General features: G+C 36.5%; 4 protein-coding genes across 4 annotated transcripts; 3 read left to right on the top strand and 1 right to left on the bottom strand.

Moving 5' to 3' along the window:
• Nucleotides 1-5,130: 5,130 nt before the first annotated feature.
• Nucleotides 5,131-39,457, bottom strand: LOC140143104 (uncharacterized). The gene is made up of 2 exons (XM_072165154.1): nucleotides 38,788-39,457; nucleotides 5,131-7,547 (listed from the first exon to the last, which is right to left on the bottom strand). Exons 1-2 carry the CDS (start codon nucleotides 39,290-39,292, stop codon nucleotides 6,325-6,327), a joined length of 1,728 nt encoding a protein of 575 aa, XP_072021255.1. The 5' UTR covers nucleotides 39,293-39,457; the 3' UTR covers nucleotides 5,131-6,324.
• A 10,714-nt stretch (nucleotides 39,458-50,171) lies between these two features.
• Nucleotides 50,172-60,187, top strand: LOC140143102 (uncharacterized). Its single transcript, XM_072165153.1, has 2 exons — nucleotides 50,172-50,341; nucleotides 56,430-60,187. The coding sequence occupies exon 2, from the start codon at nucleotides 56,446-56,448 to the stop codon at nucleotides 59,071-59,073; it is 2,628 nt and encodes an 875-aa protein (XP_072021254.1). The 5' UTR covers nucleotides 50,172-50,341; nucleotides 56,430-56,445; the 3' UTR covers nucleotides 59,074-60,187.
• A 19,638-nt stretch (nucleotides 60,188-79,825) lies between these two features.
• LOC140142333 (uncharacterized) lies at nucleotides 79,826-88,421 on the top strand. Its single transcript, XM_072164302.1, has 2 exons — nucleotides 79,826-84,340; nucleotides 84,779-88,421. The coding sequence occupies exons 1-2, from the start codon at nucleotides 79,826-79,828 to the stop codon at nucleotides 86,444-86,446; spliced, it is 6,183 nt and encodes a 2,060-aa protein (XP_072020403.1). The 3' UTR covers nucleotides 86,447-88,421.
• Nucleotides 88,422-105,180: 16,759 nt separating this feature from the next.
• LOC140143100 (sodium-coupled monocarboxylate transporter 1-like) lies at nucleotides 105,181-133,805 on the top strand. Its single transcript, XM_072165151.1, has 13 exons — nucleotides 105,181-105,595; nucleotides 107,911-107,976; nucleotides 111,868-111,919; nucleotides 117,985-118,052; nucleotides 118,539-118,693; nucleotides 119,173-119,313; nucleotides 120,204-120,333; nucleotides 122,637-122,725; nucleotides 127,205-127,317; nucleotides 127,932-128,086; nucleotides 128,945-129,153; nucleotides 129,502-129,721; nucleotides 131,992-133,805. The coding sequence occupies exons 1-13, from the start codon at nucleotides 105,239-105,241 to the stop codon at nucleotides 132,076-132,078; spliced, it is 1,842 nt and encodes a 613-aa protein (XP_072021252.1). The 5' UTR covers nucleotides 105,181-105,238; the 3' UTR covers nucleotides 132,079-133,805.
• The last annotated feature ends 10,374 nt before the right edge of the window (nucleotides 133,806-144,179 follow it).

Genomic DNA, 144,179 nt, shown 5'->3' with positions numbered 1-144,179 from the left:
TTTTATGTTATTGTTAATTATCTCATCATGGTTGATGCGCACAAAACATCATGATAAACAGTATCTTCATTTTATGTTTGTATATAATTATGTGGGGGGTGCGTGTGTGGGTGTGTGTGTGTGGGGGGGGAGTGTATAAGGTGTGAGTTTTACGTGAGGGGTGAAGTAGTGTGGGATGTGTATGTTTGTGCGGTAGTGGAGATATGAGGACGATAATGTTGTGTGGGGAGTAGTGCAGTGGTGGATATTTGAGGGTGATAGGAGAATATGAGTTCAATATGAGTTTGATTTTGATTCGGATTTGTGCAATATATTTGATTATAATTTTGTGCCATGTTGAGTTACCAATATTATAGTAGTACTTTGTAATGATTTGTTCTTAACATTGTATTAGTTTAAGTACTTGTAAATTGGTATTCTCTATTTAAATTGTGATTTATATGTTTATGCTTTATTATAATACTCATGTATCTGTATGTTTTTTAATGTTATGCAGGGCCCCGTGTAAGAACAGCATTTTAGCTGATCGGGCCACCCTGGGTAAATATGATGCAATAAATAAATAAATAAATAAAGTCGGCCCCTGGTCAATTTTGTTTTCTTGCGTATTTAGAAAATATTATATCATAAGCTTTACAATGATATATCATTTGACTTCAGACAATATCCAGAAGCGGGGTTATGGCTTGTTAAACTTTGCTACTTCAGTAAAAAGGTACATTATTTTGGTGCTACAATTACAATATATCTCTTTTTCTACATTGCTGGTATTAAATATCAAATGGTCATAATTGGCGGTCACTTCAAATCATCCCCAAGTCAACGAGGTTCAGGAATGTCCTCTCATTGTTAATAGTTGGTTAACTCACCACTTGAACAGGATTTAGCCAAAGCAAATAAAGACTAAAGCTATTTACTATAAGTATAAGCTTATTATCCTCTTCAACAATAGGATTAAAGATTGGTATTTGACTGGACTGAAATGAGACACTTGTAGGAAGTTGTAGGACAATTATTAGGTACATTATGAATACAAGCTTTATGCACATTTTGGACTCTAACTCGAAATACAATTTGCCAACTTTACGAGCGGTTTGAGATGGATGGTCACATATATATATTTGAGTTTGCTGGGTTAAAACACAGAGTTAAAACTCAAAGGTTTAACATTAAACCTATTACAAGTTGAACGTCTGTGATCACGTATCCAAACGCAGAGTTTTCTTGAAACGTTTCAAACGTGAATTCGGTTTTGGTCGAAACGTTTAATAACATATAAATTAAATGTCGGGTTATATAAGTGTCATAAAAACGTTTTAAAACAGTTTTGTATGAAAAACACTATAAAAACGTTTCAAATGTTATTGTTAATTATTTTTGGCAAACGTTGTCCAGGATATTGTCAACACGTATAACAGTATGTTACTATCCCGGGGTTACTATATAATTATGTTTTGCAGCAAAATGTTTTTAAAATATTATTAAATGGTTTATACCTTTAACCTGACATTTTGTGGCAAGCTTTTCTTAGCCCGAGTACCTCGGCCCCGATCTCGAAACAATTCAAAATGGCGGAACAAAATGGCCGTTTCTAGCAGTTGAAGGATTGGTGGATCAAGTCTACCCTTTTCTATCATTTTAATACGAAAATATCTGTGTTTGCTGAGAACCAACCAAATAAAAGATTCATCATTTTAAAGATAATATGAATATTCGCCATAAATGTGACAACAAAATATTTTTCCCGCCTAAATTAGAATGGTAGTTGTAAAAGTTGGAAGTTATATAGGATTATTACAAGTATATTAATATTATTCATTATTTTGGGAAATGAAGGTGTTCCTCTGCAGACCAATAAAGGGGTAAGTTGTAATGAATCAATGTACGAAAAAATATTACTGGTTGGTTTCTTCAAATTGATTTGGATTAAACTCTTAATGTCAAACTGGATATTTCCCATGCAGAACAATTTTATAAATTCAGAATTGTTTCGCACAATAGCAAAATGTTATTCGTATAGGGAGTCTATTACCTGTGTCTAAATACCTTTATAATAATCATTGTTCCATTATTTGTATAAAAACTGCTGCATAAAAATATGCAGTGTCCCAGCAATCACAAAAATGTTCTTAAAACGTTACAAACGTGTTATTTAAGCATATTAAAAACGTTTTAATAACATTTTAAATGTCGGGTCATTTAAAGGTCATGAAAACCTTTTTAAAACGTTTTATATGAAAACAAAACCGCTACAACAACATTTTAAAAATGTTGTGTAAACTATATAATTTTGGCAAACATTTTTCGAAAATATTTTGTAAACTCTAATATAACATTATGTTAGAATGTTTTGCATTAAATTTCCAAAAATGTTTTTGGAACGTTATTACAACGTTTTATACCTGTTATATAACCCGATAATAAAACGTTTTCTGTAAAACGTTTTTGTGTTTGCTGTGGAATTATACCGTCACTGGGCAGGAAAAACCTCCTATGTGCTTGTGGCCCCTGAGCATGTTTAAAACAAAACTGCCAACAGGTTACATAGGAGGTTTTACTCTAACCATTTTCAGGGGCCAATGACACATAGGAGGTTTTTCCTGCCCAACGACGATACATTTTAGAAAAAAACAAAAAATGCAGTGTATATTAAACATAAACAAAAAAAATCACAAAACATTGTTTACCATTAGATCTCTTTTATTGCACAATAAACTTATTAACATATTGCACATCGGTCGACGGTATCACGGTCATGACTATTACACAACGGACCTTATATTAATATATTCGTCATTTTTGCATAGCGGTCCCGGGATAGCGGTGAATAAATTGTCACCTGTTTGTATGAAAATATTTTATTCATGAACTCCATCATGAACTCGAACAGGAATTAGATTGCATTGTCAATTTATCAATTATTTATTTTCTCTGCACTCATCATGTCGCCATCAATTATACACAGAGAAAACAGTTGTAAAAGTTTAAACAACTGTTGAAACGGACTGATATGTATAAAATATAATTTAAAACCTGTTTATAACCTATTTCAACCTTTCTCTCATCCACTATTGATCAAATTTTACTGCAACATGGTAAATTAATCAATAAGCCTCCATTCATGTGTTCCTACTTAAAGATCAATCATTAATATACCTCAGTTACCAAAAGCGAAAGAAGTTTTTATATCGGATTCGTCTCTATGCAGAAATGACGATTGTTATATTGTATTACTAATCAAATAAATATTACTTGAAAGAATAATTTGTCATTTTCGTAAGTCATTATAGTCACCAGAAACATTAATAATTCAAATTAGCATTCTCAATTTAAAAAACATCAACATTATCATGATTATCAAAATACAAAATGACTTCAATTCTGTGTCGTCTTTTTTTACAAAACATCCAATAATTTGTATTTATACATTGCACAGATAATCATTTGCTACAAAGTATTAAAAACTTAATAAGCGCGCGTTAATATTATCAATAATAGGCTACTTATTTGACTTTCCATCAATGTTTATTTTATTCATAAACAATTTAGTGCCTAATCTGTATCTACGAGGCATTGGACAGTTTACTGGCTTTCAACAAATACATTCAATCCCGTTACCGTCGGGGGCAGGTGGGTAGTTTTTTAATGTGTAAAGCCACTCTACAGCAAAGTTACCCACCACTGGCGTGTGGGCGAGTATAGCACTGTTTAATAACGTCCTGTTTAACAAACGAAACAAAGGAAAAGGGAATAGGAAATGGAAACGATAGAAGAAAAAAAGAAATAAATAAATGGGCTTTATGGGCATATCTAAACAAACTGATAACATCTTCATAGTTTAGCCTTTAGAAGGTGAATATTATGTTTACATCAACTTCCTATCTTGTGTCTTGATGTATCTGGTTGTCATGGTTTTGTGAATTTTGATCATCCTGCTTGCATTTATCATGATGTTTTAAGTACTTCCCATTATGCACTGTGAAAGTGTTTCAACTGTCACTTTACTTTTCAAATCCCATTGAATTCTGTGTAAAGATGTTGTTTTCCAATTGTGTGTGTGTCATTATTACTTGGTCGATTTCAGAACAAAAGTGTTGAGTGTATAACGGATAATTCACAGCTTCTGGACATAAAATGTGAAATCGACCAGCATAATGACAGGGTTTTTTTTTTATAGTAAACGTAATTGCCCAAATTCAAATTTAACCACACACTTCTATGCAGTGGCAAAGCAGTGGTGTCATGTTTACTCACACTGACTAGGCTATAGCTACATAGTTAACCCAGTGAGGTGTTGGGTAGTACTTAATTCATCCTCTGATTTCGAAATGCGGCCATTAAAAAACAAGCATGAATTAGCAATTACGAAGTTAAGTCATTGAATAGAAATACGGTAGTACCAAAATTACACGCACATAAAATACCGTGTAATATGAAAAGCAAGATGTCAGCAAAAGTAAAAAAAACCAAAATATTCATAAGGGACGGCTTCAAAACTCAACCGTCGGTTCTGTCCGGTTGGAGCCGGTTTCTATTGTACTAAACAATGGAGCGCGGTTCAATCGTCTGTCAACCGGAGGTCGAGTTTTGAAGCCGCCCCTAAACAACTAGTTGGCCTTTATAATAACATTCTAGAGAAACAACCAATCCAAGTTTTTCTCTTGCATTTTACTGTGTGTTCGTATACACTAAGCCAGAAAAGAAACTTTTTTCACAAGGTCGTATCTTAAAATCTTGTCTATCAAAATGAACCAAAATTACACACAGGATTGCTTCAATACTCTACTCTAAACACATGTCAGTAACCAAGCAGCTGTCCGTCTGACACAACAGCAAAATGCAATGACATGGAACTGCTTCATGGACCACATTCACAGACCAATAATTGGCACCCATCGCAAGAAATCTGTGAGAATATGAACAAGATCCTTGCACAGATGATAATTCCCAAAGTGGAATACTGTGGAACAACACCTGTTTCGTAAAGAAAGTGCGTGAAAAGCAGAAAGCAGCACCGTTTTGTAAATTATCATCTGTTCAACGATTCCAACACAGATTTTTGTGTTTTTAATGCCAATTATTGGGCTGTGAATGTGGTCCAGGGAGCTGTTCCATATCACTGCATTTTGCTGTTGTGTCAATTGGACAACTGTTTGGTTACTGACATGTGTTTAAAGTAAAGTATTAACATGATTAAGGCAATCCTGTGTGTAATTTGTTAAAATTTTGAAGGACGGGATTTTAAGATATGACCTTCTATAAGTATATTATAAGTTTCTTTTTTTGGCTTAGTGTATTATACATGTTATTATACCATATTCCTGTAGATATTCTGGTTTTCTTTCAGATATTGATTTGAATATGTTTCAGGTTCAATGTACTACATATTCTGTATTGAGGTACTTTAGTCATTTAGAGATCAATTAATTGGGCTTTTCCATTTAAAACCCACACTCCCCCTGTGGAAGATTTAGCTAAAGCCTCACACAGAGGGAATGTGAGTTTTGAATATAATAGACAATTGGGTAACTTCCATCTGAAATACTCACTCCAGTTGTGAAAGATATCTAGGTAAAGCGACAATGGTCTATTCCATAAAACAGATGCACACCCCCAGTTCAAAATCAGAAATGCTCAATTTGAGAACTCATTTAGGTCATTTCCGTGATTTTTCATTCATATAATTGCATTTCCAAGCTTTTTCAAGTAACATTGACAACTGGAATTCCAGCCATGTCAGAAATCAAACTTGGAATCCAGATGAATCCAAATTTCTTTTATTGAAAAGTCACTCCTCTATATAATAGGGGTATGTACTTATTTTTCGGAATAGCCCAATACAGGTGGAGTATGGGTTCAAAATGATTAACCCTGACCAATTACATTTCAAAAACATACTCCCTTGATGGAAGATATTTCCAAAATCTTCCACAGAGGTAGTGTGGATTTCATAATACCCTATTGGCTTTTGATGATTAAATACAATAATACTTTGGTGGTATGATCCATCGTCTTGCATTCATTGGGCTATTCCATTTAAAATCCACACTACCCCTGTGGAAGATTTGTCTAAAGTCTTCCACGGAGGGAGTGTGAGATTCGAATAGAATAGACAATTGGGTAGCTTACATTTGAAATACTCAATCCAGTTGTGCGAGATATAGGTAAAGCCATAATACAGAGGAATTATGGGTTTCAAAATGATTAACCCTGACCAATTACATTTGAAAAACATACTCCCCTATGGAACATATTTCCAAAATCTTCCATAGGGGTAGTGTGGATATTAACTGGAATAGCCCATTTGTTTTTGACTCTGCCATCTTATGCAAGTACATCTGCAATCTTATTTCGTCCAGTAGTCGATCTATGCCCAAAGCGACATTTTCTAGTCCAACCACAGAATATGCGATAAAAAGCGCGCCTTGAATTTCTATTCATAAGTCCATATATGACGGGATTCAAAGCTGCGCTTAAAAACATCATGAATACTGCGATGATGTTAAGCAGACGGGACACTTGCATATCTAATACAGTTTCAATAAAGTTAATTATTGTAATGGGAGCCCAGCATAACATAAATGAAGCTAAAACTACAAATACCATAACAGTTAGTCTGAGATCATCTCGTGGTACAGTCACATTGGACATCGTAGATCTGAGAAATGCTGGTGTTGTAATTCGTACATTACTGCTACTTCCCGCCTTTTCTTGTCCGCCATTTTGACTATTCTTACTTCGGTTTTTCTTCACACGTAAACTGCTCTTCGATTGCAACTTTGCATGTTCAGTCGTTTGCCCCGTAGGGTCTACCGCCGACATATTAGAGCTTCCGGATTCAAATTCTTGGAATACAGTACATTTAGCGTTTGCTTCAGAATTAATAGCACATGTTTTATTCAAATTTTTCTCATCATCTTTTCGATCAATCTTAAAGTTTATCGGCGTTGCTTCCGTTGTTTTAGGCACATTTCCCAGGTCGCAAACTAAGTCATCATCGGCATAGTAAGATTGCCAGCTAATTTCGCTTTGTCGATGATGTGATTCTACGGCTTCGTGTTGAAGTGCATATTTTGGAGTAGCTATAAAAACAGATGCCGAACCCGCACAATATTCTTTGTCTATAGGCAAAATACAGATATCAATTGCTTGTTTGGTGCGATATGGCGATGAGTTGACCTCATCTCCGGTTTTTGCAGGAGTAGCATACCCAGGAACTTCTTGTTTTGCACCTATATTTCCATCTTCGACTCGTTGTCTATCTTTAAATCGTAATTTACCTTTTTGTTGATTGTGATGCCGGAAGCTAGACTGTCTTGTATGTGCTCTCATACGTTTAAAATTTTTCCTTACAAGAATGAAAATTCGGTAATAAGCGATGAAAATGATTGCAAATGGCATGAAAATTCCTAATGCAAACATAAAAGTGGTGTATGTGAGATCGGTAGACCACCTCAGGGTACAGATGGCACGAACTTCGATGAAAGAATATCTGGACCAACCAATCGTCGGTGGGAGGGAGAGCATAGCAGAGAATATCCATACACCTGTGACAAGATAAAAATAAGAATAACTATGCATTAGTAAAAAACGAAGGAATGAAAATGCATTTAAAGGCTCTTTTGTGATATTGCTAAATCATAAAATCTAAACATAAAAATCAGATTGCAGCTTATCAATATTACACTGCAGCCTGATAGTGATTGGAAAGAGAAGTTTTGAACCCCTAATTCTTTGTTTGCCATGACACAGGTTTTTTGATACAGTGAGATTGTTTTAACATTGTAAATTTTCATAGTTGCTTAATTGTCACTTAAAGTGGCCAATATTTAGTTGCCATGGTTGCAGAGGAATTGTACAATATTATTGACGATGTCTAAGATATGTTTATTATTTTGCTGATTCACCATAAAACTCATCATTTTGACGTCCCAGGTACTTTGTCCCGGAATACGTGATCCATGCACAGCATAAATATATAGACATGAATAAAATATGAATACGTATCCTATATATTAACGTAGGACAAATATACTTAAGGGGACAGAATCAAACGCAACAGCAAACAATCGTTGTATTATGAAATTCAAATTCCTCGTAGAAATAGTGATGTAACAGGGTTAATTACCATAGCGATTGGTCCAAACAATGTTTGAATGTATTGCCCCAAGCTATAAAGCATGCTGCAATCATACCTGTTATGCCTGTGGGTGTAATCATAAATTGAATACAATACCCGGGACAATACCGCTCTTTTCGAAGACACTGATTTTACACAGGTGCGAGTGAAACGTACATTGATTGACTGAGCATAATGTGAAATTTCTACAAAATTACGATCCAGGTCTTTATTCCTATTGGTGCGATGCAGATATACAGCGTACGTCTAGTGCAGGGCAATACAATCAAACACTTGGATTCATCGCTATATGGTAATTAATCCTGTTTCATCTCTACTTCTACGGCGAATTTACACTGGTTACCCATCCTCCGCATTTATGGTTAAAACACCCATCGGACTGGTCAAAATGATATAACATTCTAGCATGGTTTAATCCACAATGATGTGGAGTAATCTATTTTTGTTCGGAAGGTATGATGCAGTGTAGGTAATTAAATCTACACTATGCGACAGTTATATTATTGTGTATAGGAAGATCATGGATACTACATCGATTGCTCAGTGCCAGAAGTGGGTAAGTGTAATACCTGCCTTATTTTATATAGCTGCCATGTGTAGATTAGTACAATATACTGTGTGTAAATTGTCAAATGTTCACAGGACAGCTATTACACTTACCCACTTCTTGCACTAAGCAGTCAATATGCAAATTCTATCCCCTTTTCAGGGAACGATTAATCCACTCATTTGAATCTCATGTAAACATGGTAAACGGTGTTATTAAGAATCATTTAAGGTAAATGTCAGGTTAAGTATATGGAATTTGTGGTAAGCTGTCAGGTTTAGAAAGTACAAATCCCAGGAATACAAAATTATGGCAAATCTTATGTATTGTTAGATTCACAATGCAACAATTAAATACAAGGGCAACACTTCTTCAAGCAGTTTCTAATCCATTTAGTATATTAACCCAGTATATTTAAATTTATTCGGAATAACCTCTGCATCTAGCTTCTTTTAGAGTTAGATTATAGTGTTAAAGAATTAAAGTAAGCATTATTAGCTAGGATTTTGTGATCAAAACCTTTAAGTTAAAAAATATCGGAATAGTGAAGATTAAGAAGGTAAATAAACATACTTGGTGTTAAGTTCAGTCCTTTATGGTTATCATGTTCAGATATTATACGAAATATACAAGTTTATACAAGTTTAATACTGAAAAAAGTTAAGTACTGGAAAAAGCATACCATCTTAAAAGACTACTAGACTGCTATTCTAAGTTCTTTTAGGATGCATGTTGTGGTTGTTGTTTGACACTTCTTAAACATTTTAAAACGCGCCTAAGTGTTTACTTGTAGTTGTAGTGTACAAAATACTATTCACATGATTAGGACTAGCAGAAGTAACTTGAACAGGGACCATGACCGCCATAAACTTCCCAGAGCTTACAACTCCTTACTACGTCAGAGGCAGACACGTGACTCACGTCACAGTCCGACGGTCTCTCAGTAACAAGCATCATTCACCAGTCCATCAATCAAGTGAACAAGGAATAGTGATACATTCCGAAAGCTATCAGGTGAGCAACTTGTACGCTTAACAGTTTAATCTTCTTCACTTTAAAAAGCGTGTTCCAAAGTGTTACTTAAACACAGATCCCATCCATCATGCAACCTATTCAACCTAGTTTTGTAGGAGGGAAACCTGTAAGTAGGAAATCCTGCTAATAGTAGATCATTTTCATCGCTTAAAAGATCTTACACCGTAATATACAGTCATCAAAAGGCGGTGCCAATTTTGTTTAGCCCTCATTACGTTCTGCGAAGAAATACGCAGAATACTTTTAAAGAAGACTAAAACTTGCCAAGATATCGCTCGAAAGAAAGGTTTTCTCGCTACTAGAAGCAATGATATCGAGCATTTGTCAAAAGCAAGATCAACATTTAATCATGGCAATATGAAGGTAGTCATATGCTCTGCTGAAAATCTAATCGACATGAGATTGACTTGATTTGGCGGTCATGCTAATGCCAGAGAAAGTAGGGTAAATGCAGGGAAGGTCTCAGTGTAGACATCAAGCATGAAGGAAGGAAATTAATGCTAGAGTTGCTATGCAAGAGCCACTATTATCAGGCGACGGATTCTGAATTCGATGACCTTTCAACTATTAGATACAATTTATTACTCTGGTGTTTTACGTAACCAATTATGGTAACCAAAGAGGGTAATTTGGCTTGATGACGTTTGGATTACATTTGACCCCAATGACCCCTGTTGGCCTCCAGATCGCCTTTGACCTCAATCACTGCAAACATACTACCTTTAAACCACTGGCTCTTCTTAACAATAATCATTGAAGCTAATTTGGCCCAGATAGCCTGTAGATGACCTTTGATCCTCCTCAATGTAAACAATGCATTACACTCGCGCAATAATTCTTGCCCCTACTGATCCTTGTGTGACCTTTGACCCCCAGCTGGGTACCACTTACATTAAGCTTAGGTTCTTTGGTGATCATAGCATGTAATTTATAAGATTTTCACAAAATGACCCCTAATACCCACTTCATAACATTGGCCCTATAAATTTTATGAAGCTTGGGCCAACGGTTCTTCTGACCAAGTTGGCTGGTCATAGTTGACCCTTTAATAACACCTACAAGGCCGTTGACCCCTACACACAGAAAAATCGGACCTTCATTATGTAAAAAATACCTATTTGTTTGGGAGTTCATATGCTACCTAATGTTATGTATATTTTTTACATAACCTGTGTAAAAAATTTTCTGTGTGTACCTGTGAATAACTTGTGTTAAACTTGGGACAGTGTGAAATCGGCAAAAGCGTCTGGCTCTAGTAGCATTTTTATAAAAGAGTTGATCCGAAGATTCAACAGCTTCACAGTAGAGCAAAATCGCCTGATATAAATATCCTGAATATGTATGCTCTTAAACGGATATATATATCCTGGTCAATGAGATATACAGACATCGATGTGTCTCCAAGAGTATTATGGCCGGGAAACTGAAAATAGTAACACGGTAAACTCAATAATTCAGCAGACGTTTTTTTATTTTTGGGCGATTAGTGTAGGTCATACTGATTATCTACATCTACATCGATACGCAAACGGATCTATTTTCCGACATACTAAGTATTCATAAAGCCGTTGTCCGGGGCCAGCCATTGTACGATCTTTTAAATGAATTTGGTTAGTTTTGTGGCATTATTTGTAATGTCTACACATGTTCCAACTCACACTTGAATAACAACATTAAAATTGACCAAAATTGTAAATATGGCTTTAATGATAGTATGGCTTTTTGCTTTACAAACAAGAAATGATTCTTCTCTCCCAACAGTGAATTTTGAGCCACATACAATGGGTTGGTTTGTATCTCTTGTAATGCATAACAATGGCTATCTGAAAAGATAGTAAATAAATGCCTATTGTCCACTCGCCAGGATTGATTGACAGCTATTGTTGACTTACTAGGTTTGAATAACAAGGCTATTGATAATTAACGAAACCAAAAACGGCTATGCGTTTTGGTTTCGTATCATATCTTTTGCTTGAGTTACAAAAAGTGACACAGATCAGATACAGACCCAGAGAGCTACAATGGATGTTGACAAAGAGAGGAGCCAGTGCATACAATTATCAATTCAATGGAGTTTTCAGTTACATGCTCTTTTAAGGGCTGGGGTATGAACGTTTGGACAGTATTTATTTTGGGACATCAGAGCACATCAGAGCACATAGACATATCGAATTGCATTCTGAATACGAAGAATGTCATTCTGATATCAAATAATTTTGATTTTTGAAATTCGCAATTTAATACACATTTTATGGCAAATCATTAAAATTGATATTTTTGATATTTAACAGTACTTGAAGTAAACTTTATAAATCTGATGATTTATACTTAAGTGTATGTAGGTGGGATGAAAAGCCGACGATCAATTGAAAATTTTGACCTTTCGTATTGAAGATATGGATTTTTTCCCAAAACACCAAAAAAAGTAGGTCTTTTTGGGGCAAAAATCCATATCTTCAATATGAAAGGTCAAAATTTTCATTTGACCGTCGGCTTTTCCTCCTGCTACATACATACACTTTAAGAATATATCATTAGATTTATATAATTTACTTCGAGGACTGTTATATATCAAAAATTTGAAAAATATCAAATTTTTATAATTTGTCATAAAATTTGTATTATATTGTGATTTTCAAAAATGAAAATTATTTGATATCAGAAAGACATGCTTCGTATTCAGAATGCAATTCGATAGGTCCGAGGTGCTCTCATGTCCCACAAAAATACTGTCGAAACGCAATAAACGCTCATTTTAGATCCCTTAAGGTTAGCAACTATTTTAAACTGTTGCGATTTGGTAGTTCACAGCATCTTGTGAATGGTAGTCACTGGTAGTGAGCTTTGACAAACATTGCAGTGATCATTTCATAGGTCAAATATCACAGATATACTTTTGTAGGTCCTGTGGTTCTTGAGTTATGTTGTAAAGAGGGCTGAAACAACAACACTTTTGTAAAACGTACATAACTCATTAACAACAATGAATCAAGCAAGTTTTCAAAGTATATGATTTGTAGAATAAACTTTTGCAAAAATTCAAAGTGTTATTTTTCAATAATATATTGATGAAGATCGATATTTTGGCTGCTTCGACCAACAATACCGCGTCTTTTAACCCTGACCAATTCCAAAAAACATACTCCTTCTATGGAAGACTTTTCTTAAATCTTCCACATGGTGTAATGATCCAGTGGCGGCATTAGGGGGGGCATGAGGGGAAATTCCCCCAGTCATAACTCTTTCCCCCCTGTTTCCCCCCACCAACCCCACCCCACCCAGTAAAAACCCAAAATTACGAAAATTTCACATTTTGCGGTAATTTTGGGCAAAATTGGTTGATTTTGCCCCCCCCCCCCTGAAATTCACTTTGACCCCTCAATGTCCTCCCGGAAAAAAATTCCTTGCGCCACCACTATCAATCCCTGTATATATTCCCTCCATGAAGGAGTGAACCCTAATGAACATGACTGTGATGACCTACTTCTAATGTCAAGGTGAAATAAATGATTACTAATCAGAGAGATCACTCTTATTACAAATTTCCTGAAAGGAATCCTAAATTTATTCAATATGTAGGATGAATCAAATATTATGTTTTACCATCTGCTAACAAATTAATATCCTAAATTTCCTGAAAATAGTAACAAGGTTATGCTCAAATATTTCCATGCACTACACTCATACTTAATTATATTATCTCCTCTCTTTAGAGCTGTTTAGCGTCTTGAAGCTAAACGATTGTACAAATAAGATTTTTTCTATGGAATAAGTTTAAATATTACCTCGTATCTTATCATATACCTCATGGCGCCAGTGAAAGGTATTGTTGCGAATACATTTACTTGAAACACTACTTATATTGTATGATGGAGTTCATAAGATGGAAAAGTGTTTTGTGCATTTGATATCTTGCCTAATTCAATGAAACTTAATTTGAGTAAGCGGAGGCGGCGTATTTAGCGTTAGCTTTGGATATTTAATTTATTATTTTCTTTATTTTTCACCTGGGTAAGCCGGATGGAAAATGAAGAAAATAATTAGATATCCAAAAGCTAACGCTAAATACGGCGCCTTCGCGTAATGTATGGTCACTTGCATTATTAAATACAAGATTGTATAAATGACAGTTTCGTCTAATCATCACTGCTGCGTGTCAGATTGGGAGGCTTAATTGTTTGGGAGGAAAAGTCATGATATTATATCGATATAGATGCCAAAACGTGAGATAGCAAAAAAATGAGCAGTCCAAAATTTTCAGAATAAACTTAAAAGAGATCAATATTGCCAAGTGTTATTACAGCTACAAGTTAATGTCGCTTCTTCATAAGGATACTGTTTGTTTTATATCATAAGTATGTCCACCATGATAAGTGTGTGTTTTCAGCTCTACCTCAAAGCTCGTTTTGTATTTGATAAACACTACACAGCTTTTCAAGTGCATCGGTTATTATACTTGTTTAAAATTGAAATCGTATCAAGCTAAAGAAATGAACGTGTGGATTTATTCATTAGTACACGTTTAAGGGTACACGATGTAATGTTGGCCGAAGCAGCCAACATTTGATTATTGAAAATAATTAACACTTTAATGTTTTGCAAAAGTTCATTCTACAAATCATATACTTTGAAAACTTGCTTGATTTATTGTTGTTTAATGAGTTATATACGTTTTACAAAAGTGTTGTTGTTCCAGCCCTCTTTACGACATAACTCAAAAACCACAGGCCCTACAAAAGTATATATTTGAATTCTTCTACATATTTGCTATGCAATGATCAATGCAATTTTTGCCACAGCTCACTACCATTCGCAAGATGCTGTGAACTACCAAATCGCAACAGTTTAAAATAGTTGCGAACCTTAATGCAATGTTTTAATAAGATTGAGCTGTTGCAGAAAGAAATCACTGGCACTTCTAAAAGGATGGAAATTCTAGGAACAAAATGTTTGGAAAATCTCAACTGAAGACCAAAAAAAAACAGTCATAAAATATTCAACCAATATATTTACGTTTGAAAATAGAGAGAAAATTCGACTATCTTTACAGTAAAAGAAAGCTAATCATTTAGGGAATCTCGGATTTCTGGCGATGTCTGGAGCAGCCCGTAATACGTGTTATTGGTAATGAAATTGAGTAGAACGACAAGAGCATTCTTGAAGGACCGTCTGTCCGTACATGAGTTTGCTGATTTGAAGTTGATGAAAGGCGCTTTTGACGTAGTACCTTGCACCATAATGTTAGATTAAGTACCTTGGTATCATTGTGGATTTACTATTTTATTTCGGGGAAAGGTAGCTTAGTCGGATTCTATACCCTTGCAAGAAAATAGTTCCTATGACAAATCAATCAGGTCTATTCAATGGAATTTTGAAAGTAAACGCTTTTATGGCAAAAAAAAAAAAAAACTTCGCATGTAGGTAAGGTGTTCTCATCAATACACACATCCTATATCATTTTTCAAGAAATTCTGTGCATGACACCCTAGCCGATAAAATGTTAAACAATTAATTAAACCGACGATTCCCTTTACAAATTATTGACATTTTTATTATCAATCATGTATTTCCCATTATGTCTATTAAATGTACATGTAGTAATCCAAGTAATATTTAAATTGAAACGCGTTTTTTGGTCACTAACAGTGAAATTTGTTGTTGTCGCGATTGTTTGTTTGTTTCATCTATTGGTCATCAGTTTGTCCAGAGTATTAAAAAGTACAAAGCCCTAAATATACAACAGTTGTGTCAATGTCAAATATGATGAAATTAATTGCCATACACAACGATTGACACATGCATGTCCGTTCAGGATGTGTCATCAAATAAGTCTGAACTAAGTCGGGTAAGTTTTGACGTTGTATAGTGAGTTTACGTGTGTCATACGGATATTTTTGCATATGTTTAACCAACAGGGATCAATGGATAGGTAGATGGATAATATCTGGGATAAAAATTTAGTAAGGGATGTGAAACTCACATTTATATAGTCAATTTTTAAGTAAGCCCTGTCGAAAAAATAACAAGTGTGTGTGCATACCTGGCTCAGCACAATGTGATATGTTACGAACTATATATCTGCTAAGAATTTGTGGACAAATTAGCGAAAATCACTATTTTGCCCTCTTTTAATGATAAATATCACAAATAATGCCTGTTGGACAGATGTTGTACAAACATAGACAATCGTTTCCCTTATGCTCAATATTACCATTCCGTTTTTCACGATTTTTTTCAGTGTTATGGTTTAATTTCCACGTAAGCTTACTGTTTTTAGCGGTTTTACACATGCCCTCACAATAAGATGCATTTTTCCAAATGCTGTTTTTCGAATTAATGTTGGCCAGTCCGCAATTTTGCCCAGATATGTGCACACTACATCCTCATTTTTACAAGTCTCTCTCATGGTGTATTTTGAAAAATAATGAAGTTTGTATTGGATGTGACAAGACGAGTTAATAGCATTGAGTTGAGTAAAAAGGGGAACAGAGCAACAAATTGAGTGAATAGACTCAATATTGATGAAATTGTACTAAAATTGAGTAAAATTTTAATCAATATTGTGTTCCACTTCACTTCTTTTGTTGCTCTGTCCTTTTATCATTGTTTATACTCAACATTGAGTAATTTTGACCATTTTTTATGTAGAGCGTAACAAATAAACGGGTGAATAAAAACAAGTCAATAATTGCAAACTCGTCCTTTCTCATCTTACTGCGCGGTAACTAATATTTATGTCTTTAAAAGACCGGAACAGAATACGTTTACATACAAACGAGCCACTAGTGAGTAATGTAGCCTGCCTATTCAGGAAGTTATCCATATCATTTAAGTAACATATTTATTAGAAGCAACATTTGACTTCCATGTTATGACAAGATAATGATTATACTAGGCAACATGGGTCCTACGCCCACCTGAATTCATTCAAGAGGAAGGTCAATTCGATTGGCGCTACAAATAGAACGGCGTTCTCGAGGGTAGATCGCATACCTGAATACGATGTGTTTTACAAAGACGTAAACACTTTAAAACAACAGTACGTCATTTTTCATTAACTATGTATGTTTTTTCTTAAACTTTCCTTTTATTGATTGTTTATTTTTCTGCCTGTATGCAGAATGAGATAGAATCTATGTTTTCATATCAACATCATTGGATTAGGAAGATTTTCAACAGGGGAGGGGGGGGGGGCTGAAACTTTTCCCTCTATTCTATCAAAAATTTTAACTTCATCTAGGATTATTGGGGGGGGGGCTGAAAGGTATTCCAGCCCGCACCAAAATTATTGCGTGGGCTGAGCCCTCCGGTTCCTAAGCCTATGAATATGATTTAAACTTTGGTATACAATATTATAGATTCTAAAATCAAAGGAAGTGTTTCACTTTTGAATATAAAACATAATTATGTCGTATGTAAGGGGGGGGCATCATTTCGTTAGGACAGACTGGACTAAATGTCCCGCAGATAATATTAGTATATTATACACAAGTTTGTTTTCGAAAATTCACATTTTTGTTTTTGTTGCTGTTGTTGACAAGACAATGTCACCGAATTCCGTTTACAAAAAAACAACACCAAAAAACATAATAATATACAACAGTATTTGCAAAGTCCTGTCTTTGGAGCCCCTTTCCTTTCTTGTATATTCCAATTTCTTGTATCACTTTAATTTATTTTACGTTGTATCGTATTATTTACCTCCTTGTGTAGAACACACTCGATAAATATGTGGTTGTTGCGAGCACACGATAAGTCAACGTGATTTCTGCCGCTGTTATAAATGTAAAATTAATACTTGTGTCTGGCTCCATTTAAGCTCATTTATAAACTAAGTAGTATGTTTTAGGAAAAGTAAATTGACCATCACGATCAATTGTTACTATAATGAGGCATAATGACTTGCCTGAGTTTTGTAATATAATGTACGTCAGAAACAACTTCCAAATAAAAGATTAAAGTCTTTTTAATACAATACAATGGAAAAGACATATTTTGATGTATCATTTTACTCAGTGTCGTGAAGTTACGATGTTAATTTCCCCGTAAGCTTACCGTTTTTGGCGGTTTTACACACGTGTCTTCTCAATAAGATGCGTTTTTCCAAATGCTGTTTTTCGAATTAATGTTGGCCAGTCCGCAATTTTGCCCAGATATGTGCACACTACATGCTCATTTTTACAAGTCTCTCTCATGGTGTATTTGGAAAAATAATGAAGTTTGTATTGGATGTAACAAGACGTGGATGTGCACTAACAACAATGCAAAATGAATAGTTCAAGGTTAGCAACTGTTTTAAACGGTTGGGATTTGGTAGTTCACAGCATCTTGCGAATGATAGTGAGCTTTGGCAAAAATTGCATTGTTCATTTCATAGAGAGCGTGTAGAAGAATTCACAGATATACTTTTGTAGGGTCTGTGGTTCTTGAGTTATGTTGTAAAGAGGGCTGAAACAACAACACTTTTGTAAAACGCATATAACTCATTAACAACAATAAATCAAGCACGTTTTCAAAGTTAAGTGCATGATTTGTAGAATGAACTTTTGCAAAACATCAAAGTGTTTAGTTTTCAATAATATTTAGATAATGAAATTGTTTTTGCCTGCATCGACCAACAATACCTCGTCTACCCTTAATCGGAGAGAGTGTGTAAAAGGATAGCTGAAAATATCTTAGTTTTTATGCATATATAATAAATCTGCTCTGTACATATTAAAAGCACTTTTTACACTGACTGCATTATGATTCGGATGTTGTCTAAAGTATTTTTTATTATCATCATTGTACGAGTAGTTTGTTTTATGGATGATATTTCTGCTACAAGTCGGGCTCGACTGAGTACTCACTCGGCATGTCTTGAATGGTCATCGACGTTCTGTAAACATTGTATAACATGCATTTAAAACGCAATGATCAGCTATGATCTTATGCTCATTCCGTGTTTTTTGTGTGGGTGTGTTGGTACATGATTGGGTGAGTGTTTTAATGCAAGATGGTCATTTTGCTGAGTCGCTTTTGAACCATTGCATAATCTTCTGTCACCAGCTAAAAGCGACTGAAATCTGACGAAGCTGGATTGTTTTTGTTTTTATAGCGATGCAATTGAATAACAATCCAATTCGTTGGTTTCGCTCACGATTGGAGTATAAATACAACTTGGATCACTCGTTATGACTTGCGAAATTCTCATCTCGCTTTTGCTGTGCCGCTCTTCAACAAAATAATACTCTTTTATGAACTGAAGTATATAGATCTTGAATTAATACATATTTTCACACGCTTGCTGTGTTTACATTGTTGTTAGTGAGAAGCGTATTTAATAATGTAGTAGGACTAATATGACGGTACTATTTACTTTCCTTTTATTCGATTCTTTCATCTGTCAAGAAATGAAGAGTTAGAAGAAATTAATAATATTTTACAAAACATATTTCATCAATGGCTGAAATAGCTTAAATGTGCTCAAATGCCGAAAACAATTTTTCCCGAAAAAACAGACTCCGTGTAGACTAAGCCATATAACGTGTATAACAGAGCTTCTTCAATTGTTGAGCAAAATATGTTTGATGTCTATATGAAGCAGAGTCTATCATGATCCAAAAACAACTTGACCCGATTTCAAAGGTTAATTTCTCAAAGTTGGAAAGGCTGTTTTCAATTGTTGTTGCATATTCTAGAAGACCACATATCTAAGAGTATTTAGTGAAAATATGAATGAAAAGTAAGTTTGACAGTAGTACAGCACAAAAAACCACGTAAAAACCACACATTTTACGTCCCGTTTCTGAATTCCCATCGTGCCTACGTACCATTGATTTTAAATTATTTTTCATTCAAATTTTCACCAGATATTCTTAGACAGGTGGTCTTCCACAATATGTAACAACAATAAAACAAGATTTTCAACTTTAAGAAATTAACCTTCGGAATTGGGTTGGAGTTGGACCCCACTATTTGGGGCCTTCAAATTTGTGGCTCGTATGAAAGTTATGAAATGGTTAACAATCGGCATGAAACGCTTGGGGATGGGTCATTCACCCAAGGTGCAGGTGGGAATAGCACGTGCGAATTCGGCGCGCCCTCCTAATTATATTATTGCGGAAATCACAGCTGTTTTAAAAACACCGAGAAATACAAGCTGCAGAAACATCTCATTTGTCATCACGATTGCTCCATAGATAAACCAAACAAATCAGCAACTGAAATGACATCAATATTAAGCGATTACCATTGCAAATTAAACAAAACATAAACAAATAGATAGAAAAGTGAAGAGAAGTGGTAGTCAATGGATTCAACGAATTAGGAATATACACCACTCCACCGTGTTGACTGAGGGAGAGATATATCATGTTACCTCAACGTTTTCGAAAACAGACATATGTTGTCCATGGATGCACGTGCGTACGGCTGATACGATTTTGTTAAGGGTAGACGAGGTATTGTTAGTCGAAGTACACAAATTTTCATTATCTAAATCAATATATTATTGAAAAATAACACTTTGATGTTTTGCAAAAGTTTATTCCACAAATCATATACTTTAAAAACTTGCTTAATTTATTGTTGTTAATGAGTTGTGTACGTTTTACAAAAGTGTTGTTGTTTCAGCCCTCTTTACAACATAACTCAAGAACCACAGGACCTACAAAAGTATATCTGTGATATTTGAATTCTTCTACACGCTTGCTATGGAATGATCAATGCAATTTTTGCCAAAGCTCACTACCATTCGCAAGATGCTGTGAACTACCAAATCGCAACAGTTGCTAAACTTAAGTCTCAGCATCGCACCCTTTATCATACTTTTAGTGTTCTCCAAACAGTTGGACAATGTTTTCAGGAAATCCCTTTTGTCCTGAACAAAAGGTACATCTCGATTAATAGCTTGTCGGTAAATCAAATCGGCACAAAGGAACAATGAGTTACGTAATCTATTGCGCCCAGTGGCGTAGATTTCTTTTTGACATTGGGGGGGATGGTGTTGAAAAAAAGTCTTGAAGAATAGTGAATCCAGCACCTTTTGGCGACAGAATAAGTTGATGTTACAAATGCGCGAGAAGCGCGCGAAAAATTGTGCTATTTTGAAGCTAAACTGATGAAATATGGTGCAAAAGTTGAATAAATGCGCGCGAAGCGCGCGAAAATTTGCACTTTTGGGGCTAAAATGGGCAAATGTGAGATAAATTTGGTCAGAAACCTATATTCAGGCGTCAACATTGGGGGGGATGATTGTATGGAGCATCCCCCCTGGCAAAATATTGGGGGGGGGGGATAAATCCCCCCATCCCCCCGGGATCTACGCCTATGAATTGCGCCTCCACGGATATGATAGCTCCATGGTGTAACCCCATACGCTGGTGAAGTGACGTAATAAATCGGATTAACTACCACTGAACAATAGATGAAAACAATTTTGAATATATCGCGCTGCACTACAAGCAGGTTGCACTCATCACCTGTGTATGTCTGAATACAATACCGTCTTTTCAAAGATACTAATCTTACAGGTGCGATTGATCAGCATGATATGGTTTAATGCAGAGGTACCGCGTGAACGTACCAGTGCAGCGCGGTTCAAAAATTGTTTTCACCTATTGCTATGGCAGTAAATCTGATTATTACATAACCCAAGAAAACAAAACTTTCTACTCCTAAAAGTCTTAAAAAGCCGGTTTTAAACACCAAGCTGGGTCCAGTTTTGCGGTGCATTAACCACTCTAGTTTTAAAAAAAACCACTCAACCAGTGAACATATTGCCCCCAAATGACTGAACAGAGTGTTTACGCATGGGCTGATGTTTCACGTTTTTAAGCATGCCGATTTGTTCTTCTCGGGATGTGTTTCCGACTCCAGGGAAAAATGTCGGATATCGTCATCAGAAATCGTCCCACTGCAGATTGATAAATTATTCATGACAAAGTATGTGATATTGATTGCAGTTTATACAACAGAAAAAAATTAATATGAATGCCTAGTCATGGGAATTGTAATGTAAACATGAGGAATATGTCAATCGTGGAAATGATCTTTATCAAGAAAGAAAGTGATAAACAGATAATTAAACAAGGAAAAAAAGAAAGCTGTTGTGTTGCCAAATCCCATGTCGGTAAACACGTGCATTTCACACGTTGCATGGTACACGCGTCACAGTCATGGCAAAACAAAAAGAGTTATTTTTTGTTTTTCTTTTCCCTCCATCTTTTTTAATAGTGCATCAAGATGCCGCACTGGGGGAGGAATATGAACTACATAAAAATACATGTGTATTAAAAAATCATTGTAATTTGGAAGCAAATGTAAGAGTTTGTACGGCTCATGGAGGTGTAACCAAAGATATTTTTGCATTTCAAACTTATTCATTGCACATGCACACCACCGATGAATTATACGGCCCGGCGCACACAAAAATCTAAACCCTTAGTATCTTTCGATGAAAATTATTATTGTACTATGTTGATGCCCCATTTCCACAATATAAAAATGGTTTCCACTTTGAGACATAAACCACAAGGCTTTTTGGTTTCAAATATTGCATTAAGTGGTAAGTTTCATGTTTCAATTACATAATAATGTTTGAAATTTATATAATTTGAAAGGGAAACCTCGCCATCTGATTGATTTTAACCCACCTCCATTGCGTCTACATGATAAAGCACTGAACAGTGGGTGTCAGATAACATTCTTTTAAAGCAGCTCATGCTCTGGTAATTCCGACCTTGGGCGGAAAGGCTGTATAATTAGCAACTTTGTGCTGACTGTGACAACCTGTGAATAGCTATTTAGCTGTTCCCTCTAAATATTAATAAATATTGGATTTATATAGCGCCTTTTTGTAGATCTTAGAGGATTCAAAGCGTTATAATTTCGTTGTAATGGTGAATCATTCACAATCAGATTGCAACATCCACCAATTATATGTAGCTCCCCAAATTCCAATGGGTGAAGGAAGGTTTTGATAACCAAACAACTAATCACTGATTTTTTTGAAAGTAGGGAGATCCCAGAGAAAACATGCGAACCACTGAACTGGAACACTGTGCAATATGTCCCACAGAATAAATTTCTTATGGAGAAAAATCATTACCAGAACTATTACTTTTCAAGTAAGCAATTCGGTGAATTGTTCAAAAGATTCCCGGGTGTTTACTGAAAGCATCAAATTTACAAAATTCCGACAATTAAAAAAAATTAAGTACTTTCCAACTCATGGGTTCAAAACTCGATAGTCAGCATATGTGCTTACTATCGAGCGCTATTGAAAACATGAAATTGTCCGGCCGGCGCTTTACCAAATGAGCTAATGGGGTTGAGACACACATTTGCAGGTTTACTTGTACGTATTTAACTATGTGTATCGATGATTTGCTCAAAACTCTTTACACTTTTTTGGATGGGGCTCTTCATGTTTGCATGTTTTAAAAGCGCTCGATAGTAAGCACATTATGCTAACTATCGAGTTTTTTCGGTAGGCTATAGCTTTATGCAATGAACAAAACGCACGTTGGATTTAGCATTTATAAAATGAACAAAACGCACGATTTTACACAAGCTTTTACACTGAACAAAACGCACGTTGAATATATCATGGCCACGTCTATTTTCAGAGTCTTTTATACATCTTATACTATCATCATGTGGATCTCACATGTGCCTGGGAACATCTGGCTGGAAGCATTTATTTTACGCCCATGTAGAAATTGATAAATGAATGCACATAAAATCAACTGCAAAACCTCATACCCAGCGTGTATCTACACAATGAACAACGCACGTTGATTTTAGCATGGCCACATCTTTCCATTCTAGTGAGCATAATTGTTAGAATCTTGATCGAATGCAATCATCATTTGGATCTCACAAGTGCCCACGTGGTATTTTGTGCTAATGCATATAGGGCTAATATGTGATTTTGTGATGTACTTTATTTGCTTCCAGTGGCGGCAACAGGAGGGGAGGGGCATTGATTGTCGTACATGAGAGCACATTCATGTTTATTCAAATGAAGTGCCATAATACAGGGAGGTAAATAACACTTGAGATATTTTCAACTGCGTGGGCAACAACAATGGAGCTGCCCACCTAGATGAAAAGAATTTCACCTGTCATTTACCTCCCTGCGTGTTTATAGTGAGCCAGCTTATCCGTTATTTAGCGTATATTAGCGTATAAGTACTGCGAAATCTATTGTTATTGCAGTATAATCTTTCCGTGTACAGCCACTATAAACGCGCTCCCTGATTAGGCAGAGTCTTTTGTCTTGAATTGTGTTCAAATAACCCACTTGACCAAAGAAAAGGGAGCAGTTGCTTGCCCTTCTTTTGATCGCCCACGGATACATAGCCTATATCCCGAATTTGGCGGCAAGACGCTATTGGTGCAGTAACCAATCAGACTTTCGCTTTGAAGTAAAACTGAGCAAGAAATCGAATCGATGTGCAGTTGACGTTAAAGTTGAAGTAAATTTTCAAACTTCATTTCACAAACTATCACGATTTGGAATGTCTGTACCAATATAGCTCAATCGTTAAGGCGTTCGACTAGAGGCTGCGAGTTTGAACCCAGGTGGTGCCTAGTATGTTCTCGTGGAAAATTGAGTTAGCTTGAAATTCCCCTGGACAAGGAACTCACTGCTAATTGTCTCGTTGTAACCATGGTAACCCGTACGAAACTCGGGGAGCTGATCCTGGTTGCGATGGTTATTTGTGGAATGTCTAGGGTGGTAGTAGTGGTCAGCGACAACCTGTAAAGTGTGCTGAGGCTTGTGGATCAACGTCTAGGCGTTGTGTCTGTGCGTAGCGCACTATAAATCACTGCGTTTGTTTGTTTGTTTGTTTTCATCCTTTTAATGATTTTAACTCAGTTTCAAGTTAACAGGGGTATACGGTATAAGCTTATTAAATGATAAATATTTAGTATCCTCGTCGTATTCGTGATTCAGCATAATATTCAGTTGAATTGGTAACTAATGAGCCATTGGCATTAACATAACTACTGTCCGATTGATATCCGCAATGGCGTCCCAATAAAAGTTAGTGCAGCACTTTCTTGATGTTCCCACGCAAACGTCCCGCATGAGCGAGGTACTTTATATACAAGATAATGTATAAAGTTTCATGACATAACAGGGATTTAATTACAGAGAGGTGTTAAAATAGCACTTGAGATCTTTTCAACTGCGTGGGCAACAACAATGAAACTGCCCACCTAGATGAAAAGAATTGCACTTGTCATTTACCTCTGAGCCAGGGAAAGTAATCAGTGCATCATCGGCAACCTGAATTTCTTGCCCCATTGCAGAATCTTAATTTCATATGCATCGTGAGGATTTCGTATGGTTAACTATAAAAGTCACACTAAATTAGGGTAACTTAGTCAGGACGTCCTGTTATCTTCAGCCACTCAAGTTCAACTTTACAAACTAAATCGGGACATCTCAATATGGGGTATAAAGCTTAATGATTTTAGTATCCCGTCGTCGTATTCGTGAATCAGCATATTCAGTTGAATTGGAAATATTGTGTTTCAGCTAGCTCATTGAAAGTTTACACTTCCCCAGAAGGCTAACTGAGGTAAATACATTAGCACAGTTTGTTGATGCGCGGTTTTGCCGATTACATTGCAACAACAAATTCCCAATACTTATTTATTGTAAAATAAACAGCATATACAATACCTGATATAGGCTGTATCAAAATCCCTTAGTCATGTTAGCAAGCCGTATTGCCAAAAGCATTCTACTTTTCTTGTGGCTCGATATCTATATTGCAGCATTTTTATCCATTTGGGTTCTCTTGAAAGGATCAGTATTAGTTTTGTAACCTCTTATAACATTAATCTTCAAACTAACCATTATTTTGATACAGCCTGTGTATGGCGTTTGAAATCCAGAGGCAATCCTCCTCCCCTCCGTCGTAGGGATGACATCAGCAGCTCGAAATGTCAAGTCAAAGTTAAAATAGGGAGAGTGTGGTCTAATGGTCAGGGCACTTGTCTTTGACGTATGATGTGCCAGGTTCAATTCCCGGTGGTGGAGATTTGCTGGGGTATTGACTTGGGACAACAAAAAAGTCTGGAATTGGCAACATCGTGTAGATCATAATAGAATTCCGCTCTCTCTATGATACATTTAGAATTGGGTAAATGAGCCATGAAAAGTACTCCGTTCTTAGGAGGGGACGGACGTTAAGCCGTCGGCCCTGTATACAACGAACCATATTTGCACATGTTTTCACAGATAGTTTCAAAAAGAGTGACAGTTTCCAATTAGAACTTGGTCAGTTCCCTCGGATCGCGATGTCCAACAGTAGAGGCGCGTAGCGCCGAGGCCAGTCAGAACTCAGATTGCTTGTACATGGTATAGTCAGACCTCATAATTACTTGTGCTATTGGGCATTGGCAGAGGCTATATACTAGAGCTATTTCCAATCCGTCCCGGTATTGACTCTAACGGAAATAAACAAACCAGAGATGCTCTTTATTTGGTTATCCAGGGTTGTCAAATCCGGACAAATCATCGTTCCGCACAAGCACACCCCGTATAAACCAGATGGCACCAACTGTCATGAAAATATATTTATTTGTAATGTAATTTCTACGGATTATTATGGCTCCATTAAGCCAGTGATTAATAGAACACACATCATTATTTTAGTACTATCTTCCTTTTTTAAATTCAGAAATTATGAATTTAGAAGTCAGTGATTCATGAGACGTTGTCTTGTAAATTATCATAAACGATTTCAACTTATAATGTGAATCATTAAAATGAAATGACTAAATTAACACGATGAAGGTTGTGTTAGCAATGATATCATGATTGAGGCTATAGAACATGATATCAAAGATTGCTTTGGAAAGTAAGCAGTTTTGGGAGAAAATTACTTACGATTATTTGAACATAAAACAGTCAGGGTTTCCACAAGGTTCAATAATTGGTCACCAGACGGGATAGAACTTGGTCAGTTCCCTCGGATCGCGATGTCCAACAGTAGAGGCGCGTAGCGCAGACATCGAGGCGCGTAGCAGTCTCTTACACGACCTTCAGTTTGTTGTATTGAATGATTTTAATGATCTTAAAGTCCCATATTTATAGGTTGGGGTAAGAGGTTAAAATTTGATTCTTGGGTGTGTAAGAATCAACTTCCTATATATATTCCTAGAGCCTGCTGCCCAGTCAGAACTCAGATTGCTTGTACATGGTATAGTCAGACCTCATAATTACTTGTGCTATTGGGCATTGGCAGAGGCTCTATACTAGAGCTACAGACGGGATGGAAAGTACACATATTCTACTATCTTGTGGATCGATATCTATATACATTGTATTGGTAGATACGAACGCACAATGCTGCATAAGAATTTAGATTCCACATCACCATGATCACCAAATAGAGATCTGGTCGAGCGAAATCGGTACCGTATTATTACCGGTTGTGCCTTTAAGATGGGCTCCCGGGATGGGCTTAAAAAATGAGTTCAGATTATAATGAGCAGATATCTGCATGATTTTTAGAGAATAAAAGATAGGATTTTGTCATTTGTCTATCCAATATCGTGTCAAGATGCATGAGCTGAACAAGATTTTGAGTATTGTTTACCGACGCAGTCGGTATCCACTAGGATAAAAATATTGGCCAGCCCATCCATTATGACACGATATTGATAGGCAAAAGACAAAATCTATCTTTATTCTCATTCTTATTCAGTTTTAATGTAGGCCTAATTTTGCGAGGAAAACTGCCTTTTTTCAGACAAAAATAAAGTTACTTTTGTGAGGACATCCCCGTTGTTTTAAATGAACGAAACCATCACGAACATCTAAGCCGCCGAATCGCGTTCTTAGTTCTCGCACGTGTATTGCGCGAACGCATTATCGCGCGATCATTGAGGAGCAACAAGCGTGCCGCCGTTGCGTGGCGGCGCGTGCCCTAACTAATATCACTATTAACTATTGTGAGATATTATACACCAGAAAACCAATCAAATTACGTGAATTCTTTACAAGACGCACCCACTGAATAAGAATGGCTAATATTTGTATATTTAATGATTTACTGTATTCAATCCTGGAAGTCTACCAGATCAAGTAATTTGTAATGATTTTAAGCACCCTATTCTGCTTTCTGTCTAGAAACTCTGGCATGATTTTGCACAGAGAGTACATGTACGTACGCGAGTCCCAGACAATACAGACTTCAACTTCAAGATCCACCCGTAAAAATAATGATGGTCAACCTATTGGTCAACCTAAGTAAGAGAACTTCTATCATCATAGCTAAGTCGTTCATGTAAAACTGTAAAAATAAAGAACATTTTTCTTAGTGCGCGTTTAGTACACATCTCTAAGGGAAGGGGTATGAACGTTTGGACAGTATTTATTGTGGGACATTAGAGCACATCAGACATATCGAATCGCATTCTGAATACGAAGAATGTCCTTCTGATATCAAATAATTTTGATTTTTGAAATTCGCAATGTAATACACATTTTATGGCAAATCATTAAAATTGATATTTTGATATTTAACAGTACTTGAAGTAAACTTTATAAATCTGATACTTAACGTGTATGTAGGTGGGATGAAATGCCGACGATCAATTGAAAATTTTGACCTTTCGATATGGATTTTTTTTCCAAAACACCAAAAAAAATTAGGTCTTTTGGGGAAAAAAATCCATATCTTCAATATGAAAGGTCAACATTTTCAATTGATCGTCGGCTTTTCCTCCCAGCTACATACACTTTAAGAATATATCATTAGATTTATAAAATTTACTTCTAGGACTGTTATATATCAAAAATTTGAAAAATATCAAATTTTTATAATTTGTCATAAATTTTTTTATTATATCGTGATTTTCAAAAAATGAAAATTATTTGATATCAGAAAGACATTCTTCGTATTCAGAATGCAATTCGATACGTCTGTGGTGCTCTCATGTCCCATAAAAAATACTGTCGAAACGCTCTAAACGCTCATTTCAGATCCCTTAATTGACGATTGAAAATTGTAACTAAGCAAAGCATACTATGCTTCATTCACGCAACAACATACATAACCCGCTTACGTGTTCCATCGTCAATATGATTTTAACTTAACATTATATAGTCACACAGTTAATGTAGTGGTAACATTTTTCATGCATTATCTGTCCAAAGTATTGAACTGATTACCCCTGATAAATCATGTATGGTTAAACCACAGACCCTAGAAAGACTAGGGACAGTCTACTGAGGCTATGACTAGTCTAGTCTGGTGTTGAAGACTTCCATCGCTGGGCAACGAGTGACTGAATTTTGACCAAGGAGAGCGCGCCTCAATGGTTTCAAACTAATCGCTAGTCGCTCAGGGAAATGAGGCTTAACACATTAAACATCAGCTCTAATCATGCTAACGATAATTGCCGGATACAACATTATCCATGTCATTCATGTATTATGAATGTGTTCTTTAACAACATGATTATGGAGTCATTCCTATGTGTCACGCGTTCGAAGATGGATCACGCGGTGGATCACATGACCGTCAGACAAAGTAGCGCTTTGTTAGCATCACTATTAATTACAAGCGGGAAGACAGGTCCATGGACCCTATGGTTCAGGGCCCCGATAAAAAAACACCGAAAATGAAATATATAAATTTATAAAGCACTCCTGGCCGGCACTGCACCTTGTCCATAGGACATGATGCTCTTGCATACACCCCTGAGTATTTAATCAACAATATTAGTGAGGATCCCCTGGACTAGTCACACCACAATTAACAGTATTGCATAGAGCTGGCAGGCAACGGATGCTCCTGAGGAAGATCCGGAAACTGCAACTTGATTTCCTGGGCTACTGTATGAGGAAAGATGATCTTGAGTGTTTGTTTCTTACGGGGAAGATTAATGGAAGGAGAGACAGAGGGCGCCAGAGGACAACATATCTTTAGAGTATCGCAGCCTGGACGGGTGTGGATAACATCAAGCTGTTGAGATTGGCAAAGAACAGAATGGATTGGCATTCCATGGTCGCCCACGTCACTGGATATGGCACATAGAGAGAGAGAGATTAGTGATTTATATTTGAGCTATGCCAAACCCATAATGCCTCTGTTCACAGATTGTCGCTGACCACCGTTGTCCTTATAAAGTACCCCATAAACCATTTACAAATAAGCATTCGTGGACTTCCAACTAAGATTAAGAAGCGCATCCCAGGATTGGATCCACGCATTTAAGCAGTGCCATAGGCACTGCTTAAATGCTTCAGGTACATAGCCTCCTTTTTGCCTCCTCTAAAGATGCTTTGAATGGTCTAAAATGAATTGTCTAAAATAAACATCAGTATGAACAAGAATGACACGGAACTGGAAAAAGGAATCCAATTATACACATGATTCCGTATATTTAACTTCGATTGTTTAACTTCCAATATACATATATAGAAAAGTAATGCATTAGAATACTTTGATAACAGCATAACATGGATGACAAGAAAAGAACATTTCCGTGTGCTCTCATTCAAGAGTTGCCATGACAGCAAATTCAGCAATGCATATATATGAGGTTTTAATTTTGTTGTTTTATTCTTTGCATTCGTTTTAAGGATGTGAGATGTGTGCTTCTTTAAAACCAAAAGGTTAGGATCGGTAGGCATGGTTGGGAAGTGTCCGTTATGATGACATAAAAACAGCGCGAAGCGTCCTTAGGGACTTAACACCTAAATACAAATGAAAACTGATTAGTCTGTAATATACATGATAATATCTACGGATGCGCCTTGAGATGATTGACCAAATTATTAATTACGAGGATTAGTCTTTGATGGGAATAAAATACCCTTGACACTTAATATAAAAATAAAGCAATACACTTTCTATTTTCTTTTAAACCCTACTGTATGTCAAGGTAATACAGATCCACAACTCGTATCCGGAGTAGACACGCAGTGGACACTATAATTATCATAATTCTACTTTTAAATTTTTGTTAATTATTTCATTATGCAGATGTTCTTCTTGGTTTTAAAGAGTCTCTTTTTATTTAAGGAATATACCTTGAGGAGGAAATATCTAGGTGAGCAATATTTGTGTAATATGTGGGTTCAACAGATAATTAATTCGGAACGGAACATATTCTGCGCCAACTGATGTATAACGGAACACAGCTTATTGCAGGGGAATTAAGGAATTGATTTGTAAGGTCATCTACAGGCTTAGAAGAGTAGGCAATGTGAAGGATAATGGATTATGGAGGCTAAACTACGAAGAGAGGAGAGAAGGAACTATTTATAGCAGACAAGACAAATGTGAGGGAAAAAGATGAAGATGACGAAGGAGAAGAAAGAATAAGAAGACGTAGAAGAAGACGTAGAGGAAGAAAGAAGAAGAAGGAGGAGGAGCAGAGAGAATAAGAAAAGACGTAGAAGAACAATAAAGAAGACGTATGTAATAGACGAAGAGGATAAGTAAGAAGAAGGTGAAGAAGAAGAAGACTTTTGAAAAAAAGAAGGAGGAAAGAAAAAGTATGGTTTGAGTGGCTGTACGAATCACGTGTCGTTTTAGCTATAGCTCTGGTGCATTAACTCAAGTGTGTTTTGATTATAAAACGGGCCCACAAGTGCATTACGTGTACGGCAAGGTATATTAATAAGGCTTTAGAAGCTTTTAAGCTTCTGAAGCTTTTTAACTGTTAAGCTTAACTGTTAAGTTAACTGTTAAGCTTTTTAACTGTTATTAAAATAAATGTTTTTAACTGTCAAGTTAACTGTTAAGCTTTTTAACTGTTATTAAAATAATAGTTGGCACATATTATGAGTTTGTGTACTTTTAAACAACCATTAACAAAACATCTAACTTTTTCTCTATTTCAGCTTATGACAGACGATGATTCTGTATCTGGTTTTAGTAAATGTTAAACAACATCAATCGGTAATAACTCGAAGACGACAGCAACCACTAAAAATATTCTCATATTGTTTACTTTCATTTTACATAACCCTAGCACTTTTAACTCTCTGATTAAAAATCTGTTGACATTATTATCTGTCTGATGAATTTTACATTAGCACTTTTAATTCTGCGTCGAAATTGTAAACATTGTCCAGTTTATTTAAGATTTCCGGTTTTGGATTCGATATAGCAATTGTATAAATACAACAAGAAGGCAGATCAATATATTACCATGCTTAACAAGTGTTTTGAATGTTATACTTAGAATTTAATGGGGAGCATAATTATCATTTTATAATCGTTAATGTAGATGGTCGTTATGATCACGATAGCTGCAGAAAAAAATGTATGTTAACTCTTTCCACGCGGGTGTCGACCGTAGACGACAATATTTTTTTTAAATCAAAATTCAACAATTTCAGAGTTGCAAATTTTCATGACCATATTTGGAATCAGCATGAAAAATGCATTAACATGAGTACAAACAAGCCTTGTATTGGTTCAGTGGTTCCTAAGATAGCTCTTGCAAAACTTCGGGTTTTATGTTGAAGGTGGCTAGCGCGCAGAGCATTAAATGCAATCAGTCCTGCGTCATTGCGTTAATTGCGTTTTGTTGCTACACTGAAAAAAATCTACATGTATAATGGGCTCTTCCATTTGAAATCCACACACCCCATGTGGCAGTTTTAGCTATAGTCTTCTATAAAGGGAGTGTGGGATTAAAATAGAATAATTGGGTAACTTCCATTTCAAATACTCACTTCAGTTGTGAAAGATACATCCAATAAGCCATATACAAGAGAGAGTACGGGTTTCCAAATAATAACCTATTCCATTTAAAAAACATACTCCCTCTGTGGAGACTCTTCCTAAGTATGTCACAGGGGTGTGACATATTTCAAATGGAATAGCACAATTTCCATCTTGTCATACGGGACATAACCACTAATTGCTTGTTTCTGCAAGAAACGGGCAAATATTTGTCTAACTTAACTTGATTCTTCAGGCTCGCTGTGAAAGCAAACAAAAAAACCAACAAAACTTGGGCTATCGTTTAAAGGACAGGTCCTAAATATTCCCAACATTAAAGTCACTCTCTCTATTTCATGTCATATGCTTTGGGTGTACCCCCATGGATTCGATACTATTTATTATGCCAGCTATGATTTGTGTCTCATCAATTGTCCAGTGTAAACCAAAATAAGCAATGCTCCACACTATTGCGCTATAACGTAATAATAATTACGAGCGCGCCCTTGCAAAATTGGCTATTCAAGACATAAACCAAAATGGATTTTTGGCTTAAAATCATACAAACATGATATAGTTCTACCAGGCTAAATGTGAATAAGTTACTATTCTAATCTAAACTTCAATAAACCCCTACCCGAAATTTGCCCGACCACGTACCCTAGCCCAGACTTTTCCGTATTCCATTTGCTCATACTCTCTAGCTTATACATAAACTCCGATTTGTTATTGACTTGAACAATTAATAGATTTTGCACATCCGATCTTCAGTGATCGTACTCCTTCTGCCTTACCAGTTTCTACTCAGGGCAGAGTCGGGGTTTTGCCGTCAATAAACAGGTAGATCCCCAAATCAGAATTGTTCAATTAGTGAACACATTAAAATAATAATATTTTGCAGTATAATGGTATGTGGTAACAGTTACAATAAAATTCTGTAAAATTAAACTGTTCATGAGCTTTACAATTTACTATCAGTTCTTAACGATATTTTTATACTTTTATACTGTAAAAGTATGGAAGTGCAATTCGCAAATCTGTAAAACTGTAAAATATACAATAGCATTTGATGGAAGATGTGCTGTTATCACAGAATTAAAGTCCCCTGTTATTCACATCTTTCTGTCAAATTCCCAATTTTAAGAGTCGTTTTGCATCCCAATTGATGGTGAATCTGATTTGTCTACAAATAATTTTAAACTGTATTCACAATTGTATGATTACTACAATATGAATATGTATCTGATTTCCCATTAAAATATTCAGTCAAATCTATTTCCATCTTAACTAAGTTACATTTATATAACAGGCATCAAATGTCTACATTATATTCATATTAGATTCATCAAGTTTTTTTAAAGTTTAAAAAAAATCTTTGTGAAGGTTTCATAGCAGCAGTGTAAAAAAGAACACCCTTTTTAAGTACAGGTCTTGAGGATCTTGATAAAATTATGTCAAAATATGGATATATCATTTTGGATTTGACCCCAACACAGGAATTTGCAAGACTTATGAAACTCGTATAGCAATGTTTGCATAGTATTTTTGTGGGACATGAGAGCCCATCAGACACACCAAATTGCATTCTGAATACGAGGAATGTCCTTCTGATATCAAATAATTTAGATTTTGTGAAATTCGTGATATAATACAAATTTTATGGGAGATTATTAAAATTGATAACACCAAAACGCCTGAAAAATACGAAGATATGTATGTTATTATTAACACAAAGCGTGCTTTATGCTTTTAACACATTCGTGTGTTAATAATGAACATTAACATCTTTGTATTTTTCACGCTTTTAGGTGTTTTAAATGATTAATATTTCATACAATCACTGTAAACGCCTTGGGCCATAACGTTTTCAAGTGTTTATTAACAAGTGTTCCTCTGCTTTTTTTTTAAAGTGCAATGTTTCTGTATATTATATTATTAAAGGTGAACCTCATTGAAAATAAAGTTATATATCAATGGAAAGCTTATGATGTCAGGAAGCAGAAAAGAATATTTTTATTTGCATAGCGTACCAGGCTAGACATAATCTCCACGCAAAGATTGGATATTGGCACCCCCCTAAATTACAAAACGAAATCGTTCAAATTGGGCGCTTTCGTTGATGACGTCAGCTCAGGGACACACAGTTACTTCCGGGTTTGATTGTAAACACAATGTCCGTGTATTACTGTGGCATGCATCGGGCCAATTCAGTCATTGTCAACTTTACATGAAAAATATCTTCAATAAAATAAGAATTACATGAAGGAAATATCATGATCAAATCAAGAATGAAGTTCCTGAATAAAGTGTGAGGATTTAAAAATGGGAAAAGTGCTGGCCGGGGTGATTTGGGATAGGCCAAGCCATCCACGATATGCATAGGGAATATTACAGTAAAGCACGAAGAGCGAAGATTCGCCGAATGAAAACAGATTGCAAAAAATAACTGCTAGTGCTACCAGTTCAGATCGTCACACCAAGTTGAGATGAACACAATGAGAAAATGAAGGAATAGAATAAGGTACATGTACAGGATTTTTTAATTATTTCTTAGCTTGGTCATGGCCGGTCATGTATGATAGGCGAACTTGTATAGATACATACGGGATGAGCTCAGTGACTGCAGACTGACTGAGTCTCACTACGCCGAGTGTCCAGTATCCGCGACTGTACTGTACTTGCAGACAAAATGACCGATTTGATATTCACATTCTGATATTTCCAACTTATTGCTACTTCATCAGCAAAATTGATTCCTGTAAATGTTCCAAATATAAGGGAACGATTGATCAAATCTGCTGAAACACCCCATGAAACCACAGATATATGGAACACACAACGCAAGTGCTGCCGGCGGACGAAGCCCCGAAGCGAGTCGCTGTGTTTGTGCATATCCGTCCCTACAATTTCTTCAGCAATTTACGCATCGTGTTCGGTAATCCATAAAACATGAATGTTTCACTTTTTCAGTACCGTACACTGATTGTACTATCATTAAAGAATCGTGACACAAGTGACAATGTTTTAATTTTATTCAGATTTCCATTTAATAACGGTCTACTAAGCCTAAATTGTATTTATTTTATCATAAAGTATCTGCCCGAGTATCTGTTTCTTTCAATCGTGATTGTGTGGAAAGAATGTATTACCGCAATGCGCTAAATATGAAAACCTTTATATGGGCTGGATTTGACGAAATCGGCGGTTCTTTATTAATTTTTTGATTACTGCAAGACGATATTTTTTAAAATCAGATATTTTAAAATGAATCAAGAATACGGAATGTCACAAACAAGTATTTAATTTGTTATTCGATCATGTTTATTCAGTCCATGACATGAACGGTACTCGATAGCAGCAAGCATTTGCGCATGGGATTGATCCCAGCGCGAAATTCAAACTCAATTACCCAGTTATACCCAGCCAGTTATGACTGATTTTGTCAAAAATTTACGGAAAATTTATGTGTTGACAATAATTCTATTATTTCTAATATATATAGAAGGAACCAGGAACTTGAAGATTCCTCTAATTTCAAGCTTTATCATGTTTATTGTGAAAATCAGACTTGCCGGGCAGCTTGCAAAGTACAGGAAGCAAGTCTTGTTTACGTGTTTCCGAGTAGGATCACGTGACTGCGAACCCTGAGCTTACGTCACGAGCATTCCCAAGGTCATAGACGATTGATTTGGGTGCTTTTTGGGCGCCTTAAAAAAGACCAAATATTCATTCATTTTTTTCATTTTTTATCTTTATTGGCCATCAAAAAAATCGGAAAAAATAATTTTTACTATCCTGACATCATAAGCTTTTCATTGATATATAACTTTATTTTCAATGAGGTTCACCTTTAAGGCAAGACGAAAACCAAACATGCAAAAAGGATGGCACCACCTTCAGTTATTTATGGGTTTTAAGCATTTAAGAAAATATAGAAATACAGTTTATCTTCTGCAGCATCTCATAGAAGTATAATTTTGTTTTAATGCTGTTATTTGTAGGCAATCCACAAATGTGAATATTCACTCTTTTACATATTATTGTTTTAACTGCAGTGCTTCGATTTCTTAGTCCGAGTCAACTGAATTTTGATGGCTGTTTAATATTCAGTTATTCACACTATACTGTTACTTAACATCCTCCTGCACCCTCCAAACCAAAGACATCTAAGTATGGAATAAAACTAAATATTTTAGCCTTTAGGTATCAAAGATTTCGGTTGGCAACTGATTTCTATTCACGAAACCTTAATGAGGATGAGGACAGGACCGTTTACCTTTTTGATCCTACGTGATGAAAATTACTTTTTTTTTTTTCTAATAATTTGTAGAATAAAATGTTTACTTTTGTTTTATTTCTAATTAAAATGAGTGGATTTTTTTTCTCGGAATCCTTAAAGCCATCACTTGAAATTTTGTAGAATAAAACTTTTACTTTTGTTTTATTTCTAATTAAAACGAGTGGATTTTTTCTTGGAATCCTCAAACCTATTACTTGAACATTTGTCGAATAAAACTTTTACTTGTAAAATCAGATGTGTAAGTGAGAATATCACTGACCAGTTGTAGCCCTACAATGTAGGGCATATTGGGTGGTGTTGGAAAAATCAGGCCCTAATTGTAAGCCTATATCTCTGTGCTCATGCTCAAGATGAAATTTACATCTAACTCATGTTACTCTCTGACCATTTTCCAGGAAAATGATGATTCTCAATGTGCAACTTTGCCTTCTGGCACGTTCGTGCAGTGAGATTAAAAATCCATGCAGCAACAATTAAAAATCCGTGCTTAAAATATTTAGTAGAGATGCTAATAGTATAGCCTTTCTTACGGTCACTTGTGCAAATACGTTAATTTTGTAAAAATTTTCGTGGGCTCTTGAGCACATTCAACACTTTAATAGCATCCCTTTTATTGAAAACTTCATTTCATTTCCGGTCCCTCCATCCGCAACGCTTTGGTAACGACAGCATTTACGTCCGTCCGGAAACTTTACCGGCGTGCAGTAACTTTTCCCCACTAAAAATGTAAAATATCTCATGATGTTTTGTGTTGGATTGATTTGATGTGTAGTGTGTGTGTGTTTGTTGGTTTGGTGTTTGTTACATGAAGCGTTTACAACAGCAGTCAACCATTCCAGTGGGCACATCTGATGTTGAAATCACGTTGAAATCACGTCGAAATCAGGTTGAAATCACGTTGTATTTGGAAATGGACTTCAACCTTTTTAACGATTTCAACTAACCTCTCGGTTGGAATCAGGTTAAAATCAGGTTAGGTTGAAACTTCGACGTTGTATCAACGTTGATTCAACATGTTCAACGTCGAAATCCTAACATGTGCCCACTGGGATTGCATGACTCGATCAGGCGATCACACTATGATTTGAGTATAGTTTTAGGCAGTTAAAATTAAACGTATTGCTACCGTCTAGCGCGTATTATATATTTTCCACAACTTTCTATGCACACGCTTGACGTCGCGCTCGTATACGTGATGGTTAATGCATAAAAGGAACCTAATTGCAATAGATAATAATTCAAATCAAAGGCGTGATTTTAAATGTATAGTCTGTATATCTACCTCGAGTCACCGGCACTATAGCTTTGAAGTTCAGCGTGTGCTGCGTTGGCTTAGTGTAGTGTAGTGTAGTGTAGCGTAGTGTAGTGTAGTGTAGTGTAGTGTAGTGTAGTGTAGTGTAGTGTAGTGTAGTGTACATAATGCGGTATGTACACGCACCAAGTAACGCTAAGCTAACGCAGAACACGCTGAACTTCAAAGCTAGTGCCGGTCGAGGTAGATATACAGATTATAATAGCATCTTGCGTATTTCACAATTTGCAAGAAATTTATTCAACACATTTCTTGGGGTCCGCCATTGTTAACACACGTATTTCGTCTAGATTAAATTTAACCAACTGTGAACAGAATCAAATTTGTTTCTCACAAGCAGATTTGGTAAGAATTATCAAAATCTTTACCATTATGTTCTGCGTGAAAGGTTCATATGTAGCTTTAGCGAAGACAACATTGATTCTGATGTTACTAATTAGTTTTGCGACAATCGATTCAAAGTTCCCTTTGAAATAGTTTTGATTAAATATTGTATGAACCAGTTTTCCGTAGTTTTCCACAAATCAAAACCGGAATTCGCCATCGTAGTGTGACGTCAAAACGCTATCTATATTCTCTGTATTCGGAACCTCGATCAAACTGATCACAACGCAAAGTGAATGGGTTGCTATTAAGCCGGGCTATCAAGCTGTATCAGGTGTGCAAACCACGCGCGAACCAGTAGCTAATGTATGACGTTTTCACTACGACGGTGAATTCTCTAATTCGTAAATCACATGTGGTATGAACTGTTTTACTTACCACAAATCAAAAATGGAATTCTCTTATTCGTAAACCACATATGTGTTCTCCTTGTTGTCCGTCGTATCATTTGATATCTGTTGACAGAAATCACAGCTAATGTCAAAACAGACGCCAAACCATACGTTGAAGTAGTGAAGCCATTAACTTGGCAAAGAACTTCGCCAAATATCCATTTTCCACCACTTTTAAACGTTAGTAAAATGAAAGGACCATTTGCAGCGACGTTGAACAAGCCACAAAAGGCTAGATTTAACACAAGTTTATTTGGTACAGAACGAAGTTTTTCATCACTGAATAGTACCCAACAGAGACATATATTGCCAATTAGTGCTGCGGTTATAATTGCTGACATTAACACAATTTCTACTAATGTCGCCAATACGACCACATCTTCTACCGCCTCTTCAATAGTATTATTTTGCGACAATTCAAAGTTAAAATTTGAATTTCCAGTACACCCGTTCATGATGCTGGTTGATATATGTCCACCATTTGTTTCCATCAGTCTAACATAACGGCAACTACTGTAGACTAAAAATTTATCATATTATGCGGAAATCCTGAATCAGTATACACATTTGAAGCGCTTCATTTGAAGGTAAGGTTTGATTATCCGTGACAGTACTGCTTCTGCACACTCGATGTATTATACTTCGACCATCCTGACGACACTGCTTAGCTTAAGTGATAGGTGGCTTACGTACTGTATACTCGGGCCTGCTTACATCATAATATTATTCAACATGTGCAATTCACTTAGCCAATAGCCATATCGGATAGTTTGTCACAAGGGAACGTATATTATGCTAAATTTGTCCTAGTTAAACGTCCCAAGATGGAATAAAAAGAAAAAACTGATAACCACAATTCACGCGGAGGAACATTTTTGTTGATTTTGTACACGGCCTAATACACGTGCTGTATTTTCCGCACGATGGTCCCAAGATGGAATTAAGACATCTAAAATAAACATAACGATAATTCACGCGGAGGAACATTCTTTATTTTGCGGATTTTTTTTTTCAGTTTTGAACAAACAACACGGCTTAACACACGTGCTGATCAAGCAAAGATAAAAGTAAGAGCAGTAATGGAATGACATTTGAAAAAAAAAGATATAATGATAAAGATCGTAACTCTTCGCTCACGCTTCATTTTTAAAATGTATGCACTTCGATTCGGTGTATTTATGAAATTGAAATTTGAAGATGTTTACCTGCAATACGGAAAACTGAACTTGAGGTACTGATTGGACGATCTTAAAAGTGCTTGCACCCAGTGGCGGCGCTACGGGGGGGGTGGAGGAAAATGCCCCACACAGAAACTCTGCCCTCCCCCATTTTTCCCCCAGAAAAATTGAAAAGAGGGGTGAAAAGAAACTTTTTAGCCAAAATTAGGTGAAAATGCCCCCAGTCGGAGGCTCTGCCCCTCTTGCCCCCCAGAAAAAAACATTCTGGCGCCGCCACTGCTTGCACCTGCTTGTCCTCTCCTTTCATATGTGTTTTAAATTATAATGGTTTTTCATATCCTCTATGAGAGATTTTGTACCTATTCAAGATTTTATTATAATAAAATGTCAAAAATATAAAAATGTAAAAAATAAAATAAAATAAAATATGTAAAATAAGCGCTTACCTTCTGGCTAAAGGGGAAAACACATCAAATACCGGCTATGAAAACAGCAAAGTTGAAGTTGCTGTCAAATGTAGCGCACTTTTTATGTGGCAGAAATGATTTTGGTGTGCCGCAGGGTAAACAGGTGAGACGCGGCACAGTGTCTCTTCTGGTGCATGAGATCTTGGGCGCAATTCCCGGCGTCTCGGGCGTCCAATGTTTGGCGTATAATAATGTTATTCTTGTTTTAGCTTCTTAGTATTGGTAAGAAGGAAAAAACGATCAGATAATTATATTCAGTCAATGCTACTTAATTATGAAATTGATTCGATTCAAATCTAGATCACAAAATAAACTGAACATTTAATATAATCATTATTCTTTAACAGATAAACAACTGTGATAGAATGCGTTAAAAGTCGACGCAGCGTTTGTGATCACGTGTACCCATTTAAACTGGGACAAGTCAACATTATCAACTGCTGCATCTACATTTGGGATAGGTGTCTGAAACACGCTGATGGCCACGAGATGAAAACAACTGCGGGACGCCCCTGCAATTCGGATGCTCATGCTTTCAGAATGATATACTAATGATGTGACACAATACCGTATTAGATAACTGATGCATCAAAGATCTAAGCAGGGGCGTAGCCAGGGGGAGACGGGGGGAATTTTGGGAGAAAATGTGGACGGCAAAGAATAAAGTGTTCTTAAAATGACTAAAAATGGGACAAAAAAATGACAAATAGGACGAAATTTTTGGCTTTGCCCTCTCACTGTAAAGTCCTTGCTACTCTACTGGATCTGAGACGAAAAACTTAATGCGTATTTACAATGCGCTACTGGATCTGAGACGAAAATATCTTTGATGCGTATCTACAATGCGTACTATTATACCTAGGTCTTTTCCTTTGAGTCTAAGATCGTAATGATTGGTCCGATTAAATGACGTTTTCTATGATCTTTACCCGGAATCTTAATTGCGTTGGTAATTTAAGCCTTCAGTCGCTCCCATCCAGTACAAACCTGATATTGAATGCTATTCAAATAAACCGGCCAGATTTTTTTAATTTTCGTACGTCATATTTTATTTATTTATTTACATTGTGTAAGTCAACGAGATGAGTGTATATAAATGTTATATCAATAAAATAATATAGAGCCCTATATGCCTTAATATCATCTTTTTAAAAATAAATTCCGTTATTTATTTATGTTTTTTGCATATTTGCATATTTGCAATATTTACAGGGTGTCAAGAACTGTATTTTTGGGTACTTTAACAAATAAACCAAACATAACTAAATAACCGATGTGGTTGAGGAATATATCAACTATCACATACTTTTTGAATTTTGACAATTGATCGTTTTTGAAATACAAGAATTTTACGAAACTACTTCATTTTCAATCCGTTCAACGGAGTCAATGACAATTAGACGCCTCATGCATTGTACTGTGATGCGATGTGATCAGCACTCCGAATACAGATCATCAATTCATATTTGAATCCGTGGAAAGGTTTGAAAATGAAGGCGTTTCGTAAAATTCTTATATTTCAAAGAACGGTGTGGTCACTTGTCAAAAATCAATCAGCTGATTTATTCCTTAACCACACCAAGTATTTAGTTATGTTTAGTTGAGGCGTCAAAATACCCAAACAATTAAGTTTTTGACGATCAGACGATACAGTTCAAGCGAAATTAATATCCCAGAGGGATAATTGATTTACATTTAGTGTTATTAGATTATATAATGTATCTGTATAATTATCTTTAAGATAATTTTCGATCTTTCCTTCCGTATTTTTCCTAGACTACCCCGTAGTCCACTTGCCCATTGTACATACTCTGGATATTCTATTTAAGCTTAAAACTCTGATTTAATTAATGTGTGCACAATTGATAGATTTTCACATCTGATCTTTTCAGCCACCCTACTCCCTCTGTTTGTTAGCTTCCCAAGTTTTTTAACCTGGAATTTCGCGATTAATAAACTGGCAGATTCTAAAATCAGAATTGTTCAGTATTGAAGTGCCAAGACAATTATGACATTATGATATGTTGCATTCAATATTCTATTACCCCCACGACCCATTATTCAAAATCTCGCACTGTGATTTGTTGAAACGCGTCACGTGACAGACCATTAATTAGCGATAAAGTGTCAAGGGCAACGAACTTTATGTTCTTCTATCATCACAGCGCACAGCAGAGCGCACAGCACACCTGCTTATGTAGGGGAGAATGGAATGTCAGGGTTGTGTTATTGTATGTGCATACCTGCTTATAGGGGAGAATGGAATGTTAGGTTGTGTTATTGGAATGTGCATACGCTTTGGCTACGCGTATGCGCTCCACCTTGAGGTAAACAACTTGAAATATTTGGGCAAAAAATTTGATATTTTCTCTTTAAATCACACTATTTTGTGGTAATAGAATAGAAATAAAGGGTGCAGCATTATCCTTTACACGCAAATAATGCGCCTCACCCATTATTTACGTTTTTACTGCCTCGGACACATTATTTTCGTGTAAAGGATCATGCATTACCCTTTATTTCTTAAATATAAGCCTACGTACACTTTACTTTTACTGTCATTAAAGGGGAATTTCGTGATCCACAGCCTCATCCCCCCACTTTTATATCACTGGAAACCTCTGGCTGCATAATGTTTATGTACAAAATATTTCTTGCAGTTTAATTCGTTTTGCAAAGATATCGTGAAATTTGAATTTCGTTCTGGTGCACCAGAACGAAATTACAACGCATATTGTCTATGGAGCAGTGTAATACACATAATCATGCATAACTCGCAAACGCAAAATCTGAATCAACTGAAATTTTGGGAATAGACTTTTTTCGTGGATATGTACTGAAAAATGTCATAAAAAGAGGATGCTAGGATCACGAAATACTCCTTTAATATAATTATATAAACTTTTTCATAACAATTTTATACTAGTATTTTGATGTAATAAATATGAGTATAATTTCGAGTTCAACTGAATGCTTTCATCATGATTAACATTAATAACATGCTTTTATTTATCAAAAATCGACTATGGCATAGTCTATATTTTTCCGCTTTTCAAGACTTACATTATTACATTTACAAAGCTTACAATTCTATGATTAACATGTTTGCATTTCAGGTAAACAGGACTCGAAATTGCTATAAAAGGTTATGTATGCTTGCGTTCCGGTTTCCTTGTCTTAAAAGGGCATTTCGTGATCCACAGCCTCATCCCCCCACTATTCTCAAAAAAAGTTGAGATTTTTATATCACTGGAAACCTCTGGCTACATAAATGTTTATGTACAAAATATTTCTTGCAGATTAATTCGTTTAGCAAAGATGTCGTGAAATTTGAATTTCGTTCTGGTGCACCAAAACGAAATTACAACGCATTGTCTATGGAGCAGTGTAATACACATAATCATGCATATAACTCGCGAACGCAAAATCGGAATCAACTGAAATTTTGGGAATAGGTTTTTTCGTGGATATCTAATGAAAAATGACATAAATAGAGGATGCTAGGATCACGAAATACTCCTTTAAGGGATGGGGTATGAACGTTTGGACAGTATTTATTGTGGGACATTAGAGCACATCAGACATATCGAATTGCATTCTGAATACGAAGAATGTCCTTCTGATATCAAATAATTTTGTTTTTTTGAAATTCGCAATGTAACACACAATTTTTATGGCAAATGATTAAAATTGATATTTTGATATTTAACAGTACTCGAAGTAAACTTTATAAATCTGATGATTTATACTTAAAGTGTATGTAGGTGGGATGAAAAGCCGACGATCAATTGAAAATTTTGACCTTTCGTATTGAAGATATGGATTTTTTCCCAAAACACCAGAAAAAATAGGTCTTTTGTGGAAAAAATCCATATCTTCAAGATGAAAGGTCAACATTTTCAATTGATCGGCGGCTTTTCCTCCCAACTACATACACTTTAAGAATATATCATTAGATTTATCAAATTTACTTCGAGGACTGTTATATATAAAAAAAAATTGTGAAAAATATCAAATTTTAATAATTTGTCATAAATTTTTTATTATATCGTGAATTTCAAAAAATGAAATTTATTTGATATCAGAAAGACATTCTTCGTATTCAGAATGCAATTCGATATGTCTGATGTGCTCTCATGTCCCACAAAAATACTGTCGAAACGCTCATTGCAGATCCCTTAAGTTAACTAAGCAGGTCGCAATTTACCATGAATTCATCCTTCTCCCTAAATTTGAAATTTATATTCACGTTTCATAACACGCTTGTCGGTTTTGGCGGCGCTAAACCGTACAGCATCTCAGAGGAACTCGTGGGAAGAAACAAAGTAGTACGTACTGTTTGTTATCTCAAATAAGCATAACAAAAGTCGTGAAGCATAACAAAAGTCGTGAAACTGTTCATAATTTGTATTATGTGGTTGATACTAAACAACAACACCCTCCCCACTGGAACAAAGGCGTTCCATTTGAAACTATTTCATGAAAGATGAGAATATCATGTAATCACAATAACAAAGTCAGTCAGGACTATTATTATCTTGTAAATGAATTCCCAAATGACTCAATGTTATTATTGCATTGCATCATATGTTGCTAAATGTGAGATAATGTGCTATTAATAGATTAGGGACTTTCCAGTTTGTTTAGTACATGTATTATAACAAAATATAAACATGATTTTGTTTCAGATTTATTGATAGTGTTGTTGTGGTTATAGTTTATGTTCCTTCAAGGAAATATTAAAAAGTACTTGCGAGCCAGGCATATTTGTTTTGTATAATCAATGTGCTACCAATTAAGGAGATTCCGAGTACGCCAAAGTGTGCATCTTTCCCAAAGAGGGACTATATTCTTATGTCGACTTGATGAAGACTGATTTTACATGAAACATTACATCTATCAATAAGTGGAAACAAGTTTGACCCAGGATATACATCAGCCGTCCAGAACATTGAGTGCAACAGAACTTTGCAAACAACAACAACAAGAAGTTTATCGGGTACGGGTAATTAAGCATATCCCATTCGTAGTCAAGATCATCACAACTTGGCGTTAGACCACACAGTCATCGGCGAAAAGCCTGATTTCAGAATGACGATTTTGGGGCAGATCATTAATACGCCATAATAAGAGTCCAAGTTCTGTGCCATGGGGTACGCCAAAACCAACTTCATTATAAAGATATATTTCATTTGTTCTATTCACGGTGTGAGACTTATATCAACGTATATGTTTCATTTCAAGAGGAATATATTCATTCCAAGACTGCAGTTGATAAGCTTTTGTGATGTACGCTGAGTACATAATTCAATTTGATCATTTAACTTTGTTTACATTTAAAGCTGTTTCGTGAAATATGGGAAGCTCCTCTTATATAATCACAATAACAAAGTCAGTCAGGTTTTATGTATTTGGAAATCCCGATATGACACAATATTATCATTGTGTTGCAACATTTAAAAAACTGTTTCTTAATCTGGATGTGAATTCAAGTAGTGAACTATTAATCAGGATTTTCCACTTTGTTTAGTATATAAGAAAAATGTGATAATTTCGGGTAAAAATTATTTGAAGAGTTGTTGTGCAGTAATGTCATTAATTACGGGCATGTGCCTTCCAAGAAAGATACATATAAGCCCGTCATTTGCATAGGTATCATAATATGCTATTAATCCATCAATAGATAACGAAGGGGATTTTCAGTACATCAAAGTGCCCATCCTTCCTAAAAGGGAATACATTCTTCTGTCAATGTAAGTGGAAAGTGTGAAACAAGGCGTGTTTCCTGACGGAAGTGAGTAAATGGTGAAAGCAGTACTGTTTTGGAATTTGTCATCTGTGGAAGGATTTTGTACGCAAAGGATGTAAGCTGTGAAATTGGTTTGTACTTACCAGTTTTCATTGATACTGGATGAGTCTGACACGTCGGAATTCAACATGAGAACCATATAATTTGTACATTAATTACATAAAAAGTTATAAACTATATATTCTGGACAGTTCAATAGTATCCAAATGTTGTATTTGGAAGAGGCGGGCTGTCCAAAAACATCAACATTTTAATACAGCCTGTGATATGCATTATCATTATTATTATCATTATTGTTATTGTTATTTTATTATTATTATTATTATTATTATTATTATTATTATTATTATTATTATTATTATTATTATTATTATTATTATTATTATTATTATTATTATTAGTTATTATTATTATTATTATTATTATTATTAGTGTTATTATTATTATTACTAGGCGGTTACCCGTATTTCGCGGTTCTCGGCTGTCATAGTTATTGGCTTTTGCAGATCTCAAACCTGGGCTTCCTTGGCCAAAGTTACACCCACCGACCAAGTTTGAGCTCCATGAGCAATAAATTTGAAATCTTTGTTTTTTGACCTATGACCTCTCAACCGTAGGTCTGACAAAAAGGTCACAATGGAACTTTTGTTTGTTAGTCCAATTTCCACATACCCACCAAGTATGAGCTCCATAGGCAATTTGAAATTTTTACCTTTTTGACCTTTGACCTCTTAACCGTAGGTCTGAAGAATAGATCACAGTGGAAACATTTGTTTGTTAGTCCAAGGTCCACCCACCCACCAAGTTTGAGTTCCAGAGGGGCAATTTTAAATTTTGACCTTTCTTGACCTATGACCTCTTAACAGTAGGTCTGACGAAAAGGTCACTGTGGAAACTTTTGTTTGTTAGTCCGAGGTCCACCCACCTACCAAGTTTGAGATCCATAGGGACAATTGAAAATTTTGACCTTTCTTGACCTATGACCTCTTAACCGTAGGTCTGACGAAAAGGTCACCGTGGAAACTTTTGTTTGTTAGTCCAAGGTCCACCCACCCACCAAGTTTGAGCTCTTAACTATAGGTATGATGAAAAGGTCACCGTGGAAACTTTTGTTTGTTAGTCCAAGGTCCACCCACCCACGATGTTTGAGCTCCATAGGGGCAATTTGAAATTATTACCTTTCTTGACCTATGACCTCTTAACCGTAGGTATGATGAAAAGGTCACCGTGGAAACTTTTGTTTGTTAGTCAAAGGTCCACCCACCCACCAAGTTTGAGCTCCGTAGGGGCAATTTGAATTTGTTACCTTTCTTGACCTATGACCTCTTAACCGTAGGTCTGACAAAAAGGTCACCGTGGAAACTTTTGTTTGTTAGTCCAAGGTCCACCCACCCACCAAGTTTGAGCTCCATAGGGGCAATTTGAAATTAGACTTCAATTGAACTTGACCCCGTCCTTGACCTTTGACCTTAAAAAATATAAACTCGTTCTTCCTCATACCAAGCTGCACCCACCCACCAAGTTTGAGCCCCGTATGACCTACGGTGGCCTCACATTAGCAGTCACAGACAGATCTACAGACAGAGAGACAGAGAATAGCGTATTATTATATAGACTAGGCGGTTACCCGTATTTCGCGGTTCTCGGCTGTCATATAGTTATTGGCTTTTGCAGATGTCAAACCTGGGCTTCCTTGGCCAAAGTTACACCCACCAACCAAGTTTGAGCTCCATGAGCAATTTGAAATCTTTGTTTTGTGACCTATGACCTCTCAACCGTAGGTCTGACAAAAAGGTCACAATGGAACTTTTGTTTGTTAGTCCAATTTCCACATACCCACCAAGTATGAGCTCCATAGGCAATTTGACATTTTTACCCCTTTTTGACCTTTGACCTCTTAACCGTAGGTCTGAAGAAAAGATCACAGTGGAAACTTTTGTTTGTTAGTCCAAGGTCCATCCACCCACCAAGTTAGAGTTCCAGAGGGGCAATTTGAAATTTTGACCTTTCTTGACCTATGACCTCTTAACCGTAGGCTGACGAAAAGGTCACAGTGGAAACTTTTGTTTGTTAGTCCAAGGTCCACCCACCCACCAAGTTTGAGCTCAATGGGAGCAATTTGAAATTTTGACCTTTCTTCACCTATGACCTCTTAACCATAGGTATGATGAAAAGGTCACCGTGGAAACTTTTGTTTGTTAGTCCAAGGTCCACCCACCCACCAAGTTTGAGCTCCATAGGGGCAATTTGAAATTGTTACCTTTCTTGACCTATGACCTCTTAACCATAGGTATGATGAAAAGGTCACCGTGGAAACTTTTGTTTGTTAGTCCAACGTCCACCCACCCACCAAGTTTGAGCTCCATAGGAAGCAATTTGAAATTGTTACCTTTCTTGACCTATGACCTCTTAACCATAGGTATGATGAAAAGGTTACCGTGGAAACTTTTGTTTGTTAGTCCAAGGTCCACCCACCCACCAAGTTTGAGCTCCATAGGGGCAATTTGAAATTGTTACCTTTCTTGACCTATGACCTCTTAACCGTAGAAAAAACAAAAAGGTCATCGTAGAAACTTTTATTTGTTATTCCAAGTTCCATCCACCCACCAAGTTTGAGCTTCATATGGGCAGTTTGAAATTTTTACCTTTCTTGACCTTTGACCTCTTAACCGTTGGCCTGACGAAAAGGTCACCGTGGAAACTTTTGTTTGATAGTCCAAGGTCAACACAATGGCATGGCTAGATTTGCCATTTAAAGAATTTGAAATTAGACTTCAATTGAACTTGACAGAGAGACAGAGAGACAGAGAGACAGAGAATAGCGTATTATTATATAGATTATTATTATTATTATTATTATTATTATTATTATTATTATTATTATTATTATTATTATTATTATTGTTATTATTATTGTTATTGTTATTATTATTAGTAGTATTAGTATTATTAGTGTTATTATTATTATCATTATTTTCATTATTATATTTATTATATTTATTTATTTATTCATTTATTTATTCATTCATTTATTTATTACACTAAAATATATTATTACCCTAAAATTTTACTTCTCTCTGCCTTAACTGCCTTATCAAAGCAAAAATTATAATTTCAACAAAGTTCGTCTACTTAAGATATGAAGAGTCTATTACATTACACGCGAGACCTTTGGCAACACAGACCCTGTATATTATTATTATTTTTTATTTATTTATTTATTTATTTATTTATTTATTTATTTATTTATTTATTTATTTATTTATTTATTTATTTATTTATTTATTATTTTATTTATTTATTTATTTATTTATTTATTTATTTATTTATTTATTTATTTATTACACTAAAATATCCCCGGAAAATATATTATTACCTTAAATTTTTACTTCTCTCTGCCTTAACTGCCTTATCAAAGCAAATATTATAATTTCAAAAAAGTTCGTCTACTTAAGATATGAAGAGTTTATTACATTACACGAGAGACCTTTGGCAACACAGACCCTGTCTATTATTATTATTATTATTTATATATTTATTGATTTATTTATTTATTTATTTATTTATTTATTTATTTATTTATTTATTTATTTATTTATTTATTTATTTATTTATTTATTTATTTATTTATTTATTTATTTATTATACACTAAAAATATCCCGGGAAACTAAATTACCTTAAAATTTTACTTCTCGTTGCCTTAAACTGCCTTATCAAAAGCAAATAATAATTTCAACAAAGTTCGTCTACTTTTAAGTAATGTAATGTAATAAACTCTTCATATCTTAAAAGATATGAAGAGTTTATTACATTACACGAGAGACCTTTGGCAACACAGACCCTGTGTGTCGAAATTGGGGTCAGATTACAATCGTGTTTGCTGTGTGACGTTGTGTGCAGCAATAATCATGATCACGAACTTGTAGGCCTAGTTAACGCCAACACCAGAATCGGAGAATACGCAACGACAAGAACTGCATCGTTAATGTGCTGAAAATACACTCTATATACAAAAATAACTTCAGAAGTATAGGCAACAAATTATTGTTTTAGCGGATACTAAAAGGATAAGCAACAGTTTAAAGGTAAGAGTGAGCTTAACAAACTTAATCATGGTAAAACTTTGGGCAACATTAATCAGGGTTATTCTTAAAACTTGTTCTTGTGTTACCAATATATGTAAACAGGAAGTGATATGCATTCCATTATCAGCCATGCTTGCAGTTTATGAAATTGAATGGTATAATTTGGTTGAAGTTGATTTGGGTAGTTTTGGACAGAGAAATTATATCTTGCATATTAAATTAGTTTCCCAGTGTGTAATTTAAGTTAAAGGTAAATTCCACTGCGGTAATTTACCTGGATGACACATATTTTGAAAGAATATGCGCATTCTAAAAATGAAAGGCATATTCAGTGATTTGCTCATCATCAGTCTGAAAATCATAAAAATCAAAATTCATTTTTGTGCACCTTTGTTAATATAGCATGAACGACGTGTATTAAAGACAGAATAGGGCATATTTATATGAAAATGTAATTTTAATTTTTCTAATTATAAGTATATTATAGAAATTAGCTAGCACACATGAATTTGAATGATGATTCAACTTTGTCAATACTGCTGTTTTTCCTCAGGTTTTTTTTTTTGGGGGTATTTTATTATTATTATTATTATTATTATTATTTTGCAAAACGTTCATTTCAAAATTACCTAATGACCATTTTAATGACTTATCCTTCACTTTTCAGTAATTTTTAAACAATTTTAATTTTGTTACACTTGCGCTTTAACGTGCCTTTAATGATGAGGATATAAGAAATGACCGATATAACGGGGAGTGTTTGTATTGAGGCCTAACCCTAATCATGTTCCTGGTCATTCAATTGACATTATATATATCATGTTGGTTTAACCTTTATATCGTATTTATATTGAGTCTGTTATGTTATTATACTTCATAGAGGGACTACAGGGTGTATCAAAATGATCATTACCCATCAGCTATCGACTAATGAAACGCCTGCTTCTTCTAAATTCGACATTATATAGATCATCTTAAAATCCATACAATTCATAGTTTTATAACCTTTTATTACATAAATCTACAAAGAAAGTGGATGTTATGCTGCATTTTGATGGGTCAGTCTTGTCCAAACTCATTGATATTGATGGGTACCAATCATTTTGATACACCCTGTACTTGTCGAAACATAAATGAAAACTTATTAGGCGGAAATTGCCTGGTGAAACTTATGCAGTCATTGACATTATATCTAAGTGAAAGTAAAACTCGAGGATGACGAAATTTAAACTCATTAATATTTAAGTTTTACACGCTCGCAATTAGGCTATCAAGTTCAAATACAGCATTTGTGAATGTCTAAAAATAGACCAACGGTCAGTATTAAATGAGCCGGGATCAAATACCAACAATGGAATTTGAGGTACCACTATAAATAAAATCCTCATAATTATGATGCTAATATTCGGCTTTTAAAAAGCTTCATAAGCTTTCATATTAGGTCAGTTTATTTATATTGAATATGAACTATTTTAAAAATATTATGATGCGCCATTCTGGGGAAGCACTCCCGTAAGCTACTATTTTTGTTAAAAATTAATCCGAATCCAAAGTCATGTGTTGAAGCTCTCTCCGCGCGTGTGTCGACTGCAGACGACAAGTTTCAATTTTCGTTAAAAATTCAAAAATTTCAGAATAGTAAATTTTCATGACCATACTTGATATCAGCATGAAATATGCATTCAAACGAGTACAAACAAGCCTAGTATTGGTTCAGTGGTTCTTGAAATAGCTCTTGGTGTTTTGAGAAAATTTCTTGGACTTATGTTGAAGCTATGGCTAGCACGCAGCTGGGCATTAAACTATAGTTCGTATGGTATATCAAGTTCAAGTTGATTGCACAGTCCGGCTGACTAACTGGTTTGGCTATTTTATTCGCGACGGGATGACTTGATACTGATAGTGATAGAGAGATTAAAGTTAAGGCTACAAATTCTTCAATCATCTTAGTTAAGGCTGCGTCTCAAATAGTTGGTATAGTCATATGTATCCCTGGTATAAGTCATAGTGCATGCACCTTTGTGAAGAAGAGTATTATTAGTTAACCAGTGAATAACATACAACATACAGCTCATATTTTATTCAATCATATGTGACATGATCTCATCCATGGAGGCGCCAAGGGCGGCAAATTTGAAATTGAGATAAAGACACAAATATGGAGTCAAAAACAATAAAATACAAAAGAAAATGGACATCACAAAACTTTGTAACTTTAGAATCAAGTATGCTAGACTTTTGGGTGTTTTCAGTATGTGATCGATTAATGTTTGTATATGATAATAATTATCTTACCTCAATTTTCAAAAACGCACAGCCTACACAAAACCTTTTACAGACAAATTTAAAATGTCAGGTTTATATTTAAAGTGTATAAGGGTATAAAACGTTTTTAATAACATTGAAAAATATTTTTGAACGTTTTGAAAAACATTCTAACATAATGACGTTCTTTAAGTGTTGATAAAATAGTTTGCACAAATGTTTTCCAAACACGAGTTTGCAATAACATGTTGACCAAATTGTTAAAATGTTGTTGTAGTGTTGTTGTTTTTTGTTATTTATAAAATGTTTTAAAATCTCTTAAGAGACCTTTATATCCCGAACAAACCAAAACACGTTTATCATGTTTAGGACATCGACACGCTTTAAAATGTTTTAAAAAACATTTTAGCCCGGAAGGGGTTCTCCCTGGTTGAAGGTATACGGGGATGTGCCACGGTTTTGGGGTACCTTTTCAGCAATTTTGGTATATTAATGGGTGGGTTTTCAGTGGAGACCAATGCGCCCAATTGGGCGCATTTGGGCAAAAGTGCCCCTAAAAGCGCCCAATTAGGGCAAATTTGGGTGCTTTTTGGGTGTTTTTTGTGGAAAGTTGGTATACTGATGGGTGGCAAAATCAGCAAAAAGTAGGTATAGAGAAAGTCAGCATTCGAAAGTCTGCGTGGCACATCCCCGTAAATTCTTTTTCGAAGAACCCCCCCCGGGCATTTTAGTCGGGCACATAAAATCAGTTTCCGGTTAGCTGCAAAAACAGATTTAATACCCATAATTTATTCTATTTCACATAAGTGATTGTCACATAACTCTGCATGATATCATTGAAAAAGATTAAAACAATCAGAGTTTATTTTTAGATCATTCGTCATAATTGGTTTTGATTAATAAAATAAACATTGTCAAACAGAACTTCAATTTCATTAACATGATTAATGGAGTCATAGTGCTCCATTCAGAAGTATTATCCGTGCACCACACGAGATGTTTAACAGATAATTATGATGAATTTCTACGAGGGTCATTCAAAATGTTCTGCGGCAAGTCATCAGTTCCTTAATTTCACATGATGACTCCTATTATCACCTACAATATATAAAGGTAAAAAGTAATGCTTTCCTTTAGATTTAAGATTACTTCATAACCAACACGCTGATTATTTAATGCACCGAAACTCTCTAAATATGTATTGATATAAAAAATAATATTAAGTTCCTATGAATTCCCGATACAAATTTTGATGTATATTCGCCGTAGAAGTCAACTGCAAATATTTTGATAAAGTATCTTAAGGGCTCGGTCACCTACCTTTGCTCATTTTTTTTTGTTGGACTCGCGATCACATCAGACATACCAAATTGCATTCTGAATACGAGGAATGTCCTTTTGAGAGCAAATAATGTTGATTTCTTTTTGAATTCACGATGTAATGCAAATTGTATGGCAAATTATTAAAAATTAACATTTTTGACATTTAACAAACAATTCATTGGGTTAGGGTTGTAGAGCCCTTAATCAAGTTTAACATGATTAGAAAAATAACATTAAAGCACTGTGTTACCAACCACAAGCTATACTAGTATACTCGCTATATTTCCCAGGTCTAAACACTCGCGGGTCTGTCTTGATAGCACTGCACTGCACTAAACCCGTACCCTTAAACAGTCAACCTTTCGATTCATTTTCATATACATGTACAGTACATACCTTACGCATGAGTCCAGTCCGAATAGGCCTATGTTTACATATCGTGTTGCCTATGTTTTATAAGTATATTTAATCTTGCATGTAATAATGTAATAAAATATGAAATATTAGATGTCTAAGAATGTATACAGGGTATATTGGTTAACATGGAAGACGAGACTGGGGATCTAAACATAGACCATGCAGATAGATGGGTATGCAGTCAGATGGAAGTGAAAGATACACTCTAAGAAATAAAAATTGGCGCAAATTAAACCTCTAGAAACAAGGATAACTTCTTTATAATTATGTTTCAGACCCAAAAAGTTCCTTGTAGAAATGGATATGGGTTCTAAACACAGTTTGGGAACCTTTAATTGTTCTTTGAAGAACCTTTAAACAGGCCCTTAACCAGGGGGGTGGGGGCTGGGGGAAGACGCTCCAATCCCGAAATGCCCCAAAAGTCCCCCTTTTTTTTTTACCCAAAAGTCACAATTGGGAGCGTAGGGAGCGAAAAAAATTTGAGTTTTTTTTATGCCTTTTTGGTCAAAAAAGGTCCAAATGTTTTTTTCAAAATCCGCCCCTAGTCCAAAAAGGTCCAAATTTTGAAAAAAATGCCCACTTTTTCAAAATCAGCCCCCAATAAACCCTGGTTACGGGCCTGCCTTTAAATATTCCTTCGGATTGACAGCCAAAACACCTTATTAGAACCCCCTTTTCCTAAGAGTGTAGCAATAGGCCACACAAAATACAGTATCTCCGTGAAATCATGAAAACATCAAAGTTGATGCAATTAGATTTAAACATATTTTTACCTCTACAGATGAACACTAATTTACATGGTTCAATGTATGTTCAGTATGAAGAACTATAAATGTTTCAAGTTAATGTAAACTACTCGTATATGAATTTATATACTTAAGGGGTGGGGTATGAACGTTTGGACAGTATTTTTGTGGGACATGAGAGCACATCAGACATATTGAATTGCATTCTGAATACGAAGAATGTCCTCCTGATATCAAATAATTTTGATTTTTTTTAATTCGCGATATAATAGTGAATACATTTTATGGCAAATTTAATCTAATGATATGTACTAAGTGTATGCAGCTGGGATGAAAAGCCGACGATCAATTGAAAATTTTGACCTTTCGTATTGAAGATATGGATTTTTCCCTAAAACATCAAAATAATTAGGTGTGTTGGGGCTACATCGTACCAAAACTATATAGGGATCATGTGATGTGAATTCCACGTCTTAATTAATTAGGCTATAGGCTAAGTCATACTTTAATGCAGTCTGCTGCGATACTGAAAAGATTCTGCAATATCAAACGACAGGTAATTTGAGACCAGATCAGAATCACTACTGATATAATTTATGATATTTCAATATCGTTCCAAAATATAAAGTCCATTTAACTTTATTTGTATTAATATTGTTTGTACTTTGTAATGTTCGTGTTGTTTTAAAATTGATACACCGGATTTAGATTAACTCGACGCGCGAAATTTTTATTGACATATCGATATTATCAATATCAAGATACATGCTTTTCTGATTGCAACCATAGGCCTAGAAATTGCTCAATGCACTATCATGACTAGGTATGAACAGGATTAACTACCATAGCAATAGGTTAAAACAATTATATCATTTTTTATCAAAAATATTAATTTTTAATCATTTGCCATAAAATGTGTATCGCGAATTTCAAAAAATCTAAATTATTTGATATCAGAAGACATTCTTCGTATTCAGAATGCAATTCGATATGTCTGATGTGCTCTCATGTCCCACAAAAAATACTGTCCAAACGTTCATACCCCATCCCTTAATCAATGGCATAGCCGAAAATCATCAGGTACCAAAGGTATAGTACCCATGGGGTGTTGAAAAAGTTTTGGCATGATATCGAGGATATATTCGATATGTATCATGTCTTTTACTTTTCTAAAAAGTGAAAACAATCGGCAATACTAAGCACCCCGCACACCTGGACACCCTAAGTCCCTAACACAAATTATATAGACATGATTATTAGGTACGTAGAGAGTGTAAATCCACACAATTGTTGACAAGTAATTATCATACGTATTTTTCTTTTATTATACTTAACAGATAAAAAGTTAAAACGATGGACGGGACGCCACCCGAAGACCAGAACCAAGACTTACAGCAAGAAGCCTTGACAGGTGAAAGTGGTGACGTTAAAAGTGGACTAGGTGATGATAATCAAGAGAACTCTAAAGAACACGAAGAAAGACAGAATGAGGACTTGTCTGCGGCATCGGTGAGGAATGTGGACAATGAGGACAATCAATCTGAAAATGTTAAAATAGAAGAAGATACTAACGGTGATGGCGTTGTGGAGGAACAGAAGGAGGAAGCAAATAAAGCACTTGGAGAGGAAGAGGGCGATATACAAAGTGAAATACCAGAAGGCACGGAAGTCAAAGATTCTCCTTTAGTAGATGGTTCTGAACATTCATTGAAAACTGACTCTGAGCCACAAGAAGATAGGAATCAACCAGAAAATATAGAAGAGGAACCTAAAGAACAGGTTAATGAAACTGTGGCAGTAGAAGAGGAAAGAAATGTTGAAGAAAGTACAGCTGTCGTTAAAGAGATTGATGGTGATACAAATGAAATGAGTCCCGAGGATAATTCCGCTTCACAACCTGAACCAGAGGACGCCCCTCAAAGTGCTGAAGTATCAATGACAGCTGAACATGTTGACGACAAAGTACAGGAAGAAGGAGGCGAAAGCGACGTCAAGGGAGAAGGAGAAGATAAGTCTTCGGATGAGGTAAAAGAACAACCTGTAGTGGAGCAGAAAACAGACGGAGATCAATCTACTGAGGAAGGAATCACAGGAGATACTCGCGATCCAGACGTAGCCACTAATGAATCCGAGAAAGCAGATGCGCACGTTAATGTTGAAGAAGAGGGAGAAAAATCAGATCTTCAGGATAGATCTAGTCTTGATATAGCTGAAACGAGTGGAGCAGATAGTAATGACTCAAGAGTCAATAGTGTTCCAAGTCTTCCAGATGACACGCATTTAACTGACCACCAAACGCAACTAGAACTTGATGAACAAATTCGTCAAATGGAAATTGAACAACAGCAGCAACAGCTTCAACCGCAACAGGTTGACGAGTTTCCTTCGGAATCTACAGATACCACTGCTTCCGAAACAACATTACAGGTAGAAGAAGTACCAAAAGTAGTAGAGGAGCCAAAAATATCGACGGAACAAGGTTCAGAGACCTTTACCGAGCCTCATGCAATACAAATAGAGGAGACGTTAGAAGGCGGTAAAGACGGAAGCTTAGAAAATAAGGACTCAGAATTAGAAGATAACCAAGGCAAGGAAGACGAAGCTGAGTTACATCGATTGGAGGAGACTGCAGATAATACGGGTGAAACCTGTCCTGATGAAAGTGAGGTCAGTCACGTTACATCTGAGACACCTGCGAGAATAGACGATGATGGTTTGCTACAAGAGACTACATATTCCACAACTATAGCAGATGACTCTGCCATCCAACCAGAGGAACCAGTAATTGAACAATCAGAAGATGCAGTCTCAAAGGACGACACGCCAATTTTGCCATCAGAAGAAGAAGTACCCAGAGATATCTCTGATGAAAAGACTCTTGATGTGCCAGATGAAGCACACGATGTTATCCAGCTTTCAGAAACAGATGTCCTGGAATCGTCTACTCCCGGTACTGAGGAAAGTATACCTAAACCAGCTGATGACCAACAACGTCCACTTGCTGATTCAGAACAAGTTGAGGAGACTACGACGGATGCTGATATCAAGGTTGCTCAGCTTCCAACGCCAGAAGAAGCAGAATCTGAAATTACACCCATTGCTGCATCAGAACAGCATGCTGCTGCGCCTCCAGATGTTGTAGAAGACATTGGTAACCTAAGTAGGGATGAAAATGTGGAAGTGAAGGACGATGGCAATCAGGTTCCAACACCAGAAAAAGCAGAATCTGAAATTACACCCACTGCTGTATCAGAGCAGTATGCTGCTGCGCCTCCAGATGTCGTAGAAGACACTAGTAAGGATGAACGCGTGGAAGTGAAAGACACTGACAAACAAGAATCGTCTGTTGTGACAGATATTAAAGTTGCACAGCTTCCTACACCAACAGAAGCAGAATCTGAAATTACACCCATTGTTGAAACAGAACATTATGCTGCTACGTCTCCAGATGTCACAGAAGACATTGGTGCCCACAGTAAAGAGGAGGATGTGGAAGTGAAGGACACTGGAAATCAAGAATCGTCTATTGCAACAGATGTGGCTGATGATCTTCTGAGCGATAAATCAACTGAAGTTGCGGAGGAACCTCTAAAAGAGAGCAGTAAGGAGAACAAGGAGTCCATTCCAAGAGAGCAGGTTGAAGATGAAGAAGAGGAAGAAATACTAAATGAACCATCTCCAGATACAACATCCATGAACACCCCATTGTTAGGAGAAAGTCCTACAAAACAAATCCACAAGGAGGAACCAAAGCACGAGGGTAGGGAAGATAGCCCGGCAGTTATTCCTACTACTACAGACTTTGCAGAGCCAGAAGCTAGCGAGTCAGATGAAAAATCTCCCTTGGTTCCAAAAAGTCAAGATGAAGGGAAAAAGTCAGAATATGGTACTCGGGGAGAAGAGGAGAGTAACAAACAGCCACCGTCTGGTCTGTTTGCACGAATCCGAACCTTAGTGCACGCTTATTGTAATATATTGTAATTGCATTGTACATTTTATTATCAAGTCACAATTTATTCCATGAAGAAGTGCGTCAATTGATTCAACTAATTACTGATTTAACTTCGCTGAAAATGATCCACCCAACGATGTCGTAACCATAGACAAAAAAGATAACAGACCGTGTACAAGCAGTCAAAGTATCAGCATCACCCGAAATGAAGGCAGATTGTTCCATGAAATGTGACAGGCAAAACTGCTGCGCACTTTTTACGTCCTATCGCTTAATCGCGAATGCACGCAACGCTCGCTCTATCACATATACGCGCAGGCACGCAACGCTGGCGTTTGATATTGTTAGACACGGCACGATGGAACAATCGGCCCTCATGAATATGCGAGAATTCACAGCATACAATGCACGGGGACTTTGACTGTGGATACATGGTCTGTAGCAGTCTGTGGTCGTAACATCACCTTATTATTATGAAGGTGTGTGTGATCAAATTTTGAACAACATCAATATTTATACGGAAATAATGAAGTGTGCCATCTTTATTATGATTGAGCCGATTTGTTAAGATGCAACATATTTGCATAGGCGGTGGAAGCTGGGGAAAGGGGACATGGAACATTTTCCCATAAATTTTTCCATAGGGGGATGCCACGTCCCCCTAAAAATTCTAATAGAAGAAAAATAAAACAGTAATTGCAAAGTGCATCTTCTTTTTTCAACCCGGAAAACAACAACAAAATGTTGCTCGCCCCCTCTAAATTGTAATGCTTCCGCCGCCTCTGCGTAATTTGTCTTTTGTGGATTCATTTACCCGGATTTCCATCGTATTTACCAACAGCATTCGCAGCAACATCGATTGCAATCTACCATTGCTCACAGTGTGGCGGAAGGTCTGAGCACAAGATCAACTTCCTGACATACAATGGGTCAGTTCAAATTAAATATTTTGTAATGCATACCAATGACTAATCCGAAAATTGTCGTAATTTTCGTATTGTCCAGTCACAAAGATTGATTGACAGCTATTGTTGAATCACAGGGTTTGATCGACAGATCTATTGACAATGACGATACCAATGATTGTAATATATTGTGATTGCATTGTACATTTATTATAAAATCACCATTTGTGTCATGAAAGCTAGGCGTTTGGTTTCGTATCATCGTATCTTTCATTTGAGTAACAATATGTGAGCAGATACTGATCGGATACAAAAAAATCCAGACGGATGTTGACAGAGAGATAGAATTAAACTTGAGATTTGATGAAAGAACTAATTACGAAAACCAAAGATTTGAACTGAGCCAATGTGAAAGTATTTTATAAAGCTCAATAGCGACGTAACCATGGTAACAATCAAGTGATTAGGAATATAGCAATATGAATACACCGCCTTCTAATCTGATCATTATGCTGCATTACCTGATTATGTTTCTTCCGTCACTAAATGTTACTAAACCATTGTGCTTTCTGAAGGGCAAAAAAAAAAAGAAGATTGATTGCTTTTCCTCCACCGACCGACCCTAATTTGGAAAATCAGGAAAAAGGTGTTTTTTGTTTTACTGTACAAATGAATACCGACCCTAATGTTGGAAATTCCAGAAAAAGTTTTTATTTCTTTTAACATTTATGACATCCTGAAAAGTTTTTTTTACAGTTTCTGCATATACACCACGGTTGTTTGATGTGATCATTTATTAAGTTTTCTAACAAAACATTATTTATAATATTCAATTCTAGACCTGAATAATAATACCAACAGCTATCACTCTAACAAACTGTATATACACATATATTTTGTAGCATTTTTTAACCTAGATTTTCGTTTCTACATCAAATTATTCATCTTTTATGCTTTTTCAATTTTAATTCTGTAAACTGAATATTTGTGTGAAAATTGAGGGCGCTATTTAAAGATTAAAAATTTAAATTAGCCAAATAATATGAGTCATACCTTACATTTCACGATAAAAAGGTTTTTTTGAAAATTCACTTGTCATTTGTTTAGTCTGTTTACCTATGTTCTAATACAATTTTACAAGTGTCTACCCCTTGTAAAGATGAAAACAATATCACAAGATTTTAAATAAATAGCGCCATCATTGTTCAACATTTCTTTAAAATGGCTCAGTTTTAAATGCCATCAAACAACTGTGACACTTCTAAACTGTTTTAAAAACATGAATGAAGTGGTATACAGTAGAGAAATATCCCAATTCACAACTATTTGGGCTATTTATTAAGCTAATTAAAGGCGTACAGTCATGTTTTGGTTATCATACTGCAGTTACTGTCCGTTTTCCTATACACAATACACAGTGCTCTTTCCCATTGACGCGTGACCTTTACAAATAGCCCTACGTTAATACAGTATGGGGATATGACTAGTTAACGTCGCTGTGTGAAAAATAACCGGCCAATATTAAAAGTACTCTTCTAAAGTTCTAGAAAATATAGTTTTTAACATGTCCTAAATTTTTAGCTAATTTAGATGTTTGGAAATATTCGTACTTTGGTGTTTTAGTTAATGTTATAGGTAATAGTACATTGCCTAGTTAACGTCGCTGTGTGAAAAATAACCGGCCAATATTAAAAGTACTCTTCTAAAATTCTAGACAATATAGTTTTGTAACATGTCCTAAATTTTTAGCTAATTTAGGTGTTTGGAGAGGGTCGTACTTTTGTGTTTTAGGAAGGACATGTAAACGACAGATAACACCAAAAATATGAAGAAATTATTTCCAAACCGTGTTAAGTCAAAAATCATTATGTTGCTCATTTTCAAGAATGCTGGTTTACAAAAAGCACGACATTGTCTGATTTCGTGAACAAAGCCACACATAACATTGTTTCCTTTCGTTTCCTTTATAATCGGTTACCCAACTGAAGCTATGAATACCAGCTTTATTGCGATATCGCACATGAAAACAGTCACTTGTGCACAACCAGAGAAGATCCGATTTAATCAGTTGAGCTGTTTCAATGAGTGTTATCTTGGTTTAATAGCTTTTAATGGGGTTAAGTCCTGCAAAGGTCGAGATGAATTCTACTGTAGACATGACTGCATCATGGACCTTTAAAACAAATATTTAAAACAAACAAGAAATGTCTTTAAAAAGACAACGCCATGGATGAAGATCATGTTTCATAATTTTGCATTGCAAGTACTTGGAAAGCTAGTAAATTTGAATGTTTGGCACAACTAACCGGGTGCGAAATATTGGCATTTATTGGTAAATACCACCAATGACATACTAGGAAATACTCAAAATTTTCATGTCGAAAGCTGAATTGGAAAATGTGTGCTAAATTGGTCTACATTTAATTCATACTTGTAACAAACGGCTCAATTGAAATCATATCCTCTGAGTTTTACAACAATCCAACACTCTATATTCAGATAACCTTAAGAATGTTTGCTGCTTAATTAAGGGATTTCATATCAACCACATTTCATGACAATCCAATTATCTATTATCAGTAACTGTTAACCTTGATATTGAAGCATGGTAATTAATTTTAGATATATTTATTCGCAATGTATAGTTTACTGGTAGTTACAATCACATCATAAGGCCACTAACAGTCAATTTTGAGTTTCCCGTCACATAATTTCTGAAAACAAGTGAGGTAACTTTTTCATTATTCATTATTTTTCTGCCTTTCGTTATATGACTAACACGAATGTAAAATGTGTTGTTATTTGCTACTCACTCACTTGAAGATGGATGTTTAGCCCTAATGAGATTCAAAAGTATATTAAAAATAGTCACAATAATGAATTCAAATGAGGGTCAGAAAATGAAGTGAGGGCGGTGACGGGAAACTCAAAATCGACTTTCATTGGCCTAATCAAAAAGACTGATTACTCAATTCCAGGGATTCCCGGTTGCTCTAGACGTACCAAAAATGTATAAAACCAAAGCCACTATCTACCCCAATTACTGGTACCCCCCCTCGACGACTAGTGTCACTCCCAACATCAATTAGTGTTGGTAGTAGTGCACTATTTATACCCAGCTCTGGTCAGATCAGGGAATGGTCAGATAATGCTCATTATTATTGTTTAATTAGTGGTCACACTTTACTTGTCAATGCTTGCTGACAGCTTATCAGTAGTCAGATCAGATGGGGTGCAATTGTATCCTTTTTCATAGAGCAAAATTGTTCAAAATGTTCTAAAAACCTTATTTGTGAACGGATTTTAATCGTTAACAAAGCAAAATGTATGTTTAATATATTAATTATTTCATTAATAGCAATTTCCTAAGTTTCCATCCATAAATAACCACAGAGCATTATCTGTTTACAAAATAAGTGTTTATTTTCAATTAGCCATCTTATCAGTAAAACTGATAGGAGGCCAAATTATAGTCAAATCAATTAGCCATCTTATCAGTAAAACTGATAGGAGGCCAAATTATAGTCAAAAAACAGATTCTTTGTCTGGTAGTCCCGGCAACCCAGTCTATGTGTGGCTCAGTTGTAAACATACACAACACAAACCGACTGTGAAGGAGCCTATATGCACGTAAACAACTTTCTAGTACATGTATAATAAAATCCGTTTTTGAGTATAATAAAGAAAGTCATGCATTGGCAACATGAAGGAAATACCTATTGTTAACTTGGTAAAATGCATACTCGTAGCCCAATCTTGTACATCATAGCACCCAGTTTGGGTTTGTAGTTTCAATTAAACATTAGTTCTTTCAAATATGAAACGCTAAAACACAAATCTAGAACAAACAATCATTATATTTAGAAAGATATAGCAAACTTTCCATGATAGAGATTGGAACCAAGACAAAGTACACCCAAATTAGGTGACAATTCGGAATTAAGCCATGGCTGGAAAAAACTCCCGACCGACCGACCGACCCAATTCTGAAAAAGTTGTGGAGGTCTGGAGGACAAGCAAACAATCTTTTTTTTTTGGCCTTTGCCTTTTCCATTCTGTCTAGTGTAAAGCATCCAGATTGAATATTTAATGCGCCTAAGTCCCAACATTAATAGTGTATGAAGAAACCAGTTTCATAGAAGTTCATTTCAACATGTTCAACGCTGTACAAAGAAATATTGTTATACGTGTTTTGTAGATCTAAATTTGATACCTGTTTTATACATGTTATACTACATTGATATAAGAAAAGAGCAAATACTAAATACGAAATTGTATTCAATGGATAATCCAGGTTTAAAATTCGTGTCTGAGTGGCATAAAGACGTATGTCCAATACCGACTGTGTGCATGATTTGTGATTTCCATAGCCCTCATCCAGATCCCGGCTCTTAATACACTGTTAACTTAGTATTAGTAGTATTTAACATGTTTAAGTTGACATGGTTAATGGATGAACGTCTTTGTACCGATAAGCCATCGAAATAGCCAATCGGGCTGGTACCTCTAAATAGTTACTGGTTCGAGTCACAAGTTGTATTACTCAAACTAAAAAAATTGTTTCCATGTATGGGACATTTTGTCCGTCTGATAGTAAAGTTACCCGCCGCTGACATGATGGACGTGCTGGTGGTTGCTGAGGCAATATTGAAAGATTGGTCCCAAACAAAAGCAACCCATAATGTTTTCTATTATTTCTGATTTTCACACTATTATGATGTGCATCAGTGTCCTAAATACCCTGTAAATAACAAAGCTCGAAGTACTCTAACTGCGACAAAATCTACGATTTTATATTTGCCAATTGCCAGACATTCACAATAAACTGTGATTGTGCAGCTTGGTATCTATTTCGTATTACCCCAGATTAACACCTCATTAATTTGGCCCCTGGGAGTTAATAAAGTATTATCTCATCATTTTAAGTAACAGAACACCGAAACTGTGTCCAAAATCTGATAATTAATATTGCTGAGTCAGCAACTAACAGAGCCACGAACGATTGACGATAGCAAAATAGTGAATATTCTTAGCCATCCAGTCGTTACCATCTGATACCATCATACTTCATCAGGCAACTGACCCACTGGTCTGGTCATGTGACACGACTAGAGATCGTCTTGATGGCCCGGCCCCATGCGTGAGAAGTTGTGTCTCTGTCCCCCTTTCTTGTTAAGTGATGGCTGCTCTGCTCTCTCCCAAATGGCTTCCTTGATTGTTCTGATTGTTCTGCTGCTTGTTGAAGCCAGAATCAATCCACATAGAAGGCCCAGTTCAAACGAGGCTCAGTGCTCCGACGTGTACCTCCATCTTACAGACACAGGTAATAATATTGCCATCGAGGACAGTGATTCTTGCATGACGAGGAAAGGCATCAAGGAAGCCATTTGGGAGAACAGTCGTACCTTAACAAGAAAGGGGGACTGAGACACAACTTATCTCACGCATGGAACCGGCCCATCAAGACGATCTCTAATCGTATTTAAGTGCCACATGACCAGCACAGTGGGTCAGTTGCCTGATAGACTCCTGATGAAGTCTGACGCAATGTGGCAAGTTGTAAAAGTAAGTTCCAGTAACAGATTTAATTCAAAACTTTGTGATTGACGATAACATGACAACAGGTCGGTTCAAATCATGTGTAATGCATACCAATGGCTAATCCAAACATTTGCGTAAATGCCGATTGTCCAGTCACAAGGACTGATTGACAACTGAGTTTGATTCCCGGGTTTGATTCAGCTTTGATTGACCTGTCAATTGATAATTAATGATACCAAATCGGCTAGGCGTTTTGGTATCATATTGTATCTTGCATGTCTTGTGTGAGTTACAATAATACAGAAGACCGGGGGTATACAATGGATGTTGACAAAGAGATTAAATAAATGACACATTCAATAAAATAACTAAATACTAAAACAAAATCAAAGATTTGAACTGAGCCAATGCACCGATGACGAAAAGTACTCGGAGAATCTATTTATGCCACACAAATTCAGAGAGGTGGCATTATTTTATGTAGAAAAAGATATAGTAAAGGAGGTGACCCGATTGGCCATGTTGAAAGTCTCATTTCCCCAGTTGAGAATTTGGCATAATTACTCGTCTTTTTCTCATAACTGCAGTAAAATGTTAGGCATCGTATATTTCAATCTCAGGCATGTGAGGTTTCCTTTTGAATATGGTGACCAAAGAAGGTAACCTCATAGCCTGCTCATCATGCTCATATACCATGGGGTATTATGGACCATTCATTGTGATATACGGTTTGTTGTTTTTTCGTCTAATATCTAAACCACACACTCATAGAAATTGTTCGTTGGCATTACTCAGTAAGTTGATGTAAGTCGTTGCGTCAACTTTCCGAGTAATGCCAACGCGTACAATTTTGAGTAACGCTGACTCGATATCATTATGTTGGTCGCACTCATTTGCACTTACCTTATTGAGTTGTTACAACTCAGAAAATGAAACTAGGTTAGCATAATTTTCTAGAGGTGTGCTATAGTATACAAAATTTTGCACTGATTACAAAAATAAATATTTGAATACTGCTAATTGTGCAGAAAATCATCCAATTACGTGAATTAAGTATAACAAAGTACCAAATTGGAATAACTCAAAACAATAAGTACCAGTAACTTAATATGAACGAGTTACATGAACTTACATGTTGAGTTACAATAACTCAACTAATTGGTTCTTTGAACCTTGTTTATTTTTCTAAGTTCCTTGCACTTGAATTCAGAAGTTGGCATTACTTAAAAAGTTGACGCAACGACTTACATCAACTTTTAAGTAATGCCAACAAAGTTGATTAGTTGACGGAACTTTTGAGCTTTTTCAGCATTTTTTAAGTTCGGATAACTAAAATGAATTTTGTTTTGGCAACTTTTACACTATTTTGAGTTGTCCAAACTTAATCCGTTTGAATTGCGCCAACAAGGCGAACAAGTCATTTCTATGAGTGCAGGAGCAATTTAACTCAGAATTTGGGATCCTCAATAAGAGATAGGAAACATGATGTGAAAAAAATCTGACTACCCACCTTTAAACCTCTTTCCATCTTCGATGAAACTGGAGCGTGAACTTTGAAACCTTACACATCTCTATAATGGTAAAAGGCCATCCATTGTACTATCCATATTAAAGGCCGAGTCATACTACATATGAAGAGCTTTGTTGCTTATCCTACCCAAGCATCCCGCCAAAAACTGCTTTTGTTGCAAACCCCCATATCAGCGATTCTTTTTTTGATGATTTTTAATGTGTTCTAAAAATGGGCAAGTGGATGCAAGGGGTTTTGCAACAAATCTCTTCATTCGACGTCAAGTGCAATTCGATGCAACAAGTATTCGTTATTCAGTTTGTTTTAATTCATTTTTTATCTTCTAACAAATAGCTGGTGGAAACAAAGTATCGATTTTACATCACCAATATTCGATAGAAGTTACATAATAGCTCATATAGCTGGAAATAGGATGGATAACAAATACTGTTGCATAGAATATTTGACGGCGATGAAGTATGAACCGGGCCTAAAAGTGAGATTAATGTATCATAATTATGACATATAGGTGCACATAGATTAATATGATCGAAAGATATACTGCAACGGTTGTTTGATGGCATGTAAAACTGAGTCATTTATAAGAAAAGTTGAACAATGATGGCGCTATTTATCTTAAATCTTGTTTGCATCTTTACAACGGGTAGACACTAAATAGTACTAGAATATCAGAAGACTTACAAATGGCAGAGAAATTTTCCAAAAACTTTTTATCATGAAATGTAAGGAATAAGGCATATTATTTGGCTAATTTAAGTTTAGAATATATGTAAATAGCGCCCTCAATTTGCACACAAATGTACACTTTATAGAATAAAAAAATGACCTCAAAAAGCATAAAAAGATGAATAATTTGATTAAGAAAGGAAAATCTTTGTTAAATATAGCTAAAAAAATATATGTTTATATTAGTGTGATAGCTGTTGGTATTATCCAGGTCAAGAATTGAACATTATATAATGTTTTGTTAGAAATATTAATAAATGATCATATCAAACACACTGAGGCAAAGTACACTGGACTTCAACCGTCTTCCACGTATAGTCTGAGACTGAAATAATTGACACGACTTCTGCATAGAAACGAATAAAAGTTCATCTCTTGGTAAAATGATATATTAATAATTGAATTAGAACACAGTGAACAGATATGTCACCGTGATTAACTCTGATGTCCTGTAACATTTAGGCCGACTGTTCACTATTACTCGCTGTCAATTTATTATAGTTTACAGCAGGTATACTGTGTATCGCTTACCGTGTCACCCAAATTCATCGTAATAGCCCTCTTGGCCTTTTTACATGCCAAATTTAATCTCATTTTGACCCGCTTCTTCGCGCGCATTTATCCAGGTCGAGTCACCGTGGTTGAGGGTTAGCGGGACAATTTTGTAATGTTGTCGCATTTCTTTGAAATTTTGCCCTGTATGCCCGCCGATACGCTGAAAACAATGCCCTACACTATTTAGAGTGAGGCATCGCATATTAGTGCCTTTCCTCCCAAATTTAGTGCATATCTTCCCTGGCATATCGCCTTTCCTCCAAAATTTAGTGCATATCTTCCCTGGCATATCGATTTTCCTCCCAAATTTAGTGCATATCTTCCCTGGCATATCGCCTTTCCTCCAAAATTTAGTGCATATCTTCCCTGGCATATCGCCTTTCCTCCAAAATTTAGTGCATATCTTCCCTGGCATATCGCCTTTCCTCCAAAATTTAGTGCATATCTTCCCTGGCATATCTTATTAGTTGTGTTAACAGAACTTGTGACGAATATCAAAAAATTTATAATGCTTTCTTTTTTAAAAACAAAATTTCAGGTTTATTATTTACTATTATCTTGATAAAGCTGTAAGTTACAAATCAAGTGGTATTTGTTTTTCACGATACGGTAAACCTACAGAATAGCAAATGAACAATCTTACGCTAAGAGCAAAAATATAGCAGTTAAGTATTCTTTTATAATACATTTTGTATAATTATGATGATATAAAAAGTGATTTGAAAAGAGGAAATGACTTCGTCTGCTTTGTTTCATTCTTTGTTCTCTAATTTCATAGTCGATGACTTAAATCATTTCTTATAACAAGAAAATAGTGTTTTAATTTAGACAAAACAATTTAACGTTTCATATTATTAGAAACAAGCAGACGGGTAATGGCACTTGAGATCTTTTCAACTGCGTGGGAATAGCAACAACAATGGATCTGCCTACCCAGATGAAAAATAATTTCACTTGCTATTTACCTCCCTGGAATAAAGTAGGCCTATGTGTAATCAGAAAAGTTGAGAGTTTTGTATAAGCTCCTTTGAAGTTATCACATGTAGGACATAATATAATAATTAGCCTACTTATAGGAGTGCACGTGTAAAACAAGACTAAACACAATAATTGCCAGCCAGGTAACATCCGGGGGTGCATCACGTAGGCCTTGATGACTTACCACTTTAAAATCACACAGTAAACATATATCTTCAAACAATTTAGTTTTAATTGATTACTTAAATATCGGGTATTACCACATACTTGACTTACTAAATCACGTTGTTTAACACTTCATTTCTTCTAATAACTTCAAAACGTGAAGAATAACATGATCACGTTTTCAAAGTATGAATTAAAATTTGTATATAACAAGTGATCATGTAAAAGTGATATATTATAGATATTATGAGAGAAAGAGAGAAAAGTTTCGTTCCTTTCACTGGACCTAACAGGTATTTTAGCTATAAATTCCAACTTTGAATAAAATATATCTAAAGCTAATCAATTTTGATCAATTTTCAAAGTAAGAACCACAATGTCGGACACAAACTGATAAATCCATTTTTATCTTTCTGATTTAGAGAGTAAATTGTTAACATCAATGATCTCAAATTACTTGTCTTTCCATGATTAATCAGAAAAAGAATAGTTTGTGCTATGTAGGATGTTTCATACGTTGCTTCGTGCATGCTTGTCGACAATCAGAATAATTGCTTTGTCGACAATTATTGTGACAACAGTACTAACATACATACACAGAGATGAAGTAAACATTTTGATTTCTGACCATTTTCAGAATAATGTGGCTTGGCTGTTACATCTCTGCTTCCAATACCTACCAATATTATTAAACTCACCAAATACACTCATATACATTAACATTAACACCACCATTTATAAAGCGTCTTTGCCAAAAGTTACAAAGCGCTAATATTACATTGTTGCAAATTCTTGGTAAAAGATATTCCAATAATTAGTAAAATTGCTTATGCAATGTTGTACTTGTAGCAATAGCATTATTAGTTATTAGTAGCAACAAAGCCACGACTATCGTAAACACATGATGCAAATACCCACCCACCTATCTAACTATATCCACCATCTGCATAGCCAACCACATGAACCAGACACGCCCCAACAAACCCCTCCACACCCACACTACGTTCATCGCTAAGGGACCGTTCACAAACACTTGTTAGGGGGGCCTGATGCAAAAAATGTCATCGCGAAAATTTTTCGGGCCCCCCTTTACAAACCTCAAACATTTCAGGCCCCCCCTCTTTTTGACATGAAAATTATGGGTCAACCCCATAGAAAAGCATATAAACTCAATTTTCCAAGGAAAATGTGTGGTCATTTTTTTCAGGGCTCCCTTTAGGAGGGTCAAAAATTTTCAGCCCCCCTTTTTGCATGTGTTTGTGAACGGTCCCTAAGTATCACTGATACTGTACATGCACTGCAATATTGTGTCTATAATCTGCTGAACTTCAGTATACTCCATTTTAAAATAATACCACATTGACAGAGACAAAGTACACACCTGTTTTGTGTACTGATGACATGTTATTACTGATTAAGAGAATTATTTAGATTTTCTAATTACATATATTTTTACATATATATGGGAATATGATATTTTTTTTATTAATGCACAATATTCTTTTAAACGACGTACGTAAGTGTATAATTATTTAATGATAAATGAACTACCACTAAATGTTCCTGTCAGTGCTGCAGTGCAAAACTTCTCATGCAATTCCATCTTTAAGGGGGTACTACAACCCTGGCCAATTGTGTGTATATTTTTGCATTTTTCTCAAAAAAAATTATAGCACATTGGTGACAAGTAAGATATTCATATTATAGGGGCAAGGACTACAACTACTACACTGAACATTCAGCAACTCAAGGCAAGTAGTTATTGATTTATTGATCAAACATTGGTTTTCCCTCATTTTTGACTGTAACTCCACAACTGTTGTCTGTGCTGAAATAAAATTTCCAGTGCAGTAGTTGTAGTCCTTGCCCCTATAATATACATATCTTACTTGTCACCAATGCGCTATAATTTTTGAGAAAAATGCAAAATAAGCACAAAATTGGGCAGGGTGTAATACCCCTTAACATTACATTCAAATAATAATTATATTGTAAATTGGAACTGACACCAATTTTTTTCAGGAATATCTTGTTAATTAATGCACAATATTCTTTTTAACGAAATCGCAAATAAATCAGGTGATCTTGACAGTTTATTGTTTATATTCCTCGGATTTTAAAATCAATATTTCTATTGTTGTGATTACAATTCATCGATACACTCGTGACAAGGGCAGTTCACTTGCATGCCTGGGAAATATTTTATTGATAAATCATATCGCTGACACCTGTTGCACAATGGCAAATTATTGTAAACACCCGATACTTGCTCTCTTTTCATAAATTACACGGATTTACATGTAACCAGATAGCTAGGTAAGTCGCTAATATACTTTTTATTTTATTTATTTACGTGTTTGTTATTTATAGCTAATGCAATGTTAATGCAATGATATACTTCAGTTTTTTTCTGCCAATGTTCTAATATCTTGCGTGGGAAAATAATTTGTGGAAATATATACACATTTCCAAACTTTTAGATGCTATAAAATGTATGTAACAGTAATAATTTGGTTTATTTATTTCTCTAATATACTGCAATTAAACACAACATATTAAACACACATTCAAGGCTATCCCGAGGCAAGCGCAATCTATGGTTGAACTTGAAAGTGCTCGACAAACATAAAAGTGGTATGAAATTCTGCGTTAAAAAGATTTTACTTAAAAAATGTTACTCGAAATTGTCTGTTAAGACACAATGTGTAATAGGTTCACATTAATCTGCAAAAGAAAGTGTACTTAACCAGTATGTAAAACTACTTTTGAGCAATACACTTGAAATCCTGTGTCATCAATGTTGTTAACTTTATGGTAAACGTATCAATAAAATAAACTACAGTATATGAAATATTATTCTATTACATTATTTTATATGAATAATTAATTACAGATTGTATAACGTGAAACATGGAAGACCAGATACAACAGGACCAGTACCAAGTTGATGACGTAACAATAGAGACGAATCAAGCAGAGCATAACAACCACTATTTGGAAGACATGGAAGATGTACACGATGAGGGGTTCTCTGAAGTCGTATCGGGGAATGACGACAATGCGGATATAACACCGAGTAAAAATGAAGAATGTGAAACAGAACAGCATACTGCTAATGATGAAGTAGTTAGTGACCAAGTTAACAATGCAAAAAGCGTCGATGTTGATGAGGGACAGACTTACTTGCAGAAACAGACGAATGTCGTGGATGCTTTTCCACTTTTTGAGACTGAAAGTCCCTTGCTAACCGTGAATTCTCAAATCAATGAAAATGATGATCAGATTCAAAGCGGAAAAGAAGAAAAAGAACCAGAAGATAAATCTGAAATTGACGAAGAAAGAGAACTTTGTGAAGATACGACAATTATTATGGAGTCAGATGGAAGAATTCAAATGAGTTCTGAAAATACTGAAGGTGAGTCTATTGCACAACGTAATCAAGAGGGCATCTGTAATAGTGAGGAATCAGCGGAAGAATCAACAAGTACTGAAATAAAACGATCTGAACATACTGAAAGGGGAGAACAAGAAGCAGAAGGAGAGCAAAAGGGTGAAAATGAGGTAACCATGGAGATTAACGAGAAGGAGGATAAACTTGTGAAAGACATAGATGAGTTTCATGAAATGGATCAAGCATCAAAAGAGAAACAAACTACTGAGGAAGGTTGTATTTCAGAGCCGTCAGTAGAAGATATTGCCGATCCAGACGTTTATACAGGCACTACCGTAGATGATTACGAGAGAGAAGGTCCACAAGATAACATTGAACAGACCATGGATGTAGATGGACTTTCGGATGAAAGTAAAACTGTTACTGAGGAAACGTTTGACCTGGTAGATGTCTCAGATGCTCCATTAACACAGATAGACTTTGTGAGAGCACCAGATAAACAAGAAATGGAAATTACTGAAGATGGCGTTCCTCCTGTGTCTGAAGGTGCGGAGGTAGACACGAACGAGGACTCGATGATGTTGGTAGATATAGACGATTCTGAGCAAATTACGACACGAAATAATGTAGAAGCGGAAAATACTGAGGAAGTATCATCTGAATTCAATAATGCGTATGTGGACATGAATAGGGAAAGCGTAGATTGTGATCCACCCCATACCTCTCCCGTCAAAGACGAACACGAAGCCACCGTCTTAATAGATTTGGCCGACATAGAAGATAAAACAGAAAGCCACAGCCTCGGTCACACTAGATTTGAACAGAATGAGGATTGGTCTGAGGCGTCATTGTGGCAAGAAGACTTCACCAGTTCTACTCCTATCAAAAAGAGTGAATGTGACGATTTTGAAACAAAACCAGAGGAACTGCAGGAGCAAACCAGTGAAACAGGAAATACAAATTTCCAACCAGTACAGCAGAAAATGCAATTACAAATGGATAATATCATGCCTCAAGAAAATAATAATCAACCAAGAGAAGGCAACGGACAAGTTGAGAATGAACATACAGAAAATACAGCTATAGTTGACGAGCCAGATCGTCAAGTGATTCCTGAAGCTGGGCCACCCGAACCTATTCCAGAAAACAAACCTGGACGTTTTCAGGCAGCGGTGGAAACAGGAGATGAAGATGAAGGACAAATTTATGATAGGAATGAAGGAAATGAGGAAGACGAACTTGTTCAAGAAGCAAAAGATCAACCAGAAATGGATCAGACAGCAGACGAGAATCCATCTTCTAAGGAATGGAACGCTGCAGGGTTTTTCGAAGATATTAATAATGTAGAGAATAAAGATGATGATTTTGCGAATGCTACAACAACAGGCATAATTGCGACAGATGAAAATCCAAATATTTCGGAAGAGGAGATAGACCACTTTGACACCGCTGGTGTTATCTTTACACCGACAGACTCAGTAGAAACACAAGATAAATTTGATGTGGTAATTGACCAACCGGAAGAGGATCATCTGCATAAACTAGACGAGAATCAACCTGCAGAGGAAGCAGGTGTTGCAGAACCATCAGAAGAATATACTTGTGAACCACTCGATGAGAACAATTACGATACAAAAGGACATACCCTAGACATTACCGCAGACGAAGTAGATACTTTTGACGCTACACTTGCACAGAGTGATTCATATGAAACAAAAAGTGAAGAAGATGTGAAAATGACTGCTCCAACGGCTTCAGTCGTCTGCAATGACACAGTTGAATCTGTGACAGAAGAATTGATAAGCGAAGATTCCACAACAATACCTGTCATGCAACACCAAACAGAGACAGGGCAGCATGATGAGAATGTCTTGACAAGCAAATTCGATATCGCTAACGAAATACCGGGAGACGACATCCAAGAAGCACTTAAACTAGGAGATACCCACGTTGATGGTTTATCTGCAGATATCTTAAGAGATGAAGCTGTTGACGAAAATAACGTCACAAACTCCCCAATAGCTGATATCGATATCCCAGAACATAATACAACCTCTGATCGGATGAAACCAATTACGCAAGATAGTATTGAAGACACGCACGAGGTAATTGGACTTTCAGACACTTTCGATAAAAATGTTATAGAAGACAAGATTGACCAAATAGATATCCCTGTTGCCTTTAACACGCAAGAGTTTGATGGCTCTTACGAAAGACACGAAAACACAGATGTAGTTATGACAGCGGAATTAATGGGTGAAGATTCTGAGCTATTAGATATTTCGTCACCAGAAGATCAGACACTACACTCGATAGATGGGATCAATATTCCATATGATAATTCAGAAAACAATAGCCAAGTTCGTGACGAGCTAAATGATGAAGAGTACGTCGGTTCATCTGGAGTATTGTCGACGAGTTTAGTTGATATCGAATCTACTCAAAGTACAGACAATGCATATGAAGATTTTGAAACAGACCAGAATATCTGCTTCGAAAATCCAGAACAAGTGAATAAATCAGCTATTCAAACTGACGTGAAAGATGATGATGAATTGCAGGAAAGTGCAGATGTGAAAGACCTTCTTGTGCTCATTGACTCAGAAAATGCATTTGAAGAAGATATTTCACAACCACAGAAAGTTTATGACCACGCAAAAGACGGGGCTGGTAATGAACTCGAAGACGGGATTGAGCTTGAAGATAAGACAAGTGTTGTTGAAGAAGTTGACGTTGGAAATGAAGTGAGTGTTGAGACTGCGCTCATTTCAACGGAAAGTACACTACAAGATGCGGATGGAACTTCAGAAACAGAAACTAGTCAGGTGTTAGGAGAAGAAAACGATGACTTAAAAGAGGAAAAGGAATTTGGAATGGAGCAGGAGATAGACGAAGACCAATCTATGACAGAGCCATCTGTAGAAGAAAGTCCTAATACATACAATGTTGCAGACACAATAGGTAACGATATTAATGAAGACCCTTTGCAAGACAGCTTTGAGCAAACAACAAACGCAGCTGCACTCAAAGATGACACCACTAGCGGCACACGTGATACGAGTGACCAACTGCAGTTCTACAATAATTCCTTTACTTCAGCGGACCTCATGAAAATACACGATATTGATGGAGTTGCAGAAACAAAGTTAGGAATTGCACCTGTATTAAAAGACGATGATCAATTTACGACGGAAGAATTGGTACGCGAAGATTCTGTCCATGTTATGTCACCCGAGACCCAGACCCCGCAAGAACTGCGTGAAAATTCTGATGATTTAACACAAGAAATCGACCTTCCTGGTGATACCGAAGAAAATGTTGCAAAGGGGGAAGAACTTGAACATAGTATTGCAGAGACTCATATGGAAAGCACGCCGCAAGATACTGAGCAAATATCCAAAGCAATTGCACTGACAGATGTAACTCCTGATGTCACAAATGACGCGAGTGCCCAACCACAGATCTCTGATGATCCATTTACATCGACGAACACGATAACAACACAAGATTTTGAAGACATGACAAATACAATGACAAGCGGTTCACCAGAATCTAACGACGACGATGAATCCATGACAGAAGAATTGGTACATGAAGATTCTACCCATATTACGTCTCTCGAGAACGAAATAGACATTAGTGAAACAGAACATATTCAAGAGACGGTAGATGAAGAAACTGATGACATAAAAGAGAGCAAACCTGAGAATGCATCTGTCAGTGAGCTCATTGAACAACCTGATCAGACACAAGATGTTGACCTATGTTTCCCAGAAGATAACATAATAGAGCTATCTGTAGAAGATAGTCGTGATACAGACATTGTTACTGACACAAAAGATATCGTATGTTTTGAAGACAGCTTTGAGCAAACAACCGACGCTACGCCGGTAGATGTTAATGACGCAAGTGACCAACTCCAGTCCTTTGGTGATCCTTTTACACCGACGGAAGAGACAGAGACAATGCATAGCGTTTCAATCCTACCCAAAGAAGATGACGAATTTACGACTGAAGAATCGGTACACGAAGATTCTACCCATGTTACGTCCCTTGAGAATAAAGATATTCCAGACGATTTACCAGAATATGATGTGAACGAGAAAGATAACAGAAGTGATGACGAACATCATACGGAAAGCATACCCCAAAGTACTGAGACAGCTTTGGAAATAGACATTAGTGAAACAGAACATAGTCAAGAGACGGTAGATAAAGAAACTGTTGACACAAAAGAGAGCAAACACGAGATTGGGTCTAAGAGTGAGTTCATTGAACAACCTGAGCAGGAACCCGATGTTGACTTATGTTTCGCAGAAGATACTCTAACAGAGCCATCTGTAGAAGGTAGGCGTGATACAGACGTTGTTACTGACGCAATAGATACCGTATGTTTGACCAATACGAGTGACCAATTACAGTTCTCTGATGATCCATTTACACCGCCGACGGACTGGATGAAAACACAATATAGCGAGGACGAGACAGAGACAATGCAGGACGTTTCAACCCTACCCAAAGAAGATGACGAATTTACGACTGAAGAATCGGTACACGAAGATTCTACCCATGTTACGTCCCTCGAGAATAAAGATATTCCAGACGATTTACCAGAATATGATGTGAACGAGAAAGATAACAGAGGTGATGACGAACATCATACGGAAAGCATACCCCAAAGTACTGAGACAGATTTGGAAATAGACATTAGTGAAACAGAACATATAAAAGACACGGTAGATGAAGATACTGTTGACACAAAAGAGAGCAAACATGAGATTGGGTCTAACTGTGAGTTCATTGAACAACCTGAGCAGGATGTTGACTTATGTTTCGCAGAAGATACTCTAACAGAGCCATCTGTAGAAGGTAGGCGTGATACAGACGTTGTTACTGACACAAAACATACCGTATATTTGGAAGACAGTTTTGAGCAAACAACCGGACCAACGGCACCGGTAGGTATAACTTTTGATGTCACAAATGACGCGAGTAACCAATTTCAGTCCTTTGGTGACGCTTTTACACCGACGGACTGGATACAAACACCAGATAGCGAGGACGAGACAGAGGCAATGCAGGACGTTTCACCCCTATCCAAAGTAGATGATGAATTTATGACCGAAGAATCTGTACACGAGGATTCTACCCATGTTACATCTCTCGAGAATGAAGATAGTCCGGATGATTTACCAGAATATGATGTGAAAGAGAAAGATTATGAAGATATCGAACATCCTACGGAAAGCATACCACAAAGTACGGAGACAGCTTTGGAAATAGACATTAGTGAAACAGGGCATATTCAAGAGACGTTAGGCGCAGAAAATGATGACACGAAAGAGACAGAGACAATGCAGACAATGCGGAGTATTCCGCCCCTATCCAATGAAGATGATGAATTTATGACCGAAGAATTGATACACGAAGATTCTACCCATATTACGTTCCTCGAGAACAAAGATATTCCGGATGACTTACCAGAATATACTGTAAACGAGAAAGAACATTACGATAACACAGGTGGTGACGAAGAGTGTGTCGTTGGAAGTGCAATGAGTGGTGGAGATGCATTAATTTCACTACATCATACGGAGAGCACATCACAAAGTACCGAGACAGCTTTGGAAATAGACGCTTGTGAAGCAGAACATAGTGAAGAGACGGTAAATGAAGAAGCGGATGACACAGAAGAGATCAAACCTGAGGATGGGTCTGTCAGTGAGTTAATTGACCAACATAAGCAGGAACCTGTTGTTGACCAATGTTTCGCAGAAGACGCCATAACAGAGCCATCTGTAGAAGGCAGTCGTGATACAGACATTGATACTGATACAACAGATACCGTGTGTTCGGAAGTCAATTTGGAGCAAACAGCCGAAACAATTGCTCCGGTAGATAAAACAATTGATATCACAAATGACGCGAGTGACCAATTCCAGTCCTTTAGTGATCCTTTTACACCTACGGACTGGATGATATCACAAGATAGCAAGGAAGATACAGAGACAATGCAGAAAGTTTCACCCTTATCCAAAGTAGATGATGAAAAATCGGTACACGAAGATTCAACCCATGTTACGTCCCTCGAAAATGAAGATATTCCAGATGATTTACCAGAATATGATGTGAACGAGAAAGAGCATGACAATAACAAAGGTGTTGACGAAGAGCGTGTCGTTGGAAGTGAAGTGGATGGTGGAGATGTACTAATTTCACTACATCATACAGAAAGCACACCACAAGGTACCGAGAAATCCTTGGAAATAGAAACTTGTGAAACAGAACATATTAAAGAGACGGTAGATGAAGAAGCTAGTGACTCAAAAGAGAGCAAACCTGAGGATGTGTCTGTCAGTGAGCTCATTGAACAACATGAGCAGGAACCAGATGTTGACATATGTTTCGCAGAAGATACCATAACAGAGCCATCTGTAGAAGGTGGGCGTGATGCAGACGTTACTGATACAACAGACAGTTTAGAGCAAACGCCCGAAGCAACTGCACCGGTAGATATAACTTCTGATGTAACAAATGACACAAGTGACCAGTTTCAATTATCTGAAGATCCATTTACACCGACTGACTGGATGAAAACACAAGATAGCGAGGACGAGACAGAGGCAATGCAGGACGTTTCACCCCTATCCAAAGTAGATGATGAATTTACGACCGAAGAATCTGTACACGAGGATTCTACCCGTGTTACACCCCTCGAGAATGAAGATAGTCCGGATGATTTACCAGAATATGTGAACGAGAAGGATCATGAAGATAACAGAGGCGATGATGAACATCCTATGGAAAGCATATTACAAAGCACTAAGACAGCTTTGGAAATAGACATAAGTGAAACAGGGCATATTAAAGAGACGGTAGGCGCAGAAAATGATACGAAAGAGACAGAGACAATGCAGAGCGTTTCGCCCCCATCCAACGAAGATGATGAATTTACGACCGAAGAATTGATACACGAAGATTCTACGCATATGACGTCTATCGAGAACAAAGATATTCCGGATAATTTACCAGAATATACTGTAAACGAGAAAGAACATGACGATAACAAAGGTGATGACGATCAATGTGTTGTTGGAAGTGAAATAAGTGGTGGAGATGTACTAATTTCACTACATCATACGGAAAGCATACCACAAGGTACCGAGACAGCTTTCGAAATAGACACTTGTGAAACAGAACATATTAAAGAGACGGTAGATGAAGAAGCGGATGACACAAAACCTGACGATGGGTCAGATGTAACTTTTGATGTCACAAAAGACACGAGTGACCAATTCGAGTCCTTTGGTGATCCTTTTGCACCACCGGACTGGATAGAAACAAATGATAGTGAGGAAGACACAGAGACAATGCGTGGTGTTCCACCCCTATCCAAAGAAGATGATGAATTTACGGCCGAAGAATCGGTGCACGAGGATTATCCCAATATTACGTCACTCGAGAAAGAAGATATTCCGGATGGTTTACCAGAATATAATGTGAACGAGAAAGATCATGAAGATAATGATGACGAACATCATACAGAAAGCATACCTCGAAGTACCGAGACAGCTTTGGAAATAAAAACTTGTGAAACAGAACATATTAAAGAGACTTTTGATGAAGAAACTGATGACACAAAAGAGAGCAAACATGCGGATGGATCTTTCAGTGCATTTATTGAACAACCTGAGCAAGAACCGGGTGATATAACAAATGACGCGCGTAACCAGTTACAATCCCCTAATGCTCCCTTTGCACAGACGGAGTGGAGGAACACACAAGATAGTGTGGACCTAACAGAGACAATGCGAGGTGTACCCCTATCCAGAGAAGATGATGAACATGCGACAGAAGAATTGATACACGAAGATTCTACCCATGCTGCGTCTCTCGAGAATGAAGAGATTCCGGATGATTTACCAGAATACCATGTAAACGAGAAAGAACATGACGATAACACAGGTGATGACGAAGAGTGTGTCGTTGGAAGTGAAATGAGTGGTGGAAATGCATTAATTTCACTACATCATACGGAAAGCATACCACAAGGTATTGAGACTGCTTTGGAAATAGACACTTGTGAAGCAGAACATATCAAAGAGACGGTAGATGAAGAAGCTGATGACACAACAGAAACCAAACCTGAGGACGGGTCTGTCAGTGAATTCGTTGAACAACTTGAGCAGGAACCCGATGCTGACTTATGTTTCGTAGAAGATACCATAATAGAGCCATCTGTAGAAGGTAGTCGTGATGCAGACATTGTTAGTGACACGTTAGATACTGAGTGTTCTGAAGACAGTTTGGAACAAACGTCAACCGAAGTAGCTGATCTGGTAGATGTAACTGTTGCTGTAACAAATGATACTGGTGACGCAAAAGAGAGCAAAAATGAGGATGGGTCTGTCAGCGAGCTCATTGAACAACCTAAGCAGGAATCCGATATTGACTTTGTTAGTGACACGTTAGATACCGAGTGTTCTGAAGACAGTTTGGAACAAACGTCAACCGAAGCAACTGCTCTGGTAGATGTAACTGTTGATGTAACAAATGATACTGGTGACACAAAAGAGAGCAAAAATGAGTATGGGTCTGTCAGCGAGCTCATTGAACAACCTAAGCAGGAACCCGATGTTGACCTATGTTTCGCAGAAGATACCATAACAGAGCCATCTGTAGAAGGTAGTCGTGATACAGACATTGTTAGTGACACGTTAGATACCGAGTGTTCGGAAGACAGTTTGGAACAAACAACCGAAGCAACTGCATTGGTAGATTTAACTGTTGATGATCGGTCACAGTTCTCCGGTGATCCTTTTACACCGACGGACTGGATGAAAACACAATATAGTGGGGAAGAGACAGAGACAATGCGTGGCGTTTCCACCCTATCCAAAGAAGATAATGAATTAACAACCGAAGAAATAGTACACGAAGATTCTACCCATATTTCGTCCCTTGAGAACGAAGCTCTTCCAGAAGATTTACTAGAATATAACGTAAACGAGAAAGTACATGACGATGACACAGGCGATGCCGAGCAGTGTGTCGTTGGAAGTGAAATGGATGGCGGAGATGTACTAATTTCACTATATCACACGGAAAGCACAAGACAAGGTACCGAAATAGCTTTGGAAGTAGAAACGTGTGAAATAGAACATATTAATAAGACTTCAGATAAAGAAACTGATGAAACAAAAGAGAGCAAATCTGAGGATGGGTCTGTCAGTGAGCTAATTGAACAACATGTGCAGGAACCTGATGTGGACTTATGTTTCTCAGAAGATACCAAAATAGAGCCATCTGTAGAAAGTATTCGTGATACAGACATTGTTACTGACACGTTAGACAAGTGGTCGGAAGACAGTTTGGAGCAAAAAGACACAGTGTGGTCGGAAGACAGTTTGGAGCATCCAACCGAAGCAATTGCTCTGGTAGATGTAACTGTTGATGTAACAAATGATGCGAGAGATCCATTACAGTTCTCTGATGATCCTTTTACACCGACGGACTGGATGAAGACACAAGGTAGTGAGGAAGAGACAGAGACAATGCAAAGCATTCCACACCTATCCAACGTAGATGATGAATTTACGACCAAAGAATCGGCACACGAAGATTCTACCCATATTACGTCTCTCGCGAATGAAGATATTCCGGATGATTTACCAGAAAATAATGTAAACGAGAAAGAACATGACGATAATACAGGTGATGACGAAAAGTATGTCGTTGGAAGTGAAATTAGTGGTGGAGATGTAATTTCACTACATCATACGGACTGCACACCACAAGGTACCAAGACAGTTTTGGAAATAGAAACTTGTGAAACAGAACATATTAAAGAGACGGTAGAAGAAGATGCTGATGACACAAAAGAAAGCAAATATGAGAATGGGTCTGTCAGTGAGCTCATTGAACAACCTGTGCAGGAACAGGATGTTGACCTATGTATCGAAGGTGATACCCTAACAGAGGCATCTGCAGAAGGCTTTGACGAGGCGTCTAAAGATGAGGGAAATACGACAGACGAAGTTATAAGTGAAGATGCTGATCTAATAAATGCCATGTCTTCTGGAGAGGACCAAGTCCAGGAACAGCCAAAATCTAATAGTGACTTGTTAGATGAGACTAATTTCGTAGATGATCCAGCAGAACAGAATCACCATGATTTCCTCGAACAAGGAGAGGAACAGAGTAACCAAAACAATGAATGTGAAAAGTTTGAAACAGAGTCGATTGGACATAAAGTAGGCAAAGAAAACGAAGAACAGGTGAATGAAACAGATTACAAAGATACGAATGAGATACCAGATGCAGAGGCTGAACCAGAGGCTGAAGCCAAAGATATCCTTTCATTTAATGACTTTGAAAAAGAACAAGTTGAAGAAATTATATCAGCGGATAAGAGAGAACTTGATGAAAGTGCACATTTTGTTACTGGAGAAGGGTTAGTGAAATCCGACGTAATGAATGAAGAAAATGAGACGGAGGAAGAGTTGGAGGAAGGTAAATGTTCAGAGCCAGTCATACGAGAGGGACAAAATGAGTATGGGATTGAGGGAAATACGACAGACGAAGTTATAAGTGAAGATGCTGAGCTAATAAATATCATGTCCTCTGGAGAGGACCAAGTCCAGGAACAGCCAAAATCTAATAGTGACTTGATAGATGAGATTAATTTCGTAGATGATCCAGCAGAACATAATCACTATGATTTCTTCGAACAAGAAGAGGAACAAAATGGTCAAAACAATGAATGTGAAGAGTTTGAAACAGAATCGATTGGAAATAAAGTAGGCAAAGAAAATGAAGAACAGGTGAATGAAACAGATTACAAAGATACGAATGAGATACCAGATGCAGAGGCTGAACCAGAGGCTGAGGCCAAAGATATCCTTTCATTTAATGACTTTGAAAAAGAACAAGTTGAAGAAATTATATCAGCGGATAAGAGAGAACTTGAAGAACGTGGACCTTTTGTTACTGGAGAAGGGTTAGAGAAATCCGACGTAATGAATGAAGAAAATGAGATGGAGGAAGAGTTAGAGGAAGGCGAATGTTCAGAGCCAGTCATACGAGAGGGACAAAATGAGTATGGGATTGAGGGAAATACGACAGACGAAGTTATAAGTGAAGATGCTGAGCTAATAAATATCATGTCCTCTGGAGAGGACCAAGTCCAGGAACAGCCAAAATCTAATAGTGACCTGATAGATGAGATTAATTTCGTAGATGATCCAGCAGAACATAATCACCATGATTTCTTCGAACAAGAAGAGGAGCAAAATGGCCAAAACAATGAATGTGAAGAGTTTGAAACCTCATCGATTGAAAATGAGGTAGGCAAAGAAAATGAAGAACAGGTACATGAAACAGATTACAAAGATACGAATGAGATACCAGATGCAGAGGCTGAACCAGAGGTTGAAGCCAGAGACATCCTTTCATTTAACGACTTTGAAAAAGAACAAGCTGAAGAAATTATATCAATAGACGAAGTTATAAGTGAAGATGCTGAGCTAATAAATGCCATGTCCTCTGGAGAGGACCAAGTCCAGGAACAGCCAAAATCTAATAGTGACTTGATAGATGAGACTAATTTCGTAGATGATCCAGCAGAACAGAATCACCATGATTTCTTCGAACAAGAAGAGGAACAAAATAACCAAAACAATGAATGTGAAGAGTTTGAAACAGAATCGATTGGAAATAAAGTAGGCAAAGAATATGAAGAACAGGTGAATGAAACAGATTACAAAGATACGAATGAGATACCAGATGCAGAGGCTGAACCAGAGGCTGAAGCCAGAGATATCCTTTCATTTAATGACTTTGAAAAAGAACAAGTTGAAGAAATTATATCAGCGGATAAGAGAGAACTTGATGAAAGTGCACATTTTGTTACTGGAGAAGGGTTAGAGAAATCCGAAGGAAAGAATAAAGAAAATGAGACGGAGGAAGAGTTGGAGGAAGGCGAATGTTCAGAGCCAGTCATACGAGAGGGGCAAGATGAGGATGGTTCTGTTGAAGAGATTAACAAACAACCTGAAATATGCCAGCTAGATGGGGATCAACCTACTGAGGAAGGCGTCATAACAGAGCCACTAGTAGATGCAAATGATGATCCAGATACTGATGTAACCAACGAAGATCATACACCTGAGAAATCTAAACAGGACAGTTATGACCAAACAACCCAAGATCCTGAATTTAGTGATGTCAATTCACACATTCCACATAAGATCGATCAGTTAGACGCCTCTCATGCTTCCTTTACGCATAAAGACTCAATGGACACACAAGATCAATTAGATGTGGAAACTACAGATCCAGCTGTTTTAACTCTGTCTCAAGATGAAAGTGTCGCCTCAACGGAGGACCATGCGCAAGTTTATAGTCCTGATAAGCAGTCCCAGCTAAAGCAACAGGAAAATGACGATAAAAATGAAACTAATGCTCCAGCAGAATCATCCGACGATAAAAATCAACAACACACCAAACAGGAAGATGCGCAGAACGAGGCGAACGAAGAACCTGGTTTGTGGACACGAATTCTAGCCTTCGTGGATAGCAATAAAGAACAAGATAAAAAGGAAGAAATTGACACGACAAATGAGACTAAAATCTCCGAAGAATCGCCAAAAAATAATAACCAAGAACGCCATGAAAAAGCAGATATAAAAAACGAGGAAAAACCAGAACCTGATTTATGGACACGAATACGGGCTTTCGTAGATAGCGATAAAGAACAGAGTAAAAAAGATGAAACTGATGCCACAAAAGAGACTTCCCCAGGAGAATCTCCAGAAAATAATAATGAAGAACATAGTGATCATGAAGATGGGCAGAAGGGGGATAAGGAATCACCAGAGCAAGATAAAAAACAAGAATTTGAAACGACAGAATCACCAACAAATAATAACCAAGAAGGCAATAAGGAAGAAATTGACACGACAAATGAGACTAAAATCTCCGAAGAATCGCCAACAAATAATAACCAAGAACGCCATGAAAAAGCAGATATACAAAACGAGGATAACCCAGAACCTGATTTATGGACACGAATACGGGCTTTCGTAGATAGCGATAAAGAACAGAGTAAAAAAGATGAAACTAACTCCACGAAAGAGACTTCCCCAGAAGAATCTCCAGAAAATAATAATGAAGAACATAGTGATCATGAAGATGGGCAAAAGGAGGATAACGAAGAACCTGGATTGTGGACGCGAATCTTAGCCTTCGTAGATAGCAATAAAGAACAGAGTAAAAAAGAAGAAAACGACACTACAAATGAAACCAATACCGAAGAAGAACTACCAGAGAATAATAAACAAGAACACATCACACAGGAGGATGCACCGAGCAAGGAGAACGCAGAACCTGATCTTTGGACGCGAATCCGGTCCTTTGTAGACAACGACAAAGAACAGGATAAAGCAGAAGAAAATGATTCTGCAAATGAGACTAATACCCAAGACATATCACCAGAAAACAATAAGCAAGTACACATTGAACAAGAACACATTGAACAAGATCACATTGAACAAGAACACGTAGAACCTGATTTACAAAAGCGAGACACCGTGTCGTGCGTTATTAGCTAACTTCACCTAAGAGAATGACACTGCAAATGAAACTAATACCCAAGTGGATTCACCAGAAAATAATAACCAAGAACACATCAAGCAGGAGGGAAGCGAATCCGGTCCTTTGTAGACAACGACAAAGAACAGGATAAAGCAGAAGAAATTGATTCTGCAAATGAGACTAATACCCAAGACGTATCACCAGAAAACAGTACACATGAACACATTGAACAAGAACACGTAGAACCTGAGACACCGTGTCCTGCCTTATTGCCTAATTTCACCTAAGTATGACAGAACTAAGCATCTGCTCTTTTTTTCTAGATTAATTTGAAAGATGTTTCAATTCTTTGTTTGAAAGTTGGAAGAGTTGAAGATCACCAGCTCTTCCTTGTCTCTAGGAATCAAATAGTAACTGGTCTAGCGTTTCTTGATATGTGCCGAAATATGCGCAATCGTAATGTGTTCCCTGCATATATGCACACGGCCAATATCATACAATTTTGTCAAAAAGATGTCAATGTTTGCTGTCAATACTTAGAATTCACCATGCGATCTGGTAAAATAAATTGCTTTTTCGTGATGTGAAATATTTAAACGTATTCTTTCCAGGCACATCCATGTACAGTATTGTAAATATGGTAGGATTGTTTAATTTACATTTGAACAAGACAAAATTGGACCACCAATGTCTTTAGTTGCTAGGGACTCTAAACACCTCCTGACAACATATCCAAAAAGGACAAAAATGGACATTGGGGGAAAGTTTGACCTGTTTCCGATGCATATTTCTTTAGTTATAGGCATTAAGGTCAAATACTCGTATGTTAAATTTCGGTCTCCACCATAATTGTCCACAGGGTAAAAATAAAAAATGATTCGATTTTGATCGTCAAAGTGGTCTCAAACATTTTAAACAAAGAATAATTATTTGCTATATCTCAGATGTTTTGTTACATTGGTAACATCACAAACAAAATACAAAATAGGTCAAAGTTAACATGATATGGGCTTTGACTCTTTTGCCATGTTCCCCATGTAACGAAACACCTGAGATATGGCAAACTATTCTTTGGTTAATATATTTTTCCCCCGGATTTTTCCATGCAGAACAATTTGAGACCACTTCAATCAGTCAAAATCGGAACATTTTTTTCACACCTATGGACAATGATAGAGACAACATTTGACTTTATGCCTCAACAAGTGTACATCGGAGATAGGTCAAGTTATATTTTTTCTGGATCCTAACAATGAGAGGAATACACTAAATGTTTTTCTTTTATCACATTCGCCCAATTTTAGAAATTTGATCCCTGCATTACCGGCCATTTTGCGATGTAAAAGTCAAGAATGTTGACCAGGTGCTATGGTGCTATTTGGTGATACAAGCACCTAGAGACGTGGGCCAAGGTGGCGCGACAGCATGAATTTAATTTATTATTATTATTTGGGTGGGGGGGGTGAACAGTTTGACTAATTGCAAATCTTATATGAGGCTTATATTGCAACCCTTGCTGATCACTTCACTTGTTAAGCGGTTGGGTATTTAGATAATAAGCAAACCTCATATAGCTCCGCGACCGCCAAAAGCTCAAGCGGGATGTGGATCCACCGTTTTGCTGGAGAAATAGACACGGATACAGATGTTGTTTGTTTTGTATATAACGAATATATATACGAATATATAAATTAACATATGGCTTGTAGTTTTTCTAAATCAATGAGGTTAATTCGATCGTTTTAAAGCTGCTAGCGAGTGTACTTATTTAAGTGATTGTGTTTAGTAATTTACGAATATACTCAAGACTATAAAATTCAATTAGATCATTGTAGATTTAGACATACTTTAGATCGGATTGATAGGCAGTGGCGGCGGCCGGAGGGTGGGGTCATTGGGGGAAATACCCTGATCAGAACTATTGTCCCCCTCAGATACCCAGTAAAAAACCCAAATAACCTATTGTCCCCCTCAGATACCCAGTAAAAACCCAAATAACGAAAATTGTCATTTGGGGGGCAATTTTGCGCAACATTTTGCTGATTCCCCCCCCCCCCCCCCCTGAAATTCACTTTGCCTCCCATGCCCCCCCCCCCAACAAATTCTGATGCCGCCACTCTTGATAGGTCCCTAATCACAATCCGTTACGATTTATATTGTAGTAATTGTAGTTTGTGGTGGTGAATAAAAAGTTCATCTGTAACTATATTGATCAATTTGATGGAAACATCCTAAAATGAAACTTAAAACTTCACTTTAGGTGCTTCGCTTATCAATTTGAGCGGGTCACACACTTTGATAATGCGATTCTGCATGTGTGTACTAACGTGATGCTGAATGCAAGTTTGCATATTTATGAAGATGATATTTCAATTGTAAGTTCGAGTAGGTCCTACAAGCTAATAACTGTTTATGAAAAAATGTAGTATAAGATCATTTATATGACGTCTTCAAACAAATTATGAACAATTGTGTTGATCTTTTTGTATGCATGTGTATTTATGTACACGGACATTTTAACGAACTAAAATGTTTGTTTAGAAGAGTTTTGAACAATACAAATCTTGTAAATGATTTATAACTGTTTATATAATGATACAAATATTTGTTGACTAAATGAAAGTCTGTAGTGAGTAATGAATAATGGATCTGAAATAAAGGTAAAAAAAGCTGAGAGTTTATTGAAATACTTTATTATTTCTATCTTAAGGCCAGAGTAAGGGGAGAGAACATGGACCTTTTCGAGCATCATTATTTCTGAATTCATGTCCTAAGTATATAAAACTATACATTTTTGGAAAGGAAATAAGTCAAGGAATCCCATGATGACGTCATATTTTTTCAAAAATCTCGAGTTTTTGAACAAATCACAAACATTCACTTTTTTACACCAATTTTTTGGTGACAACATAAAAAAAAGGTTCGGAGTAAAAACAGTCAGTCAGCTTTAACGAGACATGAACCATGGGAACTTAGGGAAGGTTTTAATTTTTTTTTCAAATTCGTCTCTTTTTTTCCAAATATTGGGAAAAAAAACATGTGAAAAACCCAATTTTGTCACTCTATTAAGCTACAAATTTCACATAATGGTGTATATTTTGGTTTAAAACAAATATTTTGAACGAACAACAGCAATACTGGGCTGTTCCAGTTGAAATCCATACACCCAAAATGGAAGACGGAGTGCGAATGTCAAATGGAATTACCCTGAATGGGTGACTCCATTTGAAGTCTACACACCCTGTGTAGGAGGACGTGGGTATGTTCATGTCTTCCATAAGGTGGTGTATGGATTTCAACTGGAAGAACCCATTATAGGAGAGACATCTTAAAGATGCACGCGCACTTCACAAATAACCACTTTTAAGGTTATTAATTATTTTAAACTGTTGTGATTTGGTAGTTCACAGCATCTTACGAATGGTAGTGAGCTTTGGCAAAAACTGTATTGCTCAATTCAAGCTAATTCATAGCGAGTGTGTAGAAGAATTAAAATATCACAGATATACTTTTATAGGTGCTGCGGTTCTTGAGTTACGTTGTAAAGAGGCTGAAACAACAAAACTTTTGTAAAACGTACATAACTCATTAACAACAAAAAATTAAGGGTGTACTACACCCCTGTGGTAAATTTGTGACTATTTTTGTATTTTTCTCAAAAATAATAACACACTGGTAAAAAAAGTTATGTATATTATAGGGGCAAGGAATCCAATTACTACACTGGAATTTCAGTGACTCGAGACAAGCGGTTCGTTATTTATGATAAGAAATGAGGTACATCCTATCGGTACCTTATTTCTTATCATAAATAACGAACCGCTTGTCTTGGGTCACTGAAATTCCAGTGTAGTAATTGGATTCTTGCCCCAATAATATACATACTTTTGTTACCACTGTGTTATTAGTTTTGAGAAATATGCAAAAATAGACACAAATTTATCGAGGGGTGTAGTACCCCCTTAAGCAAGTTTGCAAAGTATATGATTTGCAGAATGCACTTTTGCAAAACATCAAGGTGTTATTTTTCAATAATATATTGATCTAGATAATGAAAATCGATTTTAGGTTGCTTCGACCAACAATACCTCGTCTACCCTTAAAGTAACAATCAGCGAAACTATGGATTTTTAATACCAAGAAATTCTCCATTTTATATAATTAACTTAATTCTATTGTCTGCGCTTTTATTAGTCCGCTGTTTTTAAAAATCCAAGTTTTGAGATATTTTCTCAAAACATGAAACGCTATCTCAAGAACCACTAAACCAATAGTGAGCTTGTTTTGAGCTTTTCATGCTGTTTCCTAATATGGTCATGGAAACGAATTTTTGAATTTTTAAAGAAAATTTGGAACAATTGAGGCTGATTGCCCCTCCATTCAAAACCGGATTGGCGCTAATGTGTGGGGTGTGTGGGGTGTGTATGGGGAAGTGGGGTGGGGGTGGGGTGGTGTGTGTGTGGGGGTGTGTGGGGTGGGGTGTGTGGGGGTGGGGTGTATGGGGTGATGGGTAAAATGGGGTGAGGGTGGGTGGAGTATAATAGTAGAGGGTGGGGGGGGGTGAGTGGGATGTGTGGTTATGTATTTGTCTTAGTGTGGGTACGTGGATCAGTTTGTGATGTGTTGTCATCACTTGTTTAGTAGTCCTGTAATGATTTGAGTAATTCAATTCAATTCAAAGTAGTTTCTTATAGTTTTCCATCTTCATGTCTTACATAGCAATCACCTAGTAACAAGGCACATGATAACAATATACAGTAGGCCTATATGAATAATCAACAAGATACAGTATAATATTATGAAAACACGATATACATTGTAAGATTGTATTTTAAACAGGTACACTCAATATGAGTTGGATATTAAATAAAATATGATTAATATAAAATGTATTTCGTATCAGTACATGTAAGTGAAGAATAAATAAGTATAAATAAATAAATGATAAATGTGGTAAATCATATTTAAAAGGACATTTCGTGGATCCAGAGTATCACCCCCAACTTTCTCAACTAAAGTTGAGATTTTTAACCCGAAACATCTGGCTGCATAATCATTTGTCCAAATAATTTCTTGCAGATTAAGTAAAAAATATCGTGAAATTTGAATTACGTTCTGGTACACCAGAACGATCATACTGCAGTTACTGTCCGTTTTCCTATACACAATACACAGTGCTCTCACCATTGACGCGTGACCCTACAAATGATGTATGTTGGGAGAATGGACACTTGCCTAGTTAACATCACTGTGTGAAAAATAACCAGCCAATATTTTATTTATTCTCCAAAACTTCTAGCAAATATATTTCTCTAACATGACCTAAAATTACAGCTAGGTTAGATGTTCAGAAATGGTCGTACTTTTGTAAAATATGAGTGAGGGCAAGGCATAGCTAGCCAACTCCCCGTGTTATTTGAATGGAGATTTGACCGAAAATATTGGTATCGGACCGCTCACTTCTGAAGGATGCCACAAAAAACCGGTAAAAGCTACATTTAAATTATTCTAAATAGGTTCTAGAAAATAAAGTTTTGTAACATGTCCTAAATTTTTAGCTAATTTAGGTGTTTGGAGAGGGTCGTACTTTTGTGTTTTAGGAAGGACATGTAAACGACAGATAACACCAAAAATATGAAGAAATTATTTCTAAACCGTGTTAAGTCAAAAATCATTATGTTGCTCATTTTCAAGAATGCTGGTTTACAAAAAGCACGACATTGTCTGATTTCGTGAACAAAGCCACACATAACATTGTTTCCTTTCGTTTCCTTTGTAATCGGTTACCCAACTGAAGCTATGAATACCAGCTTTATTGATATCGCACATGAAAACAGTCACTTGTGCACAACCAGAGAAGATCCGATTTAATCAGTTGAGCTGTTTCAATGAGTGTTATCTTGGTTTAATAGCTTTTAATGGGGTTAAGTCCTGCAAAGGTCGAGATGAATTCTACTGTAGACATGACTGCATCATGTATTATATACAACATATTGTCTTTGGAGCAGTGTGATAAGCCTATACATAATAATGCATAAGGGTCGGTTCATAGTGCATATTCGAAGGCGAATATTCGGCTTCGAATACTTTTTGTGACGTCAAAATATATACGGCAACGAATACACGCCGAGTTGAATCGGATTAAATATCGCGCAACTGATAGCGAGATACTATTGATTTATATGAAAGGCTCGAGGTCACCTGAATATCGTTCGACGAACGATGATTTCAAAAATCCCCAATGAAAATCAAGGGATCTGGAATGAGCGTTTTGAGCGTTTCGACAGTATTTTTGTGGGACATGAGAGCACATCAAACATATCGAATTACATTATGAATACGAAGAATGTCTTTCTGATATCAAATAATTTTCATTTTTTGAAATTCACGATATAATACAAACTTTATGACAAATTATTAAAATTGGATATTTTTCACATATTGATATAACAGTCCTCGAAGTAAATATTATAAATCTAATGATATTTTCTTAAAGTGTATGTAGCTGGGAGGAAAAGCCGACGATCAATTGAAAATTTTGCCCTTTCATATTGAAGATATGGATTTTTTCCACAAAAGACCTAATTTTGTTGGTGTTTTGGGGAAAAAATCCATATCTTCAATACGAAAGGTCAAAATTGTCAATTGATTGTCGGCTTTTCATCCCACCTACATACACTATAAGTATAATGCGGACCTATTTTCTCAATAATTATAAAATGCGACATTTTGGTGACTCAAATTTATGTATAGGCTTTCCACTTTTATTTAAGCTATAATTCGCCACTCTTTCTGATTAATAAGTCCAGCCCAGCCCAAAATACCTCAAATAGTTTCTGTATTTTACCGGAACTCATTAGGGTTACACAAAGGGCGCATTCATTTAGTGGTGTGCCCCTTATTAGTGCGGTATAAGCGTACCCATTTTTTATATGATATGAAAGTAAAGGAAAATGCCTGGCAGGCAATAGCATTCCAATGCTGTAGTGATGGTAAGTAATGTTTTATGCAAATAATATGATATTTAGGCTTACAAACATAACCTAAAGAATGTTTCCATATTTTAAATCGACTGATGCAGAAAAAGTCCAAATTCAGATTTATGCCTCCACCCCGGTTTTACATAAATAATGTTTGGCCCCAGTTCTAGGTCCCCATATCATGGCCATATGCATCTGCCCATGGCAGACGATGTGTGAGGGTCTGGGGTGGTAAATCATTGGTTATTGATATAAAAATGCGTTTGCCATGGAGGTTCAACCATTTTTGTCATCTTTTCCGCACTAGCGGAATTCTTGACGTTTTGGCCCCAATAATTAAACGATGTTATTTTGGGCGGAATAAAGATGTAATGCGTTGTTATCAGTCAAATTCATAATTATAATTAATAATTAAGAGGGCAAATAAATAAGTAGGAATATGTAGGAATGGATATATAGCGCTTTGCAATGGATATCTTCATAAACTATCATGCAGAACAACCAAAACCACGAGCGTTGGTATCCTATCATTGCGTGTTCTTTTAAAATAAATTCTTGTTTATTTCTATAATTTGTGAATCAGGCATTAAAACACACTTAGGCCCTAGCAATGTAGGCCTACACAAGTTCGGAACGAGACTTTTTATCTTTTGACGCGTATTTCGGTCAAATGCCAAAATTGATTGCTCAATGAATCATGAAATGAGAGCAGTACTACTTTGATGATACCGATCTCAAGTGGATATCAGCCAATGAAAAAAGTATTCACCGGAAATATATTTGTGGGAGTTGAATTTTGTTGAACTCGACAGATATATATTTGGTTGGTCACCGTGGGTGGTCTCATATATAACACTTGTGAGGGCTGTCATATTAGTCGTCGCTTCAATCATATCTTATGATATTTATTTATATATTTATTTATTTATTTATTTATTTATTTATTTATTTATTTATTTATTTATTTATTTATTTATTTATTTATTTATTTTTTTATTTATTTATTTATTTATTTATTTATTTACTTATTTATTGACTTATTTATTTATTTTTTATTTATTTACTTATTTATCTATTGACTCATTCATTTCTTGATTTGTTTTGCAGTTGAAACCTACAAGAAGGTATGGGTCAACCTCCGCGCCTGTTACAGGCAGGTCGTAAATGCCCCCAAAAGCAAATCTTTTGACTCCTATTCAGGTCAGGGGCGTAACCAGACCTGACCTTCCGGGGGGGGGCAGATTGAAAAATTTCCCAATTTCTGATCAAAAGAGGTGGAGTCGGTGGGGTCCAGGGGTCCAAGCAGGGGATCAAGGGGCTGAGCGCCATGAAGCTCCTGTTTTTTGGCATATTAGAAAATATCAGTGTTTCAGAGAACAAATTTCACAATGAAAGTTATAGTAGGCCTATAGATCTTCTCTCTTTCTTTCCCTTTTCTCTTCTCCCTTGAGTCCCTTCCCTTTTCTCTTCTCCTTCCCCTTTTTCCCTCTTTTTCTTTTCTTCTTTCCCTTTCTCTTCCCTCTTTCTTTCCCTTTTTTCTCGTTTCCCTTTCTCTTCTTTCCCTTTCTCTTCCCTCTTTTTTCTTCCCTCTTTTTCTCCGAGGCTTTCCCCCTTTTCCCCTTCCCAATTTTTTACTCTCCTTCCAGGTTTTTTGTGTCCGGGGGGCAACTTGCACCCCGGCCCCCACTGGTTACGCCACTGCTCCTATTTAGACCCATTTATACAGACATTAAATCATGACAATAGTTCAATGGAGAATAAGATTTTATTAACTTCGTTAAAGAAATTCTCTAAATTTTGCTTACCTTGGTCAACGGGCAATACTTGTTAACAGTCGGGCAACGCTGTAAATTGTAGAAATATATCTTTCTCCGGTTCATAGTTTTATATTCGAAGCCGCATATATTTTGACGCCCAAAACGTATTCGAAGCCGAATATTCGGCTTCGAATATTCACTTTGAACCAGCCTTTACTCGCAAACGAATTATATTGGAACCAACTGAAATATGTGTGTTATCACTGCTCAATATTCAGATATTGGAGTTAATTTGGTACTTGAGCTGCGGTAGATGCTTGAGACCAAGACTACCGTAAAATGGGGTAACTTCGGTCAGCGGTGTAATTTTGGTCGGTCAAATATATTTTTGTGGCGCCCTCTACGGAGGCGCCACAATATAGGCATGACTTTGTGAAAAGCTTCTAATTTCACTCTTGCTAGATTGACTTCGCAATTGTTTTGCTAAAATTATGCCCAGCGCAGAAATAAAACCACAATTTGGTTGGATTTTATTTTATTATTGTTTTCTGATATGCACGGGATAAAATGGTGAGCGTATATTTTTTGTTTAAAATACAAAATTAGGATTTATAAAAACACCAAATAAATCCTGACCTTTGTATGCGTTCAACCAGTTTACCGTGTGCCTTAGAACCCGATAGACGGTGACATTTGACCATACACTAGGATCCACAACATGCTCATCTATCATGGGAACAGTTCTTAAACCCTAATACATTTGTACATTCATCCTTTGAAAATTTGGGTACACAACTTCGAGGTCAAATTTTGCGCTATGATTATGTAATTGAGGTTATTGGACTATGCCATTGGGATGAGACTCTTGTGGTCCATAGTGATAAGATCAATTAACGAGGCCTCTTAAACTGATGGCTTTTGTTTGCTAATTACCATAGAATCTCTATAGCGGTTATTGCCAAAGTTGCAATATGGTGGCACAATTGGGCGGCACACTGTATGCAAACAACACGGCATATTACTACCTCCATGATTGGATTAAGTAAATAACTAAATCCTGTTATCTACCCAGCAATGTTGGCTTATCTTAATAATTGTAACAAACTGTAGTGTACTAAATGGTACAAGACAGAAAAGGCAAACAGACAGAAATTTAGAGTTTTAAATTAGAGAGTTGACAGGAAGTTGTAAGAGTTAAATTGTTATGGATATGATTGGTGTAAGCGCGAAAATGTTGAATGTCAGATCAAAGTCATCCGAGGTGAATTAAGTAATGTCAATCACAAATTGTTACAGGTCATTTGAGGTGGATTAAGTTTATATTTGGATTGTCAGAACACCTTCCCCAATCAAACACATTTCTCTTGCATTTGATCATCTTCTACTTCCCTAGAAAACTCATTATAATACCAAATCTACACACCATGGAATTCACCATATCACGTCCAAGTTCACATTGGGCGCCACATTCTTTTTTAAAGGATTTTTTTATTTTAAATGGTCATTTTTTCGTACAGCAATATTGTTTTTAGGCATATATGGTATCAATTTGTTAAGAAATATATTTGGAAGAACTAATAGTCGCTCATGTCCAATTTCCTCGAAATTTACGAAAAAATCGGGATTTTTGACCAAAAATTAGCATTTTTTTACATTTTTTTCAGAAAAAATAAAAATCGATATTTGTGAGCAAGAATGTGTGCTTGATTAATTTTGCAATGGGTCAAATGTCACAAAAAATAACAACTTGCCCATACAGCGAAGATCAATTTTTTTGGATTTTTTTCTTCATGGAATGTAATACACTGACCAAAGTTGCCCCAAATGCGGGGTAACTTTGGTCAGGCTATTTTTAACCCCTAGGACACCCTTACAAAATTATTAAAATATCTTTTTCAACTTCAAGGTGTAGAAGGGAACCCTAATGTCATAAACAAGAGATAATTAGAAATGTAATGGGTAATTGGGTTTTGTTTGGAAGCAGTGGTTTAAAAACTCTGAAAAGTGCCCAAAGTTACCCCATTTTACGGTACCTTGATGTGGCGGCCAATTTAAAGAATTATAGGCCTACTTATTTGAAAATCTTTGCTGATAATTATGGACAAATCCCGGGGACAAATAGAGAGATAATTTATTTTATTAGGCTACCTTAAAAAAAAAAATGCTTTTTACAAGCCTGATAGCAGAAAATCATGATGTAAAATGACGGTATATGAGCCAATTAGTATGGTGTCCCACTTACCCCATTCCACTTGGGGTATGTGGGACAGTGGTTCTTGATACAAAATTGCATATAATGCCTCCAACAAGCTCAAAAATTTATTTAATACTGAACACGTCTATTGAATGACTTGATTATTGATTTTGTGGCTGAAAATCGCAAATCGTTGGGTGTTTTGGGTGGGTTTGTCTCATATCCCTGTACTGTAAAAACCAAGAGAATGTGAAAAAAAAATCTGCCTCATGTATTCAGATGAAATCAATAAACACAGGCCTAAGCCTAATAATATTATTATTTTTTGGTATAGGCCGCGTTAGCCTATATAATGAATGCCCAAATTATCCAATATATACCCTAAATATGCATTGCTGTAAAACATGTTCTCTTATAAATGTAATAATATCATGAATTATATATATGTGTCCAATTTACCCCTACCCAAGGGGTCCCACTTACCCAAAGTGGTGGGGTAAAAAATGAGTCACCATAATTGGCCCCTGTACCCAAAACTAACACTAGACATTGTCTTAGGATTATACTTGAATTATAAAGATTATTATTAAGTCCAATCAGGGCCGTTCTTAGGGATTTTGCCTCTCCCTGCCGCCCGCCCCACCAAAGCATACCTAAAAGGTGTTAAGGGGGGTTACCCCCTTGAAAACTCATCCGTTTTGACCTGATTTGTATACTGCCCACGACCGTTTTCCTTCTTTTCCGCCCTGTGTTTTCTGTTTCTCTTTTCGCCCCCATTTTTTTCCTTTTTATCTGCCCTATTATTTTTTCTTCCCTTTTCTTTCTCCATTCCCATTTTTTCTTTTTTCGCCCTTTTTTTCGGCGCCCCTCTGCGTTTGCCGCCCTAAGCGACCGCCTTACCTGGCCTAATGGTCGGAACGGCCCTGCGGTCCAATCTTTATTCACTTAGGCCTACATGAGTATGATCCAATAGCCTACTACTCCTTAATAAGACTACATGTATAGTGTCTCACTTATTAGGCTCCACTCATGCTCGAATTTCGCGAAAGTAAAGGGGTTATTTTCGGATAAAGAAACGCGATTCGCGAAACTCAAAAAAGGGGTAACTAATTCTAATTTGAAACATTGTCACTAATTTCGAAATTTTTGACATTGGACACTCAAAAATTTCTGAAAATGTGATATTCTTAGCAATAGGTTTTGACACACCAACCCAGAAGAAGCCAAACGGTTGCAGTCACCCGCTGCCTGCTAATTGATTGAAAGTGAGCCCTCTATAATTTTATTTATTGTTATTGACTTCTAAACATTCCGTACACACGTGCTTCCCACCGTGCCGGTTGGTATTTACATCATCATGATCATGGTCATCCAGTCTTGGTTACATAGGAACGTCGTCCATGAGACTCAGCGAGTCTAGTCTTGGTCAGATCAAGCAAAGAATGACAGCCGATAGTAATTAATTGTGTACATTTGCTTGTATAATTTACAAACTATTGTGTGTGGACTTCAAGTATACTGCTGCTTCACCTTCATGCATGACCACACAGACTGTAAACAGTGACTGATTGGTGCTACGTGTGTACGTGCAGTGCAGTAGAAAATGCTATGATGACTATATGAGCTTGCCCTTGTATGCTTGAGTAAGTAAGCTTAAAAAACTTGAACAAAACACTAGCGATGTATGACAAAAAACTAGACTTGCCAGTCTTTAATAATAGATAGACGAATCCAACAAGCTAAGTGATGGTCAGAATTCATACTGTTTCCTATCCGCACCAAACTGGTGTTAAGTGTTGTGACTGGATAAGCCAAAAATCGATGTTATAACATGTATAAGGCCGTGTAAAATTAATATTTTGGTTCTCGTCCCTCCCTCCTCAATTTCTGGAATTTGTCAGATTTTTTTATTTTTTTTAGATTTTTCAATTTTTTTAGACTTTTTTTGGAATGATTTATGAAATCTTCATACATATAAATAATAAGTTTATTAGAGAACAAGCATCACTTCCAAGTCTTTTTGTGGTACTCTAGGGGTTTATCCTCAGAATCTCACATTTGAAAAAAAAAAAAGAAGAAGGGCCTCATCGTTTCCTCGAGCACTGTTGGAGAAGACCGAAAACAACTGACAATGCTAATTTTACATTAAAAAAAAAAACAAAACCACCTCCCTCCCTCATCAATTCATGAAAATCCTCTGGACGAGAACCAAAACATTAATTTTATACGGCCTAACCATGATAAACTCATGATGAACTATCAGTCATAATAGTGTATTGTGTTGTAAACCTTTTATCATTCTTTTGTGTATGTTTAAATAAGGTTTGCCTGTTATAATGAAGACTGAATTAAAAAGACTAGTTTGCGTACATACGTATGACATCCTGTCAACCAGACCAAAAATTAGATCCAATAATTGGAGTACCAAGTCCAAGGAGCTACGACTATGTGTATGTGCCGCCGCGTTTTAGCATGCATTCATTACCATATTCACATGTACATAGTCGTGGAGTGGACTTTTCGCTGCTCATAAAAATCACTCAAAAATCATCTTTTTAAATATTTCTTTGGACAAAGGCTGATGCGCAGAATAAGTTGAGCAATCACAGATGACATACATCAGTGACACAGGTTTCTAAAGCGAGTATTTTACTAGATATAGTAATGCAAACTTGCCAAAATAAAACCCTGGAGGCACTCTACGGGAGTATCTACAACTTGAGAACAAGTCCTCAAACGTTCAAAATTTGTAGTTACTACAACTAACCAAAAATGCCATACTGGGCAGGTCAGCAACCAATCACGCTCTGCCTTTGCCATGCGCCTATTTTTTTGGGGGGGCTTTGAAGGAGAGCCCCTGGGTAAAAGCAGGGGCGGCCAAAATGAAGGGGTGGCGGAAGAAGAAGGGGAGGCAAAAAGAGGGGCGGCGGAAGAAGAAGGGGCGGCAAAAAGAATTGGTAAAGAAAAAAGGGTGGACAAAATTTGAAATATAAAATTTATAAAAAATTTTGAAAAAATGGTACTATACATCAAAATGTGTTGCTTTTAGGGCGCTAGTGCCTATAATCCTTTTTGGCTCTGAGCGGAGCTTATCAGTGCCTTTGTCATGCAACTAACTAGCATTCATTTTCAGGCCACAATACGCTGTTGGTTTTTATGCTAAGGATCATTTAATGACTGATATGAAGGCTTAAGTTTCGTTTCTAAGTTTGGCTAAGTTATTTTTGAATCGATTGCACTCCAGATTTTATTGAAATTCAGGCGATAAAAGTATTATTTTTGGGTAAAAAGACCAAAATAGTCACGATAATCGAGTTATATCTTGGTTCCCTGTGTGTGCTAGAGATTATTCTGGTCTGTATAATTTAAGATGCGTAATACAGACGGAAACCAATGGAGGTACATTTCTTAAGATTTAGTTCAGATCAGAAATTATTTGACTACTTCTTAACTTTTCTTCACTATTTCTTTATAATTTCAATAAAGAGATAGGTAAGGAATGTCAAAAATAGTCAAGAACATGTCTGAATCTTGAATAAATCCCGAATAAATCTGAACAAATGACTTTTCTGGGGACTATTTGGCTTGCGCAAGTGCAGTACTGAAAAGCACTGTGCCGATTTTTTTGTTATAGGTCACGTTTATACCGATAAGCTGCGATGCTCAACAAACTTCGTACTTTTCTATGAGGCTATTTTGAACCAATAAATCGATTAGTTTTTCTTGATTGATGACATCACCATTTCTGAACCAATCAGCAAACAGTTTTGTGTGATTGATCGATTCTTGCAGTAATTATCTCCACAGCAGCCAGTTTGGTTCCGCCTTCCACACAAACATTTTTGTGGAGGAGCGTAACCAAACTGGCTGCATAGGAGACTAAGTTCACTGACCCACTGACCTTGCAAACTCAACCACAGAGAGCTACGGTGCATAATCGAGGTGAAAATACGCTAGTTTGTTTACATGAGCTTCTGGTAAATGTCATTCAAGCATTTACGAGCATACCATAATATTTTTTTAATTAAATATAAAGATGTTTATTTAAGTTATTTGTAAAATTCAGCGATGGACTTAATCTAGAAGTGGTTTGATTTTAGTTGTAAACGCTGGACTCGACCGGCATGACAAGTTGAACATGTGAAGTTCCAAATTCGGAAGCCATGTACTACTATTCCATGTAATGTAGGTCTCACACGCATACCTAACTGCTCCGAGGTTATACCGACTACTAGATTGTCTACTTTTGTACTTTCGTAAGTGATGAAATTGAAGAAAAAATCATGAAGTGAAATCTATCAGAAATAAACACTGATGTGATGTAGGCTAGTCCTGCTTAATCGGAGTACAGCATCCAGGCAGATCCAGATCCGAACAGAACTTACGATTGTTCGGTTGGACCGGGTTCAACACACATGACACAACAGACATGTCAGGACAGAACAGTTTTGGTGTTTACAAAAAAATGCAAATGATCTCAAGTCACAAAAATTTGTTATAAAATTTCATTTATTGTCTCGCCTCAGTATTTCTGTCTGTCCGGGGGTGTGGATGTCCGTGTGTCCGTCCGAGCTGTATCTGGGGAACTGTAAGACCTACGGGGCGCTTACTTGGTGGGAGGAAGGTTATCTAAGTTTGCTCCGTAATTGTATGTTTTCGGTGAAAAATAATGCAAATTAACATAGCTAATTTGCATAATTTATGCGAAAATCAGCGCAAATTGATAAAATTTCATTTCTGAACTTTGTTCAGGATGGGACTTAGTAATCACTATTTCCGCCTGTGTGTGGGGGTGGGATGTCCGATTCAGTCCGAATGTCCTTCCGGAGCTGTATCTGGGGAACCGTAAGACCTACGGGGACGCTACTTGGTGGGAGGAAGGGTATCCAAGTTTGCTCCGTAATCATATGTTTTCGGTGAAAATATGCAAATTAACATAGCTAATTTGCATGATTTATGCGGATATCAGCGCAAGTTGATAGCGGCGCATGGTAACGAAACCTTGTGACAGGAATGATACACACCTGCTGATCACCTGATTAGTTTTTGGCGAAAAGTATGCGCATTTAGTTGTTAAGTTGCATAATTTATGCGGAACGCTTCTACAAAATGGTTGGAAATCTGAAGAAATCCGCCTTGTGAAGCTGTTTCTGGGGATCCGTAAGAATGCTAAGCCCTATGATGATGAAACGTGGTGGGGGTAGCATGACCAGAGGATCTCGACCTGATTCGATTTTCAGCGCAAAATATGGTAATTACCTACCTAATTTGCATAATTTATGCAAAATATGCAAAAACCTTTTTTCTCGGAGACTAGGGGTCGCACATTCTTCAAACTTGGTGGGCGGGTGCATCTTGACCCCAGACAGAACAAGTTTGTATTGGTTAGTGGGTGAAGGTCACTCGAGGTCATCCAGGGGTCATCTAAGGTCAAATTACTAAAACTGTCGTATGGGCATGAAACTTGGTGGGTACAGTTAACATTTAGAGTCAAATTTTCTGACGGTCATTTTGGGGTCATCCGAGGTCACTTAGGGGTCATCCGAGGTCAAATTACTAAAAACTGTCGTATGAGCATGAAACTTGATGGATACACTTAACATTATGAGTCACATTTTCGGACGGTTATTTCGGGGTCATCTGAGCTCACAAGGGGTCATCTGAGGTCAAATTTCTAAAAACTCGTATGGGCATGAAACTTGGTGGGTACAGTCAACATTTAGAGTCAAATTATCGGACGGTCATTTCGGGGTCATCCGAGGTCACCTAAGTCAAATTACTAAAAACTTGTATGGGCATGAAACTTGGTGGGTACACTTAACATTTAGAGTCAAATTTTTAGACGGTTATTTCGGGGTCATCTGAGGTCACCAAGGGGTCATCTGAGGTCAAATTACTAAAACTGTTGTATGGGCATGAAACTTTGTGGGTACAGTCAACATTTAGAGTCAAATTTTTGGAAGGTCATTTCGGGGTCATCCGAGGTCACCCAGGGGTCATCTAAGGTTAAGTTACTAAAAACTCGCATGGGCATGAAACTTGGTGGGTACAGTCAACAATTCAAGCCAAATTTTTGGAATGTCATTTTGGGGTCATCCAAGGTCACTCAGGGGTCATCTGTGGTCAAATTACTAAAACCTCATGTGGATGAAACTTATTGATGGATGTATTATGCTCTGCAAATAAGATATAGCTACCAACCAGCAAGATGTATGATTGCATGTGATCTGGCACATACAATGTATATGATTTCACCTGTTGCACATTCGACTGCAATTACTTTCACATTCAAAAAAGCACAGAGCCACAGCGCCATTGGTGCTCTTGTTTTTTGTTGTTGTTGTTTTTTTTGCTCTTCACTTTTTCAAACCACCAAAAAAAAATTGGGTCAACCTTTTTGGGCTGTTGGGGAAGGGGGCAAAATTTTCTTCAGCCTCCCGGGGTAGTTTTCCCTGACATTGGACGCAAACCATTCTTTTTTAATTCTGCCTTCATCAATTTATACAGTATAGTCATGATCAGATGATGGTAGTCCTGCAAGCATAGTGAGAAACATCCCACCGTTGTGTCCTCCGTCATATGGGTGTCTATAATAGTATCGTGCTACGGTGGGAACCTTATAATTGTGTACATTTTACAACAGTGCATGTTCTGGCCACACAAATTCAATTGACCGCCTGAACGAAACATGTGGGCACTGGGCAGCGTGTCGTGTCATATGTTGCCTCCAAATTCTCTTAGCATGCTATGCGGATAAACTTACCATGCTTAAATTTACTTGGCGCTATCACGATCTTCCGCTACGTGTTTCATGACTCCTTATTGTCCAACTTAGTGGAGAGTATTTACATACATACACGTTTTGTAAAAGGCTAATGAAAGTCGATTTCAAAGACTTGATTCCCTAAGATTCAAAATTGCGAGGGGTAAAAATTATTACTTTTTATTAATTACCGTACTGACGCGAGTATAGTCCCACCTTCGAGTAAAGTTCCACCCCCAAATTTTCGAAAAATTTCAGAAATTAAAAAAATTTTGGCTTTGCATTGTCCCTGGACCTAGACCTAAATGCTAGGATCATTCATGGTTGATTTAAAAAAAAAAATTGAATTTTGCACGGTATTTTGTGTTTTTAATATGAAAATTGATACTTTGTTTTCATGTCATACTCTATTAACCCTAACCCAACTAGGACTCACTAAAGCTCACTATTAAAACCACTCTGCGTGCATGCATTCCACGGGACTTGATGACACAATCAGACGAAGTCATATATACCCAGGAATCGTTGGCGGGCCAACGTCAACTGTGTGGCTACATGCTGGGGATCTTCTGCGTGGCATCGAGGGGTCCGAGGTTCAATCCCGGGGTGCCAAATGACTTTTTTCTTCATCTTCTCTCCTTTTTCGTTTCTTCTTTCCCTTCCGATAGCAAAAAAAAACACGGGTAGGGTTAGGGTTAATGATATCAAAATGCATTCAAATTCAATGCATTTTGATATCAAAGTAATAGAGTATGACATGAAAACAAAGTATCAATTTTCATATTAAAAACACAAAACACTGTGCAAAATTCAATTTAAAAATTTTTTTTTTTAGGTCAACCATGAATGATCCTACCATTTAGGTCTAGGTCCAGGGAGTATCATAATCCGAAAAAATTAAAAACCTAAAAAAAAAAAAAAAAAAAAAAAATTGAAATTGGAGTATAGTCCTACCCCCAACTTTGAAAAATGTTCACCCAAAAACGGGGTGGGACTATACTCGCGTCAGTACGGTAATATACTTTTAACTATTTTTGTATTTAAACTGCAGTGATTTCAAAAGTCTAAACGTGTCAAAAAAAGCACCCAACCACCACTAGCATCAAGAAACAGATATGGCAGAGATATCTGATCCCGACATTGCATCGTTCTCCATCGTCGACTATGTCGTCTTCTCCCTCGTACTTGCTGTCTCAATCGGCATTGGACTCTACCATGCCCTGACAGGGGGTAAACAAAAGACTACACAAGAGATCTTTGTGGCAGATCGCAAGATGAATTCTATTCCAGTTGGATTTTCCCTATTGGCTAGTTGGATTTCGGCCATCGCATTGCTAGGGACACCAGCTGAGTGTTACTCATATGGCACCATGTTTTGGTACATCTGCGGTAGTTACATCTTCATGACACTTATCTCGGCACATCTGTTCATCCCAACTTTTTATCAACTTGGAATAACAAGTGTTTATCAGGTAAGATGACCATACAATAGACAAGCTAATTCAGCAGAAATTACAGCACCTGTACTGCACCACTACACTAAACCCATTAAGGGGGTACTACACCCCTGGCCAATTTTGTGCCTATTTTTGCATTTTTCTCAAAAACTATAGAGCATTGATCACAAGTAAGATATGTATATTATAGGGGCAAGGACTACAACTACTGCACTGAGAATTTTATTTCAGCACAGACAACAGTTGTGGAGTTACAGTCAAAAATGAGGGAAAACCCATTTTTGATCAATAAATCAATAACTACTAGCCTTGAGTTGCTGAATTTTCAGTGCAGTAGTTGCAGTCCTTGCCCCTATAATATACATATCTTACTTGTCACCAATGCTCTATAATTTTTGAGAAAAATGCAAAAATAGGCACAAAAATGGTCAGGGGTGTAGTACCCTTAAAGCCATAATGTTTGATTTGCTTCACAGCGATGCCCTCAATTTAACTCCATCAGATTTCTACTTTTTGCATAATTATAATGCCCAGTGGTGTACTAAAATACCACGTAAAAGACTAAGCCTGAAGTGCTTTAATAACAGTAAAATATTAACTTTTAATATTGAAACTGGGTCGACCCGGTTTTATTCAGAGTTCATCGATCAAGTGCATGCTAACATCTCCTGTGGATGTCGGCTTATGTGTACACACATCGAGCGCGACGGCGTACCGGTAAAAGGGGGTCTATTGGAGCTGCAAACCGGGCTGCGAACAAGTAAAATGGGGTCTTTTAGAACCGCGAATAGTCAAAATCAAGGGTCTTCCTGGTTGAAAATCACCAGAAAAAAACAGAAATATGAGGAATGAGAAATTTTTGGGTCTTTTAGAGCTGAAATTATCAAAATCGGAGCTCTATTTTGGTCAAATATGGGGGTTCTTATGGAGCTACGAAATCCAAAAGTAGGTCTTTCCTGGGGAACATACCCGTATGGTCATTTGTGTTGAGTGCCCCCCCGGACACCATGTACCCCAAAGTTCAACCGGCTTGTATATAACGAAGCTATCTACAGCATATTCCTTATTGTTGAAATTGTTGCTTGTTTTTTGCTTGTTATGCCTCCACCGCGAGGCATACTGTTTTTGCAATGTCCGTGATTCCGTGCTTCCGTCCGGATGCTATATCTCGGGCATGGATGGGCCGATTGACTTCAGATTTTCAGGATAGGTGGGTCATGGTCAAAAACTCTGGCTACTTTTTTTTGGGTGTGGTTCAAGGTAAAAGGTCATTTGAGGTCAGGAGGCCCATTTTCCTTATTTACCTCAAACTTGGTGGGTGGGTGCATCTTGACCCCAGACAGAACAAGTTTGTATTGGTTAGTGGGTCAAGGTCTTCTGAGGTCATGCAGGGGTCATTTGAGGTCAAATTAGCAAAAATAGTCATATGGCCATGAAACTTGGTAGGTACAGTCAACATTTAGAGCCACATTTTGGAACGTCATTTTGGGGTCATTTGGGGTCACCTAGGGGTCATCTGAGGTCAAATTAGTAAAAACTGTTGTATGGGCATGAAACTTGGAGGGTACAGTCAACATTTAGAGCCTAATTTTTGGAAGGTCATTTTGGGGTCATCCAGGGTCATCCAGGGGTCATCTGAGGTCAAATTAGTAAAAACTGTTGTATGGGCATGAAATTTGGTGGGTACAGTCAATATTTAGAGCCAAATTTTTGGAAGGTCATTTCGGGGTCATCTGAGGTCATCCAGGGGTCATCTGAGGTCAAAATAGTAAAAACTGACGTATGGGCATGAAATTTGGTGGATACAGTCAACATTTAGAGCCAAAGTTTTGGAAGGTCATTTTGGGGTCACCAGGGGTCATCTGAGGTCAAATTAGTAAAAAATATTGTATGGGCATGAAACTTGGTGGGTACAGTCAACATTTAGAGCCAAATTTTTGGAAGGTAATTTTGGGGTCACCAGGGGTCATCTGAGGTCAAATTAGTAAAAACTACTCTATGGGCATGAAACATGGAGGGTACAGTCAACATTTAGAGCCAATTTTTCAGGCGGTCATTTTGGGGTCATCCGGGGTCACCCAGGAGTCATTGAAGGTTGTTTTGGGGTCATCCAGGTGTCATCTAAGGTCAAATTCAGTCTCCTCTTTTAGGCTTGAAGCTTTGTATCAACTTGTGAGTGCCACATCACTCCCTTTGGTGGAGGCATCACGGTTGACGCTTGGCGTCGAAAACCGCGACATCCGAGAACGGCGGTCCATCTAGTTTTTTGCTTGTTATTTTTAGTGTCATCTGTGAATAGCACTGCTATGTATTTTCATTTTGTTTTTCAGTACCTGGAGATGCGGTTCTCAGTGGCTGTTCGGCTCATTGGTTCCATTGCATTCATTTTATACATGGTGAGAATAATGTATTTTATGATTATAAGATCCTCTGGTATTTTCTGGTATGTTTCAGATGATACCTTAAAAAAAAGCCTATTCCCAAAATTTCAGTTGATTCTAATTTTGCGTTTGCGAGTTATGCATGATTATGTGTATTATGCCAACTGTTATAATTTTGTTCTGTTTTAAAAAGAGCTTTGGTAGCAACGTTTGGACAGTATTTTTTGTGGGACATGAGAGCAATATCTAATTACATTCTGAATACAAAGAATGTCCTTCTGATATCAAATAATTTTGATTTTTTGAAATTCACGATATAATCAAGGACTGTCTTGAATTTGCAGGAGAGCATAAAATAGCTCTTCAGGGGCCTTCAAGGAAAGCTGTTTAGAGCATTTTAAAACAATATAATGTAAGGAGAGAATGGTCAACTAAGGAGAGCTAAAATCACTCTCCTATACATGTATATCAGATTTAAGGAGAGCAGTAGAGAGTAATTGCTCTTGCTCTCCTCAAAAGGCAGTCCGTGGATATAATACACATTTTATGGCAAATTATTAAAAATTAATATTTTTAATATTTAACTGTTCTCAAAATAAACTTTATAAATCTAATGATATGTAATTAAAGTGTATGTGGCTGGGATGAAAAGCCGACAATCAATTGAAAATTTTGACCTTTAGTATTGAAGATGCAGATTTTTTCCCCAAAACACCGAAACAATTTAGGCCTTTTAGGAAAAAAATTTATATCTTCAATATGAAAGGTCAAAACTTTCAATTAGTCGTTGGCTTTCAATATTGATCCCAGCTACATACACCCTAAGTACATGCATTGTATGATCATTAGATAGTTTACTTTGAGGACTATTATAAAGTGATGATAACTTGGTATTAAAAAGGGCATTTCATGATCCATATAGCCTCACCCCCCCCCCCACTTTTTTCAAAAAAGTTGAGATTTTTATACCACTGGAAACCTCTGGCTACATAATGTTTATGTACCAAAAATTTCTTGCAGATTAATTCGTTTAGCAACAATATCGTCAAATTGGAATTTTCGTTCTGGTATACCAGAACGAAATTACAACAGTGGCCTCTGGAGCAGTGTAATATACATGTACATAATCATGCATAACTCGCAAACGCAAAATCGCAAACAATTGAAATTTTGGGAATAAGCTTTTTTCATCGATATCTACTGAAAATTTCATAAAAAGAGGATGCTAAGAACACAAAATCATCCTTTAAGAAAGGCTAGTACTCAATAAGTTTCCCAGGGGTGCTGCTTCTCGGGTTTCCCGATTGAGGCATTGCTCTGGAGTGGACCCCATGCTATCAGGTGCTGGCACACATGAGTCTCTGAGTGTGGCTCTCTGTTTCAAAATTTTACCAATCAACCCTGATGCACAAAACTCATCTGTCTGTGAATTAAATCTGCCTATAATTAGGGTGGCCACAATGCTAGCCATTGTGTGTACCCCTGCCTACATACACAAATGTATGGTGGAAATTGTAACAGATTCTGCAGCAGTTGGAAAACTTTTGGGCATTTTGAATTCCATATAATTTGTCTCCTAGTAACTTCTGTGCAAACCCGACTACCTACTTCGATAGAAAATTTTCTGCTCGTACTGAAGGTGAATATAGCATTTTTGTACGGTCACACATAAAAAAGTTACGCACAAAATAAATTTTTGTCATCAAATAAAACTATTTTCCCAAAGATGTACAATTATGCTATATTCAGTTTTACAATCTAGACCCTCAGAGCAAAATCCTGTGCAAAAATCAGACAATTTGGTTGTGTAGTTTAGGAAATACAGGCCTTTGAAGGTCATAATTGGCACATAATAAGCGCCTCAATGGTGAAAATCACACATTTTTACCTTAAAAGTCCTGGCAAAAGAGTTATTTTTGTGATTTCAGCCATTTTAAAAATGTTGTAAAGAAGCAAATATAGCAATTATGACCCTGGATTTTTAATATTTGCATAAATGAACATTAAATAAACAAAAACAATACATATCATGCCTTCTTTGGCTTTATTCCCACAATTATCGCTTCATGAATATGCAAATTTATGACAAAATCAGGATTTTCCTAAAAATGGGGTAAAAATGGCCAATTTTGTGAATCTTTAAAAGGCTGTATCTTCGCAACGGATTGTCCGATTGAGTTGATTCAAAACGTTTTTTTAAATCATTTTGCAGAAGGAACAATCCTGACAGAAAAAGTAATTCCAGGGGTGGGTTTGAAATTTTCATGTGACCACCCTACTATAATGTACATCAAAGAAATCTGACTTATTTTGTTATGGTAATTTTAGCACTAGAGATTCAAAAACAGGAAAATGTATGTATTGACATAAGCTAAAGAGTTAATGGTTTTCAACTAAAATATAAAGTTGAGAGCATACATCTTGATCGATTTCAGGATTATATAAACTGCTGTGCCTTGATGCTTGCATTGTGTGAGATAGTTTATACAACTTCAGTCAAGTGCTGTCAGTGACGTCAATGCCTTTTTTCCGCACATGTACCTAAATCAACAATTAAATTAAAAGGACATGTGTGTACATCAGCATCAGCATGTTGATGGAGCGAAATCGCCCATCCATTGAAACGTGCAGTGGCATGTGACGCCACTGTTCAGTGTAAGGGGTGCGTGTCGCAGACTGCCCCTTTGGAAAAATATTTTCAGGTAAAATAGGGATGAGAGTTTTCTGTTAAATCAGTCCCTTTTGAATGCTCTTTCTCCTCAAACCAGGAAAAAATTCTCAATGACGAGGTGTTTCTGCCTAAGAATGGGCTATGCCAGTTGAAATCCATACATCCACTATAGAAGACATGACTTTAATCTTCCACATAGGAAGTGTGAATTTCATAATTATGTGGTTACCTGAATGGGTGAAAAAGTAGTAGAGTTGGCATTTCTGCATAGATTCATTAACGTGATGACACAATGTGATTCAATCAGACAAAAGTCGGCAATATTAATGAAATTGAGATATACATGTAGACAAATATAAGGAGCAAAAAAAAAAGAAAACAGAAGGATATAGAGATATAACATGTTCATAAATTGTTATAACTTTGGACTTTGCGATTTTGACATCAATAAGCTTTGGTACTGAGCAAGTTGGAAATAACTAAATTTTCAAAATTTATGACTTTGGTCTGAATGGATTAGATTATGTCACAAATACCGTGTTTGAATTTAGCTGCATCTGTTGAAGCACAGCTAACTGAAATTCTTGTTGATTTGAAGTGCCTCCATTAACTTGCATAATCTAATTTGTGTCATTCCTAATTAGCTCTATTCGTGAGTGTAGTACTGTGTAAGTACATACAAGTAGAGTCGATCCATTTGAAGTGCCAGAAATAGAGCAAGGAGTTTATTCATAAGGTTGCAGACAGTAATTATGACTTTACCAATATTTGTGATGGAAATTAAGCCTGTTTTGAATTATGCTATAAATTAATTTATAAATGTCAATTTATCTTCTTCAAACTTATTCAAACTATGTTAATGTTTTGAATGTAATTATTGATTCAAATCAAATTAAATTCAAATCAAATTAAATTCTAATCAAAGCAATGCAAGATATATGTGACATACACGTATCAGGGGGGAATGAGTCAGATGTCGCTAATATTGTTTTTGAAATATTTGCAAAAACAGTGTTCAAATTCTTTTTCATAATTATTATATTGTTTTCAGCCACTGATAAATTGCTCATAACTTGGTAACCAGATGTCCGATTTTGATGGGTTTCCATCAAAATGTAGCATTCGTAAACTGCCAGAAAATGATGTAAAAAACTTCTAATTGAAATTGACAACATGTGATCATGTCACATATTTTTCATAGATAAAAATCAATGTTGTTTGTGGTTTGGTTTCAGGTGATGTACATGGCAGTTGTTCTCTATGCCCCATCTTTGGCAATCAGCGCAGGTGAGTCACTCCAGCATGCTTTTTTAATGGGCTATTCCATTCGAAATACATACGCCCCTATGGAAGACATGACCTTGATCGCTCACACAGGGGGTGTGAATTTCAAATGGGATTACCTGAATGGGTGTAATGAATTATTACATTTTGATGCGAGTTTCGGGAAAACAATGTGTTTAAAATGCCTTTGCTAGAAACGTCCATACGGATGGTGAACATTACTAAACATGTTACTTGACACATGACACATTTTTGACCCTTTTTTTATTACATTATTTATTTTACATCTTGATGCTACTACGTCAGCTAAACCTAGTGATATGCTATACCAGAATCGCATGCATCATTTCTTTTCATTTGCATCATGTAAATTGCGCCACAAAACTTCCTCTGCAAAATCAAGAATTCTTTCTTATCAATGGCTGCCCTCTGTATTGTGTATCATATTCAAATTAATTATAGTTAGAGGTTAACTGCACATCGGTTATTTGGAGGGCATTGTGAAAAATCTAAACATTTTGCCTTTAGAACTGAGGAATATCAGATATTCTGAGGTCCAAAGGCAAAATGTTTAGATTTTTCACAATGCCCGACATATTTATACCGATGCAAAGTTATTAACCTCATTCATAACCGTCACTTAAATCTCTTCACTTTACAAAATATCACACAATTTTGCTCAAAAATAACAATTTTACGTTTTGCCTTTTGAAAAATCGATCAGGCTAAAACAGAACGGCCAATAACAGAAGTGTGTAAAACTGTGCAAATATGGTAACGCGCAATCCAAATACGGTGGCCAGCGCTCTCGCAATTTGTTCGACGCACAACACGGCACACTGTTGTTTATTAGTGACCGAGTTCAGCATTTCGGTTTTGCCAAATAAATATAAATGATTGGATTGCATGTATCGCGTATATTAATGAGGTTATGAATTGAGTGTAATGCCATGTTGGATTTTGCAGTGGCAGAATCTAATCAGTGCTTTTACGCAGTTGCTTCATCGTATGGACAAAGTACCTCTCTAAGAGTGTGTATATCCCAGATTGATTAGGTTAACGCACCCGATTTGAATCTGCCACTGCAAAATTCAACAGTGTTACTCTCAACTTGAGATGAGACAGACTATGGCACTCCAGATGCACTTGAACAATGTTGATGATCACAGTAAAAATCAAACAAATAAATCAGCAAGAAATGTTTTGTACATAAACATTATGTTACCAGGGCCAAATCCAAGAGCCACCGCCGCTGCCATGGGTGCCGCTCTGCAAAAATTAGAGGGGCATGTGCTGGGTGCGCCCCCCTCTAAATCCGCCCCTGGTTACCAGAGGTTTCTAGTGGTATAACTTTTTTTTGAGAAAAATGGGGGCATGATGCTGTGGATCATGAAATGCCCTTTTAAATATCTTTTATAGCTAAACTACCTAGTCATCAAATAATTAAAACCATTGATGTCATAATATGAAATATCTCAGAGGAGCTGTTACCAAGTAGCTCTAGTGATATGAATTGAGGACTATTGATTTAATAGTCAGACAAGTAGGCAGTTGTGTAAACACATAGCCAGGTACATGTATAATATTAAATGCTGGGATGAGCTCATCATGGAATCCATGCGGATAGCTTGCCATGCGTATCCCACTGCCACTTTACTTGCAGTGCTTTGATAAATAAAATGTTGATATTTGTGTCAATGGTGGGGTGCTAAAAAGGCACTTCTGTTTTCTTTGTTTTACATTAATTTTTTTTAAAAGTTCTATAAAATGTCATTTAGTGATCAGCCATTAGTAAATACAGTCAGTAGGCTTTTTCAGATGATCGCTTATAAAGTCGCTTTTGTGAGTACATTGAAATGTAAACTTACATGTAGTGCCCGTCTAAACGCACTCGCATGTAGCTACATGCAAGTTACTTTAGATGATTTTACATGTAAGATATATCTTACATGTAGCGAGCTACATTTTGAATGTAAGGCCAGTGTGAACAAGACTTGCATGTAAACTCGCATGTAAGCATGACCTTCATGACCCAATCCTATTCTGATTTACCAGTGAAGGTCACACTTACTTTTGAGTTGGCTTACAAGTAAGTCCTGTGTGGACACACACTCGCTTGTAGCATAATTTAATTGCTGGCTCGCTTGTAACAGTGCAGAATGTTGGTGCGGGGGTCTTGCTTTTTTGTAAAACATTCTTGTTGAAATTCACGATTTCGGATTCCGATTCCTTTCATAAACGGCTATTGCCGAATCATTCCGAGTCTTTCATTAGGAACAATAGAAATGCAATCTTGACCAATCACAGTTCAGGATTTGTGTGGGCGAACTTCCGATAAAATCTGTAGCGCGTGCTCACGGAGGCTCACTCTATCTCAGACCACAGACACATCAACATGGGGTTGTAGTCACGGAGCTTTTGCTCTGGTTGTTTTATCATTTATGTTCTCCGGAGTTTAAATTACAAATTATCTTTATGTTATCTGCACCAGTGATATGAAATAAAATCATCACCAAACCAATTCCTGTTGTTACCAGAACTTTTATTTAAACCAGTGGCCTACCGTAATCAGCCATGTTTACACGCTTGTATAAGTTACATTCTAAAGTAGGCTACTGTCTAAACACACCTAGTGATTTCTTAAACGTGTGTGACCCAATTAATAAGCCTTGTCCTCCTGCTTTACCTCATTAATATGCAAATATATGGACATCATATTTCTCATAACCCCAGTGAAAATCTTTGACCATTTTATAACGTTGCCATCCTTTGAAGCTTCCTTTCTACTGGAAATTGTTGCAGCATGAAATATTGCTTAATTTTGTTCAAACATTGGTTTCAATTGGGCTACCAAATTGTGAGGCTGACAACCATCGAAAGAGAAGTACTCTCCCAGGTGTGCTATATTATGGATTGATTATGCAAATATTATAGACTTCATTATTTATTGTGAATTAACAAAAACAATCAATAATGAACCAAATAACTTGTTAATTAAATTTTGCAATTAACAGAATTGAAAAGATAATTGTTGCAATTTAATAAATATAAAAATTGCAGATGTGAAGTTTGATATTTTCAAAAATATAGGTTTTAATGAAGGATAAATTATTATTATGGTATTAGAGGTAAAAAAATAGTGATGGTTGTGGTGGTCATTATCTTCATCACCATCATTTCTTTTTCATCATAATCATCATCATAACTATCATTATCGATTCATCATCATCAGGATATTAATTATTCTACCTTTTTCATTACAAGGTTCATAATTTAAGGTTCTGAATTGCCACATTTTTTCATATTTCACTAATAACCCTAACCTGAATTTTTTTTCCAAAAATTTTTAGTTAAAATCTATAAACTTTTTCAATAATAGCTGATTTTACATGATTTTGGGGAAAAAAAGAAATCTCCCAAAATGCAAAATCTGGGTTGGTCAGGCCCTAAAAATAGGGTTGTTAAATCAATTAAAAATTAATTGTTAAATCAATTCAGATAAAATTCACGAATGGGGTGTACAAACTATGCTTCCCTGCTCACTCCTGCTGCAAATCTTGCATATTATAACCCAATACTAAATTGATTATGACTAGTGTAAGCTGAAGTGATTGTATTTCACAATTGAAGGGTACTTGACACTGAGTAAATAGCTAGTAATATGGAGATTGTGGCTGTGTAGTTGGCCTCCAGGGTTGGCCCTTGATGAGTAGACAGACACTACTGACAAATAAATTTGATGGGTGCATGAATTTTACTGAGTAAACACTATCTTACATTCTTATTCAATTAAATATCCCATTCAATTGAAAAAAAAGTGCAGTGATTTATAGTGCGCTATGCACAGGCACAACACTTAGACGTTGATCCACAAGCCTCAACACACTTTACAGGTTGTCGCTGACCACTACGGCCCCACATTATTCCATAAACCATTAAATAACAATTCAGGGACTTTGCTGCTTCAATAGCGCACACCCTAGACATTCCACAAATAACCTTCACAACCAGGATCAGCTCCCCGCGTTTCGTACGGGTTACAACGAGACAAATTGGCAGAAAGTTCCTTGTCCAGGGGAATTTCAAGCTTACTCAATTTTTCCACGAGAGCGCACTACATGTAGGCACCGCAAGGGTTCGAACCCGCAACCTCTCGCACCATACAAAATGTAGTCGAACGTCTTATCGATTGAATTTGACTGCTATGAGAGTCAATTGAGAGTTCTTTGGAGACATTCATAGGTTGTCTGTTTGTTTTAACATGATAAAGCTATAAATCACAGTCACCATGGTAAAACATGATCAGATTAAAAAAAAATTTAGGCATTAAAAAAAGCGTCTTGGCTCTGTAATTAAACTGATATTATCAATATCAATTACAGTTATTCTGCTGCCACTAGGATGTATCGCACCATATGGCTGCCAACAACAACAGTGTCGGTATTAGTACCCGTAACAGCTCCCCGTTATACACCTGGGTGTAGTAGAACAAGTGAGATAAAGACCTGTTTCACACGACTATGGTTTTCCTGTTGATTACGATAATTGTATTATGACAGTAGTATCGTGTGTTCGCTCAATGTCATTGGCATACAACAATCGTGTCATCAATGGCGAATGATGAAAATTTTCATCATTGGGCCAGTTTGTACAAGCATGATCGTGTCATAATTGCCAATGAAAATTATCTGTGTGTATTCATTTTGTCTTTGTATCATGTTATCATGTATCATGTAATTACGACACGATGATGAGTGCTGACCGTATGAACACTCTTATCATTCATTTATCATAATTGGGAAGTTACGATACAATGACCCAACCTTGCGATCATGAGTCGGTCTCCTTAAAGGAGTATTTCGTGATCCTAGCATCCTCTTTTTATGACATTTTTCAGTATAAATCCATGAAAAAAGCTTTTTCCCAAAACTTTTAATTGATTCCGATTTTGCGTGATTATGTGTATTATGCTGCTCCATAGACATTGTGTTGTAATTTCGTTCTGGTATATCAGAACGAAATTCAAATTTCATGATATCTTTGCTAAACGAATTAATCTGCAAGAAATATTTTGTACATAAACATTATGTAGCCAGAGCTTTCCAGTAATTTAAAAATCTCAACTTTTTTTGAGAAAAGTGGGGGGATGATGCTGTGCTGTGGATCACGAAATGCCCTTTTAACATTTAGGCCACCATGCTCTCAGATGTATTTTCAATAATATGGAAATCTTCTTCTGCCAAAGAAAGAAAGAAAACATATCATTTTAATAAAAAAACCACCCAAAACATTGCATAGTTTTCCATCACAATTGATATTCTGATACTGTCTATGTATTAAAGCAGCTCTTCCAGATGGCCTATGACACAAGTAGTCTGTCAGTTATTTGCATGTATTGCATGTGTGGCTCATTGGGCTATTCCATTTAAAATCCACACTACCCCTGTGGAAGATTTTGGAAATATCTTCCACAGGGGGAGTATGAATTTCAAATGGAATTAACACATTAGACAGCTCCATTTGAATTTCATACACCCTCTGAGAAAGATTCAACCTGAATCTTCCACAGAGGGAGGTTGAGTTTCAAATAAAGCTGCCTAATGTGCTCATTCTATTGAAATTATACTCCCCTGTGGCAGATATTTCCAAAATCTTCCACAGGGGTAGTGTGGATTTTAAATGGAATAGCCCATTGGGATATTTAACCTACTTTATGCATGATGACAAACTTATATTCACATGATGATCAGGGGAGATGGCAGCCACGTGTATTTTGAGGTAGATAACATGAAAAAGTACATCATTTAGGGTGCCAAAACATTGACAATCAGAAAAAGGGTATGTTTGAAGGACCTCTGACATGAACAATGCAAAATAATAACTGTTGTCCGCAGTTTTAGGGTGCTAAATACAACCAAAATATATGTGTCATTTATGGAAGCCAGGAAAAAGACTCGTGTTGGGTCGTTTTTGAAAGTTACGTCTACCCCCTGATTTTTGATCCAATACCCATTTGAAAACTGAATCTTTGCACTGTAATTAACATTTTACACTTTGTTTTCCTACAGTGACTGGCCTGGATTTATGGGGAGCTGTGCTGACTGTAGGTCTCGTATGCACATTATATACAACTCTTGTGAGTAGGAAATTTTTCATATTTGAACATTTCTGTACTGTACTGTTTTCATAGGCATTTTTAGGGCATGTTATTTAAAATGTGCACTGTAAATTTGGGCCAAATATTACTTGCCCTAACTCTCGATTTGCCAAAAATTGCTTTTCTTCCTTTTAGCTTGCTGAAACATTCTTGCCCCCATTTTACCCTCCACCCAGGGCTCATAATTATTGCACAGCCCTTATATAGGTGAGTACCTCTACCCGTTTTTTTTACTGTTTCTACATACTTCTAAACTGTTTTAAAAACATGAATGAAGTGGTATACAGTAGAGAAATATCATGTTTTGAGTATGACCTTAAATGAGTATAAATCCTGACTGACCGACCCAATTCTAAAAAAGTTGTGGAGGACAAGCAAACAATCTTTTTTTTTTTGCCTAACGGAGATGTGCTTTGTTGCATGTAGCCCTCAATGAATACATTTTTCGCTTTTGTTTTTATCCAGGGTGGAATGAAGGCAGTTATATGGACTGATGTGTTCCAGACATGTGTGATGTTTGCAGGCATCCTGGCAGTGATCATCCATGGTAGCATAGAGTTGAAGGGGTTTGGCAATGTATGGAAAATAAATGAACAAGGGGGAAGGATTGAATTTGATGTGTAAGTACATAAGGGAAGCATCCTGTAGACTTTGTGTGATGTTTTGTCTGATATTATGGCAATCATCATAATTATACATTAGCATGGAATTGAATGTCTTTGACAGTTTGAAATGGGGGTTGCCTGAATGGATGACTCCTATAGTCTTTGTCAAAGACCTCACGGTCCATACCGAGAGGGGCGTGCGGTGAAGCCGCAAACGGAGCACCAAAGGCGTGCAACTTCGTGCAGCGAGCACGAAGATGGCGCTCCCACTACAGGGCTCCAGGCAAAGCCTTGTTGAAAGGTTAGGTGACTCCATCAGAAATTCACACTCCCTGTGTAGGAGATGAAGGTCATGTTTTCCATTGGGAGTGTATGGATTTGAAATGGAATAGACCAATAGTGAAAAAAAAACATTCTTGATATGAATTATATTGGTGCTCGAGGTAATCTCTTTGATAAATCAGTTTAATTTATGCTTTTCTCTATCTTAACAGATTTTCAGTGGATCCTACCATAAGACATACAGTGTGGGGTTTAATCATTGGTGGTACATTTACCTGGGTGGGTAACTATGGCTGCAACCAGGCATCAGTGCAGAGATATCTGAGCTGCAATAGTCTTAAACAGGCTCAACTGTAAGTGTAGCACATATAGCATGCCACCATGACCGCAATTATTGGTGGTGGTGTTGCTTCTATAATATCATACCTGCCAACTACTCCGATTTTCAGTTTGTTATGTAATATGCAAACCAATGTTTACCTCTTCATCTAGCACATATTATAAATGCATGGATTTATGTAGGTATGGTGTGTTGCTTCCAAAATAAATATGGTCTAGATATTTTTTAATTTATTTTGTTTTCCTGGGGATTTAAGGAAAAGGAATTTATATATGAGTCACATAAAAAAAAATTGAATCATTCTATTCATTCAATGGAACAATTATTTTCATTTGGTGAAATATGGAACTTACCATAGTACTCATAAACATCAATATTTGTGTACTATATCTCATTTCATTATTGCCGACTTTAGTCTGATTGGATGGTTTAGTCTGGAGATGATAATGGATACCAAGTATGATACCTTTAGATGTGTACTGGGGATATGTAATATAAAAAATGCAGGGAGAGAAGTCCTTGTTAGCTGGATTACAAACAGTACCCTTATAACCAGGGCTGTCAACTCTCACGCATTGGCCGTGAGTCTCACGCATTGGGTCACTTTCTCACGGTCTCACGCCAAGGTAGTATAATCTCACTCCTATGTAGTATATCTCACGCAAAATGCTGAAAAATGAGTAAATACTCACGCATCGTCAATATAATTTGCTGTCCCTACCCGCCCCCCCCCCAGCTTTTCAGATTCTCGAGCGCCATGGCTCAAGTAATCATGGGTCAAAATGAACATTGTAGTCGATAAATCCCGGTACGGCTCTGTCTCACGCCAAGCAATTCCAAAAAGTTGACAGCCCTGACTTATAACATTTGTCTTTTACTTGCTCTTTTTTTTTTATTCCACAGCTCTCTTTATGTCAACATGATTTTATTGTACATTGTGCTAAGTCTTCTGATGATGTGTGGTTTAGTCATATATGCCTTGTATGCAAATTGTGACCCAGTCACAGCAGGATATATATCAAGCCCAGACCAGGTGAGATTGGGGTGTATATTTTTTTAAATATTTGTTAATATTTCTTGAGGATGAGCTAGTGAACCATGTGTAGCCAACTAATGATGTGCAAAAATACGGGAAAAATAATAAAGATGACTAAAAACTATATGCTTAACACCTTTACCATGCACTAGTGCCATTATATCAAGGACCTATTTTTACCAATGCCCCCCCCCAAAAAAAAAAAACCAAACAAACTGAGGACCCATTTTTACCAATGCCCCCCCCCAATAAAAAAAACCAAACAAACAAACAAAACAAACAAACAAGAAAACATCTAAATTATCTACTTATTTTTATAGGAAATATTTTAGTAGTCATGTCAGTAATTTGAGGAAAAAAATCAAAAGGTAATTTGCAATTAGTGGTAAATTTGGTATATCTATGTAACGAATGTCAAATCGAATTTTGTACTATCATGAAGCAATAGTTGATAACGTTTTCCATTAATTAATTTCTAACATTTGATATTGATGCAATTTCTATGTTTGAAGTAGGTAAAATTCATGTAAAATTCAGCATAGACATCCTGTGCTATTTGGTGGTTTCCCTGCCTAGCATTTTGTATGATGAAGTAAAATGTTGTGTAAGTGTCCTTTTTTGTCGTCTGCTTTTTGTTTAAGTTGATGACATTGTGTGTTATGAAGGAGCTAGGTTAATCATGATACTTACTGGATTGTTTGCTGGTTCCCTTAAGGGCTGGGGTATGAACGTTTGGACAGTATTTATTTTGGGACACTAGAGCACATCAGACATATCGAATTGCATTCTGAATACGAAGAATGTCATTCTGATATCAAATATTTTTGATTTTTGAAATTCGCAATTTAATACACATTTTATGGCAAATCATTAAAATTGATATTTTTGATATTTAACAGTACTTGAGTAAACTTTATAAATCTGATGATTTATACTTAAAGTGTATGTAGGTGGGATGAAAAGCCGACGATCAATTGAAAATTTTGACCTTTCGTATTGGACCCATTCCATGTCAACTCCAGGGATGTGCACGCAGCACCTCTTCAATTTTTTCTTTTTCTGTGTGGTGGTAGATATTGATGAAAGTAAAATCCGAAATTTGAGCTTCATACTCCATTTAGTTTTCCTGTGGCATCAATTTGAAATTTAGGGGTCAGCGTAAAAATGTATGCATAGCCTTGAACAACTTTGGAGTCCATAAATGTAAAAAAACCCTTTACAACTTTGGAGTAGGCATGTACCTGATGTGTTATTTGTGTATAATTCAAAATCTGGCATCAGAAATACTTCTAACTCCTGATCAACATACCTGAAGTTGATTTTAAAAGTCTGACATTGATAGGGGGGTCAAAATGCAAAAAATGTACAATCCAGGGGTTTTGGGGGTAGAATCTCAGCTAAAAGTATTCTAATAGGCTAATATTGATAAGAGTAATGTCCTTTTTTTGCCAAAGGGCTTTGACTGGAAAAAATGAGATTAGAATACTTTTACTGAGATAAATTATTTTACTTTTGAGTTCTGACCAATGTCAGAAGTTGGTCCTGATGGACGGTTGCATTTTGAGGGCCCTATATCTTTTAAAGTAAAGGAGTTACAAGTTTTCTGATGCCAGATTTGAATTCTACACAAATTAGTACCCAGGATACATACTTTTCAAAGTTGTAAAGGGTTCCTTTATACATTTATGGACCTCCAACGTTGTTCTTTTGAGGCTATGGAATACACATTTTTACACTGACCCCCCTAAATTTTAAATTGATGCCACGGAAAACGAAATGGAGTATGAAGCTCAAATTTTCGGATGTTACTTTCATCAATATCTACCACCACACAGAAAAGGAAAAAATTGAAGAGGTATCTGTGTGCATCCCTGAGTTGACATGGAATGGGTCATTGAAGATATGGATTTTTTTTCCCAAAACACCAAAAAAATTATGTCTTTTTGGGAAAAAAATCCATAATTTCAATATGAAAGGTCAAAATTTTCAATTGACCGTCGGCTTTTCGTCCCTGCTACATACACTTTAAGAATATATCATTAGATTCATATAATTTACTTCGAGGACTGTTATATATCAAAAATTTGAAAAATATCAAATTTTTATAATTTGTCATAAAATTTGTATTACATTGTGATTTTCAAAAAATGAAAATTATTTGATATCAGAAAGACATGCTTCGTATTCAGAATGCAATTCGATAGGTATGAGGTGCTCTCATGTCCCACAAAAAATACTGTCGAAACGCAATAAACGCTCATTTTAGATCCCTTAACTTATTCCTTACATTTTGGTTACAGTTGATGCCATTCTATGTTATGAAGGAGCTGGGGTTTGTAATGGGACTTCCTGGGTTATTTGTTGCAGCAACATTTAGTGGTGCTCTCAGGTATGTATGTATGCACATGTTGACCACATTTCAAATAGAATAAATAAACAAAAACAAATCCTATCAATCAAATGTGAAACAAAATGTTTATCAATGACATAGATAAACGTAAACATAAAACGTAAACCGTTTCATTGAAAATCACACACTGAGCAACCCGTTATGAAATGAAGGGACCAAACAAAATCAGCACCAGAGTATTTCGCACTTGTGTCGTTGAGGTAGAAATAACTCCATTTCAATTTCATAATCGTGCCATTACTAGATTTTAATATTAAAGTTATATTTAGTATTTGTGTCACTGATTTTCATTAAATTGCAGGTCAAATTTGTCTAAAAATACTTAGCTCGCAAAAGCAAATTTGTCATTTGTCATATAGACCTATTATGCAATGTTAATCGTGCTTGCATTCTGAGGGGGGTTCATTTTGGTCTAATAAATTGTTTCAAAAAGTAAACATTTTAAATTCTTTTAAGAAATTAAATTTTTTTAAAAAATTTATATTGGTCCAAAACATTCGTAAGCAACATTATTTTTATTGGGGGTTTATTTTGGATGACTTTTATTGCATTTAATTCTCTTCTGTCTTTCTTTGTTTCTTTCATCTGATAAGACCTTATTTTATTCTGATATTTGTTTCTTTTTCTTTAACTTTACTCTATTTTTCATACTCTTCTTTATATACTTGTTTTAAAAGATCTTTGTGTCTTTCCTTTCATTTTCATATAATTTTGAAGCTTATTAAAGGTTTAATAAAGTAGAAAAGATTCTTTTTCAGATCCAATTATTCTGGTACTTACTCAGAAATATTTCAATTCCTATCAGGAATCTTGATCACTCTGTTGTGGTGTTTCTAGACGTTTGATGAAACGGCAACACTGTTTGGTCTTGATGACGTTTCCAAACTTCCTGGTTGCCGTTTATTAATGAGTTGATCATAGATCTTGTCTAGTTTGTAAGCCCCCTCGTCTTTGTTCATGGTGTTATGCCCCTACTTCTTATCCAGATTGCCTCCTTCAGCCAGCGTGTTGTTTTGTCTGCTTCTGAGAAAGTACCAGAATAATTGGATCTGAAAAAGAACCTTTTCTACTTTATTGAACTATGAATGATCCTGATGAATCTGTTTCAAGAGTTATTAAAGGTTTCTTGTTCAACTATAAGACTAAGATCAACAAAGTCTATTTCAAGTGTATTTATCCATCGATTTCCTCTCAATTCAAATTCAATTCAAATTTATTTATTTCCATATATACATATATAAAAATTGTACATCAAAACAAACAGCAAACAAAAAAGACAATATGGAGGAGTTGACCGGAAGGCCAATGAGGCCTGAATAAACCAACCCCTAAACAAAATTTGTTGCAAAAATAACAAGCACAAAATCACATGAGACCTAACATGCAAGGCCAATAAGACAAGATGGACTGTGCCCCCCCCCCCCAAAATTTTTTTTTAAAAGTTATTCATAAACTGAAATTATATAAACTGAAATCATATTTCTTCGCCACTGCATCTTGGAAGGTAGGTCTGGGAGTGGTTAAACCATAGTTGGCACTTCTCTGGGTTTAAGTGGTTGATGTTCTGTTGTGCTGCTTCCACCAGCAACCTTGCCCTCCAACCCTGCATGGCCAGACCTGCTGCTGCTGCAGCACCATGGTCGCCTACTCTCTGCTGCCAGTTTGGAATCTGGATCTGGATCTGAAACAATATTCTCAACGCTCTTAAAGAGCCAAGCGAGAAGAATCTGTGATGTGTGCGAGGGTATTTTAGTCCTTTTGTTGCTTGTGTAGATGTGTTTTGGTTGCTTCTTTGAACTGTTTATTGTCTTGTATGATTGCTATGATTGCTGGTAGAGAGTTCCAATCCTTTATGGTCTGCGGGAAAAAGGAGAACTTATGGCAGTCCTTATTACATGTAGATGTCTTCAGCTTATATGCTTGGCTGTGGTTGTTTCTAGATAGGCGTGTGACCGGTTGAGGGTTCTCTTAACGCGGCTGTGTACTCTAGCCATTGTTTCTTTCTCAAAATTGAGGTTTTATGATATGTTTGTACCTTGTTATGTTTTTTATAAATACAAGGAATGAAAATCCAGATTTGTAAACTCCAACTGCAATATTTTAAGGATTTTATTTCACTATTCCACTCGTGTTTGAAATTGAAAAGGAAAGAAAATCTTTGTTGACCAGCAAGGTACACGCGCAAGCAACAACTCATCGCGTTGCGTATCGCGCAATTTGTTAACGCACAAATACGCTGACGCTTGTACGCCGACGCTTATCTGCACGTCTTGGCGCATCTTATGGAAACACCACGGAAGCAATGATTTCACAAAAACCTAGTGGTCAAATGGCTCCGTTTTAGCTGATAAAATGTGGGTTTTTTTCAAGTTCTTTCCCCCGATTTAAATATCAAGTTATGAATGGATTTCGCTCAAACTTCTCAAGGGGCTGTGGATTTACCCGATGTTCACGCAATATAAGTTACAAAAAGCGAAAACTGTCGCATTCTCCTGTGAGATTCGATGAAAGTGCAAAATGTGACCACTATAAACTTCAACGGCCATTATTTCAATGTTCATTTTCTCGGTAAAATGACGATTTAGGTACACGATAACTCAATAAATACAGCATCTATAGGTAAGCAAATATGATCATCGTAAAAGTATGATCAACTCAAGAAACGCGCTTCTCAGTTTTTTATATTTTGGTCTATTTCCGATTTTGGGCATCATTTTGGGCAAATAGGCATTTTTGAATTTAAAAAAGTTCATTATGATGCCTTATATGGTCAATGTCTCAAAAAATAAGGCCAATATCAAAAAAATTAAAAAACCGTTTTTGGAATGGAGCCTCAAGATTGAGCTAAAAACAAAATAAAATATTTTGGAAAGAGTGTTTTTTTGTTATGATGTACCTAACAAATATTGCCAAAAACTCACCTTTTTGTGATTTTCTTCAAAATTGTTGTTTTTACCCCAAATCTGTATTTATATTAAGATTTATTGATGTCTTGCCTTCATAAAAATGTATACTTTTATATGTTTTTGTAATAATTACAAAGTTATTGCACTTTTACTACATGCATGTCTGAGAGTACACAGCCACCTTAATTTCAGCCTTCAGACATGAATTTGCCATTTCTACTGGATTCAGAAATGGGGAGTAAGGGTGTGTGTGTTTCAGTTCAATATTCTGAACATCAGGGGGAAGTTCAGCATTAACATGTGGTCTGGCATTATCATATATAATGTAAATCATCGCGAAACATTTGACCACAGATTTGAGCTCTCTGCTGAAGAAATGACTGGCGGGTGGTGTTTAGCTCTATTGAATGGTGCACAAGTCCAATTTCATTTGATGTTGCTTGAGTAACATTGCAATTACGACCTCTTTGGTTATGTACAACACAGGATCTCTTGGTCTTGTCTGCTGAAGAAATTCTTCAAACGACTGGCGAGTGGTGGTGTTTAGCTCTATTGAATGGTGCACAAGTCCAATTTCATTTGATGTTGCTTGAGTAACATTGCAATTACGACCTCTTTGGTTATGTACAGCACAGGATCTCTTGGTCCAGATGTTGTAGCCACATTCATCTATAAAGACATAATGTCCAACAATGCCATGGCGCAAAAACCATTGGGTGTAATCAGGATGCAGATTCACAATCCTAGGTTTGTTATGCGCCTCTGGTACATCTTCAGCCAACTTTAACATGATCAACATCCCGTTGAGGGCTCGGACTAGAGTACTTTTAGAGATTCTGGGCTTATTTGGTCATCTTCGACAAATTTTGTCATTAATCTGTTCCAAAGTTAGTAGTGGACTTTCTTGGATAATTACTTGCAGTGAATTTTGCATTTCTTGGTCTACCTTAGATCTAGCACTCCCCGTTGAACTTGAAGGGCATCTCTTTGACCTTCTCAATTATATGTTACAGTAATAACTCTGGCAGTTTGATGCCGAGAGTGTCCGCCACTGTCAGATAGTCACCGCTTTCATTCTCAAATAAGTCGATGATTCAGTTTCTGTCAGCTTCGGTAACTTTGTTGTATCTCCTTCTGGGTCCGGTCCTGCATTAGCCATGATGATGTATCGCAGCATGCGATTTAAAAATCGCTAGTAATTATAGTGTTTTCATAATTGCTACTAGCGTCCAATTATGGCTAGCGACGTAGCGACAAAGTTGCCTTCCAGTCAACTGCTTGTGACTTGATGCTAGGGCATGCTAGCGACTTATTGATCAGATTTCAGCAATCGCTGTTGTGATGAGCAACAGATGATACATTTCAAAGCAATGCTATGCTCCTTGTGATTGCCAAGTATGATTTACCCCTTAATGGAGGTTTTTGTAGTCATTTAAAAACAAAACAAACCTGAAGCCCTCAACTGACCATTTAAATTGCTCTTTTTGCAGACATCTCATTTTAATAACCCAATGAGTAATATGATGCGTTGTTTGAAATTGGTATATTTCAGTACTGTGTCTTCTGGGTTGAATGCCCTAGCAGCAGTAACAATGGAAGATGTCATTAGACGTGTGTTTAAGAATGTTGCAGAACACAAGGCAGCTATTATATCAAGAATTCTAGGTAAGAAATGACTACAAATTGAATTGATAAAACACATCATACAATGAAGGGTGATACATGGGGGGACCCCTTGTATCAAGAATACTAGGTATGATCCTGTTTCTATCACAATTTGCAGTCCGGATTTTTCTTATGTTGTGATACAACTTTTAAAGTTGATTGCAAAATTGCTATACAATATTTTCTTAACTAATAAATTTCTGTTGCACCCTATTGCCATTTACAAACATGATTGCCTTCAACCTGAATTGTAGGATGCAATTTGAGAACAAAAGTTTAAAAAAAGTTATTTCAAGGCCTGATCTTAGTTAGGATTCACAAGTTGTCCTCTTTATATTTGAAAGGTCTAACCATGATCTTTTTGTCATTAATCTGGTCTTAGATAATATGCTGTGCATGCCTAATTAGTCATTACGTAGGGACCATCTGCAAGGTGTAGCACCCCAGAAACTACTGAAAGATCATAAGTGGGCCCTCCTGTGTCATATTTTCAAGAAATTTAAGTCAAAATGTATACCGGCATTTCAAACCAGTGGCAGACTTGTGCCCTGCACACAGTCATTGCTCATAATGACTCTCTAACACCATTTCTCTCCTAATGTGTTTGATTTCAGCATGTGTGTATGGCCTAATTGCCATAGGCTTTGCCTACCTTGCCTCTCAGCTAGGCCCAGTATTACAAGTAGCTATTAGTCTTCTTGGTCTTATTGGGGGACCATTGACTGGACTCTTTAGTCTAGGATTGTTCTTTCCATGGGCCAACAAATGGGTAAGTAGACATAAACTTGGAACCTCATTCCAACTTGGGATGTACAAATTGTAATTTTCATTAACTCAGCAGCACAAATGTTGTGTGGGGCTTATGTTATGGAGCAGATAGTTGTTTGGCTATCTGGCTAGCTGGTTACATATGCAGAAGTAAAATCATTAATCCAGGTTTAGGGTTAGGAGTAGGGCTTAGGTTTTAGGTTAGAGTTAGGGCAGCAAAGTTTAGGGTTAGGTTGAGGGTTTACAACTGAGTTATTGCATTTCAGAATTAATGACCCTTCGGACCATCAACCTGTAACTAATTAGTCATCCAATATCATAGAGTTGCACATGGTGTTATTCAGAGTCAGGACTATGTATTATAACTAGGCCCATGGCACTCTGTACAAATTGCCTTTACCGATTTGGATTCACCTCAGCATAGTATCATGATGAAATAGGATTGTGATGTCTGTACAAACCTGTCAAGTGCGTGTATGTGATGAACAGTGAAATGTGTAACCCTCCTCAGAATAATCACCTGAAAGATAACCTTTTTGTACCACTCGTAAAACAGAGAGTGAGAGTTCCAAAACTGGAAGAAGAATTGCTTTTAAAAGGAATAACATCTCGACCAACTCGACTGCATTCTGCACTGTCACATGCCCACTGGCAGGCTAACATGGGCATTAATTTGTTATGTCATATCGTATCTTATTAGTATTCATAATAAAAATTTTGTCTGCCAATGACAGACTCTTACAATGTCCAGCTCTCTTAAACAGGGTCCCACTCTTACACTGTCCTCAGTTTTGCGAGCGGATTGTCATCTCTATCATTTAGTACTCTCAGATATAACCTTTTTACTTTCTTCCAACAGGGTGCTATTTTGGGATCCTTATGTGGTTTTACCGTATCTCTGTGGATTGGCTTTGGAGCATTTGTTTACCCACCAATACCAACAAAACTACCTCTTAGAACAGATGGTTGTCTTCTTAGCAATGACACCAATACAGAGTCCTATAGTATAGAGACTGCTACTTCATTCCTCCTTGGGGCAACAACAGAGGCTACAGTACCAGAACCATAGTAAGTGTCCAGTATGAGAAGAGATTTCTTATTAGTTTTGTTGGGTGTATCTCATATGTGTCTCTCATGAAGTCAAGAGACACGTCCGACACAAAACTTGACCACTCACCCAGACCGGCGGCACTGGTACTGTGCTAACAGATGGCGTACAAGTAGAAATACGTATTTGCAGAGCGTACAGGCTGCCATTGTAACGAATGGCAGAAATGTCAATTGAAAACAACTGAAATGGTTTTGTTGAACAAATGACAATGATATCGACTGATCATGTGACATATACACCTAGTATATAGTTTTTTGCAATACAATTGCTTTATATAGTGTTTTAAATTTTTGTTTTCATCACAGCCCCAAAATTGCAGAACTCTACAGTTTATCCTACATGTGGTATAGTTTAGTAGGCATTGTTGTAGTCATCGTCTTTGGGTTACTATTCAGTTTCCTGACTGGCGCCACCAATCCACGCGATTTGGACCCACGACTCGTATGTCCTGTGATTGCCAAGGTGTTTTGCTGTTGCCCAGGGAGATGTCGGAGCGTCAAATATTGTGGTGTACTACATGATAGGGTGAGAATGAAATTATTTGATAAGGGACATGACGTGCCAGCGTTGTAGCTGAGAATTGAGCCCTTTTAAGTACATGCTTGATGGTGATCTGCCTCTAATGAGACATGCCACTAATGTGTGATTAAATGTCCAGGGCTAAATGCTATATGCACAAATCTTTGTAGCATTCATTACATTGAGATGCCAATTACTAATCAGTTGCAGCTTCTACCAGAAAAGTTTGGTCCATGGACAAAAGAGATAACTGACCAACTCCAAACAGTCAAAGTCTCCCATCACCCGATAATGAGGGTTGATTGTTCCATGAAATGCGACAGTTGCAGAGATGCCAATCTTCCGATTTAAATCGGAATTCCAATTTTTTTTGTATTTTTCCAAAAAAATCAGATTTTTTTTTTTTTTTTTAATTTTCAAAAAATATTTTTGGCCAAAAAAGCAAGTTATAGGCCCTAAATTACTTGTTATTCAAGGTTGGAAACCATAGAAATACTGCTACTTCAAAAAAAATTGCCAATTTTATTTTACAAAGTTGGATAAAGTTGTACATTTTGATTACTTTTGCTTCTATTGAACAGTCAGGAACACATTGAATTAGTATACATTGCTAGCTGTTCAGTAGAAGTAAAAGTAATTAAAATGTACAACTTTATCCAACTTTGTAAACATAAATTGGCAATTTTTCTTAAGTAGCAGTATTTCTATGGTTTCCAACATTAAATAACAAGTAATTTAGAGCATATAACTTGCTTTTTTAACCAAAAATGTTTTTTGAAAATTTAACAAAAAATAGGGGGTCAAAAATTTAGATGAATCATCGTTTTTATATTACGCATTATATATATCCATTTCAGCCATGTAGGCCATGTTATTAGGCCAAAAAAATACTTTGGAAAATGTCTCTCATGTACAAAAGTATAGGAAACTGAACATTTAAAACCACTTTTTTGGGATGAAGGAAGCATTTTTTTAAAAAAGTCTAAATAGTTTTTATGTTAAAAATGGCCTTTTGGGGTGCTAATTCTGCTAAAATTGCCTGGGCTTAGGTACCTAATTTGCATATTTTATGGTATAATTTTGAGAAAACAAGCCTTGAAGAATATTACATGTATAATAGATATAGTCTTCAATACTGCTATCTAGGCTTGTTTTCTCAAAATAACCTTATTTTTTTAATCCATTTGAATGTAATTTTACCCTCAGAAATGGTGTCTCCTGCAGTGTAAAATGTGTAGAAACCCTCTGGCTTGGGGGGCTTTGCCCTTCACCCCACCGGGCTTTGCCCCTGACCCCCCCAGGGGCCCTTAAGCAGGCCCCTGGACCCCCGGCCGTGGGGGCGACACTTCGGTCGCTTCGCTCCCTACGTTCACAAATTTCAGATTTTTTTTTCATAACCCATTGACATCTCTGCAGTTGAAACTGCTACACACATACTGTGCATTTTTACAGTTTTTCGCGGACACGCAAAGCTTTACTGCGTATACGTCAAGGCATGCAACGCTGGCGTGATTGTTAAACACACACGATAGAACAATCAGCCCTCATGTGCCCGCTTAGTCTTCTTGTCGCCGAGACGCACTTCCATCAGTCCCCTGTTGAAAGAACTCCATTGGCTTCGTATAAAGGAACGCATTACTTTCAAAACTCTGCTTTATATATACAAGTCACTGAATGGGCTGTGTCCCAGGTATATCGATGAGTGCCTAACTGTTAAACATCCTCATGAGGGCTCAGTCACCACACGTTCGGACCACGGTCTCAATCTTCGTGTACCAAGGACGAACAAGGGTGCGGGACAGGGCCTTTTCAGTGGTTGCTCCTTACAAATGGAACTCAATCCCCCTAAATATCCGCAGTGCCCAAACTGTCACCGGGTTCAAATCCCTTCTAAAAACATACCTTTTCTCATGATGTTGCTTTTGTTTGTTTTGTTTTGTTTTCTGTGTTTCTGCGCTTTGTATCCTCTGGCATTAGGCGCATTATAAATGCCGTGTTACTTACTTACTTACTTACTTACTTACTTACTTACTCATGAATATGCGAGAATTCACAGCATTCAAAACATGGGGACTTTGACTGGTTGCAAATGGTCTGTAGTAGTCTGTGGTTTGGTCATTGATAGTATTAAACTCAATGGAATGCAAATAATGTGGTAATTCTGAATTCCATCTTTTGATATACATTGAAACCGTAGAAGGATATGTGGGTGAATTAGTAAACTTGCAATGTACATTGTATTCATGATTCTTTTAACGTGTTACCGCATTTTACAGAGTCTATCTGAGAAGAATCCTGATCCATATGGCCAGATACCAACATCAGAGAATGGCACAGTGGCTGCTGATGATACGTTTCTATGACAACAGCTCTTTTACACAACTTTCTTTTTAATATAATCTAAAGCTGAATTTATGCTAAGATGAGGTTTGTAAAACATGTTAGCTTACAAGTGGAATAAATCGGATTGGAGATGGCAGACCGGCTCCAACAGGGTCATGTCAACTCAGGGTCCTATGGGAATTTCTCTGGTCATCTTCCAGTGCAATCAATGTGATAATTCTCAATAATACTGCTGTAAGTCGAAAGTGTGCAGTGCAATGCTTTCAAATTTGGAAGGCTTGATAACATAGCAATTCAGAAAATAACACTCCTAAAAATCATTCTATTATCGACAATCTACAAAATGGTTTACCAGTCCCCAAAGGGTGTGGATTCTTGATTTTGATTTGATTTGTTCGGATTTTGACAACCCTGGATAACCCAAGAAAGCCTCTATTGAAGCTTATTTCCATTGGGGTCCATTTGAACACCGGGACGGGTTGGGAACAGTCAGGGGTTAACACCCTACTCTTTTCGAAACTGGCTGCGAAATACATGTACAGGTATGGCTCTCTGCACATGGGACAGACGGCTTAAATGAACCATGGGGAGAGCGGAAGTCTGAATTTAATCTACAGATGTTGCCAATTAATTTCAGACTTTTTTTTTCCAAGTCAATATCCCAGCAAATCACCACCGCCGGGAATTGAACCCGGGACCTCATGCACTAAAGGCAAGTACCCTAACCATTGTGCCACGCTCTCCTCACCTATTGGCTTTTGCAAAAGCAATATTGCCTTTATGTGAATTGTGGGATTTACAATTGACCAATTCCTTCTTGAGGAGACGTTAATGTTGCAAATTTACTGTCCAAAGTTTTTTCAGAAGTGAAAACTTTGAAGTTAGCAAACTTTGGAGGAGTGAAGAACTAATCAGGAAAAGGCTTGACAAATATTATGGATGAAGTGTACACCATATTTAGTCTGACAGTATGTGATTGCACTCCTACTTCCATGTTGATTGACCTTTTCGGTAAATCCCATAAGCCTTTGCGAGTACACCTGAGAACTTGTCATTTGATGTCACACTGATCTGCGCCGATGCTCACATCGTTTATCAAACATCATTTCTGCGCATTGCAAGTCGGCGTGATGTAAAATGACGAGTTCTCAGGTGTACTCGCAAAGGCTTATGAGTGACCCGACCGACTACCTCGTCCACCACAAAACTGTTATTTTTATATAAGAAGAGCGCTTATCATTTTTCTCATTGCCCCAACAAAATATAAGGGTCAAGATTATGTTTTGTTTAGGTGGTGTGAAAAAAAGCAGTAAAAGAGTAGTGTATCATCACCGGAAGTATGTGCTATTCATTTCTATGGGACTTTGTTATACATGTTTTTGTTTTTAAGATCAAAACTGCTGGAACAATATAACTTACAAAATTGGACCACCCACCTTTAACCCCCTGAGCACTACCTGCCGATCTAACATTGTCTCTGATTGGTCAATTACATGATATCTTCATTTTAATCACCAATCAGAATGGAGCTGTGCAAATGATTCACCCCAATTTTTGTGCGTGGTGAAATTATTCTAATAATGTTGCTGATTGGTCGAATTGATAATGGAAACCTCTTTTTGACCAATAGGCAGGTAGTTCTCATGGGGTTAATTTGTCATAGAAGTGATAATGTAACAGGATTAACTACCATAACAATATAGTTGAATACAATTGTTGAATATATTGCCCTGCACTACAAGCAAGTTGCACTACAAGCAAGTTGCACTCATCACCTGTAATACTAATCTTACTGGTGCGAGTGATCAACATCATATGAATATTCTATAGAATTATGATCCAGGTCTTTATCCCTGTTCTTTGACATCTATGGTTCAATGCAGAGGTACCATGTGGACATACTAGTGCAGTGCGCTATATTCAAAAATTGTATTCACCTATTGCTATGGTACTTCATCACTTCTACGGCCAATAACCTGTTTTTTTAAAATTGATATACATGGTTGTCATCCTGCCATTGGTCAAATGTGACTGTTTGGGTTATGTAATGCTGTTTACACTATGCACTGGCCTTTGAATTTGAATTTTGTTCTTTGTAAATGAGATCTAGAAGTCTGCTAATATGTTCATCATCTTGAAGGCTTGGTGTTGTTTTTAGTTTTTTTTTTATTGAAAACCGTCTTGAAAATAAGGTGAAAGTAAAGTGTTTCTGCTTTCTAGGAACTATGAGCCTATTTTTTAATGAAATGAACATAGTTTTTAGTGGTTTTTTCCCAAGACCAGTTTTCATGCCTGGAAATGGATCTGTTACCAATTTACATCTCCATATAATGTGTCTGGACTTTTTTTGGTGTTAAAATATAAGTTAAAAGATTTTAATCTTTAAAAAAGATTGAAATTTCTTCCAAAAGAGCTTTATATCTCTGTTGGCCCAACCAATGCAAAATGTATTCATGCCAGTACTTTTTGCAGACTCAATGAAATTAGCTTGTAGTATTTTTATGAAAACAGTTTGTAGTACTTTCCCAAAGAAAGTAAAATTATTTATTTTATGTGTGTAGGAATTTCAACCCAATTAAGGGATGGGGTATGAACGTTTGGACAGTATTTATTGTGGGACATAAGAGCACATCAGACATATCAAATTGCATTCTGCATTCGAAGAATGTCCTTCTGATATCAAATAATTTTGATTTTTTGAAATTTGCAATGTAATAAACATTTTATGGCAAATGATTAAAAATTGATATTTTTGATATTTAACAGTCTCGAAGTAAACTTTATAAATCTGATGATTAAGGTTGGTCTGAACCCTGGAATTATGGAAACTTTTGGGCCTCATAACTTCTAAATTGTTGGTCTAAAGTATATAAAAGTATACATATTTAGAATGGCAAAGACTTGATAAGTTCATCTGTGAGGTCAAATTTGGGCCAAAATGGCACTTTTGGCCCAAAATCCCAAAAATAACGGTTTTTGGCCCACTTCTTTTTTGTGCACCGTAACCAACAAATTCTTGGGCCAAAATTGTTTTGAAACTAATTTTTAAAAACTAGATCAAAATATCTAGGACCCGCTTTTTCATTTTTTTGAATTTTGACCAATTTCACCAAAAATATTTGAAATTTGTGCCAAAATCGGGCTTTTTTATGATTTTTTTGAAAATCTTCATTTTTTTACCATTTTTGGTGCAAATTTCTCAAAGTTAGTCGAAATTCAAAAAATGAAAAAACGGGTCCCAGATATTTTGATCTAGTTTTTAAAAATTAGTTTCAAAAAACTTTTGGCCCAAGAATTTTTTTGTTACGGTGCACAAAAAAGAAGTGGGCCAAAAACCATTATTTTTGGGATTTTGGGCCAAAAGTGCCATTTTGGCCCAAATTTGACCTTACAGATGAACTTATCAAGTCTTTGCCATTCTAAATATGTATACTTTTATATACTTTAGACCAACAATTTAGAAGTTATGAGGCCCAAAGTTTCCATAATTCCAGGGTTCAGACCAACCTTAATACTTAAAGTATATGTAGATGGGATGAAAAGCCGACGATCAATTTACAATTTTGACCTTTCGTATGAAGATATGGATTTTTTCCCAAAACACCAAAAATAATTAGGTCTTTTTTGGAAAAAATCCATATCTTCGATATGAAAGGTCAAAATTGTTAATTGATCGTTGGCTTTTCATCCCATCAGATTTATAAAGTTTACTTCGAGTACTGTTAAATATCAAAAATATCAATTTTTAATCATTTGCCATAAAATGTGTATTATATTGTGAATTTCATAAAATGAAAATTATTTGATATCAGAAAGACATTCTTTGTATTCAGAATGCCATTTGATATGTCTGGTGTGCTCTAATGTCCCACGATAAATACTGTCCAAACGTTCATACCCCATCCCTTAAGATTAGATGTATATTAGGTGAAAATCTTGTGATCAATCATGCATCATGATTTCATGATTTATTTTTCAATCATATCCTATAGTTTTATAATAGATATTATGTGTATGAAATATTCTTAATGGATGTAATCTTGGACAATGTATGACAAATACCAGATTATATCAGTTGTATGGTGTAATGATTGGCAGATCAAGTGTCATATGGCACTGAGATATATGTAAACAAATTGTGAAGGCTCAGCGGCACAAAGACACATCTCCAATCCTGCTGTTTGTATTCATGATTGAACTCTTCTATGTATGGCACAGGCACTAAATGTACTCCTATTCAGGACATGCATGAGTTCACTTGCGCATACATGCTGCAAGCAAACATAGTAGCTGTAAGTAATGGACATAAGTCTTTGTGCCGCTGAGCCATTGGCTTATGATGTATTTAGTATTTTATCCCAAGGCCAGTACTCTTTTCAACAGTTGTAACTAGGGCTCTCAACTAGCAGGTAATTATGTACTCGGGTACCCGATTGAATTTTCGGGCGGAAATCTGGGTACCCAAAAATAGGAATTTTTTTTATTTTTTACAAAATTGAAAAAAAAAAAAAGAAGTTATAGGCCCTAAATTACTTGTTATTCAAAGTTGGAAACTGGAGAAATACTGCTACAAAAAAAATTGCTATATTTTTTATTCAACTTAGAGTTGGATAAAGTTGTACATATTAATTACTTTTGCTTCTATTGAACAGGCAGGGACACATTGAATTAGTATGCATTGCTAGCTCAATAGCAAAAGTAATTAAAATGTACAACTTTATCCAAAGTAGCAGTATTTCTCTGGTTTCCAACCTCGAATAACAAGTAATTTAAGGCCTATCTTTTTTTGCATTTTTTTTTTTTTTTTTTTTTTGCATTTTCGGTACTTTGGCCCATGAATTTTGACCCGGTTAGGCCAAGAATGGACGGGAACTCGGGAATTGGTGAGAGCCTTTAGTTGTAACATGCCTGCAATAACAATAGACAACCAAAAATGTTTGTGGCTTCCATCATGCTTTCATCCACAGTACCTTCAGCAAGGTCATCTTCCAATGCTTTGGAATTAGGGTTATAAGTGTTAGGGTAGAGCTGTACTATGATTTCCTGGAAAGGTTTTTTTTCCAGCTAGCTATTTGTCACTACTTAACTTTGTTAATGGACAATGTGAGAGGATAGATTATCAAGTGGTTTGTGCTGCTATTTTCACAGCAAATTGAAGTTTGTGAAAAAATGAAGGCCATTCATAAAGTTACTTTTTGGCTGATTTTGAGCTCATTTTGCTATTAGCCTTTTCGAGATATGGCATACACAATAGGTGGGCAATCTTCAATATGGGTAAAACCCGGCAAATTCAAAAGACTTTACCCATTTCGTGCAGTGCCATCCTATTGTGTCCGCCATATCTCGAAAAGGCTGATTATGGTCAGCAAGTAGAGATACTATTTTATGTTATATAAGTAAATAGTTCTGAGATCTCAAACAAGCTGAAAATGTGACATTTTGTTGCTGTCTTGGTTTAGAAGTTTTTATTTTATGCAGAGTGCATATCGTTATGAATTTGATAGACGGCCGAATCCGGATTCGGCTTTTGGTAAATTCATATTACGTGTGCATTTGAATTGGGGAACAAGGGGTCGATGCTTTACATAATAGAGGGCAGCATATCAGTTTTTTAAACAGAGATCAGATGATAACAGCATAATAAGTAATCAAAAGAGGGCGGCATACAGTGTTAGCTAACGGTGCATCACAGAACGGTCGATGATGATACCATTAAAAATTGATATGCTGCAATAATAATTGCTGAGAAGGACATCCTAATTTTTTTTTTCAAAATTCTGATTTTACATGCTGAATTTCTGACCAAATCTGAGCATTATGATCTGAGATCATCCCCGAGATCATCTGATCAGATTTGACTATAAATCCATTCACAATCTAGGCGGTGGAATGAAATAGTGTTATTCTTTCATTACCTGATTTGTTTGTTTCACAATTACATAATCTGCTGGTAAAAACTAACATTTGGTGGGAAAAAAACAGAAAATCTTACATTTATTTTGAAATCTTAACAAAATTGCTTTTTAAAAACACAATTTATTTATGTTTGTGAGCTTCAAGAGAATGACCTTCTCAATGTTTTTTTTGTATGTCTTATGATGTTGTAAGTTTTACTGCATGGCAAGAGTGACAATGATTAGGTTTAGTTTGGTTATGAAAAAGTGTGGTTTGAAGCTTAAGGCATGGATTTTACAGTAGAGAGATTAATTTTATGCTAGAAAGTGCAATATTGGACAAATGAACTGTAGGATTTTCCCTTGAAAACTGTTTAAAATTCATTATATAACTTGTAATGTGTACCCTAAAACATCAGACATAATTTCCCTTCCTAAACAAGCCTTATATATAATATAAGCAGTCATAAATGGATGGAATTTGGCATTCTTTATCTGTTTCAGCTGCAGTGACACCTCATGCTTATTGTTGTGGGAGTATCATGTTGACCGGAGGGGTATGTGCCGATTTTAGTTTTTAATACCCAGTGCTATAGTAGCAGTATAGGTCCTTTGAGGTAAAATCCTATTACCCATTTATACAATTGCAATGGACCATGGTAATTAATGAGATGAGTAGCTGGAACAGATAATCGGATTGTATGAAAATTTGTGTCATATTTTGTGTGAACTTTGTTCGCCTGTGTGCAAGTTTAATAAGGCTTACTATTACTATGTATCCTGTTTGTAATTTAATTTAACGGGTTGGCAGTTTTTTTAGGTGTTAAAATCTTTCTTCAATCCTACAAAACTCACAGGAGCAGCATCACTGTATGATATTAAGCAACATCTTATTACATGTATACAAGCTGTATCAAAATGATTGGTACCCATCAGTTTTCATTGATAATGGATGAGTCTTGACACATCAAAATTCAACACAAGATCCAAATATTTGGTAGGACAATTGTAAAACAAGTCATAACTATACATTCTGGACATTACAAATGTATCCACAGTTGTATTTGGAAGAGGCGGGCTTTTCAATAAACATCAAAATTGGTGGGTACCAATCATTTTAATACACCCTGTATATTATGGGGATTCTGAGTAATTTAATATAACCACTTGGATGAATAGGTCTGTCAAGATACATGTATATGCCAAAATGTGTGTGAGGGGTGGGGGTGAACCAGAACAATGAACAGAAATGGCATTGCTGCCTGAGGAAATGGGGGAGCAACCACCCTCCTGATGACAATTGCCCATTTGGACCCTACATCCCCATGCAGTTGTGGATCTGTTACTTTGGCATCAAAACAATTATAGTCTACATTTATAGTCTATATATATCTACCTCGAGTCACTGGCACTAGCTTTGAAGTACAGCGTGTTCTGCGTTAGCTACTTGGTGTGTGTACATACTTTTATGCGCGTGATCAACATGCCGCATATGTACACGCAAGAAACCACGCTAGGCCAACACAGCACACGCTGAACTTCAAAGCTAGTGCCGGTGACTCAGGTAGATATACAGACTATAGTTTAAAATCCTGTAATATTTACTTATCAGTTTTGAGGAATAAGTTGGGCCCCTGTCCCTCAACGTGGACTCCCCTCCCACCTGACAAAATCCCAGTTATATCGCTGGATCAGACAGGCTGCATTTCCTTGACAGATTCCTTGTCTATATGATGTACTTCACCATTTTCTTTCATTTTATTTTCACATCTTCCACACATGAAGTGTGAATTTCAAATTACGGTCATCCAGGCATGAGAATGGTCATCCATGAAAAAACCTGAAGTGTTTGAAAAAAGCCTGATAACATGCATGAAATTGGGCTAAAAAAATGGGCTGAAATTAAAAGAAAGTGTAGAAATTTGGACAACAAAAAAGCCTGAATTCAGGTTTAAACCTGAAAATTCTCATGCCTGGCTCATCTGAATGGGTGAATCCATTTGAATTTACATCCCCTATATTGGTCATGTCTTCCAAAGGTGGTGTAATGATTTCAAATGGAATAGCCCATTTTTGTTTGTCAGAATGAATATTAAATGCAAGACCAGGGTGCTACATGTATTTGAGACAATAATTGGTCTTTAGGTGATTTTATATACAAATGACTTACTTGTACCGAGTGCTATGTGGATTTCACATGATTTGTATAATTAATGCAAAATGTGATGAATAAATTAATTGTACAAAATGTATGTTTGATCATTCTATTTTGTTGTATACTTGTTTCCTATTGTGTCCTCATGAGTTTGCTTCTTTTCCCCATTTCTTTTAAGATGGGAACATACATAATGTGATGCGATCAAGCAAAATCAGTCAGAACTCTGAAATATTAAATTTTCAGTTTCTTATATGATAGTAAAAAGCATTTACAAAGGTGCATTTTGCGGAAAACCAATTGAAATTGAACAACCACAACTCTGGCAGAAATTCGTAGCCACACCAGCACGTTCTGGTGTTAAAAGCATGCAATCGAAGCTAAATATGTGATAGTTCCGTATTATTTTGTATAATAGTTGCAAATGCACATTCAGATTACACTCTCCCCTTCCCCCCCCCCACCCCCATTTTTCAATGTTGGGAGACTGCAATGTAGAAATGATGACGATTTTGTCCAAATCAACATTGCAATAGAGGAGCGGGGAAGGATGTTGGCCAATTAACGCTCAGGTGTGGCAACATTTTTCGCCAAGGTTGCAGTTCCAAAGATAAGAGCAATAAAAGAGTTTCTAAAACAAAGAAACAAAAGGTAATATTTCCTTTGTTTAGCTATATCTCAAAATCAATATTTCCGAGTTCCAACTGATTTTGCTTGATCGCATCATATATATATGAATATGAATACCCAATAAAAGACAAAACACTTTTTTTTTAAAGAATCATGCATTTTATTTCAATTTCATTCCATTAATTATATAAACTGCATTGTTTACTATCATCTAGCTATATCTGTTACTGTTACATTCAAAGGGAAAGAAACGGAGACATCACCACAAAATGTCTGAGGAAAGTTTGGTGTTTAAATCAGTTTAAATTATTTTATCCATTCTGCATTCTGGATTCAAACTGCAGACATAAATGTGGTTGACATGATATAAGTTCAGAAAATTTGGTCTGTTGGTGACAATTAAAAAAGGATTCTTTTGCTAACAAATGGTATGGGGTCACAGCAGATCAAAATATGGGGGTCTTTCCTTCGGTTTTAATTGTGTAATTCATGTACTTGTCTTGATGACAGCTACATCAAAAGATCCATATATCAAACTTGGGATATTGAAATTCACAAAACCAAAAAATTGCATTCCTACCTCGGAAATTTCAGATGGTACTCGCTCTTTTTCATCATAATGAGCGAGTCTGTAATTTGCATGACCTTTAGATCACAGACTCATAGACCAGGTCGTGACCTTTTCTACCTTCAAATGACACAAGAAGTTTGAACCTGCTCCTGACCTTGTTGAGTGATGAATCATTTACATTTAATGGAGTTGTATAATTAGACACAATTATTTAAAATCTTGCATCAACCTACCAAAAAGTTTGAAAACTGGCCAAATATTTTACTAAACACTACTGAGACTTATTGTTCATATTTTAGGAACAGTTTTTCAAATTACTTTTTCATATATCCTTGTGAAGTATTCTACAAATTGTTTACACTTCACAATCAGTTTTAAAAAACAAAAGAAAATGATCCATCCCCATTCACACAATTCATAGTTCTCATGCAACACGTTTGCAAGAGACAACAATATATTTTAAGTTTTGCACCTTGTAAATTATATTTTCAGATAAAATGGCAAGTTCTACAAAAAAATACAGCAATTCTACTTATGATATAGGCCTACATGTATATATGCATTAATTTCTTCAAATAAATATGCTAAGTTATAAAAGTAATAAATATTTTTTGTAAATTATATAATTATGGCACACAAAAGACCCTTTGCATCTGCCATCTTGTTTTTATACCAAAACAATGTTCTCCATCAAAGCACTGTACACTACATTGTACATACTTGTTAGATCTTATAGCCAAAGTGAAGGTAGATTTCGAACCATACAATGTATGACCATAATAACTACAAGGATGTTTTATTTAATTTAAGATATCAGTGATGGGCAAATAATGCAGAAATAACCAAGTTATGAAAACTAATCCAATATGGAAGGTGCAAATTCAAAAGTTTCAATTTTGACTTTCTGTCAATGTTTACCGTAGCAAGCCCCATTATATATTGTCCGAGGGACTCATACCATTATTGCATAAGGTTATTGTCATGTGCACTCATGACGTGTGTTATTTATAGTGTTCGAAATAAGCACTTATCCTCTTGTTCAAATATCACTGGGGACAACCATATTGAGCTATGTACTTATCCTCTGGACAACTACTATATTTTACCTCCAAAATCATGATTTGTAAAATATAAAACTTGACATTAAATTTTGACTTTTGACTTCATGTTTGATTGTAATTTGTATCCTTAAGCGAGATCTATAGACCACTGCTAGCACATAGTATAATGATGTGATGTCCACTTGTTCAGCATTTCCAGTTCTGAATATTTTTAATTAACCATTTCACTGATTTACCAATGGTGGCGGTGCTTGAGATCCACATGATCAGAATGGCGAATTTTGAAGCTTGCACAGGTTTAGCAATTTGTGGCTACGGATTTTCAAGAACAAAAGACATCAAACAAATTTGATTTTTTTTTGCACCCAAAAATTTGACACATTTTGGGGACAACCAAAATGTTTTGAGGACAAGCAGAATTTATGCTTTAGTTATCCTCAGGACAACCTCCATATTTTCCTTATTTTGGACACTATATGGTTGCAACTTTTGAATCTGATACCTTAAAATTATCAGCTTTTGTTTCATAACTTCATAATTTCTGCATAATTTGCTGACTATTATACATAATTTACTACAACCTCCTCTTCTCTGCAAAGAAGGTATTGTTTTTAAAATGCGTTCTGTCATACTTGTAGTTACACCAACTACATATGTGACATGATCTGGTTCATGGGGGCCAAAGACCAGGCCTTATATTAAGTATGCCCAAAGATGGCTCCTGGTCCTATAGTTTGCAGTGTACAATATTGAATACACCAGGAGCCAAAACTGGGCAACCATGGGGTAAAAAAAAGCCTGGGTGCCTGGTTAATATAAGCCTTGCCAAAGGCGGCAAATTTGAAATTGAGATAAAGGCAAAAATATGGAGTAAAAACAATAAAATACATAAGAAAATACACATCACAAAACTTCATAACTTTAGAACCAAGTACGCTAGACCTTTGGTGTTTTCAGTATATGATAGCTTGATGTTTTTGTATCATAATAATTATAGTAGCTCAATTTTCAAAAATGTCTCCTTTGGCTCCTATCACAGCAGATCGTGTCACATATGATATAGCAAAGGGTCTTTTCCATACGTGTTACAATATATTTAATATGTATATTAATTTTTTTATGATAGATTCAGCACCTTCCATTCAGGCCAACATGTTTACTGGCAAGATTTGTAGTTTGGCAAGATTATTATTACAGCTGAACTTATTTTATCCCCAATATGCCTGAGGGTGTCTTTATATTAGGTAGGGATGTGCGGACCAAATACAGACCAAAATATTTAATATCCTCTGCATTTTGAAATGACTTCTGTCTAAAAATGAAGCTTCCATTTTGTAAAAACTTTCTTAAATCTGTCACAAATTTTGCTACAAAATAGTGAAAATGAGCATAGTTTTTGAGAATTGTTCTTTACATAAGAAAGTACCTTTCTCTCTAGTCTGAACCTTCTTTTCTGCAATTTTGTTTCCCATTATTAAACTTGAGAACCTGAATATACAACACTTCCCAGTCTTGCATTTCCTAACCCACTACCAGTGCCCCACCAAAATTATAGGTATACTGCACCCTGCTAAGGGACTATTCAATAATTATGTCAGGATCAGGGTAGAATGGGAGAAGCGAAAACAATTTAGACAACAAATTTTGAATTCTCCACTTGCACCCGTTCATAATTTTCTTTGTAGTGCAAAGAAATATTTCAGATTCCCCTCAAGGCCCCACAAAATGTTCAACCCCTAAAAACTCTCATTCTTCCCCTGGCAAATATATTGATAGAGCCCAAATCCTATATTTGTTTATGCTTTGTGTT

The sequence above is a fragment of the Amphiura filiformis genome, chromosome 20, assembly GCF_039555335.1.
Source record: "Amphiura filiformis chromosome 20, Afil_fr2py, whole genome shotgun sequence".
In the NCBI taxonomy this organism is placed as follows: Eukaryota; Metazoa; Echinodermata; class Ophiuroidea; order Amphilepidida; family Amphiuridae; genus Amphiura; species Amphiura filiformis.
The sequence above is the reverse complement of the archived record's forward strand: the minus strand, read 5'-3'. Positions and strand labels throughout refer to the sequence as shown.

Bases quoted from the DNA above. Each gene is read 5' to 3' on its own strand.
- LOC140143100 (XM_072165151.1), top strand. From the start codon at position 105,239: ATGGCAGAGATATCTGATCCCGACATTGCATCGTTCTCCATCGTCGAC. The intron at 119,314-120,203 runs GTAAGTGTAGCA...TTTATTCCACAG, and splicing joins AGTCTTAAACAGGCTCAACT to CTCTCTTTATGTCAACATGA. The intron at 127,318-127,931 runs GTAAGAAATGAC...GTTTGATTTCAG, and splicing joins TATTATATCAAGAATTCTAG to CATGTGTGTATGGCCTAATT.
- LOC140143102 (XM_072165153.1), top strand. From the start codon at position 56,446: ATGGACGGGACGCCACCCGAAGACCAGAACCAAGACTTACAGCAAGAA.
- LOC140142333 (XM_072164302.1), top strand. From the start codon at position 79,826: ATGACGTCTATCGAGAACAAAGATATTCCGGATAATTTACCAGAATAT. The intron at 84,341-84,778 runs GTTATAAGTGAA...TCCGAAGGAAAG, and splicing joins AAATTATATCAATAGACGAA to AATAAAGAAAATGAGACGGA.
- LOC140143104 (XM_072165154.1), bottom strand. From the start codon at position 39,292: ATGGAAACAAATGGTGGACATATATCAACCAGCATCATGAACGGGTGT. The intron at 7,548-38,787 runs GTAAGTAAAACA...ATCTTGTCACAG, and splicing joins AATTCCATTTTTGATTTGTG to GTGTATGGATATTCTCTGCT.